The sequence below is a fragment of the Pinus tabuliformis genome, chromosome Q, assembly GCF_031772625.1.
Source record: "Pinus tabuliformis cultivar Carrire ecotype Pingquan chromosome Q, CPIR1, whole genome shotgun sequence".
Lineage (NCBI taxonomy): Eukaryota > Viridiplantae > Streptophyta > Pinopsida > Pinales > Pinaceae > Pinus > Pinus tabuliformis.
The window spans coordinates 1,156,545,498-1,156,689,319 of NC_142296.1; the positions used below are offsets into that span (position 1 = coordinate 1,156,545,498).

At 38.9% G+C, this 143,822-nt stretch overlaps 1 long non-coding RNA gene across 1 annotated transcript; it reads right to left on the reverse strand.

Annotated features, from left to right (window-relative positions):
- Nucleotides 1-43,406: 43,406 nt before the first annotated feature.
- Nucleotides 43,407-121,567, reverse strand: LOC149223749 (uncharacterized). The gene is made up of 2 exons (XR_016248993.1): nt 121,373-121,567; nt 43,407-43,845 (listed from the first exon to the last, which is right to left on the reverse strand). It is a non-coding gene; the product is annotated as an uncharacterized LOC149223749 (long non-coding RNA).
- Nucleotides 121,568-143,822: the final 22,255 nt, after the last annotated feature.

Genomic DNA, 143,822 nt, shown 5'->3' on the forward strand with positions numbered 1-143,822 from the left:
TGGTGGTAAGGGGGGAAATAGATATTAGAGCTTGTGCACACTGATGTGTTTGGACTTGTGAAGGTTCCATCACTGGGTAAGACTGTGTACTATGTATCATTTATAGATTACTTCTCAAGGAATACATGGATATATTTCCTTAAGAAGAAATCTGAAGTCTTTGATAGGTTTAAAGAATTTAAGGCTCTAGTGGAAAACCAGACAGAGAAGAAGATAACGGTGCTGAGGACAAATAATGGTGGAGAGTTTTGCAAGGAATTTGAACAATTCTGTAAGAAGTGTGGTATAGTACGACAGAAGACTACTACATACACACCTAAGCAAAACAGAGTTGCAGAAAGAATGAACAAGACGTTGATAGAAAGGGCAAGAATCATGCTCAGTAGTGCCGGGTTAGGACAGGAATTCTGGGCAGAGGCTGTGGAGATTGCATGTTACTTGGTCAACAGATCACCTTCATCAGCGTTGGAGGATAAGACTCCACAAGAGGTATGGACTGTTAAGAAACCCTCTCTTTCACATCTGAGATTATTTGGATGTGATGCATATGTACATGTTCCAAAGGAGAAAAGAACAAAGTTGGATAGTAAATCTAAAAAGTGCATCTTTATTGGGTATGAGTATAAGGCTGGTTTGAAGGGTTATAAACTTTGGAACCCAGTAACAAGGAAGGTTGTGTATAACTGAAATGTGGTGTTCAAAGAGGTGAAAGATGTTATTAAACATGAAGTCCCATCAAAGGACCCTGAAAAGATAGAGTTTGAGCTAAAGGAGGAAGAATCAGACTCTATAGCAAAAGAGGAATCAGAAGATGAACAACCACAAATTCTGAGTGTGAGAAGATTAGTTCGAGAAAGAAGGTAGTCAGAAAGGTATAGTCCATCTGCTTTCTGTTCAAATTTTTCTTTATCTATTACTGATGATGATCCCATAACTGTGAAGGAAGCAGTGGATTCAGAGGATGGAAAACTCTAGAAAGAGGCCATGTTTGATGAAATGGCATCTTTGCACAAAAATGAGGCTTGGGATCTAGTGGAGTTGCCAGATGGAAGGAAACCAATTGGCAGCAAATGGGTGTTCAAGAAGAAGACAAATGCAGAAGGAAAGGTGGAGAAATACAAAGCTCGATTGGTAGCAAAAGGTTCTTCCCAGGTGCCGGGAATTGATTTTGGTGATATTTTTCTCATGTTTCTAAGGTGGCTTCTATTAGATTACTTTTATCTATTGCTACTGCATTTGCTTTTGAGGTAGAACAGATGGATGTGAAGACAACATTTATTCACGGGGATCTGGAAGAAGAGATCTACATGAAGCAACCCGAAGGCTTTGTGGTGAAGGGTAAGAAGGAACTGGTATGCAAGTTAAAGAAGTCTCTATATGGGTTAAAACAATCACCAAGGACATGGTATCAGAAATTTGATACATTTATACGAGGACTTGGCTTCACCAAAAGAAAATAAAATCACTATGTGTTTTTTAAATTAATTGGTGACCGTGTTATTTATCTTTTCTTGTATGTGGATGATATGTTGCTGCTTGGAAATGACAAAGAAATTATCCAAGATTTGAAGACCCAATTGTCCTCCAAATTTGACATGAAAGATCTTGGTGTTGCAAACTATATTTTGGGCATGGAAATTAAAAGAGATCGGGCAAAGAGGAAGCTCTGGTTAAACCAGAGGAAGTATGTCGAGACAATACTATAGAGGTTTAATATGCAAGATAGTAAACCGGTGATGCTTCCTATTCCTGTAGGTGTAAAGTTATCTGTTGAATAGTGTCCTAAGATACGAGAAGATGAAGATGACATGTTCCATGTTCCATATGCAAGTGCACTCAGTAGCCTGATGTATGTGATGGTCTGCACTAGACCAGACATTGCACATGCAGTGGGAGTATTGAGCAGGTTTATGTCAAAACCAGGGAAGGAGCATTAGACAACAGTGAAGCGGGTCTTCAGGTATTTGCGTGGCACTAGTGATTATGGTTTGTGCTACCAAGGAAGACCATGATTGGACAGAGTTTTGGATATTCATGGCTTTGTTGATGTAGACTGGGCTGGAGATCTGGACCAGAGAATATCCACAAGTGGTTAAGTGTTTAACCTATTTGGAGGTGCAATCAGTTGGATGAGTAAGAGTGGCACTATCAACTACAGAGGCTGAATACATGGCAGCCACTCATGCAAGCAAGGAAGTAGTTTGGTTGCAGAAATGGTGTTCAGGTATGGGGTTAGTACAGGGAGCTATAAAAATAGATTGTGATATCCAAAGTGCAATTTTCTTGCCAAAGAACCCTGCTTACCATTCAAAGACAAAGCACATTGATATTCAGTATCACTTTGTGAGGGATATGATAGAAGACAAAAAGGTGTTGCTAGTAAAGGTGGACGCTTTGAAGAATACTGTATATGCATTGAAAAAATATATGAGCTCTGAGAAGTTCTCTTGGTGTAGAGAAACAATGGACGTTGCAGGGCTGGATAAATAACTAAGTTCTCAAATGGAAAGAAAACAACAAGTGGGAGAATGTTGGGTTGTGTTATATTCTTTCCATGACTAGCTGACCTAGGTAATCGAGGGGTGGAGCCCCCCTTTCGTTGCACTGATTACACAGCAAGGGGGTCATAGGGGGTTTGAGGGGGATAATTAGCCCCCCTCTATAGGGTTCGGGGCTACGCCCCAAGGAATTTTTTTTTGGACCCTATATTAGGTGGGCAGAACTACTTATGGTTTTGTGCATGGTTTTCACACATGGTTTTGGGCGCGATGGTTTTCGGTCCATGGTATTTGATGCTTCAACATGTATATATATGTATTGTAACATTGAAAGGAACATAATGAAAAATCAAGCTGGTAGTCCCAGTTTTGGGATCCAGGGGAAAATCTTTGTGTATGTGTTTTATGTGTTATGTTCTCGCATTGTTTATTTTCTGTGTTTTAAAATTCGTATGCAGGTAATTTATGTACGGGGTTAAAACCTATAGAACTTGTGCGAAAGAAGACAAAAGAGAAGAGAATATGTGTCCAAATGATCTTGAGGTCTCTTCTATTTATTGGCTTTCCTAAGGGTTCAATTGGGGTTATGACTGACGCAAGCAATTACTCATGTGGTCAAGGCCGATCCATTCCATAATACATGTATGAATAAAATAATTCATAACTCAACTTCCTCTTAACCAAATTGGGTGATCTTTAGGTCAATTTTGGTCCTATCAAAAAGAGGAATCCAATGAAATCATTATCTTGGTCATTTTGGCTGTCCAAGTTGGAATTTTACAATAGTTGCAAAAATTAACACTCCCTCTCAACTAGGGAGAATTCCATCTTCCAATATCTATCCATCGAACAATATCATCACAGATCATATCTTTCATGTAGTAACCATGCCATGTCCATCACAAATCATCATTGTACATATAGGACTATCCTTTGATTATTCATGCTCATCTCTTGATTGTTCCCGCTCATATACTAAACATTCTCAGATCTATAAGAAGAAGAATTTTGATACTAGAGGGTAGCTGAAGCTACCACCATCTATCCATCAGGTTGTTATCTGGATTCTCTGTCAGCGGGCTGCTACCTAGAATGTTTTCATTAGAGAGCATATCATCAGGGAGAACATCTCAGTAATAGCTTCCACCCATACCGAGAAATAGGATAACTCATCACATAGTCGAGTAAACGCTCGACCCTGGAATTTCATCGGGGAGCTTTACCCTCAACCCATAATCATATCGGCTCATATCAACCCATCTTATTGCAGACTGATCTTCCCATCGATGACCCAGAATAGTCATGTGGTAGAACACCTGCATCATAATCGCCTTGGGTTGTACACCTCCATGTACACTCTCAACTTGTTGGCTAGACGAAGAGCGATACTCCCAACAAGCCCAACTTGTGGGTATGATGCCAATTGTGGTATGCTCTGCAAAGACCAAGATAGGGTGAGATACTACTCCAACCCTATGGATAACAGATAGGGGTAACCCCTATTTTCCATAGTTCCCTCAACCCCAAGAGCCCTCCATCTCTATTCCTCACCTTGAGAGCTCAAACATGGTAGGAAGGGTTGGCTTAGCATCCTCGATCAGTGATTCCCCTTATCTAGAGAGGATGCTCTCTGAAAACCAAGAAATTTCTCTTTGGTAATGCCTTTGTGAGAATATTTGAAATTTCCTTGTCTCAATAGCAATTGTTTCTTGTTCATACAGAACAATAAATCAAATATAATGTTAGATCATATATAATCATATAAATCACCAAAGGATACCATAATCATCATCCCTCTCAAGGAGGTGCCAACCACAAGCTTGAGCTTGTTTCGAACAACTGCACTATCTCAATATGTGAGAGTATCTTGGTCCCAAATGTAACCATGTCATATCCAAATCATGCTCAAACAACTCTCTAAGGAGCTTTCGTATCCTACCTAACAACGAGCCATGCTAGTAGCATCATGATCTACCTCAATCATGCTATGGAATTCTAAAGCAACATCCAAATGTTCTTATCAACAATAAGCTCAAATATTAGTAATACATATATGCAGACACATACCATAGGAGAAATATCTCATTCTCAAAATATAATATCTCATGCAGATATTTTAAATCATGCTCGATGGAAACTCTATGTGAGTGAAGTAGCTCAATCATGAATTTATTCAAGTTCTATGCACATCATATATATATATGGTTGTTCAAAAATAGAATCAACAATACTTCAATCAACTGTCGGATGCCATGCCGAGTTCAACAACTTCAAATCGGAGTATCAAGGATTTACAGGACAAATTTCAATAGTTGTGCAATATGGAATTTCTTTCCCAAAGTCTAGACATCAATTCATCATGCCATGATACATCATTTTAGGCTTTAGAATCCATCTCCCTCTGATTTAGATCATCAGAGGCTCATCACCTGTCACAAGTAGATCATCAAGATATAAAATCAAAACTATAATCAATATCAAATCCATATATTGTAACTCATCATCCTCAATTTTTAAGTTATTGTACATTCTATGCTTAGAGCAGTTTACTTCTTTTTATTATTATTATACACAGATTAACAATCGCATGTACATTAAGTAAAGTGCAGATAGAACATTAAACGATCGACAGAAAACAAGCCAAGACAAGAGACACAAGATGTGGCAGCTAGCCAAGGACAAACCCCAATATGGGGAAACCCTTTGATCAAATATTCTTTTATCTTGAATAATTCAACAGAGAGAAATAGTACATAAATCTGATTTACATTAGCAACAACAAACCCTAGATCAACCCTCAACTAGGGCAGACAATATCTTGCAAATTGACCATCGGATCGGCTTGATTCCTTCACCAAAAAATGTGGCCTTCCACAGTGATTCGGGTTCACCTACAACACAGTTCTAAGAGAGAGTGTGATGGTAAATGCTATTCAAACTTCTGATCTGCAGTTGCAGCCCTAAATCTGCATCCTTCCTTCCACACGTGTGAGAGAAGAGTCTCTTTCTGCGTAGTAGGAGAAGAGCCTCTTTTCTGTGTAGGAGAGAGAGAGAGATGTGATGAGAAGAGTGTGTCCAAATGAGGAAAAGACATCCTATATTTATATACAAATGTTGATGATGAATGGATGTGACTGTTGGGCTTCTAAGCCTACATGAGTTGTTGGTCGGCTTGATAATTATTCCATAATAAAAATAAATTAATATCTCCATAAATACTTATCAGAATCGGATGATCTTTAGATCAATCCTACACCTCTTGACGAGAGGAATCTAATAAAAATATCATCAGACATGAATAAGATGACCCATGGACTTTGGCCCTAGTTTCCAATTTTAACACTCCCTCTCAACTAGGGAGAACTCCATCTGCAATTCGTTTGTCGATCGCTACTATTCATCCATCAAATGCACTGCCATGTACAGCTTGACCCCTGCTATGCTCTGCTCTATTCTGCCTGCTCTACTCTATTTTGTTCTGCCATGTTCTGATCTGCTATGCTCTGCCTTGTTTTGCTTTGCTTTGCTTTGTCTGAATTATGAAGAAGAAGAAATGATCGAGGATGTATCATACCATCCTCCGCTGACTCAAAGTCAGTCTCAGAGTGTGTACCACTGGTCCCAGACCAGCCCTCAACCGACCCGAAGTCAGTGTCATAGTGGGTACAACTCCTACCACTGGTCCCAGACCAGTATCATCCTCCACTGACTCAAAGTCAGTATGAGAGTGTGTACCACTAGTCCCAGACCAATCCTCAACCGACCCAAAGTCAGTGTCATAGTGGGTACAACTCCTACCACTGGTCCCAGACCAGTATCATTGATCCCAGATCAGTGAAGTTCATCCTAGCATAGGGAGTACGGTAGATACAATGATGCATCCCTCAGTACTACTATGGTCCCTATCATCATTTCCCTACTCATTGATCAGATGAGAGGTACTTCCCATGAGTCCCAGAATGCATGGGTAGGATGCCTCAATAGGAGAACTAATCATCATGTCCATAAGAGAGCGAATCATTCTATCCCATAAGGGAGCGAATCATCATGTCCATAGGAGAGCGAATCATCCTGTCCCACAAGAGAGTGAATCATCTTGTACACAAGAGAGAGAATCATCTTGTCCATAATCGCCATGGAGAACACATCATCCAAGCCTCACAGGAGAACTAATCATCCTACTACACAATCGTCATGGAGAACACATCATCTAGACCTCACAGGAGAACTAATCATCCTGCTACATAATCGTCATGGAGAACACATCATCCAGACCTCACAGGAGAACTAATCATCCTACTACATAGTCGCCATGGGGTGTCACAGGGAAAGTTTTGATTCTTTTACCCTGAACACGTACACCACCAGGGGATGGTGAGTCACCCTGTGGTCATATGTCGCTCCAAGAAGTACCCTGCATGCCCCCGGAGCTCTCAGAGCTCAATACATCATGCAGGACCCTCATCAGTGGGTTTTTGAACGACACCAAGTCATTCTCAGAAAGTCAAAAATTTTACCTTTCCTAGGGGCTTTGTCAAAATGTCGGAGACCTGTTCATCTGTACCAATATGTTGGAGCCTTATAGCTCCCCGCTGCACCATATCTCGAATATAGTGGTACCTGATATCGATATGCTTGGAGCGATCATGAAATACGGGATTCTTTGATAAATGAATCCCACTCTGGTTATCACACAGGATCACAGTGGTATCCAATGTAAATCCAAATAGCTCATTGAAGAGCTTTTGTAACCAGACTGCCTCATAGGTGGCCATGCTAGCAGCAATATATTCCGCCTCGGTGGTGCTCAAAGCCACCGACTTCTGCTTCCTGCTCATCCAGGATATCAAAGCAGATCCCAAGGAGAAACAACACCCGGAAGTGCTCTTACGGTCCATCACATTGCCTGCCAATCAGCATTAGTATATCCAAGTCGTCTCACATCTCAAGCAGTGTATCTTAACCCATATGTAATTGTGCCACGAAGATATCTTAACAAATTCTTGACACCAATCCAATGTATGTGATGAGGTTCAACCATATGTTGACTTAAGATGTTGACTGCAAAGCATATATCTGGACGAGAGTTCACTAAGAACATTAATGCTCCGATGAGTTGCCGATACTTAGTAGCATTTCGTAAAATACATCCAGCAACACTACCACTTAACTTCTGGAAGTCAAGATCCATCGGGGTAGTTAAAGGCTTGTAGTCTACCATACCGAATCTTTCCAATATCTTCACCACATATTTTCCTTGAGATAGGAAAATTTCCCTTGGCTTCTGCTAGACTTCAAGTCCTAGGAAATAGTGCATCAGTCCTATGTCCTTCATTTCAAATTCAGAAGCCAACTCCCTCTTACATTTGTAAATGAGAGGGTCTACACCTATTAGAAAGAGGTCATCCACATACAGCACCAGTATGAGAGGTTTTTCATCTTCAACCTTAAAGTAAAGGTTAGGATCGGCTTCACTCCTAGTGAATCCCAGCTTCTTCAAGTAGCTATCGATCCTCTCATACCATGCTCAGGGTGCTTGCTTCAGCCCATAGAGGGCCTTCTTCAACCTGCATACATGAGATTTTCGATCATACATCTCAAATCCTTCAGGTTCCTCCACGTAGACCTCTTCTTTGATCGAACCATGCAAGAACGCGATCTTGACATCCATCTGATGTAGGTTCCATCCTTGTGAAGCCGCAAGGGCTATGATCAAACGGATGGTGGTATATCTGGCAACAAGTGCAAATATCTCGTCATAGTCTATACCTTCCTTCTGGGAGAAGCCACAAGTGACAAAACGAGCCTTATACTTTTCCGTACTTCCATTTGTTGCATGATTTATCTTGTAAATCCATTTAGAAGTGACAATTGTCTTGTCCTGGGATCTGGGAACTACTACCCAGACATCATTCTTCATAATAGACTCATATTCTTTGGTCATAATATCCTTCCATACTTCATGCTTGACGGCATCTGAGAATGATTAAGGCTCATTTTGTATGATCGTGCTCATGATGGTCAGGTATCCCTGGTACCTATTAGGTTTCTTACTTTCACAGAAGGTTCCTCGGGGTGCAGTGTGTCCTTTAGCATCATCAAGTAGCCCCCTAAGCCAAGAGGGCCTCTTCCTAGAAGAGGAAGGCTCAGGTGGATCAATAGGATCCATGGGTTCATCCACATCGGGCATTGTTACATCATCTTTTTCTTTCAGTGCCCTAGTATTAGCTTCTTGAGAGCTCCTTAAAGTAGGAAGATTGTCCACCTTGCTGAGAGCCATATCTTCATCAAAGGTGACATCATGACTAATCACGACTTCCCTTTGACCGGCTACATAGATTCTATAGCCCTTAGTATTTTCACCATAGCCCACGAAGATTCATTTCTTTCCAAATACACCCAATTTATTCCTTTTCTCTTTCGGCACATGAAAATATACAGGGCTTCCAAAAGTTCTAAAATGAGATACGTCAGGTTTCTTACCGGTGAACATTTCTTTAGGAGTCTTGAAACCCAATGCTTGATAAGAGCATCGGTTTTGTACATATACGGCGGTGTTTGCAGCTTCGGCCCATAGAAACTTCAGAAGTCTTTGATCATGGAGCATGGCACGGACAGCTTCCATAATTCTACGGTTCTTCCATCTGCCACACCCTTCTGTTCAGGAGTATATGGTGTAGTAGTATCCCTCTTAATTCCAGCCTCTTGCCATCGCTGAAGGTCACCTTGTAGCCTTTGTCTTCCAGTGGAGATGGACACCAGGTTCTTTTTGAGGTCAGGTACATATAATACATCCTGTAAGTGGATCGTATTACCTTGATTCAATTTAAGAGAGACATTGCCTACACCTTTCACGTGATATTTCATATTATCTCCAAGGACAATTTCCAGGTTAGTTTCTTTCTCTATCAGATTATGGAGAACTTCTTTGTAACTAGTGAAGTGCCTTGAGGCACCACTATCAAGAAGCCAATTTACCATCGAGTCCGGAGGAGTAGAGGTAGATAGAGCAACTGGTAGATAATATTCATCTTGTTTATTGTCAATAGTATTAGATTCATACCTGGAATTTCTAGCCTTCTTGAATGGTTGTCCTCTTCCTTGATTTCCAGCACTCATTTTACCTCTGCTATTAGATTTTCCATTCCTTTGATTGCCATGAGAGGGATTTTGATCATCGTTCCGATGTGAGTCCCTTCTATTAGGGCATTCTCTTGCATAGTGATATGCTTTATCGCAAATGTAATATCGTCCTTTTCTTCCACCCTTAGGTTCAACCTTCTTTTTGATTTAGTCCCAGAATTATTTCTTTTCTTAGCATGAGAAGAAACGACAGCAGTAGGACCTTTAGCCATGGGCATTTCTTGCTCTTCTATCCTTGTTTCTTCTTGAATTCATCTTGCCATTACGTCCTCGAATCCAGGAATTATGTTATTGTTGAGAAGAGTAGTCTTGAACACATACCATTGGGATGGTAATCCTCCAAGAGTCGTGAGTGCCATTTCTTTATCAGTAAATAATCTCCCCAATAGATAGGAGATCGTTCTTGATCTCGGTGATTCTTAAGAAATATGCTTGCATGCTCTCATCTTTGCGCTTCTTAATTTCCTTCAGCTTATTTCTAAGAAACAAAACTTGATTTGCATCATTAACTTTAAATAAACTCATCAGTCTATCGTAGATTTCCTTGGAGGTGTTCAGGTCGGAGATGTAGGCCACCAAGTGCTTGTCAATAGAGTCCCGGATGATCTTCTTTGTTTTGACTTCACCAGTTTTCCATTTGTTCCTAGCAGCAGTGGGTGCATTTGATGGAGGATCAACAATATTTCCTCTCACATGGTCCAACACTCCTTGATCTTCTAAGGTTAGATCGAGAGACATCTTCCATCCATGACAGTCAACTTTCTCACGGAGCTTGTCATCGGCAGGAAAGAGTGATGAGGATCCCATAGTTATTTTAGGATAACCTTGCTAATCTTCTCTTCGGTGATTTCTCTTGCTCTTGCTCAGGCTTTGTCTTCACCTCAGATCCAATACCATGTTAAGTTATTGTATGTTCTATGCTTAGAGCAGTTTACTTCTTTTTATTATTATTATCCATAGATTAACAATCACATGTACATTAAGTAAAGTGCATATAGAACATTAAACGATCGACAGAAAACAAGCCAACACAAGAGACACAAGATGTGTCGACTAGCCAAGGACAAACCCCAATATGGGGAAACCCTTTGATCAAATCTTCTTTTATCTTGAATAATTCAACAGAGAGAAATAGTACATAAATCTGATTTACATCAGCAACAACAAACCCTAGATCAACCCTCAACTAGGGCAGACAATATCTTGCAAACTGACTGTTGGATCGGCTTGATTCCTTCACCAAAAAACGCGTCCTTCCACAGAGATTCAGGTTCACCTAAAACGTAGTTCTGAGAGAGAGTCTGATGGTCAACTCTGGTCAAACTTCTGATTTGTAGTCGCAGCCCCAAATCTACGTCCTTCCTTCCACACATGTGAGAGAAGAGTCCCTTTCTGCACAGTAGGAGAAGAGCCTCTTTTCTGCACAGGAGAGAGAGAGAGAGATGTGATGAGAAGAGTGTGTCCAAATGAGGAAAAGACCTCTTGTATTTATATACAAATGTTGATGATGAATAGATGCGACTGTTGGGCTTCTGAGCCTACATGAGTTGCTGGTTGGCTCGATAATTATTCCATAATCAAAATAAATTCATATCTCCATAAATACTTATCAGAATCGGATGATCTTTAGATCAATCCTGCACCTCTCAACGAGAGGAATCTAATAAAAATATCATCAACCATGAATAAGATGAGCCACATGGTGTTTGGCCCTAGTTGCCAATTTTAACATCAATTCATTAGATAACTATCAAATATAGACATATCTGGATTCTAAGCATAATGCCTTGCTAAGCCATCATAATCATTCTTACATAAATCAATGTTGTGTCATCATATCAACAAAATCATCTCATCAGATAACTGCCAAATATAGACATATCTAGATTCTAAGCATAATTCCTTGCTAAGCCATCAAAATCATCCGTACATAAATCACTGTTGTGTCATCATATCAGCAAAATCATCTCATCAGAGTTTAGAAGCCAGATTATGACCATAATCAAAGTCATCATTATCGTAGTATTAATACTTTCAACCAAGAGACAGGTAGAGCTCATATCAAGTCTAAATTTGATTATGCAATATAAGTCTGAGGCTTCATCAATTCATTCTCATAATCATAAGTCATTCATAGTCACAACTATCATTCTTTCAACCATTGTGCTAAGAACAAGGAGACCAATATCCAAATACCCACATAAGTCATCATGCCCACATAACATTGATATCATGGCAAATCAACAATTGTCAAATCATATCACTAGACATCAGGTCAAGTCCAAATTACTATTGTAGAGAGATCTATAGTCAAAGCACATATCAATAATTAATTCAAAGTTATTGTCAAGCATCATATCAAAACACTTTTCATATATACTAGTAATGCCAAATCATGCCAACCTCTTGTAGCACAAACATAGTGGCATATCTATATGTATGTCCTGGTCACTTGTAAATTATGGAAAATATTCAAGCTTTTCTTGCTAGCATATCTTGTTGTTATCTGCAATACATCTATGGTACTGACATCTTCCATGTGACCATCAGATTTCATGCACAACATTTCAATATATGATCAACAATTTAACTCAACAATTTCAGAAACCAGTTAATAGTGGCAAAATATGTTAGAGACACTTTGATTCAGAATGTAAACAACTTCAGAAAGCTTCAGATGATGGTAAAAAATAGTCAAACATCTAGCCACTCCCTTCAGGCTAGCATGAGAGCGGCTTTAGTTGCCTGGATGTTATCTATGCCTTAACAATAAGTGTCCAGGGACGAGATCTCCTAGATTTGTGACTACGTCTAGAGAAGAAACCCTAATTTATGTATGGGCTTCATATTTAAGACTTTGTTGTAGATCAATACTATCATATGCACATAAATCATATGTAAGGTCCTATATCCTCCAATATATATATATATATGATAAATCACAGTAGAATACAACCAGAAACATATCAGGAAACATATCATAACATTTACATACATGTAACTAAGATCAAATAGTATTGAAACACATATGTACCATTCACCAGAAGGCGAGACTCCACTTGCTTTGTTGTTACTGGTATTCCCTTGTCGCCAGTCACCTCCGCGAATGAATGACGACGTACTTGATCTGAATGCGAAGACCCACCGGTTAACCTCCCAGCCTACTCCTTGGGTACTCTTCTTCCCCGAGGACCCCCGAGTTGCAATGGGGTTGTACAATGGAGGAATGCACTAGCTAGTAGAGGAGAGCACTCCTTGGCTCAAGAGTCACCTCTCTCTAAAATCCTCTACCTCACCAAACTCACTATAGTTTCGTAATCACTGCTCTGACATCATCTCATCCATCCAACGATAGGGTTCCAAAAAGTCCCTTCTCCCATGGCTTGCCCCTTCTTTTATAGGATTCCTCATAGGTGACACTTGGCATGTCATGCATAAGTATTTATTTTTTTATAATTCAATAGCTTGATTATTCACCAACCCATGTGTCATTCTCTCATCAAGGGTCACCCAAAATTATTTACTTAACTTTTTCTTTAAAACTAATATTTTCCTCACCTCAACAAGATTCCTATTTCTTCTCCTAGTTGCCTCTTTATCCCCCCTTTTATTCCTTAATTTGTGTTCATTACTTGAAGTCAATTAATGAGTCAAGATTTTATCCCTTATCTACTCCCTAATTTAACTCAGGTTATCTCTTAGATGGATATTCTTATGTTGGTTGTTGCCACATGGAGGTTCTCTACATTTCACTAAATTTAATTTATTATTCTTATTTTAATTCACCTTCCTCTTTTCTTAATTAGGTTTAATTAGTTTAGGATTAATCTTTATCCTTACAATTATGTCCCTCTTTCCCCTTTTACCTAATTAAACCACATAACCTACCTAGTATTTTCCAACATGGGAAGGGTAGAGTTTTTAAAGTACTCTATTTTATTTCTTCCTATGATCCTTTTTATTTTTTATTCAATTACCTTGGTTTCTAACGTCATTTACCCTTGATGTAAATTTACCCAGTTTTCATTCCTTGCTTATATTTATTATTTAATTTGTTTTTAATGATTCCAAGGGTGCCAAGTTTGGTCGTGCCCTTCAAAAAATTCCCTTGAAGTTCCAAGGGTGCCACACCTAATAGTTTATTTGTGATGCCAAGGGTGCCAAGTTGGTCGTGCCCTTCAAGAAATTCCCCTGAAGTTCCAAGGGTGCCACACCACTTGCCCTTCAAGCATTCAGTGAATACGAGGGGAAAGTATAGGTGCAACGTCATAAACCACTATCATCTCTTATGTTGCCTGCTATAGTGAGACTAATGGTGTCGGGGATCAAGGAATCCACCTTGATGCGTGCCCCCAGGTAAAATCCTCATGAGCGACCCAACTTTGGGACCTACCCTCATGGCATCATGATCTTCAAGGCGAAGGTGTTTCAACCCTTCCAGCCCAAGTCACAGTGGGAGTGCTAGTGGGTGAGATCAGGGACACTGTCCCACCCCTCCCATGTAGTTCCATCCACCTGTACAACCCCATCACCCATATGTGAGTCATTCGGTCAAGCAACTAATCTGTGCCTGCAACCATTAACATATCATCAGAATATAGATAAACATATATGCAGGTTTCAAAATCGACTTAGAATTTCAATGATAAAATAATATGAATTTTCCTCAAACCAGGTGTCATCAACTTGTCATATGCGAGTGCCTCTGATGGTTTCCTGCCATACTCAATAATCATCAGTAACAAGGTTTCTCAACATTAGTCATTATCATAATAGCATCATTAACAACTCCTAGTCATTCACATCATTATCCATTATAAGCTTGAACTAATGAAAGTAGGTAACATAGGGGACACATCCATCATGGCTATCATCATTAAACATCAATGGAAACATACATATTCATTAAGCTATCAACATCATAACATCAATAGAAATATACTTATCCATCAAATTTATCATCATCATGCTTTTAGTAGAGAGCATACATATCCTTTACTGCCCTCATCATCATAAATTCAAATGGAGACCAAACTTAACTATCTAATGTTACAATCATCATAATACCGATAGATAAGATACATAACCATTCATTCTATCATAATATCCATGGAAAGCATACATAAACATCACAACCATGAATGTCTCAATCACTAATAACTGTGTCATGTGCTCGGATCGTCAACCTGAGGTCCTCAAAGAATAATGTGTGGGCCTTATGGCTAAATAAATGTTAGTGTCATATCACTGTCAGTCAAATAGAGCGGGCACTACATACACCCCCTCTTAATAATAGACTTTCCCTCGAGTCCTTGGAATAGGTAAGAAAAACGGTGACGCATCTCCTCAGTGTCCTCCCAAGTAATTGAACTGGGACTATAATTGTCCCATTGGACCTTGACCTGGTCCACTAACCGTCTTCTAAGCTGCAAATTTCTTTGGTCCAATACGCAAACTGGTTCGGTCATCAATGTTCCCTCGTCTGAAACCTGCAAATGACCAAAGTTAATAACATGCAAAGGATCTGAAATATAATGACGTAAAACAGAAACATGAAAGACATCATGCATACGTGCTAAAGATGGAGGTAAGGCAAGCCTATATGCCACTGGCCCTTTCCTTTCTAAGATTTCAAAAGGTCTCACAAACCTTGGAGACAATTTTTCTCCCTTTCCAAATTTTATAGAGCTTTTTTGGGGCCTTACTCTTAGGAACACCCTATCCCCCACTTCATAACTTCGGTCTACCCGATGAGCATCAACATAGCTCTTTGTTGATCTTGCGCTTCTTTTAGCCTCCTCCTAATCATGGTCATTTGTTCTTCCATCTCTTGCACCACTTCAAGTCCTATTAATACTTGGTCCTCTAGTCGGTCCCAATTGAGAGGTGTTCTGCAAGGTCTTCCATATAAGAACTCAAATGATGCCATCTTGATGGAACTCTGATAACTATTATTGTAAGCAAATTCTACAAGTGGTAAAAACTCCTCCCATCTCTTTTGTTGGTCCATCACATACATCTAAAGCATGTCTTCAAGGATTTGATTTGTCCTCTTTGACTGCCCATCTGTCTTCGGGTGATAAGCAGTGCTGAAGTTCAATTAGATATGATCTTCCCAAGCACTCCATGCAATCTCATAATCTCATTAATAAAAACCCTCGTAATTTCTGGTGCCTTATATGTAGTCTTAACTGGTATGAAATGGGCGCTTTTGGTCAACATGTCCACTACCACAAATATGGAATCATGTCTTCTTGAGGTCATTGGTAGTCCCACAATGAAGTCCATTGATATAACTTCCCATTTAGATTTTGGTATCTCATGGGGCTGCAATAAACCTGCCGGATGCCTGTGTTCGGCTTTTACTCGCTGAAATTCTAAGCATCTTGCTACCAAGTTCACGATGTCCTTCTTCATCCCTTTCCAAAAGAAGAGTGGTTTCAGATCCGCACTCATCTTCTTAACACCAGGGTGTGCCATGTATACAGTGCGATGTGCTTCATTTAAGATTAATTGGTGTATATCTTCATTCGGTGGTACATATATCCTTCCCCGAAATCATAGTAGCCCATCATTATCAAGGGAGTATTCTTCATATTTTGGGACCCTCATTTCATCCTCCCTCAAACTTTTGCTAACCTCCTGATACTAGGTGTCTTTAATTTGTAATTCAAGCAGTTTCTCCCTCAAATTTGTCTTCAAGGGAATCACTGAAAATATCTGCGGCCTCCTACTTAAAGCATCAGCCACCCTATTTACCATTCCTTTGATGTAAGTGATATCAAAATCATATTCACTAATTAGCTCAGACCATCGTCTTTGCCTTGCATTTAAGTGATCTTGAGTGAATATGTGTTGTAGCCCACAATGGTCAGTCCTAAGATCAAACTTCCTTCCTAGAAGGTAGTGTCTCCAAATCTTTAGTGCATAAACAATTGCTGCCATTTCTAGATCATGGGTTGTGTAGTTTTCTTCGTGGTTTCTGAGTTTCCTTGATGTATAGGCTATTACTCTTCCTTCTTGCATCAACACACAACCAGCGCTTCCTTGGAGGCATCAGTGCAAACCAAAAATTCTTGTTCCATATCCGGCACCTTCAAAATTGGTGTTGTCATTAATAACACCTTTAACCTTTGGAATGCCTCTTCACATTTTTTAGTCCAGATGAATTTCTTGTTCTTTCTTTGGAGCTCGGTAATGGGGTTTGCTATTTTTGAAAACCCTTCGACAAATCTACGATAGTACCCTGCCATGCCCATGAAACTTCGTATTTCATGAACATTGGTTGGTGTTGGCCATTCCATGATGGCCTCGATCTTTACTGGGTCTACTGTGATACCCTCCCCAGAGATAATGTGTCCAAGATAATGAATCTTGGTTTGGTAAAAGGAACACTTTGACAACTTCCCGTACAATTGGTTTTCTCTAAGACATTGTAGAACTATCCTCAAGTGTTCGTCATGCTCTTCTAGGGTCTTTGAGTAGATCAAAATGTCATCGATAAAGACTTGTACAAACTTGTCTAAGTAATCCCGAAATATTCCATTCATCAAACTCATGAAAACACCCGGGGCATTTGTCAATCCAAAGGGTAAAACTACAAATTCGTAATGCCCAAATCTTGTTTTAAAGACTGTCTTCGAAATATGTTCCTCTTTGATTCTCAACTGATGATATCCCGACCTCAGATCTATTTTTGAAAACACAGTCGCCCCTCTCATTTGATCAAATAAGTCATCTATCCTTGGCAAAGGGTATTGATTCTTTATCGTCACTTTATTCAACTGGCGGTAATCAATGCACAGTCGCCAAGACCCATCCTTTTTCTTAACAAAAATCATTGGGGCTCCCCATGGAGATATGCTAGGTCGTATGAACCGCAAGTCCAATAATTCCTTTAATTGGATCTGCAATTCCTTTAGCTCTAGATCTGACATACGACCTTTGCAATAGGCTTCGTGCCTGGTTTAAGGTCGATGGTGAAATCAATTTCCCTTTTTGGGGGTAGCCCGGGTAGTTCTTTGGGAAATACATCCTTAAATTCAACAAGGAATGGGTGTTTATCAAGATATTCAGAGTCACTGTTTTCGTTTAGAGCTACCACTGAGAACAATTGATATCCCTTTCGCCTAAATTTCATTAGTTGCATGGAGGAGATGAACCTCAGGGGCACCCCTCGGTTCTTTCCCCTTAATGATTTTCTTTGGCTGTCATCGTCGGTGAAATGTAGAATCTTGTCTTTGCAGTCTAGGAGTGCCTCATGTTGCTCCAACCAATCCATTCCTATAACTAGGTCATAAACTCCTAGAATTGTAGAGTGCAAGGATACCTTGGTCTTACATACACCCAGGTCCACCTCACAATCCTTTACCATCTTTCCTACATTTCTTTTCATACCACATGCCATTTCTACATGTCTAAATTCATACTGTGGAGTTGCTTTATGTTTAATCATTGATAATGCATTTAAAGAAATAAATGAATTAGTAGCCCCTGGATCTATTAAAATGACAAAACTCATACCGTCAATATTACCTGAGGTTTCCAACACAGTGGAATGGTGTTCGACCTAACGATTGTTCACCGCTACATGGATGCGATGAGCCTTCCCCAGATCCCCCACTGTAGTTGCATTCTTATTTGAGTTGGTATTACCTGTCTTTTGAGGGCAATCCCTCTCGTAGTGAGGACCTCCACAAGTCCAACACCCCCTCTTAGGGACTTGGCTCCTACTACCAACTGAACTGGGAGTTGGTCTGGAACTTTGCTGGAAAGAAGATCGGTGCTGAGGTGGTGTGACTTGGTGCTGTCGCATAGGCCGGTGCAGTTGTGGTTGACGAGTTTGTTGCGGTACCCTGTGCGGATGCTGAGCTGGATGCCTATATGGTGTTCTTTGATTTCTTCCTAACCACCTTTGATGATTGAGTGCAGGACCCCCTTGCAAATTTCTACGTTCCATATTGTTTCTACCTAGTACTCCTGATCTTGTCGGCCTTGTTGACTTACTATGTTCACTGCTCATGATCTCCTCCTCTGCAATGATTTCCCCCTGAACTGCCTCGTGCAAGGTGCGAGGCATTAAGATTCTAACCTTGGTCCGAATGTTAACATTTAATCCACACACAAATTTGTTCACCTTGAGCTTTTCTGTGTTTAGGTGAGGGGCATAACAGAGTAATTCCATGAAACGTGCCTCATACTCGGGTAGTGAGCGGCTCCCTTGCTTTAATGAATTGAATTTATTTAGTTGTCTCTCAAGGAACTCTTCTGACAGGTAACATTCTCTAAATTTTTCATCAAATAGCTCCAAGTTACTTCTGATATATCCATCCCCAATTGGGTTAATAATGTCTTCCACCAAAGTAGTGTGTTTCCCTTTAGCTGGAATATACCCATCTTGGCCTTCATGTTTGAGGTGTAATCTCTTAGGGTAAAACACATAGCCATGTTTTCCAACCATGCCTCTGCAGATTGACCATCAGTGGACCCCCAAAACTCTGGAAATTTTACCTTTTCCAAATCTCGACATACATAATTTCTTGTGGTGTTTTGGGGTGTTTCATTTTGTATGACCGGTCCTCCATGCTCCCGTTCCAAACAGTTTATTAATGCCTCAGACATGTGTTGGAATGATCTCATTAAGTTCAACACTTCTCCCGCTGGTATCTGTTCTTGTGTTGAGATGTTTCCCCCTCATTAGGTGGGGTGGTAGGAGTTGGTTGTTGTGGTGGCGCCATGTTGTGCCCTTTCGCTGCCCCACTCCTTATTGTACCTCTTCTAAACATGGTTCACCTGCCATAGTTTAATACGATATAAAAATCATAACCAACGTGAGTGGTTCTATAATTTATTGTTATTATTACATACTTCCAAGGGGACAATTTATGCATTTATAAGTTCTTTACATTCCTATAAATTTTAATCAAGAGTACCAACCTTCATAAATTCTAACTTTTAATTTTAACACTTAGCTTCCATGTTAAATTGGTAGTCTAATTTTAAAATTAAAAGAAAAAAATTCACTTACTAAAACATACTTAAGAATGCATTTCTAAACTTATTTGACTTAAATGAACGTGTAATATTCAGTTTCTTTTCTTTCTTTCTTTCTTTTTTTTTCAAAATTAATTTATTTCTTAGTTTATAAAAAATATTGATATGACACAAATGAGCAAATTGTATTAAAAAAAATAATGATGGCAAAGTCACTACAATGTATTGTGTAATAAAGTATTCAAATACAATAAAATACTCAAATTTTCAGCGAATAGTAACAAGGATAAATATTAATAATTTTTATTTTTATTTATATATATAGTTAATCATTTTTTAAATAAAAACAAATTTCAAACTGCCAAAGAGCAGAGTAATAATAACATATACACTTTATAATGTTATGTGTGTATATACCAAATAAATAATTCATTTAAAATCCGAATGATATTTGCACGTCTACAACTGATATAAATTTTTGTAACATTAAGTATATATATTAGAGATGTAGTTCATGTAAAACCTATTGATTTTTTAAATTTTAATTTGTATGAAATACGGAAAGTTTCTCAATTAAAATCCCCAAACTTCCCGAATCTTGATAAATACTCATCAATAAGCAATTTGCGCATATGAGATTTTACAAACCTTATTTCAATTTAAACAGTTTTTTTTTTTTTTTTTTTTTTAATTTTAAGACGCAGAGGTTAACATACACGGTGAAGCCAAAAGAAGGTGCGTCTGACTGAAGACACATCTGTGCCTTTAATGCTGGCCTTCAAAGCCTCCTTTTGTCCTCAATAAAGAGAAAACAGAGAGGTGATAAAGAGTTCTGAAGGCTAGCTGGGCCTGGCCATGGCCGCCGGACTGCCATACATCACACCATCCGAAAACACAGACCCATGGATCTATGGATCAATGAGGCCAAGTTTGGAGATTAAGTGATACAGGTTTGTGTAAAATGTGCCAGTCACGTCATCCACACGAAAACTTTCCAGAAAATGTGTGCTTTGAGAGATACGGGCATCTTTTCGAAGTGGATTTTCCTATTGTGGTTTTTTTGTTTTGTTTTCAAACCATGTGCCAAATGGAGCACCCAAGTAGCAGGGAGATCCAATTTCCTTCAATTGAAAACCCCTGTTCATTCCACAGTTAGCTCTAATACTATCCCTTCAGCGTAATTGAACCAATCTTGCAATGCGTGTGAAGAGTGTTGCTCATTTCCACTTGGCACAGTTTGACTGGGACGTTTTTCGTGAGCTGAGGCTTGTGGGATCAGACTTGAGGGCAGCGCCTATTGGAATTTGTTAGGGGAATTGAATACTGACCGCGACAGGAACTGTTCCTGGCTTGTTTTCCGGATTGTGAATCCCCTACTATGAGTGTATCACGCGTTACAACTCGAACTCGGGATCATTGGATCGAGGCGCTCTACCACTTGAACTTCAGATCAGTGGATCAATCATCTTAAACGCCCAAAAGCTAACCTGATTTAATGGCTACCACCTACCTCCTCTATGTTCTTTTAATTCGAACAGGATTGTATGTCAAGCTTTTGGTGATTCAAGAAATGAGTTTTCAGGTTCCGACGGAGGTATTGCCCCAACCCCTATGGTTTTAATAGACTAAAAGTTGGATCCCAATGCAACAATTGTGAACATTAGTTCTGATGACCGAAGGTTTCAACCTCAAGCATGGAGAAATGAACGGCTAAGGAGAGGGTTTAAATTACTGTCACAATTAGGGCGTAAAAATAGATGAGGTACCTCAATAGCCACATAAATGTGCACACTCCTTTAACAGAACTCCTCAAGTACTCGTCGGCATGTATACCAATCCTCATAACTTCTTCACATATTCTATAATTATTTCTGAAACAATCACTTGGTCAATATGATAAGTCAAGATACAGAAATATAGAAGATAACGTTCCAGGTTTTTGTTTTTGCTCTTTTTTTTCGGGTTTTTTCTTTTTCAAATCGCAGGGCCAACAAATTAAAGAAGTTTTACAAACTCGTCTAAAGGAATTCCAAATCTTTTCCATTAATGATAATCCAGGCCGTATAATGCAAACGTTCTTTTGACTATCAAGGAATCTTCATCCAAACAATAGCGAAATGCAAAGTGTAGTTAAACTAGCTGTTTCAATTTTATTGGTTAGATTGCTTGATGTATATGGTAAACGGGTATAGCTTCTAAATTCAAATCTTTGAAGCATCAAAGAGAACGAGGAACATGTATTCCAGAATTTCCTGTCGTCTCAGAGGTAATGAGACCCGCGTTCGAACCAAGTTTACATGTATTTGGCCTTTCTCCTCATGCTTTCAAGCGAAAGAAAAATGGCGACTCTAGCATACGAGGATATCATTGTGAAACCCTCTGAGGAAAAAGAAGCAGCGACATCAAATGTCAGCAGCAGTTTCAGAGCAATTATATTGTTCGGTCTCATGGGGTCTGGCAGGAACTGGAGGAGTTTCTCCCATCAGCTTGGATCTGCAACACTCCAATTGAATTCTCGGGGTTCTGCAGGTTATATTTCAGTTCAAGAACGGAATCTTGGGAATAATTGTTATTCGTCCTCGAGGAAATTAAATATGGTTAGGGTTTATTTCTTTTCTTCAAACTTTATTGTTCTGAAATTTCCATTGTTTTGCTGGTGAAATTGACTGCCATTGTTTCTATTCTCACTGGCTGTAATATGCCTTATCTGGATGATCTGGATGATCACGGATCTGTCATCTAAGTTGTAGGAAGTCACTTTTTACTGTGGCTAAATTACCTGATTCATGTCTATGTTTGGATTCGTAAAAGGTATCCACAGTGGAAAAGAATAAATATACTAACATTTGGAATTAAATTTTAAAAAGAGAGTGAAAATACAACCAACAAAAAAAAATGTATACTTCGATTTGCTTTATTTTTTATTTTTTAAATTTATAAGGAAATATGAGTGAAGGCTGACTGTAAAAATATAATATCAAGAAAAATGTTACAGTTTGAAATTTTTCAAGAGACTCTTGTTTTATCCATTGAATTACAAGGAGTGAATCCCCAAATATCTGAATATGTGTCACTCCATGTTCTTGAATCAGCATCAAAACTAATATTAATTCACAGAAGTGATTTTTTTTTTTGAAACTTGAATAATTTGATTTTAGAGAAATACTCATATATAGCAAACAAAACTAGTCATGCATGCATGGGCCCATAGGCCTCAAGGGTTCAACTTGGCTCCAATACCATGTATAAGGTCTTATATCTTCATATATATATATATATATATATTTGATAAATCACATCAAAATACAACCAGAAACATATCAGGAAACATATCATAACATTTACATACATGTAACTAAGGTCAAATAGTATTGAAACACATGTATTGTTCACTAGAAGGCGAGACTCTGCTTGCTTTGCTGTTAATGGTATTCCCTTGTCGCCGGTCACCTCCGCGAATGAATGATGATGTACTTGATCTGAATGCGAAGATCCACTGGTTAACCTGCCAGCATACTCCTTGGGTACTCTTCTTCCCCGCGGACACCTGAGCTACAATGGGGTTGTACAATGGAAGAATGCACTAGCTGGTAGAGGAGAGCACTCCTTGGCTCAAGAGTCCCCTCTCTCTAAAATCCTCTACCTCACCAAATTCACTATAGTTTTGTAATCACTGCTCTGACATCATCTCATCCATCTAACAATAGGGTTCCCAAAAGTCCTTTCTCCCATGGCTTGCCCCTTCTTTTATAGGAGTCCCCATATGTGACACTTGGCATGTCATGCATAATTATTTATTTTTTTATAATTCAATAGCTTGATTATTCACCTACTCATGTGTCACTCTCTCATCAAGGGTCACCCAAAATTATTTACTTAACTTTTTATTTAAAACTAATATTTTCCTCACCTCAACAAGATTCCTATTTCTTCTCTTAGTTGCCTCTTTATCCCCCATTGTATTCCTTAATTTGTGTTCATTACTTGAAGTCAATTAATGAGACAAGATTTTATCCCCTATCTACTCCCTAATTTAACGCAGGTTATCTCTTAGATGGATATTCTTATGTTGGTTGTTGCCACATGGAGGTTTCTACATTTCTCTAAATTTAATTTATTATTCTTATTTTAATTCACCTTCCTCTTTTCTTAATTAGGTTTAATTAGTTTAAGATTAATCTTTATCTTTACAATTATGTCATTTTACCTAATTAAACCACATAACCTATCTAGTATTTTCCAACATGGGAAGGGTAGAGTTTTTAAGGTACTCTATTTTATTTCTTCATATGATCCTTTTTATTTTTGATTTAATTACCTTGGTTTCTAACATCATTTACCCTTGATATAAATTTACCTAGTTTTCATTCCTTGGTTATATTTATTATTTAATTTATTTTTAATGATTCCAAGGGTGCCAAGTTTGGTCGTGCCCTTCAAAAACTTCCCTTGAAGTTCCAAGGGTGCCACACCTAATAGTTTATTTGTGATGCGAAGGGTGCCAAGTTAGTCGTGCCCTTCAAGAAATTCCCCTGAAGTTCCAAGGGTGCCACACCACTTACCCTTCAAGCATTCAGTGACTACAAGAGGAAAGTATAGGTGCAACATCATAGACCACTATCATCTCTTATGTTTCCTGCTATAGTGAGACTAATGGTGTCGGGGATCAAGAAATCCGCTTTGATGCGTGCCCCTCTGTTAACGGGAAAAGTGTTTATTCAGAACGACCCTATCCCACTAAGGTGTGACAGTACCTTAGAAACAAACAGAGAAAACTACTTTTGTATTCTTCTTTATGAACTATAAACGAAGAGGAATAGGATGAACTAACCTGTGTCTTGCGCTAGTCCTTAGATCCAATCTCTCTTCTCTTTGACAGCTTCCAGCTACCTGCTCCCTTACTTGCCCAGCTTCACCAAGTTCCTACAAGATCACAGAAAGAGAAAACTACACAAAGACATGGATTTATATTCATAAATAGCTTAGGATCAGATTTAAGCTAAACATGCAAATATAACAAAACATCATTGATACACAAGCATGTAGGAGAAACTCAAATAGTTTTATTGATATAACAAGAAGGTCCAGGAGGAGTTACAACCGATGATTCATGATCCAGCATCAACCCCCTAGCAAAGGAATCCCCTCTTCACCTCCAACAAAGCATAAATCACCCAATACTCTGATCTCTATCTCAAAACCAACAACAATTCTCTGCAATGTACAAAATTCCAGCCTCCAACCTCTGGATCTCTGGGATGAGAGATCTATATATAGATATTTGCAGAGGTGTGAGTCAGCTCTAGGTTTTTGATTAGTGTCTTCTCTCCGATAGTTCTTGATGCCACTTGAGATCTCATTGATCTCTTACTCATCCTTGGGTGATTTTGAGAGGCAAGTGTCCCATGAGAAGTTTCTGGAAGATTCCATGATCATCCACCTCGCAAACTGTCTCCACCACTTGTCTTTTCCCGTCCATCGCACCCTCACAGTGTATTTAGGTGCACTGAAATGCAATTCCCGTATGTACAAGGTGCGCTGCATAGCACCCTGGCCATGGAGCAAGTGCGCTGATCCAGTTTTGACCAATTTTTAGTAGTTTTTGGTGGAGAACTTCTGGGAGAAGCTGTAATTTGTTGACCTTGTTCCTTTAGGAGTTAGAACAACACTTTTAGGGACTTAGGAGCCCTTGGTTTATGGACATTTCATGCTTAGAGCTGTAAGGCACAAAAATGTCTATAACAGTTGCCCCCTAAAGTATGAGGCCGTTTATCGGGTGAAATGCTTTATTAGGAGGATCCGAAGTTCTTTCAATGCTGGGAGGAGACCTGTAATAAGATACAATACAATACATTATCTTCATACTGTTTTCATGATCTAGCTGAGGCGAGCATTCCCATGCTCAGCTTTATAAATTCATTTTCATGTACATAGAACAGACAACCGTCTGATGGTAGACTGATGATTCTGATAGAGCCATCATCCTTTTGGTAGGATGATTATCTATGCTGCAATGTTGTACATTTCAATGTCTTTATTTTCCTGAATATATATCGCAGCCCGGATGGATGAAACTAGATCCGGGGTCTTCAATCTCGTCCGATCTTCACTCGAAGTACAAGTCGATCCATGTGAGAAATGTTTTGGAGTCAAACATGGAAAGACATCGCTTGATTACCAGTCAATGATGTAAACTGTTAACAAGCGCGAGAGGAATCACCGATAATGATAATGACCCTCAAGGTACTGCAGTACAATTCACGTGGTGTGAATAAAGTACTTGGCATCGAACACCACGCAAAATCTTTCGGTCGAAGGTCATTGATGTATATATGTCGCCGAAAGTGAGAAACTTGCCAATGAGGCATGCAAGCTTCAAAGTACTGAATGGGGTGTTCCTAGATCGACTTCTTGGATAGTGAGCTGATGTCGACAAGAAGCGATCCGTCAAAGGAGGGCCTTAATGAATCCCACATCAATGACACAGAACGGAGCAAATGATTTTGATGGAGGTGAAAACGATTTGATGATATATGGTTCAGGATGGCCGTCATGAAAGAATGAAGTGTAATGTATGGTAGTGGATGGGACACGGATGACTTCTCTGGATGACTTCTCTTGAACATGTCGGCGACACTTATGTGATGGATTGGTAGCATTTACCCCAAATGTGGATGGTATGGCGTGACCATGGTGATGTGACCGGTGAATGAAACAACCCAACCCGACTCAGGCATGGAGTGGAAGTGTCATGTTCAAGAGCGACTTGCTACCAATAAAGATTCTTTGAGTTTCTTCCCAATTTTTCCCCAGTCATTGCTGACCAGTACCTCTTTATTTTTGTCAAGCTTGAGGAGGATAACATATGCTTGTTCTATAATTTTCCCTTTAGGCAAACCCATCGCTATGTTTTAACGAGCCTAGCGACAGTGAAACTCGTTCTCGTCTAAAGACAAATTTGTCGCTATTAAACTTTTTAACGAGTTTAACGACAAAGATAACTCGGTCCTTTTCATTTTTAGAGAGTCTGAAAAGGTACGTAAAGGTAACTCCAAAATTCCTTTTTCGTCATCTAATCCCTTAAGTCCGAAAAAGTATAAAACAATACAGAAGGGATGAATTTTCGATAGTTTTAACGAGCCGAACAAAACAAGCGCTCGATATTTTTGTGCAATAATCCCTCAAGTCCAAAAAGATTAAAATCTAGAGGAGGGATAGCACTTCTGGTTGCTTTAACGAGCTGGAAGGCCAAAACTCGGCAATCTTTTCATATGCTACGAGTCAGTTGAAAAGAGCTTAAAGAAGACTCGTCTTTTGAGGAACGAGTGATAAAATGGGTAGCAGCTGATTCCAGGTAAGGGTTGGAATTTTCCAATCACGGCAGTGTCACGAGGATGGCTAGTGAAATCACTCTTCGCAGCTGTTCCTCAAAATGGGTAAACAATCAAATGGATGTGAATGATCGGCCAATGGAAAAGTGGAGGTGACGGTGCAAACACGACCAAGGCTTTAATGGCTGAAATGCTTCATTCACGGTGGTTATTTACCGGGAAATAGTTCATTTTTTAATGAGCTTAAACGCGAGTGGAAACATTTGCTCATGTCTTATGTTTATTTTTTAACGAGTTTGAACTATGTGCTAAAACTGCTCGAGGCGGGTTTATTTTTTAACGAGCTTGAACCCTGCGGTAACACTGCTCATGGCAGGTTTATTTTTTAACGAGCTTGAACCCTACAGTAACACTGCTCGTGATAAGTTTGCATGCCCCCAGCATAATAACGCAAATCAAGGTGCATGCCCCCCAAGCTTCATTGCATTCAACTTGGTGGTTGGAATGAAGGTTTACCTTTGAGAAAGGGGATTTGTTTCATTTTTTAATGAGGTTGACACAGTAAAAGAACCATCCTCAAGACTCCTTGTTTCATTTTTTAACGAGGTTGACACGAGATAAGAACCGTCCTCGGAGTCCAAATCCATTAGATATAGAAGGTTTCATATTCCACTGTGGCCACTTCCGCCAGATTACTCGGAGGTAGTAGGGAAAAAGTACCCATTAAGGCAGGGTCTTTTAGGAGACCTACTCCGATATTTTGGAGCGAATGGTTGCTTCCATGGATCATTGGAATGCTTCCAGTAACTTGAGAACCATTGGGGAGGAAGTTTTGCTGATCGACGATTGTAATCCCTCCTTGAAAGGGAAATGCAATCTTTCGGAAATAGGTCGACACAACAGCTGCCATGGCATATATCCATGGTCTTCCTAGTAGGATGTTGTAATCAAGATTCCCATCTATGACTTCAACATCTATTTCTATTGTTTTCCCTCCTAGTTCAACTTTCAAGTTATTTAGGATACCATATGGGGTATATGTCCTTCCGTCAAATGCTTTTAACGTCGTCGCTAACCGCGACAAGGTTGGAGATCCTAAAGTTTTCCAGCAACTCATCGACATAATACATGTAGATGCCCCCTCATCAATAATTGTTCGATGAACAGTTTTGTTGAGGGCTTTCACTTGAATAAGGAAAGCTAGTTGAGCTGGTAACTGAGGGTCATATCCTTTATGATCGAAGGATACAAGATTGGAATCCTTTGGGTCAATCCCACCTATTGCTGATAATAAAGCTTGCTCTTGGGAGAGGCAATTTTGCGGTACCTCAAGTGTCGACATAGCGGACGACGATTGGACGAGGTCCTCTATTATATTATAATTCTGTGCTATTTTTGCACGAGGATTAAATGTCAATTTGTGCACTACTCCCTTTGGTGACTTTATCATTTGTTCAGGAATGATGGGTGGCACAACTTCGGTCAAAGTTGTTGTCAAACTATTAGGTTGTTCATTAGCCTTGTTATTCGACACCTGTGGATTCCCGTAATCTTTATTCCTTGCCAAAGCATCATTTTGCTGCTTTGAGATAGACAACATAAGCACTTGGGATCGGGAAGAATTTTGATTAGCAACCAGTTTGGTTCCCGGGCTTGGAAACGGATCAGTCAATACTGCTGAGGTTTTTGAACTCTTAAAGAGTTTCTTAACTTCAGCTTTATGTGGACAATCTCTCGTCTGATGATCCTCATCGCATATATGACACCCCGCAGGGGGTTTCCTTTGCCCAGAAGGGGTTTGTAGAAGGCTTTTCAAGAGATGACTCATCCTGCTTCATTTTTCTCCCTTTCTTTTTCTTCTTGCCCCTTGGTTGCTTCAGTTGTTTGCCCTTGTCAGTCGACACGGCATTTACTTCCGAGGTAAGAAGTTCCTCATTTGCATTTTGATTAGAAATCTTACATGCCTTTTTAGATGTAGCCTTTGTCGGTTTCGTGTCTGTCGCGCCAATCCCGCCATCGATGGCATGAGAGTCATTGTTTTATTTAGGAGGAGGAGGAACTGAGAATTCCGGTCTAGGGGCGTCAGGTATTTTATCGTAGAGCGTGCCAGACTGAGTGTAAATCAAGTCCAAATATTGCGCACGAGTGATAACTAGCTCTTCTGTGACGACTCCCCCTTTTTTCACATCTTTCGTGATGGAAGGTAGTAATGACTTAATAAACCATTCAACTAAAAGCTGATCGGGAACATATGTTTTCACCATTCTACGACGACGTCGCCATTCATGTATATGATCATATATGTGAGTGGCCGTCGTTTGTTTGAAGTTGGTAAGAAGTTCGGTTCCCGTTTCGTACCTTATCAGTAACTGAAAATGGGTTAAAAAGGTTGTGGCTAGGGTACTGAAGTTGTCGAATGAAGCTCTAGGCAATTCGATATACCATTTTGCTGCCGGACTAGTTAACGTCCTCTGAAAAAGGCGAAGCCTAATCGAATCATCATTTAGGGTGTTTGATGAACACCACAGATGAAATGTCATCACATGATTCGACAGATCTTCACCCGGATTTCCATTAAATTTAGGAATATCTGACAGAAGTTTATGCGGAATCGCTGGCCACCAAGGGGCATAAGCAATTGGATCATTCGTCAGCCGGTTTAGATCTGGTAATTCTAGAGTTGCTACAAAGGGCAACTGTTGATTCAGGTTAGGTGAAGCATACCCAGGATAAGATGGAATCGCCTGAGCAATGGGTCTTTGCATACCAGCATAATGTATTTGATGTTGGCAACTTTGACAAGGTTGATGGGCATAACCACTATAATATGGTTGTTGATAACCGCTTTGGAAATGTTGTTGCCCATTACTTACAAAGACTTGTTGCTCAAGTCGTTGATATGATTGCTGGAATGGCGGTTGTTGAGATTGAACCAGCCCTGGTTGTTGGACCATTTGCTGTTGTCCAATACTGGATGATTGACCAAGATGAGGAGTCATAGTACTTGTTTGAGGCTGAGTCGCTCCAGATAAGGAGGCACTAACCTGAGGTTGTGATTGAGTCGTTGAGACAAGAGGCTGTTGTATTGCAACCTGAGAAACTTGGGGTTGACATACAACAGGTAACACTTGTACTTGCGATGCAGTCACCATAGCAGGTATAGTGGGAATATTCGACACAGGGTGGACTGGTTGCATTGAATATACAACCCTTGGTTGTTGAGGCAGTATTGGTACCCAACCGCTGGATGTAATTCCAGTTTGACTTGAACTTTGTTGTAAACTCCCATATGGTTGTTCTCCGGGAGGGAACAATGAAAAGGCATACTGCCCTCCATATGGTGGAAATCCAGTACTTAAAGGGTATATTGGCCTTTGAAGACACATTGGATCAACTTGTTGAGTTTCAACATAAGAAATACCAGATGATAATCCGGATGAAGAAATAGGAACTGACCATGTCGTCGAAACAGTCCCCGATTGGACTCCGGCTTGTTGTTGATAACTTTCCGGGACAGTTGGTATACCATCGAACATCGTTGGAGTAGCAGCAGGAGGCTCTGCCACTGCTGCATCGGATGACACAGTCCTAGATGTTGATGGTTGTTCAGACATATCTAATCTATCCAAAAGATTTCCTAGCGATTCTACAAGAACTTGTGATGAACGGAGACTAACTTCGAAGATCAACGAGGGAAAGATGATGATTATTCCGTTTAAAATAAATTTTAGACGCTTTGACACAACTCGTTTTTTCAGTTTTTAAGAGTCGAGAAAAAACAAAAGATGACTCTAGTCTCCTTTTTAATGAGCCTGAAGTGACAAGTGCTCAGATGGACCTTTTCCGTTAAGGAGTCTGAAAAGGAACGAAAGGGACTGCTCTGGAGATCTAGGTAGAGGGAGTACCAAACCAATCGCAAAACTGCAGAATACTTTTTACGGTACGATAGTCAATCTTCCCGAATGCTGTGTTCGGTACATTGCGACCAGTAGGGCGGCCGACACGGCTTCCTATGGATAAAAGGTTTTAAGCCTATAGGGGTCTCCCAATATATACTCGACGGTACGTGGGAGCACAAGTCCGTACTGGCACTTATCGTCTAAAAGTGGAGGAATCACCCAACCATCAGTGAGGACAATAGTTACCAGGCTTTACGACGCCGGAATACGTCTCTAGCCTAGACCTCTAAATGTTGTGCATTAAGTTCCAAAGTGTTATTAGATTCATTCAATTTATTTTAAGTTGATCTTTCTTAGAAGTTTGCCTTTTGGGATCACCATGAGATGTAGATGTAATTCCTAAAATGCAATCTAAAGATGATAAGCAAACTTTTATCTCTTTTCAGCAATGAAAATCCTAGCTACAAGGGGAAAAGAAAGACACAATCTTTTCTCAAAGAGAAAAGAGCACACTGTAGATGCACTTTTCCTAAATCAAGCCAAACAGACTATCAATATGCAAATGCACATATGCATGTATTTGTTTTAACTTTCTTAATATTGATGCCTAAAAAGAAAGTTGATGTACAAATTTGAATTTGCTTTCAAGTGACAAACGCAAACAAGCTTCTTTTCGAAATCAAAAGGTAGAGATGATTACGACACTTTATGATTTTGAAATAAACACTCGTTTCGACACTAGAAAGTCTCAAATTCAAACCAAAGGCAAAAGTAAAAGCATAATCGATTGTCAACAGCAAATAAACTTTCTCTTAAGATCAAAATCGACACTTACGACAAATCTAAATCCAAGGACGACAGTATGACTATTTTACTCTTTCAATGGAAAACTGTAAATGATGTAACAAACACACAAAGAACATCTACAGTCTTTTTGTACAAAGGAGGCAGAATTAAGGCAAAAGAAAAGGGGTTTTTAAACAGACGCACACTAATCACAAGCTGCAAAAATCAGAGACAAAACTGAAAAAATGAAGCAAAGAACCTCCGCTGCACAGGGCTAGGCTGATCAGCGCACCTGTTACACAAAGAAACTGGATTGCAGCGCAGGTAGCCCTCTCGGGAACTGCGTTGAAATGCAGAATCTCTTCACAGTGCCTGCGCTGGGGCAGAAACGAGAATTCTATCCGGGTTCTGGGTCACGGTTTGCAATTTAATCTATGGTTTTTGGCCGAGTGAAAGCAATCAGTAATGCACAATCAGAGGGTGGATTTAAAGGAGGTCTAAGAGCTATCGCAAAGGGTAATCAGATCATTTGTGAATCAGCTGTTCAAATCATAAACAAATCCAGTGAATGGATTGAAGTAGCAGGTGTCTACTTTGCATTTGATAATGGCAAATGTAGTTCGATTGCTACTTCTGTGTTTATGAAACAAACAGCAAGAGAAACACAAACAAACTAACTAGACACGATCCCCAGCGGAGTCGCCATTTTGTTAACGGGAAAAGTGTCTATTCAGAACGACCCTATCCCACTAAGGTGTGACAGTACCTTAGAAACAAACAGAGAAAACTACTTTTGTATTCTTCTTTATGAACTATAAACGAAGAGGAATAAGATGAACTAACATGTGCCTTGCGCTAGTCCTTAGATCCAATCTCTCTTCTCTTTGATAGCTTCCAGCTACCTGCTCTCTTACTTGCCCAGCTTCACCAAGTTCCTGCAAGATCACAGAAAGAGAAAACTACACAAAGACATGGATTTATATTCATAAATAGCTTAGGATCAGATTTAAGCTAAACATGCAAATATAACAAAACATCATTGATACACAAGCATGTAGGAGAAACTCAAATAGTTTTATTGATATAACAAGAAGGTCCAGGAGGAGTTACAACCGATGATTCCTGATCCAGCATCAACCCCCCAGCGAAGGAATCCCCTCTTCACCTCCAACAAAGCATAAATCACCTAATACTCTAATCTCTATCTCAAAACCAACAAAAATTCTCTGCAATGTACAAAATTCCAGCCTCCAACCTCTGGATCTCTGGGATGAGAGATCTATATATAGATATTTGCAAAGGTGTGAGTCAGCTCTAGGTTTTTTATTAGTGTCTTCTCTCTGATAGTTCTTGATGCCACTTGGAGATCTCATTGATCTCTTACTCATCCTTGGGCGATTTTGAGAGGCAAGTGTCCCATGAGAAGTTTCTGGAAGATTCCATGATCATCCACCTCGCAAACTGTCTCCGCCACTTGTCTTTTCCCGTCCATCGCACCCTCACAGTGTATTTATGTGCACTGAAACGCAATTCCCGTGTGTACAAGGTGTGTTGCATAGCACCCTGGCCATGGAGCAAGTGCGCTGATGCAGTTTTGACCAATTTTGAGTAGTTTCTGGTGGAGAACTTTTGGGAGAAGCTGTAATTTGTTGACCTTGTTCCTTTAGGAGTTAGAACGACACTTTTAGGGACTTAGGAGCCCTTGGTTTATGGAGATTTCATGCTTAGAGCTGTAAGGCACAAAAATGTCTATAACACCCTCGGTAAAATCCTCATGATCGACCCAACTTTGGGATTTGCCCTCATGGCATCGTGATCTTCAAGGCGAAGGTGTTTCAACCCTTCCAGCCCAAGTCACGGTGGGAGTGCTAGTGGGTGAGATCAGGGACACTGTCCCACTCCTCCCATGTAGTTCCATCCACCTGTACAACCCCATCAGCCATATGTGAGTCATTCGGTCAAGAAACTAATCTGTGCCTACAACCATTAACATATCATCAGAATATAGATAAACATATATGGCAGGTTTCAAAATCGTCTTAGAATTTCAATGATAAAATAATATGAATTTTCTTCAAACCAGGTGCCATCAACTTGTCATATGCGAGTGCCTCTGATGGTTTCCTGCCATACTCAATAATCATCAGTGACAAAGTTTCTCAACGTTAGTCATTGTCATAATAGCATCATTAACAACTCCTAGTCATTCACATCATTGTCCATTTTAAGCTTGAACTAATGGAAGTAGGTAACATAGGGGACACATCCATCATGGCTATCATCATTAAACATCAATGCAAACATACATATTCATTAAGCTATCAACATCGTAACATCAATAGAAATATACTTATCCATCAAATTTATCATCATCATGCTTTTAGTAGAGAGCATACATATCCTTTATTGCCCTCATCATCATAAATTCGAATGGAGACCAAACTTAACTATTTAATGTTACAATCATCATAATACCGATAGATAAGATACATAACCATTCATTCTATCATAATATCCATGGAAAGCATACATAAACATCACAACCATGAATGTCTCAATCACTAATAACAGTGTTGTGCCCGGATCCTCAACCTGAGGTCCTCAAAGAATAATATGTGGGCCTTATGGCTAAATAAATGTTAGTGTCATATCATTGTCAGTCAACTAGAGCGGGCACTACATCATACTTCAACAACACAGAATACAAATAGTAATAAGGCTAAGAATCTTAAAAGAGATTCTCCCTCTCATTGGGGATCTGGATCATTCATCTTCATCCATGTAAGAAACTTGTCTCGACTTGAATCATGCAATAACAGATCTGTTAGATCATAAACATATGGCTATCAGCATCATGACATCACTTTTTCATCAAAGGTTTAGACTCAAACCAGTGGATAGATGCAACATCATATCTCAAAGATTATCAAGTCACTTCATCAAGTTAGGATATTTAGTTTAACCATGACCATATTTAGTAAGAGATCTATTTATCAATCTTACACTTATACTTCTCACATCAAGGTTACCATGCTCTTCATGACTAATGAAATCATTCTTATCATTCTTATCACAAGTATTACTAGCAGACTCATGTATAGGAATTAATGAACTATCCTTCTATATGAAATCAATCATGACAAGTATCAAGAATATCATTTACTGGATTCGAGGTGCTAGCCTTCTTTATAGGATCAAGATGTCCAACAGATAGATCATAAATGTTAGCAAAACATCAAGTGTATCAATGTATCAACATTAGATAGCCTCATAGAATTCAACACTAGGAGTAACATTTCATTACAGGAGACATACATCCAAGTCACTTTCATATACATGTATGAGCCATTAAAGAAAGAGGCATTATCATCATACCTTAGGGCTTACCAAGCCAATAGCTGAAATATACCATGCATACCTTGTGGTATTACCTATGCACCTTTTCATTAGACATACGCTGCTTGAAGCACTTTGTCATATTTTCATCAAGTACCTCTTTGTCTCTTTCCATATTTGCATCTCAAAATGATCCTCAAGAAGGATCTGCTCATCGCATCTCATCAAGGAGGTTAGAAACATGCATATGCTCAAATACACATGTAGGAAGTACAAGAAATAAACATAATCATCAGATCTAACAAGTAAGAAGCATCATAAGTCAAAAAATATTTATCTTCAATAAGAGGTGATCTTCTCCCTCTTGAACCAATCTTCAAGAGCCATCAATGTCCATGGTCCATATACCAATGTTGCCTTCAAGTATCCAACCAAATCTGCTCGGGATTATCCCATCTAGGGCTTCATCGAATCTTCGTCAACTACTTGAGCATCTTTACATAAATCATGCTAGAGTTTCATATATCTAATCTCAAGCCTTTGCCATAAACCAGGGTTTTCTCTCCAACCCTAGCCTCATATAATCCATCAAACCCTAATCATCAAGATGCCTAGGGTTATCTTCAAACCTTAGAATTATTTTAGATCTCCACCATCCTCTTCTTGCTTCCATCAAAGGTGTCATCATTGGGGTGATCTCCATGACTTTTTTTCAGCCCAACTTTGATACCATGTTAATTTTTCATAGGAAGACATTGTTATTTGCTAAGACAGTTGCATTTCATCATCAATACATTAAGTTCACCCCATATCATCATTACATTATTCAAATCTACACCATTATACATCAACATGTGCAATAACATATAAATAAACAACATCACCATCATCGTCAATGCAATAGACCATAAAAGTAACAGTAGAAGAAATCATGCACACACACAGAGACACCAGGATTGGTCTGAGACTAGGGCAAAACCCACTATGGGGAAAACCCTTGCAAATCTTCTTCTTCTTAGATTATCATAAGATGATGTAGCAAAAGAAGAGTACAATGATCCATAACTTTATCTATGTAGCAAAAATATAATGATATTCATGAAACAAATCTAATCATGATAGGAATCAGAATCCTCATACTGATGGTTGTAATGTGCTGTCACAAACTGATGTCAACTAATGTATATTGTTGTCATTGTGCCGAAAATTGATGAGCATTGTTGTCACTGTCAATGAGCCTAATACATATGTTTGCAATGGATACTAACAAATCAGATCTACAGATCTGTATAACTGTAGAGAGAAACCCAGATTTGCAAGATCATTGAAGTCAACTAAATTCAAGATGTCAAACCCTAGATTTGAACTTGCGTCGTTCTCATCAAAACTGTTTGTGTGCGACTAAAACGCCATGGTCTCTCTCTCGACCATTGTATGCGGGCAAATGTGACTGTGCAATAGCACTTATGAAGCCTTTATCCGTGTGAATGTGGCACAATACACCTAAATCCCAGAGTTTCTCCCTTACAGTTGTTGCACGAGCGACTAAGATGTCCTGGTCGCTCTCAAGACAACGCTGTGCGAGTGACTAGGGACCTGAGCCTTCCGATCAATCTATGAAGCCATAGTCACTCCCATAAGCCTCTGTGCTAGCATCCAAGAGTCTACAATCGCTCTCATAGGCTTATGTGCCAATGTCTAGGGACCAAAATGCCTTGTTCTGTGCCAACGACCAAGATCCAGAAGACCCTAACCCATAGTGAATCTTTCTCCTATGATTTCAGACCCTTGAGCGAACTCCTTATGTTGAACTTGTGCGAATGAAGACAAAAGAGAAGAGAAGATGTGTCCAAATGATCTTGCGTTCTCTTCTATTTATAAGCTTTCCTAAGGGTTCACTTGGGATTAAGACAGATCCAAGCAGTTACTCATGTGGTTAGGGCCGACCCATTCCATAATACATGTATGAGTAAAATAATTCATAACCTGACTAAATTAGGTGATCTTTAGGTCGATTTTCATCCTCCCGAAAAGAGGAATCAAACAAAATCATTATCTCAATCATTTGAGCTATCCAAGTTGGAATTTTATCGCAGTTGCAAAAATTAACATTTGTATGTTATATTTTTAGGTGATTGGTTGTAACCACAAGAGATAAATGTGGATTTAGGAGAAATTTAAGGATCTATATTTATTGAATAGTTATCTTCAATTTTTGTATAAATAGGAGTGCATCCTTCATACAAATTGTTGCTAGTTGCTAGTTAGAAGTTGATGGTTAGAGGTTACTAGTTAGGAGGTTCCAAGTTCCAAGTTCCAAGATGTAATTTGTAAAGTGAGGATGACGAATTCTTGTAATATCTTGTAACTTCATTTTATCAAATACATACTACTGCTTTGATCTCCAAGATGTGATAGTTGTTTGGTGTGCTTGTTGAGGAATGGAGGGCCCCCATTAACTATAGTTTGCACACCTTTGCACACATTGGTAACATAGTGTAGTTATGTTATTTCATTTATTTTCAGCAAGTGTGTTTTCATTTTATGCAAGTGAGCTTTTCCTTTCAGCAAGTGTGATTTCATTTCAGCAGGTGTGAGTGTTATTCCAATTTAGCAAGTGTGGTGTGATTTCAATTCTGCAAGTGTGATTTCAATTTCAAGCAAGTGTGATTTCTTTTATGCAAGTGTGATTTCAATTTCTTTATGTTTGGTTTGGATTGGATTGATTTAATTTTCTTTGTAATTAGTTTCAATTGCATTAGATTAATCTATTATGATAAATAACCACCTAGTACATATAGTACATGTATACCTCATCAGTTCATGAACCCCGGGTTGACAATTAATGACAGGGATTTAACCTACAATTAAATCACCTAACATATATAATAATTATAATATTACAAATTAATATTATATTATAATACCATAATAATAATAAGCATATTATTTATATATGATAATAATATGGGTAAAATAAATGAATAACGATGGAGGTGATATAATAAATAATGAAATAACTAATAATATTAAATACTTTATATTTTATATTTTAAAGATATTTACCATATCTCAAGATCACCTATATCTAGGTGTATAAATAATTAGCTATTGTGAAATACAAATATAGTCATGTTTGACTTTTATATGCCAAACACAATGATTATTGTTGACATAATTCTTCGAAATTTTATCGGTTATGAATTTCTAACTTAAAAGCACAATTTTTCGTGTAAGCCCCATTTAGCCCCAAATTTGCTTTAATACTTCAAAATGCGTCTCTCTAAGAAGAGGCTACAATGTTGGAGATGAGCGTTCATCATGTTGAGGAATATACCTTTCCTTTCTTCAGTGTATTCATGAGGGGAATGAGATATCTAAGTTTTGTTTTGACTTCTCTAAGCAAAAGGTAGCTATAACAAGGGTGCTTGGTTTTTGTTAGACAAATCAATCTCTTGTTGAGAACCCTTTAGAAGTCATAGGCATGTTTAGTTCACATTTTTAGAATATTGTTTCTCCTTATGATATAACGATGGGGGCTATTAGATATTCTTACCATAGGGTTTTGTTCTGCAAGGTCTTATTTAGTGACAAGGATATGTTGGATAGTGATTTTTTCAAGTATGAGCTCTACACTACTCTGTCCTCCATGCGAAATGGAAATCCTTGGGTGTGTATGGGATTTTGTGTGAGTTTAACAAGGCCATGTGGGATACTATTAGTTATTATTTCTATCCATTTCCCTATAAATTGTTTGCTTCTCATTGACTCCAAGAGTTTCTTAATCAAGTGTTGATAAAGCTTATTCCAAAGAGTGTAGCTAGGGATTACATTGTTGGTTGATGAACTCTCCCTTTACCCCTTGTTGATTATAAAAATGGCTAAGGTTTTGGCTTTCAGGATCCACTCATTGGCTAAATATGTGGTTCATAAAGAGAAAACAAGGTTTGCATAGGGAATATTCACTCACAATACTATGGATTTTGTGTTGAAGTCCGTAGAGTGGGCTAAGGACACTAGCCAGTGGTTTCTCATCCTATAAATTGATTTTGAAAAGGCATGTAATCAGGTTGATTGGCCCTTTATCTTAGATATCTTTATATGCTTGGGTTTTGGCCCTTGATGTGTTTCCATGGTGAATACCCTCTTCCCCAATGCTTTGGCTTTTTTCTTTGTACAAAAGGTCCTTAATTTATCTGTTAGGGATGTTCATTGGTCCCATATTTGTTATGTTTGGGCCACCTAATCTATGGTTTTTGTTTGGGTGTCACTCATATTGCAAGAAATGTTGATATGCTCGGGTTTTGCCCCAAGTGGCCTTTGGATTATGTGATATTTTTTTGTCACTCCATCTATAATTTTAGGTGATTGTATTTGTCCTTTTTAGGAGCATTTGTTGAATGTGGAAAGTTATTGTAAGCTTGGTTTCTTGGTAATGGCAAGCCAATAGAATGGTCTAGTAACTAACTTTGTCAACTTATTTGGAGTTAAAAGACTCATGATTCTTGTGTGGCGTAGCTATCTCGTTTCCAATCTCATAGGTTGAGTCGAAAAGGCATTTTATAGGGGGAATATTTGTGGGATATTACCTCACTCTTGAAAAGAGTGGCATGCTCTTGCTTAGGAGTATGACATCCTTACCCTTGATTGTTTCTCAATTATGGAGTTGTGAGGGATTATCACAAAAACTTAAGTTATTTAAAATAAACATTGGGATGTCAAGGTCATTTTGGAGGAATTAGGTGTGGTGCTTTCATTATTTGCTTCTACAACATGATTCCCACCATTTACTCTATGCTTCATTAAAGGCATTTTCTATTCACGATCCTTAATGCTAGTTGGATTTACATGGATCCAATGGATAGATGGGCTCATCACTTTCATACTATGTGGTCAATTCGACCATCATACAAGTTGAGAGTTTTTTCCTATTTGGAGATTACCAAGGGGTTCTATCAAAGGTCAAGACGACCAAGAATAGGCTTTCTGACAACCTTTATCACGTTAACCAATGGTTAAATATAGTTAAGAACATCTTTTGGGATTGCCAATGTGTTAAGTAGTGTTGGATGTTTCTCAAGGATCAGTGCTAAGGATTCCTTCAAGACAAGATTCACTAGAGGATTACATTATTTAATGGCTATTGCTTTAGAGTTTTTCCCATGTTTATACGGATTTGGCACTACCTAAGAGTTCTTGCCTTATTTATTCTTCAAAAAATTAGGTGCAAGGTTGTTTTCTCTCATGGGATGAGTCTATCTTCCTTTCGTTCTCTATGAAAAGATGACATTTACATCAACACTTAGCTAAAAGGATCTCATTTGATAACAAATGTTCACTCTTTAGATTCAATTAAGATTTTGTTTTGTTATTTTTTACAACACTAGTTGCTCCAAGAAAGTGATTATGATCTCTATTGTATATACCCTTCCATCTTTTGTATATATTTTTGTAAGCATTTGCTTTGAGGAAGATCTCTCTCTTTCTCTCTCTCTCTCTATATATGTGTGTGTGTGCATGTGTTATATAATCTATAATCTAGAAGATCTTTACAATAGGTTACTACAATAAAATATAATAATATAAATTTATGACAAAAAATAGAATCATTACAACATAAAAGGTAAGGAGACGCTTTTACTAAAAAGGGAAAATAATCAATCATACCTTCTTATATCAAAATTATTACTTAACAAAAGTTATATGTCAAGAAAGAAAAGAAAGATCATAAAAATTATAACAAATTCACAAAAAAAATGATGGGTACAACCTAAAACCCCATAGGACGTGTAATCTACATAGATGATAGAAGAAATGCCATTGAAACAATAAACATTTTCTACCAAATTGTGAAATCTACAAGCCCATTAGAAACAAATACACATATTTTTCATTTTGACAAAATAATTAACATGGAATATAAAATTAATGTATAAAATAATAAACCATAAAAATAAAGTTTCAAAATATTGACTTTCTTAATCAAATTCTAATTAAATTTAAACCTTAATTCTGAAAAAAAAAAACATATTGACAAAGAGTAGGAGAATGGACAATAGAAATTTAGATGTGGATGTAGATGAGCATGTTAAGTTCATGGATGAAATGACAAAGATATGAAAATAAAGATAGAAGCATATCTTATCAAACAATCCAATAAGATCTTGGAAGGAGAAATAATACTCGATAGACGTATATTTCAAGTAATGAGTTTTATGAGAGGTCATGGACCAGCTTTGTCATTTGAGTAATTTTCCAAGAAAAACTTATCATAGATACTCCCAAAACTCATGTGATTCTTAACTTAATTAATAAGGCTTTAGATGCTAATTAGAGAGGATGAACTAAACTTAAAAAATAAACCTTATTAATCACAGAGAAAACATATTGACAATATAAAAAAAATATATCGGGCACTTTAAGATGAGAGCACTAAAATCAGGGAAAATTTTGGGGGCTAATATTCACAATTGAACTAATTTTCCATGCATTTTCCAAAAAAAGATTCACTAATTTCCATTTTTTCTAAAAATTATTCACCCAAAATTTATTGTATAGAATTGTTTTACTGCAAAAATCACCATAAAATTTATATAGAGATCACATAAAATTATTAGAAATTTGAATATTTTTACAAAAATATTGCTAAACATTTTACATATTACATATTATGAACTAGTAAAATTCACCAAGATTTCTAAACATTAAAATAAATTTCCATCCTTCAAATTTTCCAACTAAAATAAAATAACACATAAAAAAGGAATGTTAGTAGTCAAATGTACAACATAAAACTAATATAAATACCTATTTTTATTTCATCATCTATACATAATAAACCTAGAGTGAAACAATATTAGTGCAGTGACCTCTAATAACTCAGCATATATGACACTTTTCTTATAATTTTAGCATTATAATACAATAATACAATAATTATATATTTAAAAAAATTAGTGAATTTGATAAATTTACCTCCCTAAAATTAAAAACTTAATTAAAAAAGTGAGTAACCTGTACCATATTAACATTTTAATACATCAACAAAATCCATAAATAGGTGTTTTGTAATATTTATTACTTAAGAGTACTATCAACCCTAACAATGCTATTTAAATTTCCCTAAAATGATAATGTTCTTATAATTCATATGAAATATAATAAAGTCTAAGTTGAACATGATAAATCATAATGGGCTATGCTAATGAGATACACCTACATAATCACATGGATGCATACAAGCTAAACCTGGTTCATCTTGACCCTCAACCTGTTTGAGGTCCACCACAACTCTGCACACCATACACATGGGGTGGGTTTCATCTCACATCTGATACATGATACAATGCCAACATTATATGACAAACACAGCCATATAATTACAATAAAATGATGGGCCTACCATGTGGGTGTTACACCAACCTTTTCTCTCTCTCATTGTCATGTTTCAAGTGTGGAGAACCATCCCTTAACAAGAAGCAGCGTGGATGTCAACACTAGGACGCACTTCTAAACCCCTAATGCATGTGTTCACTTGATTTGCTTCCCATTAGAATTAGTCCCAAGTGCAAAATCAAAATCATTTTTAACAGGAGCCTAGTTTATAGCCAGGGATTTCATAATTCTAATGACATACACTACTAAACGAAAAAGTAATCGAGCAACAATATCAATTACGGTACATTATGTTCCTGATGTGCTTGTCTATGCCCAACATAAGGAAAACCTTTGATCTCCACTAAACTCATTCGTCCAATGTGCAAAAGCATTTTTAACAAGGACTTAGATTATTGCCAGAGATTTCGTAATTCTAATGGCCTATACTGCTAAACAAAATAGTAATAATCAATGCTTTGAACTTGAGCAACAATATCAATTAGGGTACATTATGTGCTTGTTTACGCCCAGCACAAGGAAAACCTTTCAGCTCTGCTAAACTCATTCATTGTAAATTTCAAGACAAGTACAAACACATCAGATTTTTTATAAAAGCAATACAGATGTTGTACAACTTTACAAAAATATAAGCTGATAAACACCCAATTAGGAATACAAACATAGGAATATTAGGCCGCACTGATGAATATTAGGTTGTGTAGTAATAATACTGAGCATTAATGAGGTTGCAGCACCACTGCTCTTAATCTACAGTCCAATTACAAAAAATATGTGCAGCATGTCGATTCTTAGTTTTTAGCATAAAGAAAAAAAATTAGCATTGCCAGCTAAGTGTTGAGTATCGTAAAACCCTTAAAGTTCAGTGCGCAACAGAAAATGAAATAGATCATTAAGAAATAAAGACAACAAATTTGAAGTAAATAATGTTAATAAATCAATATTAGAATAGCAGCTTATACTACACTGGCATCAGGGAATGGAAACTGCAAAAGATCAAGTTAATCACTACATCACAGGTTAAATAATACAAGAAAACAAAATTTCATTAACAAATAGGAAAGGGTGGCTCTGGTTCCGGGGTTGGAAGTGGGATCAAAATCACATTTCTGTTCAAAACAATATTTTCTCCCCCAAAAATAAAATATCACCATTGCTTTACATTTACGATCAAAACACTTAGATCACCCCAGTTAAGTGTTCATTAAAATCCCTTATATCTTAGCCAGACTTGGCATTGTGGAACCATTTTCAGAGAGATGCCCAGACAAAAGGGGCAATTTGTCAATCTACATTTCACTGAAAAGAGCGTTGTCATTCGAGTACCTCAAGCCACAGCTAGTCCACCTCGCCTTTTGTAATCAGATCTATTTCCTTTTTCTTTAGTTTCTTTGACACTCCTCAAAACCCTCCTTATTGGCTTGGTCAAAAGAGTTTTCCTCCTAACCTTTCTGCCTTCTGAGCCTGCAAAATAAATACAAAACCCATTTAATTCAATACAACTGCCTTTCTGAGTCAGTAAAAAATTTAAAATGAAAAAACTCAGTTTGTGGGTGCTGATACTAAGATAGAATAACAAGCAAGACACGATGACATCTTCTCATTGTAGTCAAGCTTTGACATTCTTCCAACTTACTTTCCACCAGCACATAAAAACATGATGAACCCATTTTAGTATGCTAAGAAAAACCGGCTTGTTATAGTACACTGGAAGTCCTATAATGGAACAACGTTTTTGGCATTGCTTGCTTGTCACTATTAAATATTGATAAACGGTCAATAGTCCTCATAATCTTACGATGCCTATAATGTCGACCGCATGGCTTATGAGGATTTGGATAATCCCAATGGTCTCAAAATTTGCACAAGTAGAACAGGTTTGTTGCTGGCCAGATGGAAAAAGAGAAAGAAAATGAATTTAGCAATTTCAGGAGAAAAGAGAAGCCAATCGCAGGTTATTTTCATAGGAAAGCCTTGGAGAAAGAGTTTCAGAAACAATGCAAAACGTATGACAGGAAAGTTTCTCATAATTCTAATTCTTTTAAATTAAGTATTCTTCATGGACCCAAACTAAATTTCATAATGTAAAATGACATTCTACTGGTTCCATGAAATCAAGAAAAATTCAACATCACCCAAAAATTAAGTTGCCCTAAATGTAGAAAAGTGTACATGTTTACAAAACAGGAATGCTTGGAAACATGAATCTCTCCAAAATGGCTACGTGGAGGAAACAGAATATATAGAATACAAAAGGTATAAATATGTGGTCTTTTTTAAATAACAAAGTATCTTGTAAGAAAATAAGAATGGTACACATAAATGCCATTTTAGAAGGAGATCCATGTCTACATTAACTCTCATAAATGATACATGATGCAAAATCCCATAGCTTGGTGTTCATTACTAATGCCAATCCTATACCCTCATACGCAATAAAATCTAGTAGAAATGCTACAATCTCGCCAACGCTGAAATCCTGAAAACTATTAAGTTTGCTGAATTTTGAATGTCGCATGAATTCTACTTCTCCATACAAAGTCCAATGAGGTTGGAACCACTCTCAACAACTTAAAAAGTTAAAATACTCAACAGTAATGTTAAAAATTAAGTAAAAGTTGACATTCTCAATTTTTTACTTTAAGAATCTAATATTACTATTAATTACCAAGGTGACAAACTCCTCAATGTTCAATCCATTATCTCAGTTTTGTCTTAAAGGGTCACTGACATGGACAAGGAAATATTTTCTTGTGGGCCCCATGCCTCTCTCAAGCACTTAGGTGGGCCTTGAAACTTTCAAAAAAGTGCCAATAATATCACTCGAAATGGCTGAATTCTGAAATGCTTTAGAAGCACCACTCGAAATGGCTAAATTCTGAAATGCTTTAGAAGCACCACTCGAAATGGCTGAAATGCTTTAGAAGCACCACTAACCATACTAGCATTTAAAGAAAGATCAATACCTATCTTTACTTTGTCTTAAAGGTTCATTGACAAAAAGAGGGTGATATTTTCATATGGGTCCCATTCCCCTCTTGGGCATTTAAGTGGGGCTTGAAACATCATTGGAAATTAATAAAAGGCATTCGAAAACTGCCAATTGTACTATATGGCATTTCTAGATTTGTAAACATTGTATGGTATGGCTGATGGTGTTTCATATGTGTTTTGGCATTTCACTACTTGACAAGCACATCAACCCTTCCTACATTCAATAAATACACCCACAATGATTTAGAAAGAACACTTACTAGGTAAACCAATTCTCATCAATGAAACCCTAGCCATGAATCATCCTTCAAAACTTGAAAAAGAATCCATGGATCTCTCCAAGATATTGTACAAGTCATTCATCCATAGCGAACTATGTAAGAGAAGAAGCAGACTAGTAATGAATGTCCACAAGTAGCAATGATGCAAATGAGGGATCACTTCCTCTATTTATATGAGGAATCCAAGCTACCTCTCAATTAGGCTAAAAGCCCCTAAAACATAATAATCCATGATACAAGGTGGATAGGTCTCAAGCTGAACCCCCAAAATGCTTCTAAAACAAAGATAGAATGCTAAAACATGAAATCATTCATCATAAATACTCCATAAGTGACACTAGTGCGAGTGTAATGGGCTCAATGAAGTGATATCATTTCAAAAATGGGGTAACAAGTGCTTGAAAGGTCATGTCTCTCCCTAAAAGGTGTAATGCATCATCCAAAAGTCATGCCCCCTCATTGAAGGGTCATGTTGCATCATCCAACTCTACCACCTCATCATCAAATGTGCTAGGTTGGCTCAACTAAGTGACCCACCATCATCATGTGAGTTGTCCCACCATATGTGCAATGTTGAAGCTCATCATTATGATGTCATCAAGGTCTCCATGGCCTCTCCAAAGACATCATCCATTTAAGGCATTGTTGCACTTCATGTCAAAAGGATTACATAAAACCTTTTGCAACATCTTTCGCCATCATTATAAGCCGAAGGTCACAAGTCAAAGTGTTGTAACAACAATGTGAGGTTTTGGACCAGGTATCCCAGGCCTATGCCTTGTTCTTAGAGTCTTTGTCTTGTTGTTTTGGTCTGACCATGACTGGTCCCTTGTAGTTCACTTGTTGTATCTCATCTTGTCTAAGATTGGAAAGCCTTAGGTGATCTTACTTGAGGATCATGATTTTATGGGAGCCTGCTTTTGTAGGGGTGGTCACTAATGTATGGTTCAATCCAACCCGCATCAAGGTGTAGCTGTCTTTACCATATAGTTATGGTCTATAAAATCTGTAGGTGGCCTTGGCTTTGGTGCAATATTTCTCAAACAAATCTCATATATGGTAGTCTCATTTTTGAAAACTTTCACATTTCCAAAGGCATACACCATTCCCAATGCAAAGTGGTCCTATTACCCACCATTTTATGGGTAATATCACTAGAAGATTTTTTTTCTCCAAGATGGTCCTCAGCGGATAGTCAACGGCCATTTGTTAACTCATTGTGTCATTTTCTTTGCGACCTGAGTTAGCCATGTGGTTCCTTGCCCATCTGCCATGATTGTATGTTTGGAAGTGGGCTTCCCGAATCTAAAGGTATGACTTGTCATTTTGAAATTGAGTATTGTAGTTTGCTTATCACGGACACTTCCGAACATGGATTAATGGGGGGATTCAGTGGAAAGAATGGGCTAGGTTTGTGCTTCTGTCCCCTAGACCCCTTTTAGGAATTAACCTTAGATTCTAGTCCTGTGGGATCTCTTTTATTGATAATTTGGTTCCAGGGATGGTATTTCACGGGGAAACCCGATTTTGGTTGCTAGTCCTGCTCCTTTATCCGCTTATATTACCCACTTTCCATTCATTATTGCCCCATTCATCATATTTCCCACCTGGGTCCACATCCCTCCATTAGGTCCACATAAGGTTAGCTCGCCCCTTCCCCTTGCCCACACCTTGGTTCATGGCCTGGAATGAAGCCCGAAGGTTGATGCAACTGAAAAGAAAGTTAAAAGCATATATGGCCACATTCAATAGGAAAAGTACCACAAAATGCAAAAGATGGCCGGAACAAAAACATTTAGCACGTGGGAAAAAGCCAATACACAAGCTCTAGCCCATCATCATGGCCATCACCCTGGTTCCTACAAGTTCTATGAGCCTTCTTCATCATATAGGAACCCATGATTGTCCCAACCCCTGGTGGATGATGAACCGCCACACCTTAAGAAAAGGGGATTCCATTGCCATATCTTACACATCATGCTCTAACCCCTTGAGCTCCAAGCAGTTAATAAAAGAAAATCATAAAAAGGCAAAAGGCATATAAAGAAGGGTGGAAAAATCAAGGCCGGGGCACCTCATGTACCACGATTGTTCCATCCTACATTTGAAAACCCAAGTGTGGGCTTCCCTCTTATTAGCTACCCTTGTGCCCCAACATGTGACCCAAGACTGCCTCCTCTCATCCCCTACTTCATTCACCTATCCGTCACATGCTACACGGATGTACCTTGACTATATCATCCCCAATGTTGCATGAAGTGGGGACAAAATGGAGATGTTTTTGGAAGCAGAGAATTGGAAGCGTCTTTTTCTAAAAATCTAGGAAGCGAAGCGTCTACTATATATATATATATATATATATATATATATATATTTTTTTTATTTTCATTTATATTCAAAACAAACATCCCAAATACCAAATTAGTTGTAGAAGACATGAAAACATGCATATTTTTACATAAATCAAGATAGATATGGCATCCATGATTCCATTGTACATCAATGATTAATTATTCCAGCATCAATATTCTAGCAATTACAAACATACATCAAATTTTTTAGCATATTATAAAAAATAAAACATAAATCATATTCTATAGCAAGTGAGAAATTGTCAACATTAGTCATGTCCAAAATTCAAATAATAATGTTTACAAAATAGGCCACTTGGACACCATGAAGACAAAAAAGTTCAAATTCACAACAAGCCTACAAGTCTAATGATTAATCTATGACAAAAGTAGTAAATTGTGAATATATCTACTAGTCTCTCCTTCCACTACGAAGAGTACATGTCGGTGGGCCTCCACATGGTGGCAATGAAGAAGATGGTGCCTATGGATGTTGTGGCACTGAAACTGATGAAGACGAAGCCCCTGTTGTTGGTGTTGAACCATGGAACCTGGGAATTAAGGGACCATATGGGGGTGGCATCTCAACTCAATCATCATCATTCTGGAATCGCTTATCAAATTCATACAAAAAAAACCACTAGTTAACAAAAAAAATTAAAAATAGGAATTAGAGAAATGCTTTATAAGAAAAAATGACACATTTGAATTCAATGGACATACCACTTATTGACTAAATTTTGAAATTCATACCACAATGGACATACCTGGATAAGATCATCCTTTAATTGATCTAATCGCAACATTCCATCCTCCAAATTGGGCTCCTTTGGATTCCTGTCCCAAACCTTAAGGTCTTTATTAGTCTTTGCATCATCACAGTAATGGGACAACAATCGCAAGTTGTAATGAACATAAACCAAACTCTTTGCCCAATCTAAACTCAACCTGTTCCTTTTAACACTGTGGATGAAAGAATAAGAGCTCCAACACCTCTATGCAGAAAAAGTGTTTACCACCTATGATAGCTCCTGCAATGCCAAAGTTTGTAGAAGTGGAGTACCACCTCCATGCTTGTTCCACCACTCAAGAGAAGAAAAACTCTCTCGATCTCTAATTGCATGCATGCTCCCAAATGGACCAATGCTAAGTATATAGTTGCTCAACTGTTTTCGTACCATGGCAGCCTCCTCCTCATCAGGGACTAATTTATCCAATGCAATCATATATTTTTCTAGAGCCTCTAGATCTAGGTGTGGTTTTCTCCGCTCCCCCCCCAAGTGCTGGTGTTGAAAGCCATGATGGATGATAGTATTTAGGTTTCAAAACATATGCTAATGCATGCAATGGAACATTTAGCATTTCCCATAAGTTTTCCACCTCTACACGTATATAATTGTACAAGGTGATATCTCTAGCCTCAACAATGTCTTTAATCTACCCCAACATGCTATCCATTTGCTCATACACCTCCCCAATTATTGGTCGATCTACATCTGCAAACTTGATCATGTAATAAATTGGTTTGGTGATTTGCAAAACATATTTAACCTGTGACCAAAAGAACATGTCAAGAATAGTGTCCTTGGCTACATTAGAACCATCTCTATCAGTGTTAATTTCCTCCCATGATTTAGAAGTCACCATATTAGTTAAAGCATGTCTCACCTTCACTAGCCGCTTAAAGGTGAGGTAATAACTTGCAAATCTTGTTTTCGCAAGTTTAAGCAACTGCAACTTGGAGTAAGTGCCATAGAAGTGGTTTACCCTTGTATGCCCTGCGATAAATTTAATGAGTTGCTTCACTCTCCTGTAAAGCTCATTAATCCACCCACCTTTATGCTTCAAAATATCATGCATCAAAAGGTTCAATGTGTTCACCAAGCACCCAGACCAAAAGATGTGTGGATGAGTATGCTCAATAACTTTTCCTGCTGCCTTACAATTTGTTGCATTATTTGTGATCACTTGAACCACATTATTCAGACCAAGATCTCTTATTGATTGCAATAGGAGATCTGCAATGTTTTGGGATGTTGCACCGATGGAGTCATAACATGTAATAAATACTGCACCACTAGCAGAAACACCAAAAACATTTATCAAATGTTGGTTTCTAATATTTGTCCACCCATCTGAGACAGTGGATATCCTACAATCCACCCACTCATTTGTAATACGTGTCAAAGCTCTTTGAACCTTTGTTTTTTCTCTTTCTAATGACACTGTTCTAGCTTTCTCATAGTTGGGGGCCTTGTATCCTTTTGGGGCTTCATTGATGGCCTTTACCATTGCATGCCAATAGGGAGAGCAAAGCACATTGAATGGTACACCGCAAGCACAAACAAATTGGACTACATTTCCATTCACATCATCCCTCCCAACAACATTAAGGAAATCCCCTATTGTTATTTTACCTCCAGAGATTGCAGAAGTACCAGGAGGAGATGAGCTACCAAATCTAGAGGTTACACTTGATTCAGACTGAGTTTTTATTTCTTGCTTTTTTGTTGTATAACCTCCTCTATTTGGATGTATTTTCTTCTTTGTTCAGCTGAAATGTTTGGGCAAATTTGTATCCCCACAACACCCTTTTATCATCATTGTCCATCACCCCACAAAGATGCCTCCTCACACGGGTATATGAACCACTAAATGGTCTTCCTCCATGAAAACCATGAGGGCAAAAAAATTTGTAGCTTCCACCACCTTTTCCCCCTTTAGGTTTGGTCACATAGTTCCACAAGGGTGTCAATGCAACTTCCCCCTCTAGTGTTTTAGTGTTCCCTTCAAGTTCATCCCCTTCCTATTCAAACCCTTCCTCCTCATCATACATTGGGTCACTCATATGGGGACCACTATCCTCTTGTTCTTCTTCCCTTCTATTCCTACTCTCCCTTGCCATCATGAAAACCAAAAGTGGAATGATACATAGAAGCCAAAAGAACACCATCTTGGAATATGAATATAGTCGGTGGACAAGCTGCAATTAAATAAGCAAGAAGAAAGAATGGAAAAGAGTAGGAGAGGAAGGAGAAAAATATAAAAAACAATGGCAAAAAAATGATGGAGTTTCAGATTTCCACTTACCTCTTTAGCTCTTGTAGACGGAAGCCCTTCTTTACTCCTTCTTCACTCTTGCAAGCTCTCCTCAAGTCTCTCCTCTCTTTCTCCTCTCTTCTCCAAGCTCTCAAAAAATAGAAGTGAGCACATGAGAGGTGAAAAAGCCTTTTAATCCCTTCATTCCCTTCCCTAACCCAAACTTATACCCACCCCCAACCACTAGATAAAAATAAAAATAAAAAAAAAAGCATTTTTGTGGGGCTGCACGACGAAACCGACTGACTACCCATAGAGTCGGTTGCGATTCATACGGATCACTCGACCGAAACACGACGTTTCGGCCAGGTGATCCGTTGCCCGAAACATGTCCCAACAATTTCAAAACGCAGATTGGGCCAAACGGTTCCCACAGGGCAGGAAGCAGTTTTTTCGACCCAATCTGCGTTTCGGAATTTCCGGGACGCGTTTCAGTGTTCACCTGAAATTTGTTGCCCACCAAATACTGTCAGAACTTGGCCAACGCATGCATGATGGCCAACATCTCCTTGTCGTAAATAGAATACGACCTCTCATGCAGAAGGAGCTTCCGACTCTCAAAAGCGATGGGGTGTCCCTCCTGAGATAAAACTTCGTCAACCCCCTCTCTTGATGCATCGCACTCCAAGGTGAACGATTGAGTGAAATCCGGGAATGCCAAAACTGGGCAATTACTCATCACCTCCTTGAGGCTATCAAATACTGACCGCACTCAATCTATCCATACAAAAGCTCCCTTCGTCAGATCTGTGAGGGGAGCTTCTAACTGTGAGAAGCCCTTTACAGACTTCCTATAATAGGTGCATATGCCTACAAATCCCCTCAACTCAGTCACATTCCAGGGCACTGGCCAATCTTGGATGGCCCGATCTTCTCCTCATGCACCCTCACTCCATCTGCGCCAATGATGTGCCCGAAGTAGAGCATCTTTGTTAGCTCAAATTCACATTTGGACAACTTGGCGTAAAATTGTTTCTCCTCTAAAATGCACAACACCACCTCCAAATGCTGCAAATGTTCCTCCCACATCCCACTGTAAATCAAAATGTCGTCGAAGAACACTAGTACAAACTTTAACAACTGCCCACGGAATACATGATTCATGCATGACTGATAAGTGGCAGGTGCATTGGTCAGCCCATAGGGCATGACCAAAAACTCAACATGCCCATAGTGGCACCTGAAAGCCATCTTGGGGATGTCCTGATCCCTCACCCTGATCTGGTGGTACCCCGAGTGCAAGTCTATCTTAGAGAATTACTTGGCTCCTCTAAGCTCATCCATCAACTCATCAATTTGCGTACTTGGGTAGCGGTTCTTCAAAGTCTTCTTGTGGAGCTCTCTATAATCAATGCACATGTGCAAAGTCCCATCCTTCTTCTTCACTAGAACAACTGATGAAGCGAAGGGACTAGAGCTTAGCACAATGTGCCCCAATGCCAGCAAATCCTTAATGGCATGCTCAATCTCATCCTTGTAGGCCTTGGGATGCCTATAAGGAGTGGTGATAACTGCCTTTACGCCCTGCTCCAGCTCAATCGTGTGCTCAAATCCTCTGTTAGGTGGCTGCCTTAGTGGTATGTCCCCAAACACTACCGAGTACCTGTCCAAAATGGCCTGTATGTTGGGGTGTGGTGGCTTGGGCTGTCCCCCAACCTCCAAAATCCTCAGCTCCACTGCCCATGCTATGTCCCCATGCCTCAAGTCAGCCTCCATCCTGTGTGCTGAAACTGTCTGTGGAGGATATGAATGCATACCCCGAAGAACCACCAGCTTGCCATCCGGCCCAATGAACTCCATCTCCAGTTTCCTCCAATCAGTGGTGACCTGGCCAAGGGAGTAGAGCCACTGGACACCCATCACCACGTTGGTGTCTGACACATCCACAACAAAGAAATGATCTGTCACCGAGTAGTTCCCCATGGTCACTGTCAAAGCAGGGACATATCGGGTACACTGCATAGTCCTGTCCCCCAACACCAGAACTGAGAACCCCTCGAACTCCTCCAAAGTGATGCCCCGCCTCTAAACCATTTGGGCATCAATAAAATTATGGGTGGCCCCACTATCTACCAAGACTGAGACATGTTGTCCCTGCACTGTGCCTCTGATCCTCAGGGTAAAAAATTTGGGAATCCCACGCAAAGAAGTGAGGACTCCCCCGTGGTGGTGGTGGTGGTCCCCTCTCTTCCTAAGTCTTGTTGTCTCCCCCTCGTATCACCAACTCCACATCATCCTCCTGTTCGCTACAAGAGAAGACCCCAATGTAGTGGGCCTTGCCCGCTGTGCATCTATGGCCTGGTGCCCATGACTCTTGACAAGTAAAAATAGTTTCCTCCTTCAGAGGTCTCTCCTGGTCTCCTCATCTAACTTCCCATGCCCCTGGGCTGCTCACTGTGGTGGGAGCCTCATGTCATTCCCTTTTTTTGGGTAGGTGTTGAAATTTCTAAGTCTGACACATTAGAAATCCCTACTACATTATCTGGTTTAATTTCTCCTACTTTTTCATTCCATTAACAAGTTATTTATAAATATAAATACTGAAATAAACACAAACGCAACCTTAACTCATATACAGATCAAAAACTAAAATAATTGAGACAAACACACCAGGGACATCATTATTTTTGGACAACCGTCCCCAAAAAAACCCAATGTGGGAAAACCAGTGCCGCAGATATGAGGGTTTTATTATTATGCAGTTTTTGAATACAACCAGGGTGCCAGAAATGGCTCACCCAATAGAGAATGCCCTCGACAATAGTACATCTCCTCGGAGACAGATATTTCAGCTGATCAATCACCGATTGAACAATCCCACAACAACTATGGCAACTTCCACTGCTCTACGTCACTCTGCAAGGACTGCATCACCCTTCCCGGCTCACCAGCACTCACTCTATCCCACGAAAATTCTTCTGTCGTTGCCTCTTGGCCTTGCGTCAACTCTGCTAGCCTCTGCGTTAGCCCCTTGGCTCTCTGCGTCAGCTCTTAGACCCTCTACGTCACCCACATTGGCCTCTTCAGCCTCTACGTAGCTCCTAGTTGCCTCTCCGTCAGCCTCTCCAATCTCTGTGCTGTCTCTCTGGCACTATCTCTGCCTCTCTGCCATGTATTCTCAGCCTCGTGCCAAATTTCCCCTCGCTGCAACACATCACTAGCTCGATTCTCTCAGCAAAACCCCGCTCTAGAAAATCGAACTGACTGATCAATTTGGTGTATCTCCAACTAACCCTTAAGCCTCCTCTGAGTCTTCAACGACCGAGATTAAGTCCCTAATCAACGGCTAAGATTAGATTTGGCTTGATCCATGTCATTTAGAACATTCTCACCTAGTTTTATATTAATACCCTTTAATATTTTAATTTTCCTAAGTTTAGACTTAGGAACCCCATTAAAAATATTAATTATTTTAATATCCTCTCCAATCAGGTGGAATTTCCCCAAACCATTTGTGGGTCTTGGAGATCTTATATGTCTTAGCCTCTCCACCAATTTTCATGGATAGAGCACATCCGATGCTGCCACAAATCAACCGTAGGGAGCCTGTGATGATATGGATGCTCTAGTCTTGGGGATTGCCCCCTGCAAATCCCTGGCACAAGTCACAACCTCCTGCAAAGTAGTGGGTCTGCGGGACTTCACCAATCCACGCAATGGCTCAAGCAACCCCTCTATAAATGTGTACACCCTCCTGGCATTAGAGAAATCTGGCACCATGACTGAGACCCTCAAAAACTCCGATATGTACTGCTCTGGGTGGCCAGTTTGCCTAAGCTGGGTCAGCTCCCTGAAGTGAGCCTTCGGGTCCCTCCTATCAAAACGCTCCACCACTCTCCGGGTGAAGTTGTCATAAGAGGCCATGATGGCATGCCCTAGTGTGGACAACCCATGAAACCACTAGCCGTGTGCCTCCCCCTCCAAATGCAAGGTAGCCATTTTGATGGCTTCAACCTTTGTCATCCGATTAAGCTAGAAATAGGTATCCAACTTTTCCACCCAAGCTCGAGTTGTGCCCTTGGTAGATCCATCATATGTGGGAAAATACATCCTCCCAATAGTACATTGCAACTTTGAACTCTATGTTCTCAGTCCCCCACAGTAACTACCCTTCTCCTTCTGTTTGAGTTGGCAATAATCTTTGGAGGACAAGGATGCCTTGAAAATCTTCGCCCATGGATTTCCACTCCTTGAAATAATCTCTCATGGGCATCTGATCATATCAATTTTGAGTCAAGAAAAGCCATTTTATTCTCCAAGACCAAGTCATCCTAGTCAAGATGAAGTCGTCCTAAAGGAGGGCTATTTGACCCCTCAAGAAGGCTATAAATAGAATAATCTCGACTTATTTAAGACACCATCTCATCTCAAGTTTAATTTGCAATAGCGAAGAAGGAGAAAGAGCAAAGAGGACGAAGAAAAGAGAAGTCAAAATCTCTTGCAGATCATCTTTTTATGTCCATACGTGTGAAGCTTCTAGGGTTTTTGTGAAGCTGTGAAGTTTGAGGAGGCCGAAGTTGCAGGGCCATAATTCTGAAGTGAAGCTGCAGGGTCGAAATTCTAGATGTGAAGCTACAGGGTCAAAGTTTTCAAGCTGCCTTAAAGAAGATCTTGCTGGTGGGTTGTCTTGTTGCTTGGGAGGATTCTAGGCTTTGGTCTTTGGGTCTTAGAAGTCTCATTGTAAGAAGATTATATAAGAAAAGAAGCTTGTTTTTGAGTTTTCCCCTTGGAGGGGTTTTGCCTTGGCTTGAAGCCTATATCTTGTTTACTTTGTCTCATTGTGATCTTCATTGTTTTGGTAATTGCTTGATGAACAAGATATAATACATAATAAAAGGGAAACAAATATCACAAGTAATTATCAAGATAAGGAAAATCATCTATAATCTATAAGTCTCTTGATTTTCTAACATGGTACCAGAGCTAAGGTGCAAGAAGGAGACTAAAGATCACATCCTAGTTGGCACTATGGCAAGGGTTATGAAGAAGGCTTTCAAGTTTCTTTGGAATTTTGTTGTATCCATCAAGGGTTACATATTACAGATCATCTCCAAGCTAGCAAAAATAAGTAATGGATGGAAGTTTATTTTCCGCTTTGTCTGGGACTTCCAAGGACAAGAATGTATGGGTTAATGACAGTGGTGTTTCCAGACATATGACAGGTGAATGCAGTCAACTGTACTCTGTTAAAAGGTACCTCCTCTGATTCGATTGAACTTGGAGACAAGAAGAGCTATCCAATGAAAGGGATTGGAGCTACTTTGTTGGAGCACGAGTCCAGTGGAAGTATTCACCTCAACAATATTCTATATGTTCTAGGTTTGAAGAAAAGCTTCTTGTATAGAGGATAAGGGTGATAGAATTGCTTTTGTTGATGGCAAGGTTTTGGTTTGGGTTAAGGACTCTAGTATTGATCATGCTAGGGTAATTGGGATTTGTGAGGGAACATTATATAGACTTTTTACACCTCTATCTCAAGCCCTAGTTCACTTAGATGTGAGCCCTTTCGAACTATGGCATAGAAGGTATGGACACCTTCATTACAGGATTTTTCCATCTCTAAATCAAATGGTCAATGGCATCCCCAAATTGAAGGAAGAACATGAAGGGACTTGTAAGGGTTGTGCTCTAGGCAAGAACGTGAAAAATCCATTTGCAAAAACTGATACCAGATCTAAGGAAGTTTTAGATCTCATACACTCTAATGTATGTGGTCCTATGGTAGTAAAATCTCTTGGTGGGCATCAATATTATGTGACCTTCATTGATGATTTCTCAAGGAAAACGTGGTTATATCTCCTCAAGAACAAAGATGAGGTATTCGAGAAGTTTCAAGAATTCATGAACGAAGTCTAGAATTTGACCGAAAGAAAGATAAAAACTCTAAGGTCTGACAATGGTGGAGAGTATACCTCCAAAGAACTTATAATGTTTTGCAAGGAAGTAGGGATTAAGAGGGAGCTAATTGTTCCTTATAATCCTGAACAGAATGGCATGGTTGAAAGGAAGAACAAAACAATTGAAGAATGTGTCAGGGCCATGCTTCATGATCAAGATCTCCCTCAATTCTTATGGGGAGAAGCATGTGTAACAACTATCTACTTGCAGAACCAAAGTCCTCACAAGATTCTCAACAACATGACACCGGAAGAAGCATTTACAGGAAAGAAGCCGAGTGTGGATCATCTTCGAATATTTGGATGTCTTGTTTATATGCATATACCAAAGGACAAAAGGAAGAAGTTGGATCCTACTAGTCTAAAGGGCATCTTTGTTGGGTATAGTGCTTCATCTAAAGCATACAAAATCTACATTAAAGAGGATCGTCATATTGAAGTACGCTAGGATGTCATCTTTGATGAAAATGTGGCTTACAAGAAATCAAAAGATGTTCTAGTTGATTCTAATGAAGAAGAGGTACCCATTTTTGAGGATATCTAGGGACAACAATGGTCAAGATTCTACATCAAATCAAGAAGATGTTGAAGGACCCAGTGAACCTATAAATCAAGTTGTTGTTCCTTAAATCCATAAGAGTCCTGCTTGGTTGAGGACAACTATACAAGAAGCAGAACTCTACAAGACCTAAGAGGTATTCTGGATATGCAACATATATGATGAAGCTCATTGAAGTTGAGCCCTCCTCCAATGAAGATGCAACTAAAAATCAAGAGTGGAGGAATGCAATGCAAGAAGAATAAGAGTCAATTATGAAGAATGATGTCTGGGAAATTGTTCCTAGACCAAGTAGTAAATCGATAGTCACTTCAAAATGGATATATAAAATAAAGCATGTTGCAGACGGGAGCATTGATAAATACAAGGCAAGGTTTGTGGCAAGGGGCTTCTCACAAAAAGAAGGTATTGATTACGAAGAAACTTTTGCTCCTACAACTAGATATACAACAATCAGATCTCTTATCTCTTTAGCTGCTACAATGGGATGGAACATCCATCAAATGGATGTTAAGACAACTTTTCTGAATGGGACTATTGATGACGAAGTTTACATTGAGCAATCTCAAGGATTTGAAAGAAATTTGAGGGAGACTTATGTCTGCAGACTGAAGAAAACTCTATATGTCATAAAGCAAGTACCTAGAGCTTGGTATGCAAGAATGGATGCATATCTATTGAGACTTGGTTTTGCCAAGAGTTCTGCAAATCCTAACCTCTACATCAGGGTGGTCCAGGATGAACCAATCATCATACTATTGTATGTGGATGATCTACTTGTTACAGGTGTAGAACATCGAATTCAGGAATGCAAGAAGCAGTTAGCAGCCAAATTTGATATGAAGGATCTGTGGATTATGCATTATTACTTGGGACTAGAAGTTTGGAAGAAGCTAGGTGAAATATATCTTGGTCAAGGAAAATATGTGATCAAGATTCTACAAAAAATTGGCATCATGGACAACAAGCCTATGACGACTCCTATGATTACCAATCTGAAGAAGTTGAGGAGTTCAGATTCTAGTCCAGTGGATCCTACTTGCTACAGACAATTGATTGGGTCCTTGATGTATCTAGTAAATACTAGACCTGACATTTGTTTTGCAGTAAATGTCCTCAGTTAGTTTCAGATGGAGCCAAAACATGATCATTGGATTATAGCCAAACATATCCTAAGATATTTGCATGGAACCATATATCACTGCCTTCAATATTATAGTAATGAGATTCAACTCATGGGATATACACATTCCAATTGGGGTGGCAATGAAACAAATGGATGAAGCACAACAAGTGGATGCTTCCGCTTAGGATCTTCCATGGTCTCATGGATGGGCAAAAAGCAGGATACAATAGTTTTGACCAGTGCTGAAGCTGAGTATTTCACTGCAAACTAAGTCTGTCTGGAAGTTGTTTGGCTGAGGAAGTTATTATCAGATTTATTTGAAGGACCGCTTAGCCCTACACGCATACATTGTGACAATGAAAGTTGCATAATATTGACAGAAGACCCGATGTTTCATGCTAGGATAAAGCATATAAATAATAAGTACCACTACATCAGAAGCCTAGTACGAGATGGGGTCGTGGAGCTGCATTATTTACCTACAGATGAATAGGTAGCAAATATTATGACTAAAGTGTTACCAAACAAGAAGCTTGAGTATTTGAGAGACAAGCTTGGTTTGGTAGACATCTCTTCCCTAGTTGAGAGGGAGTGATGTTGGATAGTTCTTATCTTTATGTGTCATGCACTAGACCAGGACTAACAGTCGTAATTCTTAGTGAAGGCCATAAGGAAAGAATGGAGTCCGGAGGATTGGATAAGCATCTGAGATTGGAACTTCTTATCGATTAAAGAATCTAAGAAAGAAGTTGTATACCGATTCTCTTTGAGGATGAGGCAGGGAATCCAAGATAAGAGTAGTTGAAGAGGAACAATATTCTTTGAAGATTTAGGATTGGAAATCCAAGATAAGAATAGTCCTAAAAGGACATACCCGGTGAACATCTGGATGGTGTATGTGCCTTAGAGGTAGTGTGGTAGCTCACGTAAAGCATCCCAGCACAATGCTCTCGAATGAAGTTGAACTTGTATAGTTAAGGCCTTCAATGATAGCATTGGTTATGATAAAGATGCTTGACAAATGGCTTATCAATCCAACTCTTCTTATGAGAATACTTCTAGATTAAGATTCCTTGTACTTCATGATGGGATTATGAATAACTCCCTAGTTAGGATGGAGTGTTGGAAATTGTAACAAGGTTTGGTCTTCATAATGGCCTTTTGTAAACATGACATTATACACTTTGTATAAAGAAAGAAAAAATTATTTTATTTTATTCAAAGCATGTTCTTCGTGCTTATAACTCTTTCTAGGAAAAAAAAGAATTTGTGTCATGTATTATAGTCCCATTTGTACTCTTTGTAATAAAGAAAAATATTTATTTTGAGTCAAGAAAAGCCATTTTATTCTCCAAAGCCAAGTCGCCCAATCAAGATGAAGTCGGCCTAAACGAGGGCTATTCGACCCCTCAAGAAGGCTATAAATAGAAGTAGCTCGACTCAATTGAGACACCATCTCATCTCAAGTACAATTTGCAATAGCAAAGGAGGAGAAAGAGCAAGGAGGACGAAGAAAATAAGAAGTCGAAGTCTCTTGGAGATCATATTTTTTGTCCACATGTGTGAAGTTGCTAGGGTTTTTGTGAAGCTGCGAAGTTGCAGGAGGCCAGAGTTACAAGGCCGAAATTTTGAAGTGAAGCTGCAGGGCCAAAATTCTAGATGTGAAGCTGCAGGGTCAAAGTTTTGAAGCTGCCTTAAAGAAGATCTTGCTGGTGGGATGACTTGGTGCTTGGGAGGATTCTAGGCTTTGGTCTTTGGGTCTTGGAAGTCTCATTGTAAGAAGATTCTATAAGAAGAGAAGCTTTCTTTCTAGGTTTTCCCCTTGGAGGGGTTTTTCCCTGGCTTGGAGCCTATATCTTGTGTACTTTGTCTCGTTGTGATCTTCATTGTTTTGGTAATTGCTTGATGAACAAGATATAATAAATAATAAAAGGGCAACAAATATCACAAGTAATTATCAAGTTAAGGAAAATCATCTATAATTTGCAAGTCTCTTTAATTTCCAACAGACTGATGGATGTGACCCTCCTAGGTAATGCTAATCTTTGTAGCATCAGATAGGTGTTCTAGTCTCAAAATTTGTGGAGAGACTAAAACACATGAGATCTCCATAACCCAGAAACTGTTTTTAGAAATTCCACCTAGAGACAACTCAAGTAAATTAATTGATTGATAATTAAAAAATGCCTAAGTCTAACTTAGAGAAATCGATTAATTAATGGGAATTACTTGAGAAAGGTGAGAATTCTCTAAGAACTCACATGAATCGACTTAGAGATGATCTTAACCGTTGATGAGTACTTAACCATGGCTGTTGGTGATCCAACGAGAGATTATAAGAGGAGGTTAATGGGATTGGAGATGGACACATGAGACAGAAGCCAATAGTGTGAGTTCCTTGCCAAATCAAGCTATTCAGCTTAAGAGCTCGAGCAGAGAAATAGAGTTTGAGCTAGAAGGGACACTAAGGGGTAGAGGCAATGATTTTGAAGGAGGATTCCAGTTTTGGAGAGTCAGGTGAGGAGGTCGAGTTATTTATCCAGGAGGCTATGTAGGGACTTGTAGTAGCCTCAACAAGGCAGTTCGATTTGGCTGAGCACGAGGAGGATTCAGTTCCTAGAGGTCAAAATAATTTTCCAGAGGGTTGGAGAAATCATCCCAAAGCAATAGTAGTCAGTGAGTAGCAGATTTGAGGCAGATACAGGTAAAGTGTGAGAGTGATTGTGCAAGGATTGCATAGAGGGGTCTAAGTTAACCAGTTCGAGTGGGCAGACTGAGATGGGATTGCTTGTGGAGGAGGGTAAATTTCTCTCAGTTGATTTTTCTAGTATTTCTCTCAGATTAGATTGCTAGTTTCGACATCCATAGATTGTACTTAGAATTTCACTATTGCATAATAGTAAAACCCTCATCTATTACCCTAGTTTTCCCGCATTGGGTTTTTCCGAGGATAATTGTCCAGAAATAATTGTGTCAAATTTTTATTTTGTGTGTCAGCATTTTCTCAATTTCCAGTTTATTTCCACAATGTTTTTATTTGTGAAGAATTGTAGTGTGATTAATTTGATATTTTTCTTAACAAAATAAATTGCATAATTTATCAATTAGAAGAATTAATTCCAGTTGCTGCAATTAAAGAAAAATTTCACAGGTAAGGGTCTCGGCTGATCGAGAACACTGAGCTATGCTCTTCCCCCATGTTGGAACACCCAGGGTGAGGAATTGACCCATTAGAGCTCCTAGGGTTGACGGATCTCTAGAAAATAGGATCTGCGATCCTTGCCACTTATGGAAAGTTGGGCTATCTTGCCTACTGTCACTGTAGGGTGTTTGTGATCCTTGTCATTTATGACAAGTTGGGATATTCTCTCCTACCATCAACAGAGTATACCTCAAGTTGGCATCCTACTGACAAGTTGGGCTTGTTGGGATTATCCTCCCCACTTGGCCAATGGGTGAGAAGACTTGAGCATTTGTGATCCTTACCACTAGCAAGTTGGGCTATCCTCCCCAAGTCCTAGGATGCAGGTGTTCTACCACTTGATGCTTAAGGGTCAAGTTGGGAAGATCAATAGTAGGATTTTTTATCCTTGTATCTCTTAACAAGTTGGGTTATCGTGCTTATTGTCCTTGGATAGAGGCTACTAGCTTGAGCTCCCCTATAATGTAAAATTCTTCTTCTTTAGATCCGAGAGTGTTCAACGGATCAACATAGACGACATTCTTGATGATAACAAGACCATTGAGATGGGACTTATAATGCGGCCAGGAATTTATCCCTAGCTGAGAGGGAGTGTTAATTTGGCAACTCAGGGACAAATTCCCTCCTTTGGACAACCTTCCTCATCCGGAGAAGACCCTATGTGCCCTTGGAAGAATCTATTTTGGTCAAGGAAAACTATTATTTTTAATGAAAAACCCACAAGTATAGGTTGGCCTAAAGTCAAAATTGGGTCTCCAGAGAAGCATATAAATACAAATCAAGGCAACCTTGTTTGGACATCAAATCACAACATCTTCTTCTCTTGGAGGTTCAACTAATTCTGAAAATCGCAAGTCTTTTCCACATGTACGAAGAGGAGAGAATATTTTTGATTGGGCCAAATTTTGCTTTGACCAAACTTTTGACTAGTGTTGACCTTTTGGAGTTTGGGCTTGATTTGACTCATTTTGACTTGGAAATTTGGATATGTTTTTGAGGTTGAATTCTTTGGCAAGGAGGACAAATTTTTCTGGACACTTTGACCCACTTTGACCATAGTTCTACAACTAGGTTTTCAACAAACTTTGACTTTGACTTTGACCGAATTTGGAGGACTGTTTTGACTGCACTTTGACCAACATTCAAGGCCGCAATTTTTGACTGTTGATTGAGCTCTTTTGGAGGCCTTTTGATTGTTGATCGTTGAACATTTGGGACTACTACAACTGCTGTTGACTTTGATCAAATTTTCAAATTTGATTTGTTGACCTTTTTTTACTATTGGGCTCATCTTTTGGATATTGATTGGTTAATTTTGTTGGTTAGTCAAAGGTTTGACTTTGACTCTTGGTTTATGAATTAGAGCATTGTAATCTCTCTGCTAAACATTTGATGACAACCTAATAGAAGAATAATTTGAAAGGGTTTTCCCCCTTGTGAGGTTTTTCCCTGATCTTTGACCAAATCTTGTGCCTCATCATTGATCTTGATTGTCTTCTATTGCAGCTTGAGTTTACTTTTCTATATACAATTGTTATTTTGCATTGGAAGATTAAATTTGTTTATAAGTGATTGTTAATTGAAGTAAGAATTTGGCTAAGTGATTGTAATAGCATAGAACAATGCAAAAATTAACAAATACCTCTTATGGGGTCCAATATCTAGTTGGGGTGCCACAAAGTGGTCTCCGCGGGTCTCCAACTTCTAAATGAGGCCTCCTCTTCTCCAACATTAGGGCTTCCTTTGGTGCAACAAACCCTCCCTAGTATATCAATGTGAGACCATCCTCATTTGGGCTCTGAAACAACTACTTCCCATCAAGATGTGTCAAGGCTAGCCTGGGGGCATGCTGGTTCTGGCTATGTCACTCTGAAGAATCCTCAAATCAGGGTCAAAATTCAACCTATGTCTTGCATGTTGGAGGTGCTCTAGGACATGTGTCATCTTATCATACTGCTAAGAGGCTCCAAACTCTCAATGTTTCACTTGTTTGGGCCAATCTACCCCTCTGATGGGCCTGGGTACTTGTGGAGTGGGTGCCCAAGGCCTAGGTTATTGAACTGCCTGACAAGAACAACATGGATTCTAGTGAAAGCAACTAGTCATTAGGGATCAACATCAATAATGCATCTAAGTGAACTAAACTTTAATATTAAAAACAATTTAATACTTCAAACAAGGATCCCTTTCCAAAATCAATACCCTGATTAAGCAAAGGTGTTTTCTCCCTGGGTAGGGGTAGTTAAAGGTCAACCCCATGAGATGCTTCCAGCCTCTACGGGGAACAAACAATTCCCTAGTCCACCCTTCAATTGATAGGTGTTAGTGGATAATAATATGGTAATGGAGGGAAGAAGACATCATGGCCAAGTGCCATAGCCAAAGGGACTAGCTAATCGGGTTTCCACATCTTGAGTGTATAGATGTGAGGAGGGAGCATTCATGGATGCATGCATTACTAACTCGGCCTTGCTTTTTCCACCCCTCTTGCGTGCCTTTTACTTCTTGATTTTTCCTTGTATTATTGCTTACAACTCAAGGGTTAGAGGTTGTTGTCTATGATGTAGCAATTTTATTACCCCTATAAGATAGTCAATTTATCGCTCATTGGGGTTGGGACATGCAAAGGTTCCTTTTTGATGTAATGGAGCATCATGTGCTCAGGAACCCGGGTGATGGCCATTTGAGGTTGGTAGAGCCCATGCTAGGCGTTTTCCCATGTGCTAATTCTTATTTTCCCAGCCACCTTTTGCATTTTGATTTTTCTTTCTTTCATTTTGTTTTGGCCATGATACACTCTTTCTTTTTCTTTTAGCTGAAACAACCTCCCAAGGAAAGTTTTCGGTTCATAGTCAAGGTATGTGAACGTGTGAGTGCCAAATACCTAAGAACCAATGGCAAGTTGTACCCGAAGAATGGGGGTGATAAAAGGGCTTGTAATGTAGGATGGAAGGTGTCAAATATGATATAGGGAAGATGGAACACACTATCTCAATCATGGCTTTCCGGGTAGTTCCCCTCTTATAAACCAAAGTGCCTTACGGGAGGTCCCACTAGAGGATCAAAGATTAACCCCCCAAGTAAGGTGAGAGAACAAGATTACGGTCAAGGTTCGTCAATCTTCCAGATTGCCCCATAATCTGCACTAAATGTCCCAAAAGAAACAAGTATAAGAAGTAAACACCCAATTGCAAAATGATTGAAGTACCTTTTGAATGGCAGCCCACCTTCATCCAAGTGTTAATATTGAATGGTTGGGAAACACATTGTTGATACAAGTGGTGGAGGCACATGGCGTGTCATCAGCTAATGGTGGATGGCAGGCGCTGCTGGCTGTCAAATGCAGGAGAATAGTTTTCTCCTATGGGGTTACCCATTTTGATGGATAACAAGGTCGACTAGTAAAAGTGGCTAGATCGACTTGTACTTTTTGTCGGGGCCGACCTAACAGAATCTTCCATATCTCATTCTTATGGAGTTAGAGGGAGTGCCATACACCATTGGGAAGGTCTTTGAAAAAGATTTTAACCATATATCATATGCTCCCATTTGAGCTAGGTATTTAGGGTAAAAAGGATTTCAAAGATACAATATCAAAATTAGGCGTCAATAAAACTGGGTATCCAAACAATATTTCCAACAATCTTCATCTTGCAATCTTTATCTTGGACATCTATAGTCTCCCCTTGTCTTTGGCATCAATGACAACAATATTTCCAACAAGGCTTTGCTCCTTCCTTCAGGGGAATTTTATAATGAATAATTTCACCTTTATGTCTTAAGGTCATCATATCATCCTACAAAAACATCCTCATATTCTCTAATCAAAATATCTATACTTTTCCTTTTATTATGTGAAGTGATCCTTCTGATCTTTCCCATCTTTTAGGTAACCTATTGTTTATTCCATAGACATCCAAGTTGACCATCTATTTGTCTTTTCTTATACATGTAATGCTTGATGAAAACCTTTCTAAAGGGACCAATCCATGAGGAATCTTGTTATTTGGTAGGTTTCAAACTTAATTTACTATAATCATCCTCTTCTCGCCAATTAACCTAATTGCAGAACTTTTGCAAGTTGTTTAGGAATCTTAGGATTTGGGCATTAGTATGGAAAAATTGCCAACATTTGAAGTTATTTGGGACAAAAGATTTAAAAACTATCTCCATCTTGCATTTTCTAAAAATAACTTCATCATATTGCTAAAGGGCTAATGCTGCAACCACTAGTACAATGCCTTTGACATTTTCTTCTTGTAGTACAACTTTAATGGCAAAGGTATCGAAAAGCTCCATAGCATCCCAGAGTGTATTTTTGTATCTCTTCAACCTTATATTCTTGGCCGAAAATTCTCTTCACTTCCAATACAATAAGGTTTGAATCCCTAATGCCCATGTTGCAAGCCAATTCCAAGCCTATAAAGAAATCTTCATACTTAGCAATAGTATTTGTGCAATTGAAATCAAGCCTATATGAGAAGAATATTTTTCTCCTTCAGGGGATGTGAACACAATCCCCACTCCAACACCTAATCTAGATTGAGCTCCATCAAAGTGCATCATCCAAATGCCATTACTTTTCTCACTTTTAAGAGTTTCCTCATTAGTAACAAGTGACTTTGCTAAGATTGCAAAATCTCCAAACTCATCATCATAGTAGACTAACTCATTCATAGGGTTGCTATGATCTTCAACATAATACCTCAATGTTATCTCCCTATGAAGATTTATGAACGTTCCTTCAAAAGCAAGGATGTTAGCATGCGATAGGTCCATCTAGATGTTACCTTCCAAGTTGGAAGCCCACTTCCTTGATAAAAGCATATCTTAGACATCTGGTGCATTTATAATCACAAGATCCATTAGCACTAAGATGTTCGTATACAATTCTATATTAAATTTCAAATCTTTGATCAAATCACAAACCTTTATTTTATGCAAGTCCATGGCACATAAATTTCTATATTGTTTGTTGGTCTTTAGGCCTAGTTGATTCATGACTTTCAATGACGACATTTGGTGAGGCCCTTGCAATGTTGCACGAAGCGGAAGCGTTTTTTGGAAGTGGGGACACCAAAGCGTCATTTTCCAAAAATCTAGGAAGCGAAGCGTCCGCGGAAGCGTCTGCTATATATATATATATTTATATTTTTTTGCATTTATACTCAAAACAAACATCCCAAATACCAAATTAATTGTAAAAGACATGAAAACATGCATATTTTTGCATAAATCAAGATAGGTATAACATCCATTGTACATTAATGATCTAGAATCTAGATTCTTCTCCTCTTGTCTAGCCTTTGCCTCTACCTCGATTGTCTAGGGATATTAGTCAACATTGCCCAATTTTGATCAAACTACCTAATTCAAGACTTAAAATATGGTAGAAAAAGCTTAACATGTTTGATCGATGATTTTGACTTGATTGAAAGGTAATTTTTTGCTAAGGGCGTGCCGCGTGACAAAGGAGTTCAACAATTAACACCACCAACACTAGGGTACATATAGGGCTTGGTGCTCTTGATTAAATGCTAATCGCATACCTTCATACTTGATATAATCTAATGAAATGCCACAATCCCATTGATCCTGAATTCCTGAAAACTGTTAAGTCTGCTGAATTTTGAATAGGATATGAAATTCTATTTTCTCCATATGAAGTCCAATGAGGCTGGAACCACTCTCAAACATCCTGAGTCATTTCATGGTAATGTTTAAAATTTAAGTAAAAAGATGAAAATGAAAAATAAAGGAGAATGTCACTTTTACTTTAAGAATTTAACATTACCATGAGGGAGCATCTGCTATATTTATATTTTATTTTGCCTTCATTCGTCACCCTAACCCAAGGTGGACCCACCCCCAACAAGCAAACTCACCTAAAATTAAAAAAAAAAAAATTGAAAAAAAAAACGATTTTCTAAACACTTTTCCAGAAGCTTTTCTGGAAGCGTACGCTTCCTCCTCCGAAGCGCCACGCTTCCGACACCCGAAGCGTCGTACGAAGCGCGCTTTGGCGCTTCTGTACAACGCTTCCAAATTTCCAGGAAGCGGCTTAAAAAGCTGAAGCGGCGCTTCCGAATTCGGAAGCGCCGCTTCCGGCCAAGCTTCCTAGGCGCTTCCGTACGGGACGCGCTTCGGGGCTTCGAACCGGGGGGGCGCTTCGTGCAATACTAGGCCCTTGAATCTATGTTATAATTCTGTAGGAAACGATCATTTACTACTAGAGTAATATGAAAAGGGAGTGGTTTCCGTTTCTTCTTTGTAAAGCAACTAGGGAATATTCATTAACTTGTTTAAAGTTTAAAAACTTCATTGCTTTTTTCTTTTTGGGATGGGATCTTGATCAATTATGATAAAGGAACAATTTTCACAACAGATTTATTACATCTACATTTAGTTGTGCATCCTTGTTCATCATGGGACTTACTAATGAGGTTGATTGTGTAGCACCATCGAAATAATCAACTTGCTTACTTATTCGAATAATCAACTTGCTTACTTGCTCACTGTCATGTCCCTTAAACACATTTGTAATAGGGTGTTTCCACACATTTTTTCACAATTTTGGCTACGGGAAAGAACAAAACATTTTCAACTTAAGGACTTGGGAGAAAATTCGACTTAATTTGGTTGCTAGTGGAAGGTGGGGCCACCCACGTGGGAATTCGAACTAGGCCATTCAAATGGTTTGGAGGGAATTCGAAGTGCTGGATGGAGGGGCCCACATGAGGCAAAGAAGGCCTACAAAGATAAAAGGAGGAGAGAGCTCTCATTTGGATTCATTCTTACACCTTGCAATCAAAATTACTTGACTGTTCGCTCTACTGTTTAGCTGAGTCAACCGGCTGTTTAGCCACGAATCTCTCAAACGGGATATTCAACCTCTACTTCGGGGGACCATCCATGCATGCCCTAGAGATGCAGTTCCATAAGTATTTCAGGAGTTCCAAGAGTGTGTACAACACTACCATTCAGCCACAACAGGGAGTGCGCATTTCTGGCTAGCTGGAGAATATGTAGGGGAAGTTTGGAGCTATTAGTGATCAAGCATTTGCCGGGAGAGTTATAGGATTGGGAGAGCAACAAAGGGCCAACCTTTCTTGTGAGTTTTGGATCCAACAGAGCCAACATCCCAGCAGTTTGATTTACAGTTACCCGGGGCCTGCGCAGAGAGCCACCACTAGGCTCACGTGGGAGTTGGAGGAAGGAATTGTAGAGTTGGAGTTGGCCGGGAGAAGTAGGAGATCACTTGGAGGGCCATTTGAGGAGGATTGTTGGAGTTGGGAGAGCAGATATTGACAGGATCAGTGATAGCAACAGAATTCAAAATTGGAGGGCCAAGCTGTGAAAGGTCAATTTTTGAAGGTTGGAAACAAGGGAAACCCTTTCTGGGTTTTGGGCAAGGATCACACTCTTGATTTTATAGAATTTTCTGGGCAGATCTAAGGGGTCAAACAAGGGTCTCAACTCAGCCAGCAACTAGAGGAGCTAAGGGGAATTTGGGTCAAAATTCCGAGGTCAACATTTGGCCAATTCCTTCATGGGTTTTTCTGGGTTTAGGCCAAGGAGAAAGGACCTGAAATCTCATAATTTTATGAGCACGGGAAGTAGTGATTCCAGCCCTTCAAATTCAGTAGACACAACAATTTCCTAGGGCAGCGCAGTTCAATTTGGTGCAATAGTTGTAGCAGCCTTCAGTTCAACATTTTCTCACCTAGGTTTTGTCAAGCTTGTCCATTAAGACAAGCCCAGGTGCACCATTCTATTTTACTATTGTATTTTTCTCCTAAAGAAGTAATAAAATGGCTTAGCAGTTCTCTATTTCCAGTGTTTCCATGGGCACTTAATGTATATTTCATTTTTTTGATTGCTGGATTGTTTGCATGCTTTCTATATCACTTACATTCCTATTTAGGATCATTACACTCACTTTCCAAACTAACTTTCTGACGATCCAAATGATTGATTTTTCTCTTGTATTGAAATATCCTCTTCTATTGAAGCTCATTCTTAGCATTTTTATCCATGCAAATCAACATACCCATTGTTGTTGTTGATTTTTAAGGTGCAATTAAGACAAGCACAAGTTTCTGCTAGATTACTTCCAATGATATAATTACATCTTTAGCACATTCTAGATCATTAAGCAATTACACTTCAGAAAAAATTCAACCATAACTACAATAGGACAGTAGAGATCACAGTAAAATAATGATGCACAAGGGACACAAAAATTTATCCTGGGAAAACCCAAACCAAGGAAAAACCCAACAATCTTTTCTTAGGAGAAATTTTCCAATTCAATCAAATGTACATCTAAATTTTCCAGTCAAAACATAGTCAAATTGACCACACCACTTTCCAAGTCAATCTTGGTCAAAGGAGAGAGAAAAAGCAGACTTTTGTTTAGCTAGTCAAATCTGGTCAACATGTCAGATTTCAGCCTCTGCAACTCCTGATCAACTGCAGCCAAATAGGCCGAATTCAGTTAAACTGCCTTAGTTGACCTGTGGTCAGCATTGGTCAAATAGGTTCAGTTAACATCCAAAATTCTACCCAGAGATTTGGTCAACAAGTTACAATCCAGTTAGAGATGCCCAGATATTTAGTCCAATAACCAATCAAAGATTCCAAGTTAAAGAAACCCAGAAAATGCAAAATTCAACACTGGTCAACGAGTCAAACTTCACTTCAAATTTCAGTGGTCAACCTCAGACTTCTTTTGCTCCTTTGCACATGTGAACAAATGACTAATTGCTCTTGTGTGTGATCTGAATTGATGCCAAGTGAGGAGGTCAAAATGTCAATATATATGTGTCACATCAAGTGGGTTTTGACCAAGGGTCAAACCCCTTCAACTGGTGGGGTTGACCTGACAGTTTTGGAGCCTACATGAATAATAAAATAATAATTTGTTTTCCTTTGACTTTGTTGACTTAAATACCAACCAAAGCTACAAAATTTCAACACTCCCTCTTAGCTAGGGAGGTATTCTCCTTGACTTCTTCAGATGTACATTTTGTTGAAACAATTTCTCCTTCCCAGGAAAAGATTGAAAGAGCTATGTATGTTGATGTATCCATCCACCTCATGTTCTATACCAAAACCATGTGGAAAGCATTTTGCATTAGCATCATGCAAAGGAATCTAGTCAACCACTAGATACATCCACTTTGCAAAATGGATCTTGTCACCCATTGGCCAAAGGCCTTCTGGGGTCTCGTTGACCAAATACCTTTTAGCCTTCTAGTGTCAAGACCAATACTTGTTTCGCCAATCCACCAAGTCGTCACTTGGAATTAGGAACCCCCCGACACATGGTGAAACCCTGGGCCCATTTACCATTCCCTCATGTTGTCAGTGGTCACATGCTATTGAATGGAAAATCACTTGCCCGATGCTAAAGGCACTCACTCAATACACCTGGAGAGCACTTTGGGCCATTCTCCCTAGCTACATTACATGGCCCCTAGTCAATACCTTCACCTATCAATGTCCTGACCTAGGGAGAATGTCTGCCCTTTGACGCTACAACATCAACACTCCCTTTGACTAAGGGAAGCATTCTCAACTAATCTAAGCTTGTCCTTGAAGTATACAAACTTAACCCTGGGACATAGGATTTGTGAGAATGTTAACATCTTGATCGTCTGTAGAAAAATGCGTTGGAGCCTCACTACTTCCTTCTATACTATTGTCGCCCGGATTGTACACCCAACACGACAATGCTCATGGCAGAGGTTTTTACTTTGATCCCCACCCTTTCCATTTAAGCTATCTCCTAAATACAGGCTAAGAAGGGTAGTCCCTATATATGTAATGATGAGAGACTCATTGGAAACCAACAAGTTTAGGAGATACAACTGAATTGCCTAGCAACTTGACTTAAAATTAGGTGACAAGTAAGATTATTAAGCATAAAGAGATTAGATTTCCTAAGATATAAATGATAGACCGGTGCCTTCAAGATTAATTACTTGCACAATATAAACTAAGATATCAAGTTATCAGATGAACATTTGCTACAAGATGCAAAATCTATCCTAAATGAAGTGCAGGACCTAATCTAATGTGAGATGCAAGATCTTGGTTAATTTTAATTATATGCCTAGTCTAGGTGAATCCTTCTTCTCAATTATTTTGAAGCTAGTCACAAACGCAAGTTGTAGAGAGAAGTCCAGGGGAAGGAGGCTAAGGCCTCATTAACGATACCTCCCCTAGTGTTCTAACCACCCAAGTGCCTATGTTCCTACAAGGGATTTCCCACAAGAGAACTGCAAGGTCACATGTATTAACTACGAATGAGGGTCTAGACTTCTCAAATTGGGTGAAGAAGGTGGTCTTATCTCTCTTACAACCAAGCTTATGCTTGGAGGTAAATTTTAAAGGTGCACTTCTAACTTAGAATGAAGATGCAAGTGATGTTAATATTTGCTTCAATGAGATTTACAAATATGCTAAATGCTTCAATATGACAATAGTAAATCACTTGAAATCAAGATGCTCACTATGTTACTTCTCAACACAAGATTACAATATGACAATAGCAAAAGAGTGAAGCATTTTAGAGAAAACTTTAGAGATTATCCCAATGAAACAAGAATAGCAACAATAATTACTCAATGATCCAAGATGCTAATTAGAGCTTATCAATATGTTAATTAGAGTTCTTATTTTAGTTCTCTTAGGATTATAAATTAGAGGCAAGAACAACTTTAATGTTTCTTAAGCATCAAAAGAGCAATCTCAATGTTTCTTAAGCATCAATAGAGCAATGAGATTGCTAACAGTCATATGCAATATGTGAAGAGACTAACAAATGCATCTAACTAACTATGGATCCTAGAAAGACAGACACAATGCAATGATGCAAGAATGCAAAGAGTTAGTATGCAAGAGTGCTATCTTATCCTCAAGATCAAAAGAGATATCAATGCACCAATGATTTTATCATTCAATGAGCATTAAGAAGATGCACCAGACCTAAATACAAATCAGATCAGCCTATTGTTACTGTGAGAACAGTCCCAAAGTCACTTGCAAATAAGCTAAAAAAACAATGATTAAGCCTTTAGTTAAATGTGCAATATTACTTTCGCTTATTAAGCTCCAAGAAGACTTGATTTTAGGACTATGTCTTAGAGATTATACTGCTGCAACTTTTATGTCAGAGCTCTGAAGATTGATATCAAACCTGAAGAGAGTCACCAACATAAGAGAACATAAATACTAGAACAATTATTTAGCCTTAGAAGATTGATGTCTGATGATCTTTAGATGTCTTAGGCTTATATTGATTAGATCATTGAGTGATTATGCCACTGTTATGAATGCTTCAGATCTGATTGCGCATGACAGTCAAGGAAAGAGTGAGAGCAGGGAGAGAGCAAACCCTTGAGGCCTTGTGGTCTAGTTCTAATAACTGATATGTCAAGTTGAGACACCAAGAAGAGTGATTTGGCTTCAAATATGCAATGATTGGTACCCCAAAAACTTGCAACCACAGAGATCAGCTTGAAAAGCAAAAGGAAAGGCCATCAAACCCTCATGACTAGGGTTTAGAGGCCCCTTATGTTAGTTTTTGTAGCATTGAATGTGTTGTAGTCACAAAAATTGGTGGAGAGACTAGAATACATGAGATCTCCAAAACCCAGAAATAGTTTCTGGAAATTCCACCTAGAGATGGCTTAATTAGATTATTATCCAATTTTTTAATATTTTCTAAGTCTAAACTTAAGGAATACAGTTAATTAATCAGAATTAATTAAGTCAAGGTGAGAATTCTCTAGAAACTCACACAGATCGACTCCAATATGATCCTAGCCCTTGATTAAGTTTTAATCTTGGCCGTTGGTGCTCCAACATAGGATTATAAGAAGAAGTCAATGGGCACTTGGAGAATACAATAGAGACACTTGAGCAGTATGATTTTCTTGGCAGATTGATTTCCAGAGAGAAACAATAGTGGCTGGAGAGCCAGAGATCGAAGCAAAGACAGTGAGGGGCAGGGGCAATGATCTGGTGGAATTTTTCCAGATCCGGAAAGGTAGCAGCAAGTGACAAAAGTGATCCACGCAGAAGCAGCACAGGGACTGTGTAGTAGTTGAAGCAGAGCAATTCGATTTAGCTGGGGAGGAAGTCGATTCAATTTCCAGAGGCCGGGAAAGTCTTCCAAAGGGCCGAAGAGTCACTTCCAGCAGTAGAGACAGGCTAGATGACTTGCTCAAAGACATATTAGAGCCACACATGTGAGAGGCAATGCAAGGACTGCACATAAGGCCCTGCGTTGGGGGTTTGGACAACCAATTTTTTTGGAGAAGGCAGTGTCGGGATTACTTGTGGGGTGAGAGAATTTTCTCTCTAATTATTTCTGTCAAATACTTGGTGTTTGGATTGCTAGTTGGGCATCCATAGACTGTACTCAAATTTCACTGCTGCATAATAATAAAAACCCTCAGCTGCTGCATTGGTTTTCCCAGGTTGGTTTTTCCCGAGGACATTTGTCCAAAAATAAATGTGTAAATTTTATGTGTGTGTGCCAGTATTTTCTCAGTTTCCAATGCTATTTATTTCTGCAGTTTTATTTGTGACGGTTGTATTGTGATTTATTTAGTATTTGTCATAGCAAATAAGTTGTTAAATTACTTAACAATTAGAAGAATAATTTCCAGTTGCTGCAATAGCATTTCAGTTTTGATATTTTCACATGGTATCAGAGTGTGAGTGATCAGTTGGGAAGCTCAGAAGCGAAGGAGAGAATTTCGCTGTTCAGAATGAGCAACAGGTTAAAATTCTCAGAGGCTGCGCAATGTCCAAATAGGCAGTGCGACTTGTTGGGCAAGGGTTCAATTTTCAGTTGCATGATTGAAAAAAATTTGAGTTGCCCGGAATAATGATTCTAGTAGTCAAAGGGAGACACTGGAACTCAAATTTTAACTGAGTAGATTCCTTGGTTGGACGCAGAGGGTTTTGCAGTAGCAAAATCAGCATCAGGTGGAAGAGAAAAGCACACACGACGGAAAATTTCTCTCAGGGGACTTTGATTTTCAGAAGTTTGATTTTTCGAGGCAGATTGGCATTAGCTGAGTGCAGATTTCCTCACTCCAAAAGGGAGTGCGTATAGCAGACCCAACAGCGAAGTAGAGAGAAAGAGGGAGTTTTCGATTACATTAGAGATGGCCACAACTAGGCTTAGAGATTAGGATATGTTGGAGGGATCTTCCAACTATGTCATCTAGAAGGCTAGGATGTCCTTCTAGATGAATATGCCATGAAAGCCTACATAGATAATGCGGTGGAAGTTCCCGAGAATGTCAATCAGTTCAAGGAGTATAGAAAAGAAATGACAAAGGTGAAGCAGTTGATCTTGGATGGAGTCTGAGATCAGTCTCACACATAGCTAGCAAAGGTACTACCAAAAAGATGTGGGATGCTCTCTCCACGTTATATTAGGGTTCTTCTGAGCAGTGAAAGATGTTTCTCCATGAGAAGCTCAGGAGCATTAGGATGCAGAAAGGCGATGGCATAGATCCCTTCCTCATGAGGATTCAAGAGGTTTGAGATCAACCTGTAGCTGTTGGGGAGGCACCCCAACCCACAGAGCTTATACGATTGACAATAAATAGTGTCCTGGAGGATTGGCAAGTGTTTGTCCAAAACATATTGGGCAGAGACACTTTGCCTAGATGGGACAGTATGTGGGCTGATTTGCAGCACGAGGATTTGAGGCAGGCTCTGTTAAAGAGTACCATTAGTTGCAATAGAAGCAAGGGGTCGAAGAGTGAAGAGGAGAATGTGGCCCTAACATCTAAGGGTTCCACTTAGGGGCAAAAGAAGAAGAAGAAGAAGGGCCTGTCAAAGGTCAAGTGCTTCAGATGTGGTGAGCCCAGTCACTACAGTACTTAGTGTCCTCTCAGGAATAAGGAAAAGTGAGAGAAACAAGAAGAGGAGACAACCTCTGCAGAAAAAGACGAGCTTTCCTCAAGGCTAGAGGAAGAGTTTGCTATGTTCGCAGATATACCTCCAGGAGTGAGATGGGGTGATTTGGTGTTGTAGCCCAAGAGAGCTACAAAGACAAGCAGGATCCTTGAGGAGTCCACCTCATTGCATCATTACTTGGCTACGAGAGCCCACAATGTTTAGTCACACGATGAACCAGTGTCAGAGGTGCAGTCAGAATTCTAGAGTGACTGCAGAATAGTAGCAGTCAAGTGCTAGGGAGCGTAGTGCAAAGTTGGAAGTAGTGCAGAGTGACACAGTGTAGAGTCAACAACAACGCAGATTCTTTAGTGACAATGCAATAGCTAGTAGCAGTCAAGACTCGAGAGATAGATGCATCATATTGAACACAGTTGGTTCAGTATTTTGGATTCTTCTCAGTTGCTGTTGTAACAACAACATATGAGAGGGAGTTGCAGTGCAGATGCAGAGTTGGCAACAACATAGCAGTCTCAGCAACAACATAGATGCAACATCAAAGTTGCGTAGTGGTTGGTGGGCAGTGGCATGCAATCACAGTGGCCAGATATCAGCAACATGACAAAGGATGGTACAGAGACAGAGTGTTGTGGCAGAGAGTGCAACACTAGAACACAGTCCTCGCTAAGAGGGAGTGTTAACTTTTGTAGCATCGTATGTGTTTTAATTACGAAACTTCGTGGAGAGACTAGATTACATGAGATCTCAAAAACCCAGAAATAGTTTATGGAAATTCCACGTAGAAATGGCTTAATTAGATTATTAGCTGACTTTTAAATATTTCCTAGGTCTAAGCTTAGGGAATATGGTTAATTAAACAGAATTAATTAAGTCAAGGTGAGAATTCTCTAGAAACTCACACGGATTGACTCCAATATGATCCTAGCCCTTGATTAAGTTTTAATCTTGGTTTTTGGTGCTCCAACAAAGGATTATAAAAAGTCGATGGGTAGTTGGAGAATACACCAAAGACACTTGAGCAATTCCTTGGCAGATCGATTTCCAGAGAGCAACAACAATTGCCGGAGCGCTAGAGATTGAAGCAGAGATAGTGAGGGGTAGGGATAGTAATCCGAAGGAAGTTTTCCAGATTCAGAGAGGCAATAGCAAGTGATAAAAGTGACCCACGCAGAAGCATTGAAAGGACCGCGTAGTAGTTGAAGCAAAGCAATTTGATTTAGCTGGGGAGGAAGTCAATTCAGTTTCCAAGGACCGGGAAATTCTTCTAGAGCGTTGGAGAATCACTTCCAGCAGCAAAGACAGGCTAGAAGACTTGCTCAGAGGAAGATTCGATCGACACGTGTGAGAGGTAACACAAGGACTGTGCAGAAGGGCCGACGTTGGGGTTTGGACGATTAGTTTTCCTGGAGAAGCCACTGTCAGGATTGCTTGTGGGGTGAGAGAATTCTCTCTAACTATTTTTGTCAGATACTTGTTGTTTGGATTTCCAGTTGGGCATCCATAGATTGTACTTAGATTTCACTGTTGCATAATAATAAAAAGCCTCAACTGCTGCATCAGTTTTCCCAAGTTGGGTTTTTCGAGGGACATTTATACAAAAATAATTGTGTAAATTTTATGTGTTTGTGTGCTAGTATTTTCTCAGTTTCCAACGCTATTCATTTTCAAAGTTTTATTTGTGAAGGTTTTAATGTGATTTATTTAGTATTTTCCATAGCAAATAAATTGTTAAATTAATTAACAATTAGAAGAATAATTACCAATTGCTGCAATGGATTTCAATTTTGAGATTTTCACACCTTAAGGGCTGCGACTAGGGCTAGTATCCCTTAAAACCCATGCAACTAGGGTGGAAATGGCATTCTAGGCTTGAGGCTAGGCCTAAAGGCTACTTTGAGCGCACGAAGCTTCTTCAAAATGGATTGTAGCCTAGCAAAACGAATAATTAGCCAATAAAACACAAATCCCTATGGATTAATGACAAATATTCAAAGAGAACCCACTTCAAACCTCTGCAAAAATAATGGTAGGCTTGCAAACACCAAATGTTATAGCCAAATATCAATAATAAAGGGATTTTCAAGTCAACAGGAGTTGTAGCTAGGGTTATAAGGCCTTCTCAAGGTTGAGACTAAGCTAGGAAAGGCCTATTAGGCATGCCACCAAGCCTAACAAGGATGAAAACCCCTGCAACTACCTTCTATGAGCAACCAAGTCAAGTATTAGCCACAAGAATATGATTAATTCCAAGAAATTTCCCTGCAAAACCTTTAGGTGATGAAACTTTTCTAAGAAATGTTGATTTTGCAGTGATTTTAGCCCTCTAGGGCTATCAACTCCCTCAAGAAGTCAAAGCATTACAATTTGATGACTTGGGTCTTGTAGATCAGGGTCTCTAGACCCTAGATCCACCCTCCTTGATGAACACTCTCCTCCTTTGGGTTGGACGACGCTCTCCTAAGGCTGAAAACCAATGAAACATGAATCTATGATCACTTGTGATTAATCACGAGTTAAACTCTACTCTTCCGTCAAACGATCTAATTCAATTCTAGGTGAGTGAAACTCTCATTGACCAAGTTTGACTCACGGTCAACATGAATTTGACTTGTGACTCACCGATTAATTGTGATTTAGGTGATTGAGGTGATTTTCAACCCTCAACTCGACAAGCATGGGTTTTAACTTTTAGGGTTCCCACATTTTTCGCTACATGGTTTAGTAAATGCAAACCCATAACTGACTTTTCACTGCTCAAGCCCGCAACTCATACGCCGAGAAGGTAATAGAGGCATGGTTTCAGTTTCAGTTTACTCCGCATAATAGAGGCGTAGTGTGCAATGTGCTCTAGTGTAGCTTGAGCATGTGCTCTGTCAGAGATTTCAGTAGAAAACCGTTATCGTATCGTTTTAGTAGCAATCAAGCGATTTCAGTCACTGTTTTTTTTACTGATTAGTATGCAATGCTTTATAAAATTTTAGAAGCAGATGCTTCTAGTTCTATGTAGTCACTGGATAGGAGTCGGGACTCAATGCTTTGGATCATGTTTGGACTCGTAACATATACAAGATACTTATTCATTCATGATATTCTGGACATCTATTGATATTATGCATTGTTTGGACATGGATTTATTGAATATCAATGAAAAATGTGTTTTGTAATTCAATATATGTGTATATTTTTATTTATTGAATTCACCAATTTTTTCCCTATTTTTCCCCGATCCGATTATAACTCTTCGCTCTTTTGCCTTGCCAATTTATTGACGATTCCGAGTCTAGTAAAGTTGCTGAAAACTGCCCAAACCCTAGCCATATAGGCTAGGTGAGGGTTAGGTTCCTCTAACTTTAGATTTTTCCTTGAAACTTCGATCCTTTGGCACCTGCAAGTCAAATAAATAAATCCAATCCCAAGATCTAGAAGAAATTCGAAAAATAAAACCCCAAATAATTATGTAGAAAGTGAAAATAAAATACAAGGGTTAGAAAAACTTATTTACAAATTATTTACAATATCTACAAGGAAATATTAGCTCTAAATAAAAAATAAATCATTAATATCCCAAGTAAAAATTTTGATAATAGTTGATAGAAATAATTTTTATTTAATGTACTAGCCAAAACCCTGCACCACAAATCATTAGATAAGTTCAGAGTCCAAACAAGGTGTGGTCACCTCAAATTTCATGTACTTGGGGGTTGCCCAAGGGCTAAATCACCTGAAGATATCTACACTTAAAAAATAGGTTATTAGTTCCATAGGGGTTTGATTCACACAAAAAAACTAGAGGTCTAGACATACCTACTAGATCTACCAAGTTTGATGTGTTTACTCTAGCCCACAACCTAAAGCAAGATACTTGTGCTAATAGATAATCCAACCACTAGCTATGAAATGATAATATTCAATAATGAACACAGTTAGAGCATTAACATAATTCAACACATACCATGAATCATCAAGATAGAGACACCTTCAATTGAAACCCCAAAGACTTTTATTAATCCAGGAAAAATATTCCAACAGAACTTAGCTCAGTACATCAAATCATTCTATCAAATGAGGAGAAAAATGCTTCCTTATATAGATAATGAGAGGGATCAACCCCTCCAAGTGGAAAATAAAGGCTAGTAGCTTGATCCATGGCTTGATCCTTGTGAAAAAAATTCACACCTTAAGGGCTGTGGCTAGGGCTTGTAGCCCTTAAAAACCCCCTGCAGCTAGGGTGGAAATGGCATTCTAGGCCTGCAGCTAGGCCTAAAGGCTACTTTAAGCCCAAGAAGCTTCTTCAAAATGGATTGTAGCCTAGTAAAACCAGTAATTAGCCAATAAAACTCAAATCCCTATGGATTAATGACAAATATTCAAAGAGAACCCACTTCAAACCCCTGCAAAAATAATGGTAGGCCTGCAAACACCAAAAGTTAGAGCCAAATATCAATAATGAAGGCATTTTCAAGTCAAGAAGGGTTGCAGCTAGGGTTATAAGGCCTTCTCAAGGTTGCGGCTAAGCTAGGAAAGGCCTATTAGGCATGCGACCAAGCCTAATGAGGCTGAAAACCCCCGCAACTACCTTCTATGAGCAACCAAGTCAAGTATTAGCTACAAGAATGTGATTAATTCAAGGAAATTTGCTTGCAAAACCTTTAGGTGATGAAACTTTGCTAAGAAATATTGATTTTGCAGTGATTTTAGCCCTCTAGGGCTAGTGACTTTCTCAAGAAGGCAAAGCATTACAATTTGATGACGTGGGTCTTGTAGATCAAGGTCTCTAGACCCTGGATCCACCCTCCTTGGATGGACGTTCTCCTCCTTTGGGTTGGACGAAGCTCTCCTAAGGCTGAAAACCAGTGAAACATGAATCTACGATCACTCGTGATTAATCACGAGTCAAACTCTGCTCTTCCCTCAAACGATCTAATTCAACTCTGGGCGAGTCAAACTCTCGTTTACCAAGTTTGACTCATGGTCAACATGAGTTTGACTTGCAACTCATCGATTAATTGTGATTTAGGTGACAGAGGTGATTGTCAGCCCTCAACTCGACGAGCATGGGTTTCAACATTTTTCGCTACATGGTTTAGTAAACGCAAATCCATAACTGACTTTTGATTGCTCAATCCCACAACTCATACGCCGAGAAGGTAATAGAGGCATGGTTTCAGTTTCAATTTACTCTACATAAGAGTCATAGTGTAATAGAGGCGTAGTGTGCAATGTTGCACCAGTGTAGCTTGAGCATGTGCTCTGTCAGAGATTTCAGTAGAAAACCATTATCGTATCATTTTAGCAGCAATCAAGCAATTTCAGCCACAACTTTTTTACTGATTAGTATGCAATGTTTTATAAACTTTTAGAAGCAGATACTTCTGGTTTTATGTAGTCACTGGTTAAGAGTTGGGACTCAATGCTTTGGATCATGTTTGGACTCATAACATATATGAGATACTTATTCATTCATGATATTTTGGACACCTATTGATATTATGCATTGTTTGGACATGGCTTTATTGAATATCAATGAAAAAAGTTTTTGTAATTCAATATATGTGTATATTTTTATTTATTGAATTCACTGATTTTTCCGCGATTTTTCCCCAATCCGATTAAAACTCTTCGCTCTTTTGCATCGCCGATTTATTGTCAATTTAGAATATGGTAACATTGCTGAAAACTGCCCAAACCCTAGCGGTATAGGCTAGGTGAGGCTGGGATCCTCTAACTTTAGATTTGTCCTTGAAACTTTGATCCTTTGGCACCTGCAAGTCAAATAAATAAAACCAATCCCAAGATCTAGAAGAAATTCGAAAAATAAAACCCCAAATAATTATGAACAAAGCGAAAATAAAATACAAGGGTTAGAAAAACTTATTTACAGTATCTACAAGGAAATATTAGCTCTAAATAACAAATAAATCATTTATATCCCAATTAAAACTTTTTGAAAATAGTTGATAGAAATAATTTTTATTTACTGTACTAGCCAAAACCGTGCACAACAAATCGTTAGATAAGTTCAGAGTCCAAACAAGGTGTGGTCACCTGACAGTTCATGTACTTGGGGGTTGCCCAAGGGCTGAATCACCTGAAGATATCTACACTCAAAAGATAGATTATTAGTTCCATAGGGGTTTGATTCACACAAAAATAATAGAGATCTAGAGATACCTACTAGATCTGCTAGGTTTGATGTGTTTACTCTAGCCCAAAACCTAAAGCAAGATACTTGAGTTAATAGATAATCCAACCACTAGCTATGAAACGATAATCTTCAATAATGAACACAGTTAGAGCATTAACATAATTCAACACATACCATGAATCATCAAGAGAGAGACACCTTGAATTGAAACCCCAAAGACATTTTATTAATCCAGGAAAAATATTCCAACATAACTTAGCTCAGTACATCAAATCATTCTATCAAATGAGGAGCAAAATGCTTCCTTATATAGATAATGAGAGGGATCAACCCCCCCAAGTGGAAAATAATGGCTAGTAGCTGGATCCACGGCTTGGTCCTTGAAAAAATTTCGATCCCTTGATTAGCTGGCACGACTATCCAAAAGAATTTGATCTTCCTTATTTACTGTGCTAGAGGGATCAAACTTTGACTTCTGGACCATTAGAGAATCTTCAAAAATATAATTATCATTACTTGTGCAAAATATTTAATTGCTTGGCCCAAAAATTTCGACTTGTTGGAGAAAATAGTCTTCTGGGTCCAATGAATTTCTGGACTGGGCCCCGAGCCTTGGAAATGAGGCGTTTTATTTTGACTTGAATTTTTTCCTTTACAAAATAGTCTCAATAATTTTTTAATGATATTTCCACTTGCTGGGTAATTAATTTTTCCCTTCATTTTATTTTTTTGACAATTTCTGGCTAATTTTGTTTTTATTTTTGCCAGAAATTAAATTATAGACTCAAGAGGGGATGGAAAATATTTTTCCACCCTCCAAGTGGGTCTAAAAAATATATTTTGGTAATGGTATTTTAATTATGAGGAACCATTCACCAAAAATATTTCTAGACATACTTTCATATCAATGTATTACAATAATCAATCCTTAGAAGGAGAATTTTACACATAGACACAAACCTCTTTAGACGAAACCCAAATTTTCAACATAAGACACATGATATAGCACGATAAAATGCATCGACTCAATAACACTAGGGCTCACCTAAGGCCTTGTCAGTGACTTCCACCCTAGCTTTGGGGTATATCTAAGAGAAAATCTCTGCCAATTATTCGTGTTTACAAACACATAATTTGGTGAGGTTAAAATACTCCGTAGAGTGAAACCCTTTGAGAAGAACCATAGGCTTACCTAGGTGATGTTACATGGTGTAATAGTCATACTAGAATTAGTTTTACAATAAAAAGGCAGAATTTTGGATTACAATGATGATAATGACTGAAATATTTTTGACCACACTTTTGTACTTTGCTTCATGGAATTGTTGACATGTACATGGTCAACATATACCATATCCTAGATATAGTCGTACTCAATGTGCTTTGACCTATCAGCATAGTCGTCTCATACACTAGATCAAACAATCCTGCGAGTAGCTTACACTTGCTTCACAACTCGCCAAACTCACTGCAATATACAACGTCTCTGCAGTCCTGAGTGCAACAGGCGTCTACTTCCTGCCCAAGTAGAATCCAAACTAAATCATCATCCTGATGTTCTCTTCCTATCTTCAGCACTCTCTGTGCAATCTGAATATGCATATCCTTATAGATATACTTCTCAATTCACATCCAACTGTACCAAGCCAATACCTCAACACATGTTGTGCCACAGCTACTTTCCGGTCACCCTGATTGGGTGGTCCCTTTAACACTAAAACAGATCCTGTTGTGGCAATCTTGGCTCCTCCCTCTTCCACAAAAGCAAATCCTTCTGCCATTGTTGTGTCCTCTGTCACGTGAATCCTTCTGATTCTGTCATAAATAAGTCATCTAATAGCAAGTCCACCAGGAATCATTAGATTATTACCATGCTCAAGGTCTATGCAAAGCCTTCTTTAGACTACAAACATGAGATTCCCTCTCATGTACCTCAAAAGCCCTAATGTAGCTCTATGTACATTTCTTCTTCCTCAATTACCCCATTGAGGAAAATGGTCTACACATCCACTTGATGTAATTTCCAGCCCATAATATAAGCAACATAAACAATAGTTCGAAAAGAAGTGTACCTGACAACTAGAGCAAATGGTTTTACATATTCCTCTCCCTCTTTCTAAGAGAATCCTCACGATTCTTGCTTTTTACTTCTCTCTATTGCCACCTACCGAATACTTCTATTTCTATTTGGAAGTCACCACTGACTTCCCTCAAATCTCAACACAATCTTCATTATGGCATTATTCAAACTTGTTGCCCTGCTTGCTCCCTCTGAACTAGGAGCCCCTTCTAGTCATAATGCATGATGATAGTACAACTCCTCCCTCTTGAACATGAATCATTTTAGGATAATCGTCTTGTCACAAGCTTTGCTTCGTTCTTATCAATGCTTTCATTTGTTGCTAGAGTCTTGGCAGCCCTTACGATGTACCTGCGACAGTAGGAGGCCATGGAAGAATCAATTATAACCCAACAAAAGAAACAAAGACAAGAGGCTGACTTAAAAATTAATTTAATAATAATCAAGGAAGACAGATATAGAGTACTTATCTTTTGAGGATTGTAGGGAATTGTCAATTCCCTCTTGCTCCTTGCTTACTTGCAGAAATCACTGAAATCTATTTGCAATCTTATCAACCTAGTAAAACATATCCTTGTCCTTATCATCAACTACTAATGCTTTTGTAGTGTCATTCTTGGATTTCTTCTGATGTGGATGTTCATCATTATCACTATCTATTATTGAAGCTTGCTGCTTTCCCTTCCTCTTCTTATCATTCTTCCCTTCAGGGCATTGAATTTTGTAGTGACCAAACTTGTGACAACAAAACATTGAATCTTTGACATATCCTTCTTCTCTTGAGGAGCGGGTCTTCTACCCAAATTCCTTCTCTAAAACTTTCTAAAATTTCTTTTACCATTCTTTGTATGAGAGAAAATTCTTGGGACTCTTCATCTTGAGGTCTCTGAATTTTCCCTTTTGATATTAGTCTAGATTCTTCTTGAGTACATGAGGTCCATAGCTGATCAAACTTAGGAATTTTTGTTCTACCACAAATGTTAGATGCAAATGCATCCCATGAATCAAGTACTTAGTAGACCATTAAGTGTTGTAGTAACAAGTTTTCTATCAGAAATAATTTCCCCAATAGCTTGAAGTTGATCCCTCAATTGAGAAATCCTCATAAAATAGGAAGCCACAGTGTCTTCCTTAGTCATCTGAACATCACGAAGTTGATCCTTCAAACTCATTTTCTGACCAATGTTGTTCATGGTATATAATCCTACAAGGGTATCATACATTTGTTTTGAAGTGTCTAGCCTTGAAACATATCGAATCAAGTGTTCTTTGATGGATTCAACAAGAATCCTCTTAGCTTTGATTTCAGACTTCTTGTACCTAGATTGTCCTTCCTTGTCCTGCGGTTCAGTAACTTTGCCTTTCACATGATCCATAACATTATTTTTGTCAAGGATGAGGTCAACCCTTGTCTTCCATGCCCTAAAATTTGAAGCACATTCCAACTTATTCTTTGCCTTAGTAGATGAACCCATGGTCAATGATCTGTTCAAAAAATTAGAATGCAGAAGTAGGTGTCTTCAAGAGTGATCTCAATGCCCTTTTCTTCACCAAACCTTTGATACCATGTTGATTTTTAAGGTGCAATTAAAGCTAATAATTACTTCCAATGATACAATTATATCTTTAGCACACTCCTGATCATTAAGCAATTACACTTGCAGAAAAATTTCAACCATAAATACAGTAGGGAAGTAGAGATCACAGTGAAGTTATGATGCATAAGAGAAATATTTATACTAGGAAAGCCCAACCTAGGGAAAAACTCAACAATCTTTTCTTAGGAAAAATTGTCCAATTCAATCAAATGTACATCTAAATTTTCTAGTCAAAACATAGTCAAATTGACCACACCACTTTCCAAGTCAAACCTGGTCAAAGGAGAGAGAAAAATCAGACTTCTGTTCAGCTAGTCAAATTTGGTCAACAGGTCAAATTTTGGCCTCTGCAAATCTTGGTCGACTGCAGTCAAATAGGCTGAATTTTGATTCTACAACTCCATCTGAAAATTCGGTCAAACTGCCTTAGTTGACCTATGATCAATGATGGTCAAACAAGTTCAGTCAAGATCAAGAATTGTGCCTACAGATTCGGTCAACAATCCATTCAAACATGCCTAGAGATTCAGTCCAATAACCAGTCAAAGATTCCAAATCAAAGCAACCCAGAAAATGCCAGAGTCAACGTTGGTCAACGAGTCAACCTTCACTTCAGATTTTAGTGGCCAACCTCAAACTTCTTCTCCTCCTACGCACGGGTGAACATATGACTATATGCTCTTTGTGTGTGATCCGAATTGATGCCAAGTGAGGAGGTCAAATGTTAATAAATGTGTGTCACATCAAGTGGGTTTTGACCAAGGTTCAATCCCCTTCAACTAGTGGGGCCAACTTGATAGTTTTGGAGCCTACATGAACAATAAAATAATAATTTGTTTTCCTTTGACATTGTCGACTTACATACCAACCAAAACTACAAAATTTCAACACTTGCAACCCTGGCAACATCTATACTTCATTCCTTAATCTATCTCACATTCTCATTTTGCCACTGCATGACACTTCTGCTTAAGATTACAAATAAAATCCCATTCCTCAACCAAATTTAAACTTTTAGAATTGCTTGGGGTAATTTTTGTTGATTTTGGGTAGCATCGGATGTGCTCTAGCTCCGAAATTTCGTGGAGGGGCTAGAATACATGAGATCTCCAAAACCCAGAAATCGTTTGTAGAAATTCCACCCAGATGAGGAGTTCTTAAAATAATTAATATTTTTAATGGGTTCCTAAGTCTAAACTTAGGAAAATAAAAATATTAATGGGTATTAATAAGAATATGGGTGAGAAACTTCTAAGTGACGAGTATCAAGTCTGTTTTAATCTTAGCCGTTGATTAGGGACTTAATCTCGGTCGTTGATTCATCAACAGGAAAAGTATAAGAGGAGGCTTGAGGGTCAGTTCGAGATACACTTGAGAGATCAAAGAGTTCGATTTTTTCTGGGGGGAGGTTTACTGAGAAAATCGAACAAGTGATCTGTTGCAGCAGAGGGGCAGGGATAGTTGAGGTTGGAGGATCTTCTCCAGGACCTTGAACACACAGCAAAGAGAGGTAGAGAGACGCCAGAGGAGGTAGCGCAGACCCCGTGAGGCTGACACTGGGCCAAGAAGGGCCCATGCATTTCCAGCGAAAGGGAAGAGCCACCCTCCATGTAAGGACTGTACAAAATTTTACAGCCATTGTAAAGATAGTAAAGGATTTCTTAAAATCATCATGAACCTGTGATAAAATTATATAAAATTTTACAAATCTCACTGACAGAATTGATGAGAGTACCTACCTGTATTCCTGCGGTTGATAATGCCTCAAGCTGCTCCTGCTTCTGTTAGCAAAAGACCAAAACCACCCAGCCAAACTGAGCATAACTTCAATACTCAGTCCAGTAAGCTTCTCAATTGAAGCAGACTGTTCCCCCATGCCCAGAAACCTCAGAACAACAAGGCTCAATTGTTCCTGATGATAAACTCAGTGTACAATTTTCGTCCTGTTTCTCCTCCCCCGTCTTCAGCTTCGACCTCTCCTTATGTACTGTTCCTTGGAGGTGGTCACTCTCTCCACCAGCGAGCCCACCACTTCCTTTCTCAGCGACACCTCCTCAATGTAACATGAGCCTTATCTTTCTTTTAAAGATATATTGACATGTGTGTCTTTGTTCTGATTAAAGATTTTATTTGTTTAATTAAAATGTCCTAAGTTCATACATAGGAACTTTATTTTGGTTTAATTTATCCTTTTGATAATTTATTAATATACTTTATTAAAATTCTGGGATAGATAATTATATATCCTTTTTTAAGAATTCACTTACTTTTTACATCTATTTCTTTTATAACCCTTTTGCTTTATACTTTTTAACTTAATATCATTGGTAATTGCCAATTAATCATGATGCATTAAGTAATATGTGTGCTGATGGGTGAATATAACTTCTATTTGAAGGAGTGTCATGATATTTAATACTTATAGTTAATTTAGTATGTAAATACTAGTGTGGTGCATGCGATACATGCATATGTAGCTATCATATGCATGCATCGTATGCTGCTAATATTCTTGTGCCCCCTTCAGAAAGCTTCGTCCCGAAGTTAGAGTTTTTATCTTATATGAATATTTATGATAGCGATTAGTACATTCTTCTTGTGTATCGAGGTTAAATTATTGCTTAATGTGAGGACACTATAAAATTGGTGTTTTGAATACTTTTAGGTTTATAACTTTAATGATCATGTTTTACTTCATCAGGTTCTCAAGCTATTACAAAATCATCCTATCCTTCCTAATCTCTTCCACCCTCATCCTATCCGACCTCTACTGGAGTATGTCATGGCGTCAGTTACACTGACCTAACCATTCATAAACTCTAAAGATGACAACATCAGCTATACCGACTTGATTCCCAGTAGGCATTCGGCAGTCATCATCACACATTTAGGGGAGCGTGATTCGCATAGTCCTCCCATGACTCCAGGTTTCAGAGGATAAATGGTGGGCAACACCTCCACCCCTCCCAGTAGAATCAGGGTTAATACCCTATCATGGAATCTCTTTGAGCCTTAATTGTTCTGAAGTTTCTGTCATCACGTGGTCATTTGGTAACGGATATTATCTACAATCATAAACATTGGTCCATGCATTTATAAAATGTGCATTAACATATTCAAAAACAAATAACTTATGTATAATTCATACATGTCAACTACAGTATAACATACTTTGCCATATTCCATTCATGTCATTAGCTTTCATATTAAAATGTAATCATTCTTTGATGTCTATCTCATCAATCATATTGATATGCATAAATAAAACAAAATTATAATATCTTCATTCTTATCAGAAGCAAGATTACTCAAATATTTAAACTTTACTTTGATAACTATAATTTAGTAAGATCAATAACATATTTTGTCTTGGTATCCACGTACCAGTGGGATTAAACAAATAACATATCATAAAAATTTTACGTTTATATGTGATCATTCCAAAATGGTTCTGAGTCTCTGATTTAAAGTAAAGTAAATATATACAAAACATGGTTTAAAGTTCTTCAAAATTGACACAAGTTGGGGTAATTTTGACATATGATTCTGGTATCTTCCCAAGTAGCTGATCCAGGACTATACTTGTCCTACTAGTTCTTAACTTGGTCTACCAGACAATTCCTGAGTTGTCTAACCCTACGTTCCAGTATACGTAATCGTTTGACCGACATGATTCCTTCGTCTAACACCTGCAGTTCCTTCCATTGAAAGTTATGAGATTGGTCAGCTATGAAAATTGATACATGAAATACATTATGAACTTTATGCAAGTGAGGTGGCAGTGCAAGACGGTAGGCAACAGGTCCAACTCTTTCCATGACTTTAAATGGTCCAATAAATCAAGGTGACAACTTTGTCCCTTTTTTGAATCGAATAGTACTTTTATTCGGTTTGATGTAGATGAAAACCTGATCCCCTACCTCATACTTCTTATCAGTTCTGTGAGCATCAGCATAACTCTTTTGTCTATCATGTGCTTCTTTTAACCGATGTCTAATTTGTTTTACCTGCTCTTCCATTTCTTGGATTAATTTTGGCCCTACTATCACTCAATCTTCTAACCTGTCCCAACTTAGCGGTGTTATACAAGGTTTGTTGTATCATGCTTCAAATGGAGGCATTTCGATTGAACTGTGGTAACTGCTATTGTATGCAAATTTGATTAAGGATAAGTACTTTTCCCAGTGTGATTGCTGATCCATAACATACATCCTCAACATATCTTCAAGTACTTGATTTCCCATCAATTTCAAGATGATAAGCTGTACTCAAATTTAGTTGAGTTCCTAAGGCTGACTGCATGCAAGTCCAGAATCTTGAAGTGAATCGTGAATCTCTATCTAGTATGATCTTCTTAGGTACTCCATGAAATCTGATAATTTCATTTATGAATACTTGAGCTACGTCAGTAACTTCGTAAGTATCTCTTACGGGAATGAAATGGGAACTTTTCGTTAATCTGTCCACTATCACTAGAATAGCATTGTGTCTTTGAGAAGTAAGAGGTAGCTCAGTGATAAAATCCATGGAAATGATCTCCCATTTGGTCATAGGAATGTTGTGAGGTTGTAAGACACCTGCTGGATGACAATGATCAGCTTTTACTTGTTGACATTCCAAATATTTTGCAACAAATTGAAAGATATCATGTTTCATGCCCGCCCAGAAGAAAAGTTTCTTGGTATCAGTATACATTTTCTTTACTCCAGGATGTGCACAACATACTGCTCTGTGGGCTTCCTTAAGGATGGTGTCTCGAAGATCCTTATTATCAGGAATATACATCCTTCCGTGAAATCGTAAGATTCCATCATCTTCTAGTTCATATCCTTCAAACTTAGATTCTTTTGGCTTTTTACTATCAAGACTAGATCTTACCTTTAAATACCAGCTATCTTTTATGAGATGTTCTAGTACTCGTTGCCTTAAGTCTATTTTCATAGGTATGAGGGAGAATATTCGGGGTCTTTTGCTTAAAGCATCTGCCACTACATTTTCTTTTCCTTTAATATATGATATTCCAAAGTCATATTCACTTAGGAATTCACTCCATCGTCTTTGTCTAGCATTCAAGTCTCTTTGGGTGAACAAATATTATAGACTTTGATGGTCGCTTTTAAGTGTAAAACTTCGCCCCACTAGATAGTGTTTCCAAATCTTTAAAGCTAGTACTACAACGGCTAAGTCTAAATCGTGAGTAGCATAGAGTTCTTCATGAGGCTTTAACTTTCTTGAGACATACGCTATTACTCCTCTATCCTGCATTAATACTGCACTTAATCCATGTTTGGATGCATCAGTACATACCATAAAATCTTTGTCCATATCAGGAACTCTTAAGATTGGTGCATTGGTCAGAAGTCTTTTGAGTTCAGAGAATGCTTTATTACATTCCTCAGTCCATTCATACTTAACACCTTTACGTTGAAGAGTTGTAATCGGCTTTGCAATTTTGGAGAATCCTTCCACAAATTTTCGGTAGTAACCAGCTAAACCCATAAAGCTTCGTATTTCATGTGCATTTTTCGGTATTGGCCATTCCATGATTGCTTTTACTTTCTCAAGGTCTACTGAGATCCCTTCACCTAATATGATATGACCTAAATAATGAATCTTTTCCTGAAAGAACGAACACTTGGATAATTTTCCATATAACTAGTGTTTTCTGAGGCAGGATAATACTATCCTTAAATGGTCTTCATGATCTTTCTCATTCTTGGAGTAGATGAATATATCATCTAAAAAGACTTGTACAAATTGATCAAGATATTTGCGGAAAAAACTGTTCATAAGGTTCATGAATACTGCTGGTGCATTAGTTAATCCAAATGGTACCACAGTAAATTCATATTGCCCAAAGCGTGTTCGGAATGCAGTCTTAGAAATATCGCTTTCAGAAATCCTTCGCTGATGATAGCTTGATCGAAGATCAATTTTTGAAAAGACAGCAACGCCTTTCATTTGATCAAAGAGGTCATCAATTCGAGGCATAGGATATCGATTCTTTACTGTAGCTTGATTCAAATCTCGATAATCTATGCATAATCTTAAAGATCCATCTTTCTTCTTGACAAAAATTACAGGAGCACCCCAAGGTGATACACTGGGTCGAATATGTCCTATATCCAATAGTTCCTTCAATTGAATTTGTAATTCTTGAAGTTCTGGAGTTGTCATTCTATAAGGTGTTTTAGAGATTGGTTGAGTACCAGGTTTCAATTCTATTGTGAGATCTAGCTCTCTTTCAGGGGGTAATCCTGGTAGTTCCTTTGGAAATACATCTGGAAATTCGGCTAACACCGGATATTGTTCTAAGGATAGTCCTTTTTCTTTACTTACTTCTTGAATTACATATGCCTGACAACCTTTTTTTAAGCAACGCTTCATTTTCATTGTTGATATGTAGTGTAAAGATACTTTTCTCTTGATTCCTTGAATTTGGATCGTTTCTCCTTCATCATTTATACCTAGAATTCTTTTTCCATAACAGTCTACCCAAGCTTGATGAGCTTCTAGCCAATCCATACCTATGACAAGATCATAAGCCCTAAGGTTGTGACATAAACTTTCAATTTAGTCAAACAGACTCCTAAGTCAATTTTTCATTGATCCACACTTAAGTCTACGGATTGGAGTTCTCCCGAGGCCATTTCTACCTGTCTGAAATCATTTTGTCTACGAGCTGCCAACCCACATTAGTTTAATGCATATGACGAAATTAAACTATTTGTGGCACCAGTATCAAATAAGATTTTGAGTTTTATACCATTAATAATACTTGAAGATTCCACCACAGTGGATTGATGTGCTGCTTGATTGTTGACTAATGCATGAATTCTATGATTGCCTTGAATATTTGATATTGGTTCTTTTTCTGCCCTTCGTAATATACTTGATGAAGCTTCTGGACAATCACGTTGAAAATGCGGTCCTCCACATCCCCAAAAATTAACCTGGGCCGGTCCTCTTGAATCATACTATGAATTTCTAGATAAAGAGCTTTGTCCTCTCATGTTGCTTCCTCTCGAATTTCTTCCTCTATTAACAGTTCCACGGAATTTCCATGGACTTGTGTTTGATGATGCAGCAGCTATAGTATTAACTACCATGGAAGCTCTTGTTCCTACATTTCTTGGGATAAACCTATTACCATAAGGTGGTCTTGAGCTACCTCCCATAAAGAAATTTCAGGGAGTCTTTCTTGAAAACCTTGTTTGTAAAGGTTCTGCTGGCCCGAAATCCTTTTTGATTCCTAGATGTTCTTCTGCATAACGGCCACATTCTACTGCCTCAGCTACTGATGATGGTTTTCACATCCTCACCAAGGCCCTGATGCGAGGATTTAACCCAAATATGAAGCGTTCAGCCTGACATTCATCAGAATCTAAGTAGTGAATGTATTTCACAAGCTCCATAAACCTTATCTCGTATTCCTCCACTGTTTTATTACCTTGAACTAATGTATGAAAGGCTCCGGCTTGTTGTTCTTGAAAATATGGAGGTAAATACTTCGCACGGAATCTTTCCTCGAACAATTCCCAAGGAACATTATCCGTTGTGAGGTGTAGTTGTTTTTCCAGATTTCCCCACCAAATCAAGGCACTTTCCTTGAATTGAAATACAACAATTTTTGTTTTTGCAGAAGAAGAGTATTCTCTTAATTTAAAACATCTGTTCATTCCTTCTAGCCATGCCTCAGCACGTTCTCCAGCTCAACCTCCTGAAAATTTTGGGAGTTTGCTTTTCTAAAGCTCCCTAGAAATATCTTTGATCTTTTATACTCAAAATTCTTTGGTTCCGCTAAATTGGTTGCTAAGGGTTGAGGTTCTTCTTTGGTCTTAGCCATTGTTGACCCTTTTAATGTTTCCAATATGGCTTCTAATGAATGCATTATCACAGTCAACTCTGGTGCTGGAGCGATTGGTGTTGATGCTGATAATGAGGGAGATGATGATGATGGTGGTGGCGATGGAGATGGTGATGACGACGGTGGTGATATTAATGACGGTGATGCTGCCCGATCACGTCATCGTCGCTCATATGTCCTTACCATCATAATGTTTCCTGTATACATAATAAAATTTGTAAAAATTTGAGGTATACATTCAGATTTAACATATAGTTTTGTAATTTCACATTTATAAACAGGTATAGTTTTTTTGCTATTTTTACCTGCTAGGCAGGTCTTACTGGTACCGAGGTCAAGGAGGGTGGTCTCGCGACCTCCTTGTCCCAATGCAGGGAATTCTATCCTAATGTGTAATAATACTTATTCTAATGCACGGTTCTTGATAAACCTTAGTTTTTTTTTTTTAAACATAGCATAAATAATATAGTCTAAAATATTTATGCCTAACTATATATAAATTTAAAAAATATATATAATATAATCTGATATATTATATTAGTTCCAAACTTTTAATTAGTTTCAAACCTTTAATAATTTTTTTTTTTTTATTTATGAAAAACTTCAGTGACATCGATATAAATTTATGGAAAGTTATTATAACTTGGAAGCCTATTCAATGTTGCGGCTCTCCATATTCTGATTTAAAACTAAAATAATATCCATTTTATTGACCTTGTAGTTACTAAGATAGTTGGTATTTTCAATCTCTATCTTTGAGCCATCGTTACTGTTGTAGAGCCTCTACTTTGCACTTGATTATCCATCATTTACCTACAGTTTTCCCTCACTCATCTCTCTCTTTTGCCTCATTTTCCTTGCAAACCAACCCAGATCATTACATTTAATGTCTTTAAGCATGATTAAGTGAACTTTGCTAATGTGTGACTGTTTTGTTTAGATTTTGACATATTTGCAGAGATTCCGCAGCTGTCTAGCAATTCCGCAGCCATTCAGCAATTACGCAGCCATCTGATGATTCCGCAGCCTTTTTGTTAATCTCAAGGTTCCACGTGTCATTCTGCAAAACGAGCCACATGGGCATTTAGGGATAAAGGTGCTCGAGGTTCCTGTGCTGTTAGTTCGGTCAGCCACATCATCTACACCTCCGGTCAACGAGGGTCAAGCCACGGTCAACAAAGGTAGCTTAAACGGTGATACGTAAGCTGTTGGGTCACGTCAATGCAACTGGTGACTTGTCTGTGTTACGCAGTTTGTGGAAGACATAATCCAACTCTGGATTCAATTCCCATAACGACCAGAACCTCCAGCTCATCCACGAGGCTTATGACGTGTTGCTGAACCTTTATTACGCATGACAGATTAGTTAATTTTCAGTTTCTAGCTTTCTGCATTAGGCAATCGTTTAGATGCCTATAAAAACTAGCGTTTGCATACGCTTAATGTTACTTTTTAGTTGCTGTGTTTTATGAACCTGTTATAATTTTAGTGCATTTCAAGACTCTGTTTTGATAGTGCTGTTCTAGCACTCTTGACTGTAATTTTCTGCACATGGAGTAATAGAAGCAGTGCTGTTCTGAAGTTTTCAATTCCTTGAGTCTTCTTTGGGTTGTATGAATGGAGGGCCCCTGTTCATGACTGCCCTTGTATAGTATTTTATGTTCAGCATTTCCTTATTTTCCATTCAGCATTTCTTTTCTTTGAAACATGTACAGCTTGATTCACTTTCATGTTATTTCATTTCCAGCCTTTATTTTAAGCTGATCAGTATTGTTCTTTTGCAGGTTTTTAACCCGGGATTGTTTTTGTGTTTATGTATTTGCTTTATATCTAGTGGTAGTTTCAGTTGACAGATTCAAAGTTGCTGCCTTTACTTTACTTTCATAGCTGATTTTTAGTTTAATTTCTCAAAGTTGTCTGCTAACATATGAATGGTCTCTTTATCACAAATTGTTTATCTTTTAGAGATCAGAATACTAATAACTTACAGCTGGCTTTGAGTACTTTTTAGACTAATCTTTAACTACTTTCTAATCGTGCTTTACATAGTACCATATGATAGAAGCAGAGAGTTAGAAAGAGCAAAACATTATAACTAGTCTTTAAAGTAGATTTTTCTCATTTTTGATCACTTTTCTAACTCATCTTTAGCTACTTCCTAATCGTGTTTTACACAGTACTATGTGTTAGAAGCAGAGAGTTAGGAAGAGATAAACATTATCATTGGTTTTTAAAGTGATTTTCTTACCTTTTATTTGCAGCAGCATGAATGGTGTCTAATGCCATTAGAAAGTGGTTCTTTGCTTTCAAGTCATTTCAATTTATTTATTTCTTTCAAGCTTTTCCTTTTCAACAAGTAGTTAGAAACCACTAATCACACACTCTCACTCATCTAGAACTCACCTTACACCCACTATCACTCATCTGTTTAAAAAACATCACTCCATCTTAGGAAGATAAATTAACCACAAACAACACCCCAAACGACAAAAAGCTCTAAGAGGTTGCTTAAGTACATATAGTACACCTTCACTTCATCAGCTTACGAGCCCCGGGTTGACAATTAATGACATCAATTTAGGAACACTAAATTGACTAAACATTTTGGCGCCGTTGCCGGGGAAGTGAAATTAAGTAGCCATATTCTTAGGAAAAAAAAAACATAAAAATTTCAAGGAAAGAAGTTGATAACCTATCAAAGTATGCTCTCCTCTTGCACTTCAAGGTGATCTGGAGGATCAGAAAAGAGAAAGTTATTGATTTGGTAGTTTCTTGAGTATGCTCTCTTCTTGCACCTAGAGTGAACTGGAAGATCAGAAAAAGAACTATTAACTTGACTTGAAGAAAATAATAAAAAATGACATGCATAGAGCTAGAGATTCTAGAGGAAGGTTTTTAGCTAGAGCTCGAAGTTCAATTTTTACAAGTCCATCTGCTTCAAGGGATAGACAAGAGACACCTCCCTTATCTCCAACTGACACTCCTAGTCCTAGAATTCCTGGAATTCAAGAGCCAAGAGTTGACTCTCCTACACCTTCTATTGAATTTGAACCAGGAAGTGACTCTTCTCTTTCTCCTACAGAAAGACCAATTGTAATTGAGGAATTGGAATCATCTGAAGAAGAAGGAGAAATCTCTTCTCATTCACCTTTTGTAGAGGAACCAGAAGATTTTGAAATCCCTAGGAGAATCATCATGGCAGAGGAAGAAGGAGGTGGTAGGGGTAGAGGTAGAGGTAGAGGAGGAGGAGGAAACAACAATAACAATAATGGAGGAAGAGGTTCCCTTGGAGGAGGAAATAGAGATGGGGATAATTCATTTGGGTTTCCCATTGTTAATGAGGATTCCCGAGCCACTATGAAAAACATATCACCATCTGTCCTCCCTAACTTCCATGGGTTAAGGACTGAGGACCCTGAAACATTCTTATTTGAGTTTGAAGTAGTATGTCGAACTTATGACTACTTGGATGACTCCCAGAAACTCAAATTGTTCCCTTCAACACTGAAGGATCAAGCCTTGAAATGGTTCATGGGGTTACTCACTCAATCCATTAGGACTTGGGATGAAATGAAACAGACATTTTTGGATAGGTATTTGGACTATTGTATGCCTACTAATCACAAGGACGAGGTTTTTAAAATGATACAAAAAGAAGATGAGAGCTTAGAAGATTTACTTGAAAGATTTCAATATAACTTGAAAAGAGCAAAAATGAGTACCTTGGATGAAGAGACCTTAAAAGCCCTCTTATTAAAAGCCATTAGGGATGAATGGATAGACATCTTAAACATGATGGGGAAAGGGGATATTTCTCAACTTTCACTCAATGATATAGCAGAACTTTGTATCCATCTCTCAAGAGGCAAATCAAAAACTCAAAAAGGGCCTAGAGATCCTTCTCTCCTTAGGGCAAATAAATCTGCAACAGGATCAGTGAGTAGGGCTGAAATCGGCAGTATGCTTGATGAATTTAAAACTGACATCTTAGGGAGTCTTAGTGAACAACTTGATACCCTTAAGATTCACAATAAACAAAAAGCAGAAGCTGAGGCTTTGGCTATCTTTTGCCCGAAGTGTAGAAAGAAACATGCTTTAAGGGAACGTCCCTTAGATGCACACGTTGTAGAAACATGTGTAATTTGCTCAGAAGCTCATGAGACCAAGGATTGTCCTTCAATACCTGGCCTCAAAGCAGTCTTTCAAAAGGATCCAGATACACTTGAATCTCTCTGTTTTATTGCAAGGAGACCTTGGCAAGGACAACAGAATCAAGGGTTTAACAACTCTATGAATTCTCAATCCCAACCAAATTGGAATCCTTGGCAACAACCTTGGCCTCAACCTCAAAATGCTTTCCAAGCATGGATGCAAAGCATGCAAAATCCTTATGGGAGATTTGCTCAATTCTATCAATATCCTCCATCATTTTAGAATCAGCAAGCCCCACAACTTCTAAATCAAGGTCAACAACTATCATTGCCATACCCTCAACAACAACAACCTCCTCCACAAAATCAAAATTCTCAACTATCGCTTCAATCCCAGCAGAAATCAAATCAACTTCCCTCTCAGCCATTACCAAATCCAAATAATAGGAACCCTCAAAATGCTTACATGATGGAAGGTCAACCATTCCCTACCTATATGGTTGTTCCTCTCAATGAAGTACAACTCAGATCAGGTAGAATCTTAGATCAACCTTCTACAAGTGTTCAACAACCAAGCATTTCTGAGGAAGAATCTCTCAAAGTCAATAAAGGTTCTGAAGTATCACTTCAAAACCAAAATATCCAAAAAGAAAAAGAAAAAGAATCAACCTCTACAACTCCCATAGTTGAGCAACCTACACCTTTAGCTACACCTCCTTTTCCTGAAAGATTGCAAATTGACAAAGGAGTGGAAAAGCAGATATGGATGCCTGACTATAGCTTCCTAGATGAATTGAAGAATGTCTGTATCAAGATCCCCTTGTTACAAGCCATTAAAGAAATTCCCATTCTAGCGAAGACAATAAAGGAGTTGAGTTTGAAGAAAACAGGAAAGAGAACCAGAGATACAAAAAGGATACATCTAGTTGGAAAAATTGCAGACATAATGATGGGTAAGATTACCATGCAAAAATATGTGGATCCTGGTAGCCCTATTGTCAAAACTCCTATTAATGTGGTTGAAATCCCAAATACTTTGATTGACTTAGGAGCCGCGATCAACATCATGAGTAGACAGACCATGGATCAGTTAAAGCTTCCTAATCTTCTCTTTACACCTACGTTACTGCAACTTGCAGATAGATCAATCATTAAACCTGATGGTGTATTGGAAGACATTCCAGTCTCTCTAGATTCTTGGGAATATCCAGTTGATTTTATGATTTTAACTCCCAAGAACAATCTAGGAGGACATCCTCTTATTTTAGGAAGACCTTGGCTGGCCACAGCTGATGCTTTCATAAGTTGTAGGTCTGGGGACATGTATATATCAGATGGTAATTCCACCAAGAAATTCAACTTGTATCCTCCAGCAAAGGCAATAACAGAAATAGGAGAAGATGAGTGGGTTGATGATGAGGATACTATTCAACCTGTTCTAACCATCTCTGAAATCAGTGAGGATAGTCAAATTCTAAATACATTAGAAAATTTTGAAATACCTTTAGAATATGACTCTACACAATTTCAGTTAGATGCAGACATTGAATATCTCTCCTCTAGACAGATGTCTCTCTTCTCAATGGAAGAGTTTGGTAGTTCTACAATTGAAATCCTTCCAGGAAAAACACTGAACATTAACAAAAACTTGGAAAGACCACAACAAGAAGAATTAACTAAACTGTTGCAAAAACATTCCACTGCCTTTGCATGGGAATACACTGACATGAAAGGAATCGATCCTAAGACTTGTATTCATCACATCTATATTGAAGAAAATAGCAGACCTATTAGGCAACCACAAAGAAGGATGAATCCAAACCTTAGGGAAATCGTGAAAGAAGAACTCCAGAAATTGCTCAAGGTAAACTTCATTTACCCCATTTCAGATAGCCAATGGGTTTCTCCCTTGGTTATAGTGCCCAAAAAGAATGGTAAATGGAGAGTTTGCATTGATTATCGAGAATTGAACAAAACAACCTTAAAGGATCATTTCCCTCTACCTTTTATTGATCAGGTACTAGACACTTTAGCAGGTAAAAAGTATTTCTCATTCTTGGATGGTTTTAGTGGGTATAATCAAATTCAGGTAGCACCTGAAGATCAAGACAAAACCACATTTACTTGTCCTTGGGGAACTTTTGCCTACCGAGTACTTCCTTTTGGATTATGCAATGCACCCGCTACATTTCAAAGGGCTGTACTAGGAATCTTTTCAGATCTGATTCATGATTGTGTAGAGGTATACATGGACGATTTCACAGTTTATGGTAATACATTTGAAGAAGCTTTGGAAAATTTGGAAAAAGTATTGGTAAGATGTAAGGAAACAAATCTTTCTTTAAGTCATGAAAAGTGTTTTATGATGTTTACTGAAGGGATTGTTTTAGGACATCATATTTCAGGAGATGGGATTAAGGTTGATAGATCCAAAGTTGAAGTCATCTCTAAGTTACCTGTTCCAAATTGCCAGAAGGATGTTAGAAGTTTTCTTGGGTTTACTGGGTATTACAGAAGATTTATTGAAAACTTCACTAAGATAGCATCCCCTCTTTTTAAATTGCTTACCAAGGACTGTGAGTTCAAATGGGATCCTGAGGGTCAATCTGCCTTTGAAGCTTTAAAGACTAGAATATCTGAAGCACCCATCTTAAGGGGGCCAAATTGGAAACTCCCTTTCCACATTTCTACTGATGCTTCAGATACAGCTCTAGGAGCTGTTTTGGCACAAAAGGATTTGATCCCTTATGCCATTTATTACACAAGTAAGAATTTGACTCCCACTGAGTTAAATTATACTGTTACAGAAAAAGAGTTCTTAGCTGTGGTACATGCAATCAACAAGTTTAGACACTACATAACCGGCTATGAAACCTTTGTCCATACTGATCACTCTGCCATAAGATATTTAATGAACAAACCTGTCACTAATGGTAGAGTTACAAGATGGCTTTTACTTTTACAAGAATTCAACATTACTGTGTTAGATAGACCTGGAAAACAAAACACAGTAGCTGATTTCTTGTCTAGAATCCAAAACACTAATGAAGATTCTCCAGTAGAAGATAAGTTTCCAGATGAATACTTGTTTGCAGTGACTACCAAGACTCCTTGGTATGCAGATATGGCTAATTATCTTGTTACAGGGAAGCTTCCTCTACGCTTATTTCCTAATGAGAAAAGGAAAATCATTCAGGAGAGTGCACATTATTCTTGGATTTCTAATGAATTGTTCAAAACAGGGCCAGATTGTATAATCAGAAGGTGTGTTCGGGAAGATGAAATGCCTGACATCCTTAAGGCATGTCATGATGAACCATGCAGCGGGCACTTTGCTGACAAGAGGACAGCTTATAAAATCCTTTCTCTAGGATATTATTGGCCTTCTCTCTTTAAAGATGCAAAGCAGTATGTTAGAAGGTGTGACAGCTGCCAAAGAATTGGGAAACCAACTCCTTCAAATGAAATGCCTCTACAGCCTCAGGTATGCATCGAACCCTTTGAGAAATGGGCTCTAGATTTCGTTGGACCAATTAATCCACCATCAAAGCAAAAGAAGTATATACTGGTTTGTACTGATTATGTTACTAAGTGGGTAGAAGCCAAGGCATTGCCTTCTGCCACTGAAAATTCAGTTGTTCAATTTCTTTTTGAGGATATTTTCACTCGTTTTGGTGTCCCAAGGGAAATTGCAACAGATCAGGGCAGCCAATTTACATCTAAATTGATGGAGAAGCTGATGGAGGAATATAAGATCAAGCACAGAACATCTACTCCATACCATCCACAGTCAAATGGCCAAGTGGAATCTACCAATAAAGTTCTTGAAGGCATTATCACCAAGACTGTTCATTTTCATAGAAGAGATTGGGCGGAAAGGCTCCCTGAAGCCTTATGGGCCTATAGAACTACATGGAAGAACACAACAGGACATTCTCCCTATGAACTTGTTTATGGGAAGGAAGTCCTGCTCCCCATTGAGTTCCAAATCAAGACCTTCAAGATGGCAGTCCAATTGGGAATGAGCCTCTCAGAAGCTCAAAGACACAGAATGGACCAGCTAAATGAGCTAGATGAAATAAGACAAGATGCAATTCTAAGGACCGATCTAGTTCAACACCAAAGATCTAAATGGCATGATCGTCATATCAAAGAAAGAAAGTTTCAGAAAAGAGATTGGGCTCTATTGTTCGATTCAAAGTTCAAAGACTTCAAAGGAAAGTTTCAAACTCATTGGCTTGGGCCATATGAGATTGATGAAGTCTTTAGCAATGGAGCAGTTCGAGTGAAAACTATTGATGAATTTCATACTCCTCTTATTGTGAATGACCATCGCTTGAAAATCTACCAAAAGCCATTCTCAAAAGAAGAGTTTGTCAAGTTGTTTAAAGAAGATTCTGCAATCAGGTTGGTGGAGAAGGATTCTTCTCCTCCATCAGCCTAATCTTTGGTTTTTGAAAAAAAAAAAAAAGAAAAAAATAAATAAATGTATAAGCCTGAAAACCAATCTCTGATTGGCAGTCTTATGCAGAAAACCTGAGGTGAAAATCAGGGTCACCTGACACCTCATGTTTTCCAAAAAAAATATATCTCTCTCCCTTCCATCTCATTTCGCCATTCCATCCACTTCATTCACCATCTCATTCATTTAATCACTCTCACTTCACCTCATTTCTTTCCATCCATCCATCCATTCATTACATTTCATTCCATCAATAAAGTCATTTTTTTAGATAACTGAAGTTGTTTTGTGCAGCCGGAGGGTATCACTGCAGTTTCCGCAGCTGTTTGGCAATTCTGCAGCCATTCAGTCATTCCGCAGCTCTCTGCACCTGCATAAAAAAAAAAACACAGTCTGTTTGAAAAGAAATTTACAGTTCAGAAGTCATCAACAATAAGTGGAAAAGAGTCATGCAACAACAATAAAACAATGAAGGGTTAGTGGAAAATAATCAAAGGCAATCCAAGTGCGAATCTGAGGTATGATCTAAATCCTAAACTTACGGTTATCTCATTTTGCAAAGTTTCCGGGGTTATGTTTCTTGCCATTTAATGTAATGATTACCAGTCTTTCCCATCATGCGACCAAAAATCCACGTATCCCCCACACTTATCGGTCATGATCATCACGATTTTGAAACTCAATTGCGGCTGCTCCTCCATTAAGATTTTCGTACCTAAGTGACGTAGACTACTGTACTACGTCTCTCTAAGTCATAATCCCGCAGCCAAGTGTGAACCTATGACCGAAACCTAAGGACCTAACCGTTTCTACCCATCATTTCATAACCCTCATACTCTCGTATCATTCCATTCACGCTGTTTCATTTCCACAGTTCCCTTATTCCGCTGTGCTCACTACGCTGCTACCTCAGCCATACTCTGTTTTACTCTGCTAATTCTGGGTATCAGTGAACGTATGTTACGGCTGTTACATTAGAGCCGTAAATTTACTGTGTTAGGGCCACTGTTGAAGCCGTGTAACCTTTTTTTCCAAAAGTCTTAGAACAGAGCCGTAGAGCCAATGGGTAAACTCTTAAGAGTAGAACCAGAGGGTTCAAAATTTCTGGAGGGATATCCTCAAGTTAAAGAAGCTTTGCAGAAAGCAAACTGGCTCCAATGCATCCAGAAATTCAGAGGTTACCACAAAGAGGTTACGAAGGCCTTTGCACGTTCCTTCAGAGACAAAGACAATCAAGTGGAGATAGGGGACCTGAAGTTTACAGTCACTGAGAGCAGTATAGCACAGGCCACTTCACTCCCACAAACTGGAGAAAGATGGTTTAAAAATAGATCAGTACAAGACCAACAGTGGAAGCAAATCTTAAAGAATCCAGGTATGGATACCAGCATTTTTACAAAAGGGATTCCTGTTACTTATGTCAAGGAAGAATGGACAACTTTACTTTTATTAGTTCAAAAATTCTTTACTTGTGAGGGAAGGTTTGGAGTTTTATATGTTTACCATGCCAAAGTCACGATGCATTTCTTAGGAGATGATATTAACCTTCCATATTTTCTACTCTCAAGTCTTAGAAAAATGTGTTCAATTGTCCAAAGGAACCCAAGAAACATTGAATCACATCTGTATCATCATGGTCTTGTTAAGATGCTAGTTGAGGAACAGTGGAAAGCAAAAAGAGATACCTGGGAGAGATTTCTTGTGAGAAACCATTTTGAAGAAGCAGGAGAAACCTCTGTGCCTAGAAAGAGTAGAAGAAAAAGAAAAGAGGCTACCCCTGAAACTGTTGTCCAAGAGGAAACTGTCCAAGAACAGATTGAAGAAGAAACTGATGTAGATCATTCTGAACATGAAATTGATCCTGAGCCTGTTGTGGACACTGATCAAACAGCTCAAAGAATCATCACAGAAACCCTTTCAGAACTTGCCCAAGAAGTTGCTCAAAAGAGAAAAGAGAGTAGGAAGAAACAAAAGAAAGATAAAGGCAAAGCTGTAGCCCAAGAAACTTACGCTACTCCTGAGAACTCTAGTGAAGAAGATACTCAGCCCTTAGCACAAAGAATGGCCAAACTCCATGAAACTGCCCTTTCCAAGAAGGTGGAAAAACAAAAGCAAAAGGCACAAAAAGAAAAACAGAACATCACCACCGTGAGAAGAAGCAGCAATTTACAAAGAAAAGTGGGGGCCACCGAGAATAAAAAGTCACTCATCATTGACTTGAGCACACCTGAAAAGGTTGCTACAAGTCCTGACTTTGAGAAAAGCCCTTCACACGCTGAGTATGTTGAGACCAGTCCTCCACGTGAGGAAAGTCCTTTTGAGCATGAACCTGAATATGAACATGGATCTGAATTTCAGTATGAGCCTAGTCCTAAGAAGTCACCTGAGGTTGACCCAGATCAGCAGAAAGTTTATAATTACCTGGAGACGTTAGAACAAGCAGCTGCTGGTCCGAGCACTGTTCAACCTTTGGAACAACAAGTGCAATCACTGAAGCAAGAAATATTTGAGCTGGAGGTACTAAATCGCCACATCAAACAAGAAAATGAAAAACTGAAGATACAGAGCAATGTGGACAAGATGGTCCAAGATAACACCATGCTTCATATGTGCCTGTGGCAAAAGGAAAACAAAAAGCTCAAGAAGAGATGCAGGAAGTTAAATAGAGCTTTGATCAATCTAAAATTCAGGTGTTTGATGAAAAGACCAAGAGTCAATGTGGCCACACAGAGAAAGAAGAGAAGGCTGGATTTCTTAGCAGAGGCATCTCAGCGGGTGGACTGAACAATGTTTTTGATTGCATGAGGATATGCAATGTCCTCGTAGTGGGGGTATGTAGAGCCTCTACTTTGCACTTGATTATCCATCATTTACCTACAGTTTTCCCTCACTCATCTCTCTCTTTTGCCTCATTTTCCTTGCAAACCAACCCAGATCATTACATTTAATGTCTTTAAGCATGATTAAGTGAACTTTGCTAATGTGTGACTGTTTTGTTTAGATTTTGACATATTTGCAGAGATTCCGCAGCTGTCTGGCAATTCCGCAGCCATTCAGCGATTCCGCAGCCATCTGATGATTCCGCAGCCTTTTTGTTAATCTCAAGGTTCCACGTGTCATTTTGCAAAACGAGCCACATGGGCATTTAGGGATAAAGGTGCTCGAGGTTCCTGTGCTGTTAGTTCGGTCAGCCACATCATCTACACCTCCGGTCAACGAGGGTCAAGCCACGGTCAACAAAGGCAGCTTAAACGGTGATACGTAAGCTGTTGGGTCACGTCAATGCAACTGGTGACTTGTCCGTGTTACGCAGGTTGTGGAAGACATAATCCAACTCTGGATTCAATTCCCATAACGACCAGAACCTCCAGCTCATCCACGAGGCTTATGACGTGTTGCTGAACCTTTATTACGCATGACAGATTAGTTAATTTTCAGTTTCTAGCTTTCCGCATTAGGCAATCGTTTAGATGCCTATAAAAACTAGCGTTTGCATACGCTTAATGTTACTTTTTAGTTGCTGTGTTTTATGAACCTGTTATAATTTTAGTGCATGTCAAGACTCTGTTTTGATAGTGCTGTTCTAGCACTCTTGACTGTAATTTTCTGCACATGGAGTAATAGAAGCAGTGATGTTCTGAAGTTTTCAATTCCTTGAGTCTTCTTTGGGTTGTATGAATGGAGGGCCCCTGTTCATGACTGCCCTTGTATAGTATTTTATATTCAGCATTTCCTTATTTTCCATTCAGCGTTTCTTTTCTTTGAAACATGTACAGCTTGATTCACTTTCATGTTATTTCATTTCCAGTCTTTATTTTAAGCTGATCAGTATTGTTCTTTTGCAGGTTTTTAACCCGGTATTGTTTTTGTGTTTATGTATTTGCTTTATATCTAGTGGTAGTTTCAGTTGACAGATTCAAAGTTGCTGCCTTTACTTTACTTTCATAGCTGATTTTTAGTTTAATTTCTCAAAGTTGTCTGCTAACATATGAATGGTCTCTTTATCACAAATTGTTTATCTTTTAGAGATCAGAATACTAATAACTTACAGCTGGCTTTGAGTACTTTTTAGACTAATCTTTAACTACTTTCTAATCGTGCTTTACATAGTACCATATGATAGAAGCAGAGAGTTAGAAAGAGCAAAACATTATAACTAGTCTTTAAAGTAGATTTTTCTCATTTTTGATCACTTTTCTAACTCATCTTTAGCTACTTCCTAATCGTGTTTTACACAGTACTATGTGTTAGAAGCAGAGAGTTAGGAAGAGATAAACATTATCATTGGTTTTTAAAGTGATTTTCTTACCTTTTATTTGCAGCAGCATGAATGGTATCTAATGCCATTAGAAAGTGGTTCTTTGCTTTCAAGTCATTTCAATTTATTTATTTCTTTCAAGCTTTTCCTTTTCAACAAGTAGTTAGAAACCACTAATCACACACTCTCACTCATCTAGAACTCACCTTACACCCACTATCACTCATCTGTTTAAAAAACATCACTCCATCTTAGGAAGATAAATTAACCACAAACAACACCCCAAACGACAAAAAGCTCTAAGAGGTTGCTTAAGTACATATAGTACATCTTCACTTCATCAGCTTACGAGCCCCGGGTTGACAATTAATGACATCAATTTAGGAACACTAAATTGACTAAACAACTGTTATAATATTAAAAGACATTTATATAATTAGTGGTCAATATTGAGTTCGCTTGGATGTAATTCTGAAAATATCAAAATATATATAAGATGGCTTAAGAGATAGTTTAATATATATTAAATGATATTCATATCCATTATTATTGATTATTGATAATTTAATTCAAATATAATTTGCTTGATGAATAATATAATTAAGCCTTTTCAAGATTCCACGATAATTAAATTTGGTACGCGCGTCTCCAAAATAACACGTCAACATATTTTATGGAGGTGTTGGCGTCTGGTTGTTTTATGATATTTCCACGTGGCTCATCACTTAGCTTGTTAACTGGATGCTTTGACACCGTACGCAAAACATTTATAAATTTTCGGTGGCCCGTGTTGCTGTAGAGACATAATGCATCCACCTTCACTATTATGTCTCATTGCTTGGAAAATGGTGCGAGTAATTGAAGCTAACGTGTGATCTTGCAATATCATTGAGCGTTTAATAAGCCCTGATCCAACCACTCCCATATAAAGCCTCCCTGCAGACCTAGTGTGCTATCAATGGCTTCCCAATATTTATGAATGTTCCCATTATTGTTTCCCATTGCATGTGAATATTCGCAAAGAATGAGAGGTCTGCTCTCAGCAGGATCTTTTGCAATCTACACTATGTTCCAGACATGCATATACATGGGGCATACAATATCTGTTACTGTGGTTCTAGCCCCACCTCCTTCATAATGTAGTGGTCTGGTGGAATCCCTTTCATGCAGCCAACCGGCTGAAGCGGAGTGATTAGGCCCATATCCAAATTCATTTCCTAGTGACCACAAAATTATGCATGAATGGTTTTTGTCTCTCTCCACCATATTTACAACACGGTCCAGCATCGAAGATGCCCACATGGGCTCTGAAGTTAGATGTCTTCTTTGGTTAACTGGGAAAAAAAGCATCAAACCCATGTGTTTCTATGTTCGCTTCATCTATCACATACATACCAAACAAGTCACATAGTTCATACCAATGTGGATGTTGAGGGTAATGGCTGTTTCTTACAGCATTAATGTTGTGTTGCTTCATTACCACCAGATCCTTAATCATGCAAGATTCTATATTTGTTTTCCCCATACGTGGATGATGTTTATGTCGGTTGACTCCATATATGAGAATAGGTTTTCCATTGACAAGTAGCTCTTCTTCTTTTTTTAAACTTGTCTGTTTACAGATATTTTGCTATAAATGACCCTACAGAGACATCCAGATTTGAGTGAATGACTGGACAAAGTCAGAGATTTCCTGTACTGATATTTTGAGTCCACAGAGAGTTCGTTGGGAATTTTCTTGAGTTCATTTGTGCAATTGGTAGAGAGTTTCTCTTCTTTACTATTATCTAGATATTAAACACTACATATTTTGTGTCTATGATAAGCGGTTTAGCGCAGTCGTTCATAATTGAAGTAGCGAGTTGAATTTAGAGGAAAGTGTCACTATTATTTTGAGTACAGGCAACCTTAGTTTAACAGACTTAACAGATCCGAGAGTTTGAAACTGGCTCTGATACCAGATGTAAGGACTGTACAGAATTTTACAGCCATTGTAAAGATAGTAAAGGATTTCTTAAAATCATCATGAACCTGTGATAAAATTACATAAAATTTTACAAATCTAACTGACAGAATTGATGAGAGTACCTACCTGTATTCCTGCGGTTGATGATGCCTCAAGTTGCTCCTGCTTCTGTTACCAAAAGACCGAAACCACCCAGCCAAACTGAGCATAACCTCGATACTCAGTCCAGTAAGCTTCTCAATTGAAGCAGACTATTCCCCCGTGCCCAGAAACCTCAGAACAAGCAAGGCTCAATTGTTCCTGATGATAAACTCTGTGTACAAATTTTCCTCCTGTTTCTCCTCCCTCGTCTTCAGCTTCGGCCTCTCCTTATGTACTGTTCCTTGGCGGTGGTCGCTCTCTCCACCAGCGAGCCCACCGCTTCCTTTCTCAGCAACACCTCTTCAATGTAACATGAGCCTTATCTTTCTTTTAAAGATATATTGACATGTGTGTTTTTGTTCTGATTAAAGATTTTATTTGTTTAATTAAAATGTCCTAAGTTCATACATAGGAACTTTATTTTGGTTTAATTTATCCTTTTAATAATTTATTAATATACTTTATTAAAATTCTGGGATAGATAATTATATAACCTTTTTTAAGAATTCACTTAATTTTTACATCTATTTCTTTTATAACCCTTTTACTTTATACTTTTTAACTTAATATCATTGGTAATTGCTCATTAATCATGATGCATTAAGTAATATGTGCACTGATGGGTGAATATAACTTCTATTTGAAGGAGTGTCATGATATTTAATACTTATAGTTAATTTAGTATATAAATACTAGTGCGGTGCATGCGATACATGCATATGTAGCTATCATATGCAGCTATCATATGCATGCATCATATGCATGCTAATATTCTTGTGTTCTCTATATTATAGATAGGTCATTACACTCCAACAAAAATTTGAATTCACCCCGGGGAGCAGCAGAATTAGCCAAAAAGGCTGACGTCAGAGCTTCAGGAGGCAGCGCAGTGCTGACACAGTGTCCTAGTGTGCTCCACGCAGGCCCACGCAGCTACTGCGTAGGGGCAGCGCAGTTGTAGCCGGGGACGATCAGTCTAGTTTCTAGATCGGAGAGATTTTTGTCGGGTGAAGTGAGGTAATCTCACTTAGGTTTCTGCCAGTATATTTTTATCTCTGTAACTGGATAGCCGAGAGGGCATCCAAAGTGTATTCAAAACTACTGCTTAATAATAAAACCCTCAAAGTTGCTGCACCGATTTTCCTGCATTGGGTTTTTCCGGGGACATTTGTCCAAAAATAACGGTGTCCCTTGTGTATTTGTCTCATTTTATTTCAGTTCATGATCTGTATATATGTGTAGTCTGCAATAGTGTTTTCATCGTTGTTTAAATAATTAAATAACTTGTTGAATGTAAAGAACAAGTAGGAGATGATAAACCAGTGATTGCAGTAGGATTTCTAATGTGTAGATTCAGAAATTCTCACATGGTATCAGAGCATTGTAGATCATAGGAGACTGAAGACACCAGCAAAGAGATCTAGAGAATTCGCTGCAGAGAAGCAGCTATCCCGAGCGACAGTGTTGTTTCAGAGGCAGAGGAGTAGCTGCAGGAGTGACGCAGAGCCAAAGGAGTGATGCAGAGGCTCACACAGTGCTTGCATTAGCATTTTGAGCTTGCAGAGGGTGACGCAGAGCTAGAGAGGAGCCCACGCAGTGACTGCGTCAACTCTCTGGGCCAGCGCAGAGCTAGAGAGGAGCCCATGCAGTGACTGCGTCAACTCTCTAGGCTAGCGCAGAGCCTGAAAGGTTCGAATCAACTAGTTGTCGGGGCTGGAGAAGCATAGAAAATTCGATTTGAGGAGCTGGTGGGACGTTGTTTTTGTTGGTGTAGGACAGTGTCTAGGGAGTCACTGCCTTGACAAATTTCTAGCCAAAGAAATCTAGATCCGAGTTGCAACAACAAAGGAGGATTGGAAAGGAGTGATTCGACATTTGGCCGGAGGATTTCCATGAAGGAAATCAGGACTCAGAGGGAGTCTAGAGGAGCTTGTTCCTTAGAGGGTTTCTTGCGCCAAAGAAATCTAGATCCAAGTCTTGCTAGATTGAGAGCAAGAGAGGGAGAAGAGAACTAGTCCTATTTTGGAGCAGAGATGGAAATGAATGGGTTGAGGGATCAGGACAGATTGGATGGAGCATCCAATTTTTTCATCTAGAAGGCTAGGATCCTAGCAATCCTAGACAAACATCACATCAAGGACTATGCCTTGAAGGTAGTTGTTGTGCCGGTTGACGCTGATCCGATGAAGAAGTACAAGGAGGCCCAGGCTAAGGCCAAGTGCATGATCCTAGATGGGGTCAAAGATCATGTAGTACCACACATTGCTGAGAAGGACACAGCAAGGGAGATGTGGGAGGCATTGACCACCTTGTATCAAGGCTCTTCTGTCCAACGAAAGATGCTATTAGAAAATCAACTGAGATAGTACCAGAAGCAAAAGGGAGAAGAGATCGATCACTTCCTTCTCAAGTTGCAAGGGATTTGCGACTAGTTGACTTCCGTGGGGTCTACACCAGATCCTGAGTTCATGGTTAGGACTGCCCTAAATGCAGTCACCGAGGACTGGGAGACTTTTGTCCAAAGTATCTTGGGCAGAGCGACTCTCCCCAGTTGGGAGGAGATGTGGGCAGCTCTTCGACAAGAAGAGCTCAAGAGGTTGACCAAGACAGGGAGTAGTGGCAAGGGAGCCCAAGTCAAGAAGGAGGAGGAGGAGGAGGATGCAACTCTCACATCATCAAGACAACAAGGGCAACAAAAGAGAAAGAAGAAGGACATAACCAAGGTCAGATGCTTCAATTGTGGGGAACTAGGACATTATGCCACTCAGTGCCCCTGAAAGAAGGGCAAGGGGGAGGCTTCTGACTCAAAGGCTGCTCCAACAAAAGCTAACAAGGAAGGCGAGGATGATGATTGTGCCATGAGTGCTCATGCACCTCTGGAGAAGAGGTGGGGTGACATGGAGTTGTAGTCGAGAGGACTACATGAAGGGCAGGATCCTTGAGGTGCCCAAACTCTTGGATCACATACGGCTACGAGAGCCCTTAACGACAGTAGCAAAATGATGGGTGTCGGTTGGAGCGAGGTGTGATGGAGCAACAGTGGTAGAGCTAGAGTGCCAAAGTCTGAGGCAACACAATGGATGTTGTAGCAGTGCGAGAGGCATAGAGCAGTTTGCAGTAGCACAGTAGTAGCAGAGGGTCAGCACAGATTAGCAACAGAGGTAGCTTCAGCATCACAAGGCATCCATACTGACCAGCATGTCAATGTTTGGGTGAGTTTTCAGTTGCTTACTTCTTAGCAACTGAGTTGCAATGCAGCAGTTAGCAGTGGCAGTGTTATGGGCAACATGATGCAACATGTTGAGAGGGAGCTGCAATACAGATGTAGCAATGGCAATGGCAGAGTCATGGGCAGCGGTGTAGTGGATGAAGGGCAGCAGGCCAAGCATCAACAACACAGAGGACCAATGCAGTGGATCAGTGTAGTACTTCTATTGAGAAGTATTGCTAGAGCACATTCCTCGCTAAGAGGGAGTGTTGATTTTGGGTAGCATCGGATGTGCTCTAGCTTCGAAATTTTGTGGAGGGGCTAGAATACATGAGATCTCTAGAACCCAGAAATCGTTTGGAGAAATTCCACTCGGATGAGGAGTTATTAAAATAATTAATATTTTTAATGGGTTCCTAAGTCTAAATTTAGGAAAATAAAAATATTAATGGGTATTAATAAGAATATGGGTGAGAAACTTCTAAGTGACGAGGATCAAGTCTGTTTTAATCTTAGCCGTTGATTAGGGACTTAATCTCGACCATTGATTCATCAATAGGAAAAGTATAAGAGGAGGCTTGAGGGTCAGTTGGAGATACACTTGAGAGATCAAAGAGTTCGATTTTTCTGGGGCGAGGTTTGCTGAGAAAATCGAACAAGTGATCTGTTGCAGCAGAGGGGCAGGGATAGTTGAGGTCAGAGGATCTTCTCCAGGACCTCGAATACACAGCAGAGAGAGGCAGAGAGATGCCAGAGGAGGCAGCGCAGACCCTGTGAGGTTGACGCTGGGCCAGGAAGGGCCCACGCATTTCCAGCAAAAGGGAAGAGCCACCCTCCAGCAGAAATCCGAATTCAGCCTGGGGAGCAGCAGAATCAGTCGAAAAGGCCGACATCAGAGCTTCAGGAGGCAGAGGAGGTAGCGCAGTGCTGACGCAGTGTCCCAGTGTGCTCCACACAGGCCCATGCAACTACAGCATAGGGGCAGTTGCCGGATTGGAGAGATTTTTGCAGAGTGAAGTGAGGTCATCTCACTTAGGTTTCTGCCAGTATAGTTTTATCTCTGTAACTGGATAGCTGAGAGGGCATCCAGAGTGTATTTAGAATTACTACATAATAATAAAACCCTCAAAGCTGCTACACCGGTTTTCCCGCATTGGGTTTTTCCGGGGACATTTGTCAAAAAATAACGGTGTCCCTTGTGTATTTGTCTCATTTTATTTCAGTTCATGATCTTTATATATGTGTAGTCCGCAATAGTGTTTTCATCATTGTTTAAATAATTAAATAACTTGCTGAATGTAAAGAACAAGTAGGAGATGAGTAGGATTTCTGATGTGTAGATTTAGAAATTCTCACAATTTTGAGGTCTAAAATGGGCCTCCTAAGGAAACTAATAAAATATTAGTTAAAATATTAAAATAAGAGTGATGAATTTTTGAAGAAAAATAAAGAAAACTACTTTTTTTAATCATATTTTCAACTCATCTCCTTATAGGTTTGCTCAAAAGTCAAGTGTAAGCACCTGTTGGATGTAAAATTTAATTTCACCTCCAACAAACACCTACACTTGATATTTAAGTAAACCTATAAGGAAATAAGTCAAAAATACAATTAAAAAAATAGTTTTCTTTTTTTCCCTCCAAAAATATTTACCCCTTGGGGATGACATCTTCATCTTGAACCTTATTGGTTCTTTCAAAGTTGAGTTTGTTAGTACATTTCTTGTTTTCAGACCCATTTTTTACCTCAAAATTCCCCGAATGCTTGACATGTAGGGGTAACTAGAGGAGAATTTTCTTGTGTGATTCTTATCACAAATAGTAGTTCCATAGATGAGTTCCATGGTTCTCCATGAACCGTTGATGAGAGATGCTCCTCACATTTGCTCCGCTCACTCACATTTGATGATCATGATGGTTGATATACATGAGGTACATTATTCCATTGCTTCAGACCAAGTGCTAATGTCTCATGTACTTGTCATGAAAGTGGTGCATTGGTTGAGACGGATAATGGATCATGATGCTCTAAATTTGTGCTATTTGCCTTGTTTCACCTTGTTTTGATGATCATGATTCTTGATATACAAGAGGTACAATATTTCATTGCTTCATATTGGGTGTCAATGTCTCATATATGTGTCATGAAAGTGATGATCATTGGTTGAGTCTAAACCATAGTTTTAAAAACTGGCCTAGCTAACCGGTTACCAGTCTAACCGATTGGTTGGCAGGCCCACCGGTTGGAACCAGTGAAAAAACCCGGTTTAATAGACTGTGTGGCGGAAAATTTGACCTAACCAGTCCTAAATGGTCCTATCCATTCCTAAACCGGCTGGTTACCTGCCATGCCCACCGAGGACCCACAGTGCGGCTTTTCCAAGGTAGTTTAGGGGTTTTAGAGGGAAATTAAGGGTGCTTTCCCTCCAAAAACACCCTCTCCAAGCCTTTAAGGAACAAAAACGATTAAATGATCTTGTTTTCGTGCAATACAACCTTCAACTGAGGAGGAACCAAATGATGAACAAAGCACCTGATCTAGATCCCATTGTGTTGGATGATATTGATCCAACATCAGAATGGGTGGAGGAGACTGAAGATACTGTGTTTGAGGCTGATTTTGATATCGACATGGCTTTAGCGAGGGATGAAGCAGATTTTGTGGCGGCATCCGAACCGGGATCTGTAGCGGCATCAAAGAAAGGCAAAGAACCAATGGAAGGCACTAGTCGTGCAGGTCGACAAACTCATGCTTCCATTAGGTCCACTTCTATTGTTATTGGTGGCATTGCTACTGAGGTTGCAGATTAGGCTGAGGCATCCTCAGACTCTGAACCAGATGATGTCTATGTAGCTCCTGATGATGATCCTGTGGCTAGTAGTGGTGATGAACTTGATGATTGATCATGTGTACATTGTAGACTTGTAGTAGGCCAATGGCCTCATAGCTTGCAACATTGTTTTTGGACTTTATAGGCCATTTAGAGCCTCATTGCTTATGTATTTTGCTATTTTGTCGATGATATGTATTGCACTCGATGCCATTTCAATATATTCACCTTTACATGGTATAAAAATGAGCAAACTTTGCATATTTTGTCTCTATTGACTTGGAATCATGGTTTTAAATCTTAAAAATAGTTTTGTTTCATTAAAAATTAACTATTTAATGTATTTTTCTAAAACCGGTTCGTTTAGACCAAACCAGTCCTGGTTAGACTGGTTCCAGTCAGTAAATCGGTTCATTAGGTGGACCAGTCCGGTCACTGGTTCCGGTTTTAAAAACATTGGTCTAAACATGGACCATGATGCCTAAAATTTGTGTTATTTTCTTTATTCACTTTGGGTCATCATCATCCTTTACATAAGTGTTGTCCCTCTTGTGTCGAATCATAATACTGGGGGGCTTTGAGAGGCGAACCATATCCATATCCCAAGCCATACTTAACACTTTCCATCTTTCTCGATATCCATCTCCGCACTCTTCGGCTAATTGTCATATGTCACGAAAAGGTTCATGTTTCATAATCTTATGAGAAAATTCCCACTCTAAGGAGCTACAACCTGAGGTAAAGAGAAAATTAAAAACTAAATAAATAAATAAAGAAGAGAAGAAAAGTCAAAAGCCAAAAAAATTAAAGCATGAGCAATGCTCTCTCGCTATGAACCTATTTCCTTAAGTCATATGTAATAAAATGCATATATATGAAAAAAACACTAAACAAAATAAAATTGAAAAGCAAAAAAAGTGGTTTTTTTGGGTAGCATCAAATGTGCTCTAGCTTTGAAATTTTGCAGAGGGGCTAGAACACATGAGATCTCCAAGACCCAGAAATTGTTTGGAGAAATTCCACCTGGAGTGCATGTTTTTCAAATAATTAATAATTTTTAATGGTGCCTAAGTTAAAACATAGGAAATTAAAATAATTAAAGTGAATTAATGTAAATATGGGTGAGAAGCTTCTAACTGACGAGAATCAAGTCTAATTTAATCTTAGTAGTTGATTAGAGAATAAATCACAGCCATTGGTTTCTCAACAAGAAAATTATAAAGGAAGGCTAGGGGTCAGTTGGAGAATACACACAGTGAGAGCAGCACTTGAGCTAGATCGAAATGTTGGGGCGTGGTTTGCTGAGAATTTCAGAGTAAGCTTCTAGTGCAGAGAGGGGCAATTCAACAAAGGGACTTCAGTCCAAGGCCGATAATACATAGCAGAGAGGCAACACAACACCAGGGAGAGACAACGTAGCTCCAGAAGGGTGACACAAAGGCTAGAGAAGCTGACGCAGTCACTTAGAGGTAGCACTAGGGTTTTTGTGAGGCAGATTGAGCAGCAGTTCAACAAATCGATTTCTGAGATGGGAAGGCTCACTGGGAGGGTGACACAGCTCCTAGAGGAGGAGACACAGTTCTAGCGCAGAGCTTGGAGGAGACATCGTTGCACAACACTAGGGACAATGCAATCACCTGTTGGGTTTGTTCATCCAGTCGCTGGATTCGCCAAAATATCTGTCTCCGGATAGAAGTACTTATGTCGGGTTTATTCTCTGTTGGGTGAGCCGAATTTGGCACCCTAGTTGTATTTAGAAATATGCTTAATAATAAAACCCTCATATTTGCTGCACCTATTTTCCCACACTGGGTTTTTCCGAGGATGTTTAGTCCAAAAATAAGTGTCCTTTATATGGTTGTCTCATTTATTTTTTAGTACTTGATCTGTATAGTGGTGTAGGCTGCAGTGTATTTGCATTAATATTTTATGAATATTTCTGAAAATAACTTGTTAAAATGAAGAACACATGTAGCTAATGCAAATTAGTTTATTGCGGTAGGATTTCTGATTTGTTAGATTCATAAATTTTCTCATGGTATTAGAGCGATTGTAGATCAAGCGGGACTAAAGGCATTAGCAAAAGGAAAGGGGAAAATCTGTGTGTGAAGACAGCGGTCCCAAGAGACAGCACAGTTTCAAGCCAAGAGAGCAGAGGAGGGGTGATGCAGTCACCAAGGGAGGCTCTCGCAGAGCCTGTGTTAGCCTGATTGGGTAACGTTGTTGTTGCAGAGGGCAGCACAGTAGTTACTGGGCTAGCTCAGAGACTGTTGAGTCTCGTTTTTCTAGTCGCCGTGGCCAGAGGTGCAGTGCAAATTTCATTTGGAGTTGTTGGTGGGGTGCTGATTTTGTTGGTGCAAAACAGTACCTAGTGGGGCAGAAGCAAAGTAGAGGGAATCAGTTCCTCAGAAGATTTCTTGCCAAGAAATCTAGATCCAGTGCTGAGCAACAACAAAGAGAGATCAGAGGGGTGGTTCGACAATAGTTGGCAAAAGGATTTTTGTAAAGGAAATCGAAATTCAGAGGGAGCTTGTTCCTTAGAGGATTTCTAGCGCCAAAGAAATCCAGATCCGAGTTTTGCTGGGGCAGCAGCAAAAGAGGGAGAAGAGAACCAATTCGACATTTATTTGAGCAGAGATGGTCATTAATGGACTGAGGGATCAGGACAGTTGGATGGAGCATCCAACTTCATCATCTGGAAGACCAAGATCCTTGCAGTTTTAAAAAAATCACATCAAGGATTATGCCTTGAGGACAGTCGCTGTTTCGGTTGATGCTGATCCTCTCAAGAAGTACGAGGAGGCTCAGGCAAAAGCAAAGTGCATGATCTTGGACGAGGTCAAGGATCATGTGATCCCACATATTGTTGAGAAAGACACAGCAAGGGAAATGTGGGAGGCCTTGACCACATTGTACGAGGGAACTTCCGTTCAGCAAAAGATGTTGCTTGAGAGTCAACTGAGACAGTTTCAGATGTAGAAGGGAGAAGAAATCGATCCCTTCCTTCTCAGGTTGCAAAGGATCCATGACCAGCTAACTTCCATAGGGGCTACACCAGATCCTGAATTTATGGTCAGGACTGCCCTGAATGCAGTCACTAAAGACTAGAAAACCTTTGTCCAAAGAATCTTGGCAGGGCTTCTCTTCCCAGTTGGGAGGAGATGTGGGCAGCTCTTCAACAGGAACAAATCAAACGATGGACAAAGGCGAGAAGCAACAACAAAGGGGTCAGAATCAAGGAGGAAGGAGGATGCGGCTCTCGCATCAGTGGGACAACAAGGGCAGCGGAAACGAAAGAAGCACATCCAAAGTCAGATGCTTCAGATGTGGAGAAATGGGTCATTTCGCCACGCAGAGCCCACAAAAGAAGAAGGGCAAAGAAGATAAGTCTGACTCAAAGGATACTATAGCACAAGCTGACAAAGAGGACGATGATGATTGTGCCATGAGTGCTCATGCACCTCCAGAGAAGAGGTGGGGCGATATTGAGCTGTAGTCGGGAGGACTACAGTAGGGTAGGATCCTTGAGGTGCCCAAACTCTTGGATCGCATATGACTACGGGAGCCCTTAATGGCAGTGGCAAAATGATAGGAGTCAGTTGGTGTGAGGGACGATGGAGCAATAGTGGCATAGCTAGAGTGCCAATGTCTAAAGTAGCACATTGGAGTGTCGAAAGGCACAGAGCAGATACAACAACAACACAACAGCATCAAAGAGTCAACACAGATTAGCAGGAGAGGTAGCTTCAGCCTCAAAGGGCAACCAGGCTCACCAACATGTTAGCTTTTGGGTGGCTTTCCAATTGCTTACTTCTCAGCAACTAAGTTGCAGAGAAGCACTTAGCAGTGACAGTGCTATGGGCAACATGATGTAGGATATTGAGAGGGAGTTGTAGTAGAGATGCAGCAGTGACAGTGGCAGTGTCATGGGCAGCAGTACAGATTGCAGCAACGCAATGGATGAGGGACAACAGGCCGAGCATCAACAGCTTAGAGGACCGATGTCGTGGATTAGTGTGATACTTCTGTTGGGAAGTATGGCTAGAGAACATTCCTCACTAAGAGGGAGTGTTGATTTTTGGGTAGCATCAAATGTGCTCTAGGTCCAAAATTTTGTGGAGGGGCTAGAACACATGAGATCTCTAAGGCCCATAAGTCGTTTGGAGAAATTCTACCCGAAGTGCATGTTATTCAAATAATTAATTATTTTTAATGGTGCTTAAGTTAAAACTTAGGAAATTAAAATAATTAAAATGAATTAATGTAAATATGGGTGAGAAGCTTCTAAGTGACGAGGATCAAGTCTAATTTAATCTTAGTCGTTGATTAGAGATTAGATCACGGCCGTTGATTTCTCAACAAGAAAAGTATAAAGAAAGGTTCAGGGTCAGTTGGAGAATACACACAGTGAGAACGACACTTGAGCTAGATCGAAATTATGGGGCGTGGTTTGCTGAGAATTCCAGAGTAAGCTTCTAGTGCAGAGAGGGGCAGTTCGACAGAGGGACTTCAGTCCAAGGCTGAGAATACATAACAGAGAGGCAGCACAGCACTAGGGAGAGACAATGCAACTCCAGAAGGGTGACGCAGAGGCTAGAGAAGTTGATGCAGTCACTTAGAGGCAGTGTTGGGGTTTTTGTGAGACAAATCAAGGAGCAGTTCAGCGGATCGATTTCTGAGCTGGGAAGGCTCACTGGGAGGGTGATGCAACTCCTAGAGGAGGTAACAAAGTTCCAGCACAGAGCTTGGAGCAACCATCGTTGCATAGCACTGGGGACAACGTAGTCACTTGTGGGTTTGTTCATCCAGTTGTTGAATTCGCCAAAATATCTGTCTCCGGATAGAGGTACTTCTGTCAGGTTTATTCTCTGTTGGGTGAGCCAGATTTGGTACCCTAGTTGTATTAAAAAATCTGCTTAATAATAAAACCCTCATATCTGCTGCACCAGTTTTCCCACACTGGGTTTTTCCAGGGACGTTTAGTCCAAAAATAAGTGTCCTTTGTATGGAAGTCTCATTTATTTTTCAGTGCTTGATCTGTATCATGGTGTAGGCTGCAGTGTATTTGCATTAATATTTCTGAAAATAACTTGTTAAAATGAAGAACAAAAGTAGGTAATGCAAATCAGTTTACTGCAATAGGATTTCTGATTTGTCAGATTCAGAAATTTTCACAAAAAGGTGAAGCCATAAAAGAGGTAAATAAGGGTAGTAAGATACAATGTTGAGAAAAGGGTAACTAAATGCATAAGTGCTCCCTCATACTTCAAAAGAACTCATGTGGATGAATATCTTAAATGACCTCACATGACTATGCAATTGAACGCATGAAGTCACCCGCCAAACCATACAATCTATCACTACACATGGTCCTTGATGAGTGCCTTGGAAACTACTCTTTTTAGGTGTTCACACATGTAACAGGGGGCTAATGATGCCCCCATCATACCTAAACTTGACAAATTGTATGAGTTACTATGAAGTTAGAAGATAATACTTAGTTTTCTCTACCTAATGGCATTTATGTATAACATGACTCACTTTTTGTGTTGCATTAGGATTTTTGCACATTTGTTAAGGGAGATCATCCTTAGAAGCAATTATCTTTTGATAGAATACCTAAAATTCTATTAAATCAATGCCATTATTTGCAAAATCACCACAGAATTTCCTAAATGCTGTCATAGTAGAAATGCGAGGAAAAATTGAAACAATTATGGTGCTTTTATAATTTGCCCTGAGAATATTATTGCCAATTTTTTTATAACCCAAGGGACAAATTTTGAGGAGGTTGTTCCCCATGTTGAGGAGGATGAATTGGCACTTGAAGAGAGTTCATTTGATTTGCAGAGCATATTTTGGGTCTTTTGACTCATTCACCCATGTATCATAAACATTATTGTATAGGTGACGTAACCACCTCATCCTTTATGTATTTTTGACCATATCTCTAGGATTTGTTAAGAGATAATGATAATATCTATTTTATTAAGCTAAAACTAGGAGAATATTATTTTTATATTGAGAGGGTTACCAAATCTCTTGAGAAGCGCCTCTCATTTGTAACTCAAACTGGTAGAATTTGTGGAGACTACCTGTCTACTTCTACTTCTATATTTTGCCATGGATGGATAACTAGAGTGACTTCTTGAGGATTATGTCTTGTGGGTGCTTACAAATTCATAGATGTTCTTGACTAGGGTTTTGTGGATGAATTGATCTCTCGAGTAAGTGGTCTCCCTTAATATCTATGGATTTTGTCTCCATTTATCCATCTAAAATGCTACAAGCTTCAGACTAACTAGTAAGTGTAAACCACTATGAAATATCCAATACCCAAACTTGATAACTATTAACCAACTAACATGAGGGGAAGGACAAGGACCTTCAGCAGAATAACTTAAAATTTACCAAATGCATCTTCAATACATGATTTACAGGAAAGGAAGTGTGTTGTGGGGGCATTACTACCTAGCATTATTACAATTATTTATCCTATTGTGAATGCTTCCACTCTCTTATTTCGCAAACTGTAAATTTGTGATCCAAATGAGACTAATATATTTAAAAATGGTAGTAACAAACCTCAACAGAATAAAACACAAATTTCCATTAAAATTTGAAACATTAAAGCCTAAGTACCTGATTGGGGACATGAGACTTGAGTATTTTCCTCCTATATCTAACATATTTTCAACAGCGCACATACACAAATTGAGCCCAAGCTTCAATAGACATTGACAATACAACCTTGCAAACACTAACATCTGAAAATGTGATCAACTACACGATTTGTCACAAATACATTTAATTATTTAGGCAAATGTACCTTGGTTTTCCTGTCGATGTCCCTTGGAACAGAGAGATGTATTTGCATCTGTAGACACAAGCGAGCCTGCAGTCCTTTCTGACAAGTGCTTTTCACCTTGAGATGAGGAGGCATTGGATCTTTGTTTCAATACACCATGAGCATTGGAATTCACATTTTGCAGTCCCGTTTTGCTTCTGGTTTTATATAATGAAGTCTCACTGCATAACCAGCAGCAAATCATAAAATGAGAGGTGGAAATAACTGATAAGAGTAGAATATGAAATAAATGCTCCACAACTTATTGGTTACACTCTATGCAAAGATGATGCCTCCTGTTGTGTAATGAACTTTACATGCACTAATACATAAGGCTAAATTAATAATAAATATTGAATTATAACTGTAGGGATGTCCCATATATAGGCCAATTGTTAAGCACCACATGACATGCATAAATACCACATAGAGATTGTACACTTGTATATTTATTCATCCATCATTTATCTTAGGTATTTATTGTTTCACTTCTGAAATATCTGTTTACTTATATGTACTCAGTTTATTCCTTTGTTCTGCCTATACACTCAATCTGCTAATCAAGCTTTAATTTTCGAATCTCAATTTTGTACACTTAATAGGACTATTTGTAGGATAGATTAATAATTACTAATTGTTGTGGCACTAGCCCATATGCAGGCCAAATTGCACTGTGGCCCATGACATCTATTAATCAGCTCATATTGTAAAGTGCCCCATGAATGTAGACTTCTTATCTATCACTTCATTCATCTAATATCCTTTATTTGATTAATTCATTATAAGTTATCTTTTATATATGTTGTTTATGTGTTCTTGAAAATAAGATCTAGGTTTGTTCGCTCTATTACCTCCCAACTTGTATTTGATGATAAAAAGCCCAAATCCACAAGGTACAACCCAAGAGGGAACTCCTATAACAGTCACCACCATCACATAAGTAATCTATCCTCTTCACTTTAGGCCAACTCTCTTTTGGCTCAAGGAGCGTATCCCTATTAATTTCTTAATTCCAGATTTGGTTTTAATTTCCTAGCAATTTTTATACCCAGAAAAATATTTCTACAATCACTGAATGTAAAACATACTGGAATTTTTAATAAAAAATTAAATAGCGGAAGCACGCGTACAAGAAATCTTTAACACAACAAATAACCCTCCAACTACTTTTTTCTTTTATTATCTAAATAATGAGGGCTCTCTTACTGCGAAAATGGACCACAAAGAAAATACAAAACTTTTATAGCAATGGAACCTGGACAAATCAGTTCCCTAAAACCCCTGGATCTACATCAGCCGAATTTCTCCCATTTGTGAGGCCTTTGGATCACCTGAAACAAATGTTGCAAACATCGCCATTGGGATAAAATCGGCACAGGTCTAGAAAACCAAAAAATCATAAAAATTGAGAAAACATTGGTAAAAAGTGGCAAACATCAACAAAATTAAGATACCACCAAAAATATCGCTAAAAATTGTCAAACATCGGCTAGGCCAAAAAATCATGACTTCATGATCAAATAGGGATGTTTGAACTTTGAAACACTATTGGAGACCTTCACACATACAGCTTGTAGTAGGTCCCACGCACTCATGTGCAACCCGCATGCAATGTACCTTACACATGTGGCCCGAGTTGTCTCTCCTGCACACGTGCGTTTTTCTGTAAACCTACGATGAGAACTAGTACAATTTCAACCTCCACTTCATCTTCTTCTCTATAATTTACTGTTGATACCAAATTGAAGCAACACCTTGAGGTGCTCTATTTGTCCACTGCACTCCCAACCCTCTCTGAGTCTGTATACCCTTGTAGCTTCACTCCATCACCCTTGGCATATCTCATTCCATACTCCACTACACCACAAAAGTACCTGAGCACACGCTTCACTGCAATCCAATACACACAACTCAATTCCACCATGAGCTAGCATAGGGGATTCACAACAAAGCATATATTCAGCCTAGTGTTGAAAAAATCCATCAAAGAACCAAATAACTGCCTATACAAAATGGGATCCACCAACTATGAATCAGAAGCAATCAAATTCTTCAGATTGGTGATCATAGGTGTAGTCATAGGCCTACAATCCACCATCTTGAACCTCCTCAAAATATCAATTGCATATTTCTCTTGCCCAAGGAAAATATCGCCTAACTACTGCCACACCTCCAACCCAAAGAAGTAATGCATCATGCCAATGTCCATCTCAAACTCCAAAGCCAACACCTGTTTACACATCTCAATGAGCTTCTCTAACACAATGAGAAATAGGCCATCAACATAAAGTACCAAGATGAGTGTATCAACACCAATAAGTATGTAGTATAGGTTAGGATATGCCTCACTCTTGGTGAAGCCCATGATCAACATGTAATAATCTATCCTTGAGTACCATGCTCTAGGTGCTTGTTCGAGTCCATATAAAGACCAATGTTTTAAGACTCCGACTCCGACTCCGACTCGGCCGAGGATCGACTCCGACTCCGACTCCGAAACGGTAATGACTCAGCCGGCTCGATTTCAATGACTCGGTCGTTGTAAAAAATACATTAAATATTTATTTTTTTATTAAAAAACATAATTTTAAATATTTTAAACATAATTTTAAAGATTTTCATTCATGTTTCCAAACACACAGCATTATAATATAGATGGAAGACAACATATGATCAAAGTAGGCTCATGAACCAATCCACTATATCAAAATGGTACCCAATGGCAATACATAGTCAACTGTAGTCTGTCATACATGATCAATTCTAACCATGTATAGTGTCCTATTTGTTTGGACAGCCCTCCATTGTGTCCTCAAATAACAACCTGTGGTCACATCTTTTGTTTTCCTTGTATTCTACGGTATTTGATGATGGGAGAAGGGGATCACAAAGGTGACAATTGGGAGAAGTGCCCCCTCTGCTCTGTTATGATTTCATGTAAGGATCTTCATACCGTTTGCATTGGTAATGTAAAACACTATGATGTTGGGAAACATATTGATTTCACACTTTTAACAAGGGCAAAAAATTATGTCATTCCTTTTGAAAAGAATCAGTATTCTCTGGGTGCTTTGCCTCACAGTATAGATGGTCAGTGTAATGCCTTTTCAAGGTTTACTCTAACATATGATCCAGAGTTTTCTGCAAGCAAGGCAGCACTCGAGCTTACTAGATGGATTGAGAAAGTACAGTCTGAAGGGGGTGAAGATCTGGAGTCACTCCCTTATGTGTATGCAGCAAGAGATCAATTAGAAGAAAGGAAAAAGGCATGGACTGAACGTCGTGCCTCAGAATATCTCAGTGGTAGTCCCCCACTGAAACAACAGCTTATGGCTGATGCTAAATCAGGGTCTGGTAAACTTAAGATTGACAGTTTTGATTCAGTAAAGGAGGATGATTCGTCAGAACCACAAGGTGTTCAGGGACACCTTTCTAAGTGTGACGATAAAAGGGAATTGGATAAAGCATCAGGTAAGCTTAAAGAAATTAAAAATTTGGAAGATATGGAGTTCAAACATCAAAATGAAAACACAGAGCCTGTATTAATCCATAAACTGCATTAACCTTTTGAAAAAATACCAAAAAATGAATTTTTTTTATGTGTTTTACGCTGCCCAGCCGTCCCCTTGTGACTCGGCCGAGTCATATCAGACCCGGCCGGGTTGACCGAGTCACACATGACTCGGCCGAGTCATTGGACCGAGTCATGTGTGACTCGGTCAACCGGACCGGTTACTTGGCCGAGTCACTCCTCCAGCTAATGAAACGGTTCGACTCGGCCGAGTCGGTTTCGAAACGGCCGGCTTGTAAAACACTGATAAAGACTTCTTCACCCAACACACATGAGAATCCCTCCCATGTATCTCAAAGCCTTCAGGCTACTCAATGTACAACTCCTCAATAACTCCATTGAAGAAGGTTTTCTTCACATCCATGTATCCTCCACCCCATCTCCGAAGAAACATATATAATAGCCTAGTTAGAAGTATACTTGGTGACTGGAGCATATCACTTATAGTAATCCACTCCCTCTTTCTTTGAGAACCCTTTTACCACAAACCTTGCCCTATAATTCTCGATGATGCCATCCGCAACACACTTGATCCTATAAATTCATTTGGATCTCACAATTGATTTCCCCTTGGGTCTCGACACAATGTCACACACATCATTGTTCATGATGGAGGCATACTCCATCATGCCATCCCTCAGACCTCCAAACTTGTTGTTCTGCCACCTACTCAAAACTGGTAGGCTCAAAATCTATGATGCTACTCATGAGAGCCATGTAGCAGGGAATCTTCTGTTGAAATTTCTAAGTATTACCTGTTAGAAATTTTATCTGTATTCTCGGGTTGATTTCACCTACTTGTTTAATTACTAACAAGTTATTTAACCATATAAACACTGAATAAACACAATACAGTCTCAACCATGTACAGATCAACAACTGAAAGAAATAGACAAACACACAAGGGACACCGTTATTTTTGGACAACCGTCCCCGGAAAAACCCAACTTGGGAAAACTGGTGCAGCAGTTCTGAGGGTTTTATTATTATGCAGCTTTTCTAAGTACAACTGGGTGCCAAACTGGCTCACCCGACAAAGATAAAGAATTTGGCAGTAATACCTCTCTTCGGATGCAGATATTCTGAAAGTCTACCCCACAAAACCCTCTCAGCATAATCTAAAGCACTGCGTCAGCCCTCTTAGGCTCTGCATAGCCTCTCTGGCCCTTTGCATCACTTCTGCAGCCTCTACGTGGCTTCCTCTGGCTCTGCGTTTGCCTCTCTTCCTTTGCGTTGGTCTTCCGGTACTATCTCTACCTCTTTGCCTCATACTCACTACCCCTCGCTGCAACTCTGATCACTGGTTCGATTTCTCTTAGTAAACCCTGCTCTAGAAAATCGAACTAACTAATCACTCTGGTGTATCTCCAAATGACCCTCAAACCTCCTCTTATACCTTTTTTGTTGAGTCTTATACAGACGAGATTACATCTCTAATCAACAGCTAAGATTAGATTTGGCTTGATCCATGTCATTTAGAACCTTCTAACCCAGTTTTATATTAATACCTATTTATATTTTTTTTCCTAAGTTCAGACTTAGGAACCCATTATTAATTATTTTAATATCTCTCTAACCAAGTGGAATTTCCCCAAACCATTTCTGGGTCTTGGAGATCTCATGTGCTTTATCCTCTCCACCAATTTTCATAGCTAGAGCACATCCGATGCTACCCCAAATCAATATCTTCCTTGGAGGCCTGTTGTTATGAAACCAGCTCAAGAAAAGATAGAAAAGAGAGATCAACGCCTTAGAATTCAGCCTCTTCGAGGGGGCAACCTCCTTTACATTACATAAATGAACAATTCTTGGATGATACAAATGACAAAACCTCCTTTCTATATATAGGAGTCTAAGGAGTCACAATATAATCCAGCCGACCTAACAACAATAATATAAAGCCACAAAAATAACAATAGAGGGATTCTATGGGGCACAGAAATAACAATATGGGGGTAATAGGGGCACAACAATATAAATAAGGGGTATAACTACAATAGTAATGGGGTAATTACTAGTATTATAGGGACCCAACATGCCCCTCTCCTCAAAAAAGTGTTGTCCTCAACGCTTGAGCAGTTTTGGGTACTTCTGCATAAAATTCTCATCCTCCCATGTGGAATCTTCAGCGGATAAGTTCTTCCACTTGATAAGATACTCTGAAATTGATCGATTTCGTAGCTGTCGAGTTCTTGTTTCTGTGACTGCTTCCGGTTCCAATATAATTTTTCCTTCCTCGTCAAGTTCTGGCAATATTGTTTGAACTGGGAGCTTGTCGCCTATGACCTTCTTTAAACATGAAACATGGAAAACTGGGTGCAATCGAGAAGCTGCAGGAAGCTCCAATTTGTATGCCATAGTACCAATCTTTTCCAACACCTTGTACGGACCATAATACTTTGGTGATAATTTATTATCCTTCTTAGCTTGCTTTAGGGACATTTGCTTATATAGTTGTAGCCGTAGGAATACCCAATCACCTACATCAAAACTTCTTTCACTGCGATGTTGATCTGCCTGTTGTTTCATTCTATTTTGTGCCAACATGAGGTTATCCTTTAAGAGTTGCAGGACTTGTTGTTGATGTTCGATGTGATGTTCCACTGCCTGAACCTTAGAATTTTCTCTTAAATATGATATGATTGATGGTGGTTGGTACCCATAAAGTGCCATAAATGGGGTCATTTTTGTTGTTGTATGGAAGGAAGTGTTATACCACCATTCAGCCAGAGGCAACCATTTGACCCATTGTGTCTGTTCACCAGATACAAAGCAACGAAGATATCCTTCCAAACATTTGTTTACTATCTCAGTTTGCCCATCAGATTGAGGATGATAAGATGAGCTATGAGCTAACTGAGTACCAAGACAAGAAAATAATTTTGTCCAAAAATTTCCAATGAAAATGGGATCTCTGTCACTTACAATAATCTTTTGGTTTCCATGTAGCTTTTGAACTATTTCCATAATTGCAGTAGAAATTGTACTGGCTTTAAATGGATGTGATAATACACAAAAGTGTGCATACTTGGTAAGTCTGTCAACTACCACCATGATGACACTTTTTCCCTCAGACTTGGGTAAACCTGTGATAAAATCCATTGAAACCTCCTCCCAACGTTGGCTTGGAATGGATAAAGGTTGTAATAGACCCGGTGTCTTAATTGTTTCAACTTTATTTTGTTGGCAAACCAAACATTCCTCCACAAACTTTTGAATATCTGATTTAAGGCCATCCCAAAAAAATTCCTTCTTAACCCTGTTGTAAGTTTTTAAAAATCCTGAGTGCCCTCCTAAGGGAGAAGTGTGCAATTCCATAAGAATCTTTTGTTTTAGTTGGGAATTCTTACAGAGGTATAAGCGATCTTTGTACCATAACGAATCATTTTTCCAGCTAAATGTATCAAAAGTATTGGAATCTTGTTGTAGCTTTTGAATAAGTGCCCACACTTCTTCGTCATTCTTCCATTCCTCCTTTGCTTCGTTTATCCAATCTGGTTGGATAATAGAAATGGCACACAACAATGCTTCCATATCCTCATCCTTTCTTGAGAGTGCATCTGCCACCACATTTTGCTTCCCTTTTTTGTAGATGATTTCAAAGTCATAACCCAACATCTTTGTGACCCACTTTTGTTGCTCTTCAGAGGATAATCTTTGTTCTAAAAAGTATTTAAGGCTATCATGATCCGTTTTTACCTTGAAGTGTCTTCCCATTAGGTAGGGTCGCCATTTCTTAAGTGCATGGAGTATTGCCAACATTTCCTTCTCATAAATAGCTTTGCTTAAAAACTTTCCCTTGATTGGACGACTTTCAAAAGCAATGGGTCTTTCATCTTGCATTAGAACAGCACCAATTCCATTTCCTGAAGCATCACATTCCACAATAAAGGTTTTTGTGAAGTCCGGTGTAGCTAAGACCGGTGCTTGGCACATTGCCTCTTTAAGATGTTTAAAGGCCTTTGTTGCTTCCGGAGTCCATGAAAATGAATCTTTCTTCAATAATGTTGTTAGAGGTGCTGCTATTCTCCCATAATTCTTAACGAACTTGCGATAATACCCTGTCAACCCAAGAAATCCTCGCAGATGCTTTATGGATGTGGGGATTTTCCATTCCTTAATGGCTTTAATTTTGCTAGGGTCTACCTTAACTCCTTCATGAGATACAATATGACCCAAATATTCCACCTCCTGGACTCCAAAGAAACATTTGGATCTTTTTGCATATAATTGTTTCTCCTCCAATAGTTGTAACACCTTGTCAACATGTTCAACATGATCCTTCCAAGACTTGTTGTAGATTAGTATATCATCAAAAAATACCAACACAAATTTTCTAAGGAATGGTTTGAAAATTGAATTCATCAAACCTTGAAATGTTGAAGGTGCATTGGTAAGGCCAAAAGGCATGACCAAAAATTCATAATGACCCTCATGAGTTCTAAATGCCGTTTTCGGAATGTCTTCAATCTTCATTCTGATTTGATGATATCCCGAACGAAGATCCAACTTGGTGAAGTAAATTGATCCATGCAATTCATCCAGTAATTCATCAATGACAGGAATGGGGAACTTATCTTTAATAGTGAGCTTGTTGAGCTCCCTATAATCTGGACACATGCGCCATGATCCATCCTTCTTGTGCACCAATACTACTGGAGCTGAGAAAGAACTTTGACTCGGTTGAATTATACCAGCCTCTAGCATTTCTGCAACCATACGTTCAATTTCACCTTTTTGAACATATGGATATCTGTACGACCTGATGTTTGGAGGAACACTTCCTAGAATCAGATGAATAGCATGCTCATGATCACGCATAGGTGGGAGACCTTTGGGAGTCTCAAATACCTTGGAATGATTGTCCAAGACTTTTTGGAGATCTGGAGAAATAGATGATTCCAATGTGGAAACATCTAGCGAAGATAATTGTGCAATTACACCTCTTTGCTCCTTTTTTAGAAGCTTTGTCATGCCATTAGAGCTGATTATCTTTCCTGGTTTCCCTGCAATATCCCTTAATTCAACTTCCTTTCCTTCCACAGAAAATTTCATGAAAAGTTCTTGAAAATTAAAAGCTATTGTACCCAAGGATTGTAGCCATTGGACTCCTAGTACAACATCAGCACCTCCCATTGGAATGGAAAGCATTGGGCTAGTCAATACATATTCTCCCATGGATAGCTTGATATTATGGCACTTTCCAGAACAATTTATTGTTCCTCCATTTGCAATCATCACTTGACACTCTGGTGCTGGATATAGGAAGCAATTCAATTCTTTTGCTACCCTACAATGAATAAAATTGTGGGTGCTTCCTGAATCAATCAACACTATTACCTTTTTCTTCTTGATTTGTCCTTCTATCTTGATGGTTTGAGGAGTGGTAATTCCCGTCAATGCATTACAAGATATGGTCGGATTTATTTGTTCTTCATCTAGGCTTTGTTCCTAGAATATATCCTCTTCTTTTGACATTTCTTGCTCCTTTTCTTCTTCCTTTTCACAATCTATGTAGAATAATTTCTTCTCACCACACTTATGACCCTTTGTGTATTTGCTATCACAATTGTAACAAAGCCCTTTTGCTCTTTTTTCTTCCAATTGTTGTGGTGTCAACCTTGTAGGTTGTGGAAGACTATGGGCAACAACACTTCCGTCTTTATAGTTGTGAATGGTATGCTTCCTAGTTGCCATAATTTTGCTTTCCATTTTTCTTGCTAACCTGAATGCCTTCTCTAATGAATTAGGTTCCCAAAGGCGCACATCATGTTGGATATTATCCTTTAAAGACCCTATGAACACATCAATCCTATGCTCCTCTGGAATATCTTTTACCCTTATGTTCAATTTTTGGAACTCCTCAATGTGCTCCATTATTGAACCCTTTTGTTTGAGACTTATCAATTGGCTAAAAAAAGTGTTGCTTTTTGTATCCTCATAATGTGCTATCAATTCTTCCGTAAAAATTGCCCAAGTGATAAATTGTTTACGAGAACAAAGTCATTGATACCATACAAACTGATTTGGTTCTAAATATAAAGTTGTCATACGTACCTTTTGTGTGTTTTGCACATTATTGAGATCGAAGAATTGCTCCTTCTGTAATATCCATGTGGCGGGATCCTTGCCATCAAACTTCCTCATATCGATTTTTGGAACATGGTGAGTCTTCGATCCAACATTAGAGTCTATGGAATCATGATTAACATTTCTTTTGTTCTCATCATGAGTTTCCTTTAGTACTCTTTCACCCTTAGTGACCATTTCTTGTAGCAACTTACTCCTATTTATCTTCAATTCTTCCATCTTATCATCCATGCCATCAATTTTAGCGTCCATGCCATTCACCTGAGCTTCCATGCCCTTTATCTTAGATTCCACGCCATTTATCTTAGCATCTGTTAGCTTTTGTGAGCGTGACATTTGTTGCACTTGTTCTTGTAATTTTGATATATCATGTAGCATTTCTTCCTCTTCTTCATGAGTCATGCTAGAGCTTTCAGGTTCCTTACAAGGTGTTTGCATTTTCTTTCCTCGGGGCATCAATTACCGATAATAATGCTTTACTATGCCCTTTGAATTCCTTCAAACCAAGCTTATGCAAAAATTTAAAAAAAAAAACTACACACCTTTTTTTACTTTGTAGAAGCCTGATATTGAATCTGATGTATCTCTGTAATTTCGAATCATCCAGTTCTAAAATTGTGACCTGTAGTATCCTTCTATGTCATCTTTCCAATGCCACTAGTCTGATCCAAATTGGACTCTCCAAGAAAGAGTTATGCACAATCTCCCGCAGTGACCTGATTATAGACTAGTTCAGTAGAGCGAACTTGTATGAAGTGCCACGTGTCACTGTTTCAACCTTTGACTGTGAAAAATATATAAACGAAAACTACAGTCCGTCCTCTTTCTGTACCTTCTTACGAAATTTCAATCCGATGCTCAGAAAGAAAGTTTGTGACGATTTTCCCCATCACCTGTTTTGAGTGTAATTCAGGAGTCTGCAAAAAGACCAACTTCCTCAGATCATATCTCCGAAAATATCGCGCGAAAAGCTCTGAAATTCGGACCCAGGTTTAGCGCGATTTCTTCTCAAATGGGTTTTTTTTTGCGACTTCTGAAACGTCACAGAAAAAAAGTTATAGCGAAAATGCCACGATGACCTGTTTGGAGCAACAAAACCCTAGAATCCAAAGCTCCGATACCAAATGTTATGAAACCAGCTCAAGAAAAGATAGAAAAGAGAGATCAACGCCTTAGAATTCAGCCTCTTCGAGGGGGCAACCTCCTTTACATTACATAAATGAACAATTCTTGGATGATACAAATGACAAAACCTCCTTTCTATATATAGGAGTCTAAGGAGTCACAATATAATCCAGCCGACCTAACAATAATAATATAAAGCCACAAAAATAACAATAGAGGGATTTTATGGGGCACAAAAATAACAATATGGGGTAATAGGGGCACAACAATATAAATAAGGGGTATAACTACAATAGTAATGGAGTAATTACTAGTATTATAGGGACCCAACACCTGTGCTCCTTGAAAGTACTCCTAGGAGCCTTCACATTCTCCTTAGCATCTCAAATGTTTTCTCTAGCCACCTCAACCTCCTCCGAATAGAACTGGAAGGAGCCTCCAACTCCTCCTCCTGACCAGAAAGACGAAGTCCTTGTTGTAGGTGCTGATAGTCTCTCCTCAATATTTGGAGCCTGTTGCTCCCTCTCCTTTGTCACTTTTGGAAGTGGCTCATGCGACTTCCTAAATGCCCGACCCTCCTCAAACCTAACATCCTAGCTTGCCATATTCTTCCTCTGTGCTAAAATATACACCCTATATACCTTTGCAGTCTCTCTATACCCCATAAAGATGACCTTCTTTGTTGAAAGTACTAGCTTTGACCTCTTCTTTGAAGACACATGGACATATCCTGGACAACTAAAAATGCTCAATCTCTAGTTTCTCTGATGTGAACAACTCCTTAGCAATCTTGTCCCCCATGACCTTATGAGGACTCCTGTTATTCACATACACTATTGTATTGCATGCCTCTGCCCAAAGGAACATGAGAAGATCCTGGTCATGAATCATCTCCTTGGAAACTCCAATGATGGCCCTGTTCTTCCTCTCAACAACCCCATTCTATTGTGGGTTGTAAGTTATTTTCATCCCTCTCTTAATTCTTGCCTCCTTGTATAAATTCTTGAAGCCATTGGAGGTATAATCACCCCCATTATTCGACCTCAGAACTCTGACCTTACTCCCTCTCTGATTCTCCATGGGAGCCTTAAACTCTTGGAACCGACTGAAGACCTCATACCTGGTCCTCATGAAGTAGATCCACATCCTCTTAAAGAAATCATCGATGAAAGTCACATAGTAACTATAACCAGTCAAGGATGCCATTGACATAGGACCACACACATCTGCATGTATTAGATCCAAGGTTCTCTTGTCCCTACCCTTGCTACTTGGAAAAGCACCCTTGGCATACTTGCCAAGTGCACATCCCTTGTAAACCTCCTGTTACTCTACATTAAATTCTGGAAGACTGGTGACAATCTCCCTCAGTACCAGTAAAGCTTTGTGATGCAAGTGACCCATCCTCCTATGCCACAACTCGCACGGGTTGTCAATGTCATGAACTAGGGCTCACACAAGTTGAGCCTTCAACATGTACAAGTTACCCTCTCTGCGTCCAATCACTTGTCTTGAGTAAAGGCTAGATTCTCTCAGCCTTACAAGTACCTATCCATCCTAGAAATAGACCACATACCCCTTGTCTTCCATGGCTGAGACTGAGAGTAAATTCTTGGTTAGTCCTAGAACATACAATACATTTGTCACCTCTAGAGGACACCCTGGCTCCAACTAAGACTAAATGGTCCCGACTCCCTCTACACTATGCTTGGCATTGTTGCAAAGCTCCACATGTAGATCTAAGTCATCCTTCAACAAACTTGTGAAAAGCTCTCATGCTCCCATCATGCATCTAGAAGCACCACTGTCCATGAACTAGGCACCCTTGGTTATAGTGCCAAAAAGGAAAGACACCAATGAGAACGCCTTCTTGAATCTCATAGTAAACTCATTGACTTGAGTATCCATAGAAGTTGCAACCTTCTGTGACTTTCCTTTACCCTTCTTGTTCGGACATTGAGAGCCATAACAGACACTCTTGTGGCACACAAAGCATTTCACTTTGCTCATATCTTTCTTCTTTCTAGCCTATGAGTAGCCTCTCCACTTGTATCCTTCTTGACCTTCCCCTTGCCCTTCCTTGCCTAACTAGCAAGAGCAAGATTCTCATCATCACTCTTGTGTTGGCCTCATAACAAACATTCCTCCCAAATCTCTTCTAGGATCAAATCATCCTACAATCTATTCCAATAAGGAAATCTCTCATGACATAATGACCTTGATGAAAGAAGCCCATGGCTTAGTGAAACCATTCAGGGTCATCCTTACCATCTCTCATCTATCACGGTCTCCCCAACTACAACCAACTCATCATGAACCTATGTGATCTTGGTGAGATAAGAGGTCATGGTAACTGATCTCATCATCTTGGTGCCCCTGAGTTTCTCTCTCAGCACCATCTTCCTATGGTGTTATTGCTCTGATATAGCTTTGTTAAAGCCTCCCACATCTCCCTTGCTATATCCTTTTCGAATCGGTGAGGAATCACATGATCGTTCACCGTATCCAAGATAATGCTTCTAGATTTCACATCTTTCTAATTGTGATGACTAGTTCTATATCATTTGTAGGTAGGGTGCATTTGGCTTGGAAAACTCCCATATGCCATTCTCCATGAGAATCAATGAAACCCTCGCCTTCCAAGGAATGAAGTTGGATGCCCCCTCCAACCTGTCTTCAAACCTTAAATCCATTGCTGCCATCTCCCAAATCAGAAATCCAATGGAAAATTTGTTACTGGAAAAAAAATCTTTTGTAACATGTATGAAATATGATCTACTCCCTTTAGAGTTGCTGCTCTGATACCAAGTTAATTTCTTAATTACCAATCTGCTTTAATTTCCTATCAATTTTTATACCTAGAAATATAAAATTTGCAATCACTGAATGTAAAACACACAAGAATTTTTAACAGCAAATTAAATAGCGGAAGCACACACATAGGAATTTTTCACTGTAAATAACCCTCCAATTACTCTTCAATAGTGTTCTTTGATTAATGAGGGCTCCCTTACTGGAAAAATGGCCCACAGAAAAAATACAGAAATTTTATAGCAATAGAACCTCACAAATTGGTTCCCTAAAATCCCCAGATTTGCACTTGCTGAATTTCTCCCGCTAGTGCGTCCTTTGGATCACCTAAAACCATTGCACATGAAACCTATAGCATCTCCTGTGCACTCACACATGCAACACACAGTGCAGCTTACCTTACCTGTGCGTCTAAATATGCTCACAAGTGTGGACTGAGCTGTCTTGCCCTCAAACATGTGACTTTCTACAAAGTTGTGCTGATAACTAGTACAACCTCAACCTCCACTTAGTATCCTCCAAATTTTTCTATTGTAACACTTCCTCTCTCTTCAGCCCTGAGTATCACACTCACTTAGAATATCCCTTTCTCAAAGTTGCAATGTCACTTGGACCTTTCACCTCTCCTTGGCCTTTCATTTATAATTTCTTTATTGACCTTAATCTCCAAAGCGATGGATGACTAGGATTAAATCCTAACCCACTTGGAATCAATGGTTGAGATTTAAACAAATTCACTAAATTAAATAATTTACTTTTGATCTAAGTCACCTGACACGGGGATTCGGGACACGTAGGATTCGAGATTCGTGGTGTCGGATTCGGACACGCTGAACCCCCGAAACAGGACACGTTATATATTATTTATAATATATATATATATATATATATATATATAAATTTAAAAAAAAAAAAATATATATATATATATATATTAAAAATTAGATATTATCATATTTCTTACACAAATTTTAATTAATGATACAAATTTATTGATTTCAAACATAGATCTTCATCTATAGCTATTAGCATGCATAGTACATACAAAATTCAAATACATGTCAATCTATTATATATTTCTTATGTTTGGCCCTCTTGCCACCACGAGAAATGTCTAATTTTTTAGTCTTGTTGGAAAATCAGGATCTTTGTCATTAATATCACCCTCTAAGCATTAATATCCAGAGGTATCTTTGTCATTACCTCTGTATCTGTATAGGGATCTTTGTCATTAATATCACCCTTTAAGCATTAACATAAGATAGAACAAGCATAACATGTCAAGTCAAGATTTTGTTTGAGTGATGTGTACATTTTTAGGAGGGTCATGATACAGGAGTTCGACAACCAATGTCACTAACATCAAGGTACATAGAGGGATTGGTGCTCTTGATTAAATACGAGTTCCATACCCTAATACATGACAAAATTCAATGGAAACATTGCAATCCCCCAATCTTGAAATCCTGAAAAACTGATAAGTCTGTTGGATTTTGAATGAAATCTAAAATTCTACTTTCTCCATATGAAATCCAATGAGGTCGGAACCACTCTCAAACATCCTAAGTCGTTTCATGGTAATGTTAAAAATTTAAGTAAAAGGATGAAAATGAAGATTAAGGAGAATGTCACTTTTACTTTAAGAATTTAACATTACCATGAACAGGACACGTTTCCCAAAATTGCGACACGCTTTTGAAAATCGTGACACGACCTCGGATTCGACGTGTCGGAAAAGGACACGACGTGTCATATGATTTAGACACGAATCCGGACCAATCATGTCGGATTCGCTGGATTCGGGATTCGTAGGGGATTTAAGACGAACCCGGTGACTTAGCTTTTGATCAGTTTCTTTAGCTCAATAGCCAACATAATTAGTTGTGTTTTTTTCTAGATTAGACTTAGGCTAAATTACAAAAACAACTGAATAAATTGAACAAGTATGCTAAGAAGGCTTTGGACAACTACTACAAGATTGACACCTGTCCATTACTAAAATCATCAATAATCACTAGTAGGATTACTAAAGCCAAGCAATAAGGAACAAGGTGGTATGATAGTAGCTTTAGCAAAATAAGGTTTTGGTATTTTAGAAAATAAAAAAATGATGGAGGGAAGTGGAGATTAGTGCCTATCCAACAAGGAAATGCAGTCAAGAGGAATCTACGGGGGCTTATTTTCTTATATGTTAGCAGTGGTAGTAGGGCCAGAAAACTCAATACCCACCACACTAAGATGGTTAGAATATAATGTAGAAATTCTACAGTTAAAGGCCCAAAAGAATCTACCTTCAACTAGACAACTCAAATTTAATCTAGTAATTGAAACAAATTACCTTGCTAGGGTTCCTAAAGGATAGACAAAGCAAGGAATCAACAAACAACTACTAAAATAACAAAGGAAAAATGGAGAGGAGTTACCTCAAATGCAAAACCCTTCAAAGTGGATAGTTTTCCCTTCAAATGGATCAAGTTGCTAGTCTATGTAGAGAAACAACATCAAATCCAAGCCCTTAAGCACTGTTACCCACCAAAAGCAACTAACCTATAAGAGAACTATAGATAGAAGCACAATATTTCTGAACTATTGGTAATTACTTCAAATGATATAGATATTTTTTTAACAATTCCAATTTACCATTAAGCAATTTCACTTCAGAAATTCAGCCATAAAACCATAAAATGCAAAAGACAACACAAGATTTACCTTGGGAAAACCCACTAAGGGATAAAACCCGACAACCTTTTCCTTACAGAAATTCTTCAGTTCAACAAGAGATACACCTAATGCGGCTAGTTAACTATGCTTATGGTCAAACCAGGTCTGCAACCCTCAAGTCAAGCCTTCAAACTTCCTTGCAACTTTGGCCCTGTAACTCCGCTTGCCTAGACACTACTGCCCAGAAATCACATGTGCGAGGTCTAAAGAGCAAAATGTGAGGTCTAGAGAGAGAGAGAGATCTTCACCCTTCCTGTCCTTCTTGATCTTTGCTTGGATGCCCAGAACTTGTGTTTCATGTGAGAGATTGAATGTGTCTTTGTGGAAGAGGTTGAATGCCTTTATATAGTGATCTGCCTTTTACGAATGGGTGTCCGTGTGTCTCTTCACTGGAGCCAAAAATTCAAAATTCAAATTTCAAATTTTTCTCTTTTAAATCCGACATGAAGAACATGTCTTACAAATTATTTATACATTACTAGGCTAAAATATAAATTATGAGACGGACCAAAGCTACGAAATTCAACACTCCCTCTTAGCTAGGGAGGTATTCATAATGACTAGAAAAATGTTCTTGTGAATAAATTTATTAAGGAAAGGTTATAACAAATCATCACGATAATTGGATCACAATTGTGACACATGGTAAATTTGTAATCAATAGCATCAATCATTTACCATAATTCAGGTCAGCGCTTCAAACCTATCGTATATCCTCACCTTAATTCAGGTCAGTGCTTCAAGCACATGGTAAATCGACTGCATCAGCCAATCCCATCATTTGGGTCAATACTTTAGACCTATGGTGTTGTTCTCACCATAATTTAGTTCAATACTTCAGACACATAAGATATCATTTAGTATACAACTAGTTGCCATTATTCAGGTCAGTACCTAACACATGGCATCTAGACTAGGCTTGGTCCACCATCATTCAGGTCAATGACACATGGTTAATCGTTGAAGGCCAAACTCTAGCTACACAATCCATGACCCAATGCTAAATGAACATGATGCTCTAGGATCATTCTTCCTAATTTAGGTCATACATGATACAAGAAGAATGTCATTCCTTTGGACCATTCTCCCCTAATTTGGGTTAATGTACTTGACACAGGGATAATTTCCCTAACATGGGTCACAGTTTTGTTAAAATTTGAAACGATAGCCAAAATTCCACTTTGGACAACTCAGTTGATTGAGATAGTCATTCCATTGAATTCCTCTTTTCAAGAGGACCAAAATCGATATAAAGATCATCTCATTTGGACAAGCGGAAGTGTGATTTTTAAATTTTTTCTTTCTCACAAGCAATTTACAAGGTCATCCTCACCTCTATGTCGACTCATGAAGCCCAATAGTCACGTCTCTTGACCCCAACGAGTTGTATATAAAGAGGTCTCACAACATCATTTACACACATCACTTCGCATATTTCTCCTTTCTGAAATAGCCGCAGAAGGGAGATGACCTCAGCGAAGGAGGAAGGGTAAGGTTGGTATTTTGGTTGTGTTGTTTGATGGAAAGCGTTTCAAAGGCAATAGGCTGAGCATGTTAAGGGTCAGCCTAGACTTACTTCTAAGAATTATCCTAGAACATTCTCACATGGTTTAGCTCTGCATTTTTGTGGCTGAAAGATAGGAGGCAAGGAGCACAAGCTGGAGAGGAATATCTCTGTTGGAAGGGTGTGGATTACTTGCAATCCTAGCCTTAGGTGTCTGAGGTCCTATGCCGATTGAGAGAAGGCCTCAAGGACGAGTTTTGAACTGATCTTGAGGCAGAGTTCCTTGCAAACCTAGGCACAACTCAGAGGAGAGATAAGATGGATTTTTATGCATAGCATTAAGGTTGTGTTGTCTCTGTTCAGGCCGCAGGTAAGGACACCTACAGCAGTAAGTTGGGAAGCCTGTTTTGTGGGCCGAGTGGGCTAGGAAAGCACCTCTGCCCTAGCCGCAGCTTCTCCTAGTACAACGCAGGTGAATGGAGGTGTTTCTATCATATGTGTGGGCTGTTTGATGTTTCTGGAATGTTGTATCATACCCTAAAGTAAGTCTGGGCTCCAGATCTACAACTGTTACATTATCACAGGCTTGACTGCTCAGTATAAATCTGTTTTGGGTTCATTACAATCACTAAAGAAGGCCGCACTAATTGGACTAGGACTGGGCTCCTTTTGAAGACTTCCTTGCAGCTGCTTTGTCTACTGTTGATCTCTGACTAGGGCTGAATTTGACTGCTAATGTTTGAAGGCAGAATGAAAGACTTGTCTGAGCTGATATATTGTCATCAATTGTATTTTCTCCCTCTGTTGAACATTTGATATTGATAATAAGAAGATTTGATCAAGGGTTTTCCCCATCTTGGGGTTTTTCCCTGGCTTGTGCCATATTATTGTGTCCTCTTGTCTTGGCTCGTCTTCATCATTTATTGCATATGTTCTTTCTTTAGTTACTGTCAATATGATGATGATTCATGAGATTGCTAATGGATTAAACTGGTCTTATATTGCATATTGAAGTATCTACCCTAAGCAAAGAACATGTTAATCTAAACTTAACAGTTTTTGAAACAAGGAGAATGTCAGTCAATGATGTTATCTCATCAACGCTCCCTCTCAATAAGAGAGCCATTCTACACAAGTCCGTGATTTTTTCTAAAGTATACAAATTTCGCACAAGACAGAGGCTTAGTCAGAATATTTGCAATCTGCTCATTAGTGGAGACATACTAGAGCTTCACTGCTCCCTTCTGCACCATGTCATGGATGAAGTGGTACTTTATCTCGATGTGCTTCACCTATCATGGAAAATTGGATTCTCTATCAGCTTCACACAACTTTGATTATCACAATATATCATGGTCAGCTCTAGCACATGATCAAAAAGTCTCATGAGTAGCTTTTGAAGCCACATTGCTTCACAACTTGCCAAGTTAGCTGTAATATATTCTGCCTCGGCAATATTGAGTGCGACAGAGGTCTACTTCTTGCACATCCACGAAATCATTGTGAAGCCCAAACTAAAGCAGCCTCTAGAGGTACTCTTTCTATCTTCAACACTCCTTACCCAATCTGCATCAGTATATCTTTGTAGTTGTATGTCACAAATTTGAGACATAACTCAAACAATAATCAACCGTACCATGCAAGTATCTCAATATGTGCTTTGTTGCAATCCACGATCATGTCTAGGTTCCACCTGGAACTGGCTCAATGTGTTCACTGCAAAGCAAATGTCTAGCCTAGTATTAACCAAATACAACAGCGAACCAATCAACTTTCGGTACATGGATGGATCTACTAAACCAGACTCATAGTCTCTTAGCTTTTTCAAATTTGTAACCATGGGAGTTGACATTGACTTACAATCCGTCATACTAAACTTTTGCAGGATGTTAATAATATATTTCCCTTGACCAAGAAAGATTTCGTCGGGCTTCTGCCATACTTCTAGCCCCAAATAATAGTGCATCAATCCAAGATCCTTCATATCAAATTCGGAAGCTAGCTCCCTCTTAAACCGAATGATTAGATGCTCCATGCTTGTCAGAAATAAGTCATCAACATATAACAATAAGGTCATAGGTTCATTTTTCTCAACCTTGAAGTACAAATTTTGGATCAATGTCACTTTTGGAGAAACCAAGTCACATTAGATAGTTGTCAATTCATGTATTCCAGGCTCTCAATGTTTGGTCAAGTCCATACAAGGCTTTCTTCAACTCGCAAATGTGAGACTCTCTACCATGGACCTTGCTGTCCGCAGATTTGGCACGACAAACGCTCAGACCGTGGGCTGTCACTCTGATCCCCGTCTCTCCGTTGAGCCTGTCTCCCGCGGCTAGGGGGGTAGTCCCTGTGAGATGATGAGACCAACTGTCGACCAGTTGGTTGGGAGACACGAGATAACATATAAAAAAAAGCACTCGATGGATTTAATTAATTTAGCAGACCAGTGCCTAAAAGATGATTACTTGTTAAATGATATAAAATATGGACCATGAACAGCAATCATTCGTTATGAAAAGATGTCATCTAAATCATATAACCAAAACGATATCCAGCAACCGAGAATTTGAGAAGATAAACGCTTAAAACCACCAGGGAATCGTAAATCATTAACCAGATATCATGTTCGCATCTCGACTTGAAAATTTTAGATCTCAGTATGAAAGACAGTTCCGAAAAATAACTGGATCTGACGGAGAGAATTTTCCACAAAAAATTTTAATATTTTTTCAAAAAAAAGCCCCAAAAAAACCCCAGAGTATGCTTTCGGAACCTGCACCTGTAACCTGCAAAGGAAGGAAAAAACCCTAATAATATGTGCACAAAATCAAAATCAAAACCCTATACCTGTAAACACAAGAAAACAAAACTACACAATTTTAAATCTAAACCTAAAACACATCTAACCCATTAACATCAAACGCATTTAACTTTAACCTACACTATACGCTAAGATCAAAATGGATATATAACTACGTTTACGCCCAAATAAAATTATGCAGGCGTATTATGCAATCAACCATGCGGATTTTTTCGAATTGATATGGCACAGCAATGTTTTCGATGGCGTAGTGGAATATGCGTAGCACGATATTTCAATGGCGGCGATGGATAGAAGGGAGGCTCACCTAAAAAACGAAATTTTTTACCTGCTACCGTGCGTGCATGAGGATTGGAGCTTACTTTGAAACCGTTGTTCGTCTCACCAGAACTTCGTCAATCACTGTCGCGGCTTGAAATGGATTCATAATCGCTTTGCAGGGTTATCTCGTTTGGCTCATATCTTTTGATCACGTGGAGCTGCATGAAGTGCACTCGTTTTCTTTTGATAGCGGCTCTGATAAGCTTTGCATTTGTGCTGGCTTTTGCTTACACTACCGTCTTGATACACACAACCTCCAGCAATCCAACAGAAGTTTAAAAGAAAAATGCGTGGTCACGGCAGCATCAATGGAGGCGGACAGCGCGTGAATAAACCTCAGAGCTCGTCCAAAGCTCGGCAACTTTTTAATACTCACCATCCAGCAAAAGTCGAGAAATTTGAATCATGCTTGAGCTGAATAAATCTCACTGGAACAAATAAATCATCAGCTGGTGGAGCGATTTGCCCCCAAAAAAACCCAGAGTATGCTTTCGGACCTGCACCTGTAACCTGCAAAGGAAGGAAAAAACCCTAATAATATGTGCACAAAATCAAAATCAAAACCCTATACCTGTAAACACAAGAAAACAAAACTACACAATTTTAAATCTAAACCTAAAACACATCTAACCCATTAACATCAAACGCATTTAACTTTAACCTACACTAAACGCTAAGATCAAAATGGATATATAACTACGTTACGCCCAAATAAAATTATGCAGGCGTATTATGCAATCAACCATGCGGATTTTTTTCGAATTGATATGGCACAGCAATGTTTTCGATGGCGTAGTGGAATATGCGTAGCACGATATTTCAATGGCGGCGATGGATAGAAGGGAGGCTCACCTAAAAAACGAAATTTTTTACCTGCTACCGTGCGTGCATGAGGATTGGAGCTTACTTTGAAACCGGTTGTTCGTCTCACCAGAACTTCGTCAATCACTGTCGGCGGCTTGAAATGGATTCATAATCGCTTTGCAGGGTTATCTCACTTGGCTCATATCGTTTGATCACGTGGAGCTGAATGAAGTGCACTCGTTTCCTTTTGATAGCGGCTCTGATAAGCTTGCAGTTGTGCTGGCTTTTGCTTACACGACCGTCTTGATGCACGCAACCTCCAGCAATCCAACAGAAGTTTCAAAGAAAAATGCGTGGCCACGGCAGCATCAATGGAGGCGGACAGCGCATGAATAGACCTCAGAGCTCGTCCAAAGCTCGGCAAATTTTAAATACTCACCATCCAGCAAAGGTCGAGAAATTTGAATCATGTTTGAGCTGAATAAATCTCACTAGAACAAATAAAATCATCAGCCGGTGGAGCGATTTGCCCCAAAAAAACCCCAGAGAATGCTTACAGGTGCAAGTTCCGAAAGCATACTTTGGGGTTTTTTTGGGGCAAATCGCTCCACCGGCTGATGATTTTTTGTTCCAGTGAGATTTATTCAACTCAAACATGATT